At 43.3% G+C, this 101,784-nt stretch overlaps 2 protein-coding genes across 3 annotated transcripts in view; one reads left to right on the forward strand and one right to left on the reverse strand.

Moving 5' to 3' along the window:
- Positions 1–2,495: 2,495 nt before the first annotated feature.
- DNAAF9 (dynein axonemal assembly factor 9) lies at positions 2,496–69,856 on the reverse strand. Of its 2 annotated transcripts, XM_082281949.1 has the most exons (37): positions 69,761–69,856; positions 60,410–60,489; positions 54,947–55,066; positions 54,007–54,131; positions 50,614–50,710; positions 49,248–49,354; positions 46,765–46,842; positions 45,575–45,673; positions 44,736–44,791; positions 43,608–43,743; positions 42,000–42,081; positions 41,323–41,359; positions 38,597–38,684; positions 38,111–38,187; positions 37,785–37,829; positions 37,290–37,335; positions 36,867–36,978; positions 36,322–36,392; positions 35,537–35,587; positions 34,645–34,732; positions 31,826–31,929; positions 28,877–29,023; positions 26,185–26,273; positions 25,877–25,975; positions 25,505–25,622; positions 24,628–24,716; positions 23,453–23,611; positions 21,438–21,563; positions 19,461–19,498; positions 14,737–14,872; positions 14,305–14,391; positions 12,745–12,851; positions 11,983–12,057; positions 11,628–11,830; positions 9,947–10,012; positions 9,510–9,603; positions 2,496–8,070 (listed from the first exon to the last, which is right to left on the reverse strand). In XM_082281949.1, the coding sequence occupies exons 1-37, from the start codon at positions 69,841–69,843 to the stop codon at positions 7,958–7,960; spliced, it is 3,528 nt and encodes a 1,175-aa protein (XP_082138075.1). In that variant the 5' UTR covers positions 69,844–69,856; the 3' UTR covers positions 2,496–7,957. The 2 variants fall into 2 exon arrangements, with proteins under 2 accessions (XP_082138075.1, XP_082138076.1); XM_082281950.1 differs by lacking the exon at positions 23,453–23,611.
- A 22,746-nt stretch (positions 69,857–92,602) lies between these two features.
- The window catches only part of M1AP (meiosis 1 associated protein), a gene marked incomplete at both ends in the record, with an annotated part of 12,162 nt that continues 2,980 nt past the window's right edge, over positions 92,603–101,784 (forward strand). The window contains 5 exons of the mRNA XM_082282007.1: positions 92,603–92,637; positions 94,030–94,312; positions 96,540–96,722; positions 98,331–98,505; positions 101,490–101,663. Coding sequence (XP_082138133.1) covers positions 92,603–92,637; positions 94,030–94,312; positions 96,540–96,722; positions 98,331–98,505; positions 101,490–101,663 — 850 coding nt within the window. The remainder of the gene's footprint in view (positions 92,638–94,029; positions 94,313–96,539; positions 96,723–98,330; positions 98,506–101,489; positions 101,664–101,784) is intronic.

The following is a 101,784-nucleotide window of genomic DNA, read 5'->3' on the forward strand; positions in this document are numbered from 1 at the left end:
AGATGGGATATTGGGAAGGAATTATTCCCTGTGAGGGTGCTGAGGCCCTGGCACAGGGTGCCCAGAGCAGCTGTGGCTGCCCCTGGGATCCCTGGAAATGTCCAAAGCCAGGTTGAAGCACCCTGGGATAGTGGAAGATGTCCCTGCCCAGGGCAGGGGTGGAACTGGAAGGGCTTTAAGGTCCCAACTTCTGGCTTGACGCATTCGAGCACTTTGGATATTCCACATCTCTCTCCCGAAAATCCCGTGACCCATCCTTACAGCTCCTCTTTTCCAGCTCCTCTGTTACCCTTTCTCCAGGGCTTCCCAAGCAGAGGCCCATGGAAAGGCCATGGCCAGACCCAGCTCTGAGGCTGACAAGATAAAGAGTTAAAGCAGGCCAAGCCAAACCTTTGGAAGAAAAAGGCTTCTGCAATAAATCAGATATTAGAAGGCAGGAAGGTGCTGTATAGAGGAATCAAAGTCCGGAACAGGATGTATATAAAGCAAATATTGAACTAACTTTGATAAGACAGAAAAATGGAAGATTTTTGGTGGGGTTGAGCGAAGGCTCAATTTGAACCATTAGAAGTTTCCTGTTTCGCTCGTGCGGGGCGGCTTTGCAGTGATCTATACAATGCATTGTGTGCCTGCTGATTTCCTAGCTGTGAATGGGTCACCCAACATTTTACTTTCCATGCTTTTTTTGTTGTTGTTTTTTTGGTATTTTTGTCTGTCCTGGAGCACTAAAGCTATTGAAATCCTCCAGGCCTTGCCCATTGGGTGTTTTCTTTCCTACCAAGACATCAAACTGCCCTGAAGGTTTATTTTAAGCCAATTCAATAGGAGGGATCACAGGAGCACCTTGTGGAACGTGTACAATGGGAGCCGAACCCAGGGCTATTCAATTAACAAGTGTTCCATTTCCATGCAATTCCTGTCGGGAATTCTTTAATTAGGCTGGTAATTTATGAAGCTAAAGAGGCACCATTTGTCGGCAGACACGTAAGCAAAGAAATTCCAGATGAGTTCACATGGAAGGAAGAGGAGCTCGTGAAAAGCCAAGGAGAGCTGGAAACCTGTCCAGATACAACCAGACTCACCAAAATGAGGTAATCGAAAGCAAGAAACAGGACTAAAACCCCTGACCTGGGATATGTTCAGGAAAATCTACCTCGTCACTCTTAGGAAATGAAACTCAGGTAGTTCCCCATCACCTAAACCCTTTCAAAGCATTTTAAACTTCCCATTTTTTTCATGGAAAGGGCTGTCCAGCCCTGGCACAGCTGCCCAGGGCAGTGGTGGAGTCCCCATCCCTGGAGGGATTTAAAAGCCATGTGGATGTGGCACTTGGGGATGTGGGTCAGTGGTGGCCTTGGCAGTGCTGGGGGAATGGTTGGACTGGATGGTCTTGGAGAGCTTTTGAGCAATGTGCAAGAACCCTTCCCCTGAAAAATTTTCCCTCATATCCACTCTAAACCTCCCCTGGCCCAGCCTGAGGCCGTTCCCTCTCTCCTGTCCCTGTTCCCTGCGAGCAGAGCCCGACCCCCCCAGCTGCCCCCTCCTGTCAGGGACTTGTGCAGAGCCACAAGGTCCCCCCTGAGCTCCTTTGCTCCAGGCTGAGCCCCTTTCCCAGCTCCCTCAACTGCTCCAGACCCTTCCCCAGCTTCGTTCCCTTCTCTGGACATGCTCAATGTCTTGTCCTGTACCTGGAGAAGCCAAAACCACCCCCAGGACTGGAGGTGCCCCAGCAGTGCCAGCACCACCCCAGTGCTGACACAGAAATTCCTGATTTACAGGTGGGAGCTGCTTTCCAAACCCAGCTGCACAGCAAGGGAAAATTCCTGGATTTCAGTCCAGAGTCCATGCCCCAGAAGCTGCTGGTTTATGTGCACACCTGGAATAAGCAAAGCAGGCTGGATTTAACAGGCTGGTTTTACATAACGCCTTCATAAAAACCGAATAGAGCATAAAACCTCCCCCCAACGAATGCAAAAGTGATGGAAAACAGAGCCAGAAAATCAGCTGCAGGCTCAGTTGAACCAGCAAGAATCTGATTCACGCTCAGCTCCTCAGGGAAAGAAGGGTAAGGTGGGATTGCCCTCCCCACGGCAGCCGGATTTTAGATCCATGGATCTTGAAGCTGCATCCTCATTTGTGTGAGCACAAGGAGGAAGGTTTAGCCCCCTGTATTTGTAAATCTGCAAATAGCAACTTACGCTCACACACAGCTGCTGAAAAACAGAGACAGCAGCACAAGACAGATGAATCTTCTTCTAGTTTGAATTTTATCCAATTAAAAGCCAGAGCAAGAAGGTCTAAACCTAAAATAGCGGCCAAAAAAACCCACAAAACCTTAAATTTTTGTATTTTAATTTGAATACAAACTACTCATCTTTCTACCAGTTTAAAGATTTTAAATACAAACCACTCAACGTTTAAAAACTCCAGTTTAGGAACCTGTGAGTTCATTAAAGGAGTCAAAGCCAGGCAGTGGATGGATACTGTTTATTGGTTCTTTCCATCACATCTGGAGTTACAGGTGTAAAAGTCACATAAACTGCAGGTATAAACATGTAAAACAATACAAAAATAAATGGAAAGGTAATTTTATATTTACTGAGTCAAGTTGTGTAATAAATACGAGAGGCAAAAAGCTTCAATCACACCATTCAGCTGAACTGAAGTTACAGTAGTGTTTGTAAAGAACACGTTTTTAACTTAAAGTTGCAAATATTAAAGCGTTGAGAACTAGTATAAAAGTGAATTTTGGCACATTGTAAAGTGAGAAGTGTTACGTCAGGATCTGGCTGTTGTGTAAAAATGAAGCGATTTCTCACGAGCTCTCTGAGGTACATTTTTAACAACCTAAGATTAGCTGAACCTTGTGATTCTAACAACTCACAGTTTACAATTCACTATACTAGTCACAATTTTTTTTCCCTTTTCAAGAATACCAAAGTATTCCAGAGCTTAAATCTGTGCAAATTCAGACAAGTTTCAATTAAAAAATAACAATAATTTAAAAAAACCCCAACTTATTAGGGAACCCTTACATGCAACTTAACTCCTCCCTGCAAGCCGGTGTGTTAATTGCAAAGTGTAAAACTGGATTAATCCCAAATTGCACAGCTTAATAGGAAATACTCCCAGATTGCAGAGCAGCTCAAGTTGCAAAGGTTCCCCTGCTAAGTTTGTCACATTTGAACCCCTATAACTTCAGTAACTTCTGATCACACTCATTCTCGGTGAGGAGAAAGAAAAAAAACACCACCACAAGCTGCTAACAAAGGTCAGCAAAGCGTGGAAACCCCTTGAGGACTCTTTAGCACTTCCCAAGCTCAGGAATGCCTGGACACAAATTTTCCAAGTACAGTAAAAAAGAAAAGGAACAGTGTAATGGCACTTTTGCTGTATCCAAACATCAGTGGGTTAGAAATGGTGCTTTTTTTTGTTGTTGTTGTTTTTTAATTATACAGTAGCAGTAAAACGTTCAAACCTCGATCCTTCGGAGTAGCTCCGTCCTCACCTCGACTTCCAAGGAGTGAGGACAGCAAATCCCCTGGGATGGGGGTTCCATACAGTACAAACAGCTCTGACCAGAGTACAAAAGTTACACTCTTCTTAAAAAAAAAAAAAAAAAAAACACATCAAAAAGCACTGCTGATCGTTAGAATTGACTCCCAAAAAATCAGCAACTGCTCTTCAACAGCAGCAGCATCAGGCATTTACATATTTCAGTCCTCAAAGAGTTTTCTTTTCAACAGTTTAACCATTTGTGCTAATATTTGTCACTAGGTTAAAGTTTTAAGTCCTTTCACCAAAACTGTTTTTCTTTTTTCCTTTAAAAAAAAGGGGGGATGCAACCCCCGACATCCATTTATTTTGGGGAATAAATGGTGTCATCTGCAAGGCACTACTACATTTCAAGGATACCATTGTCACAGTTTCACTATTTCAGTATTTTTTCTTTTTCTGCTTGAAAGTCACAGTTCAAAAAATAAACAATAAAAATTGAGGTAATCAATTTCTTTCAATACCAAAATACATGAATTGAGCCAGTACCAGTCTGGTGAAAGGTCTTTGTAATACACAGCTAAGACCATAGAGCACATGCAGCACAGGAGAGGAGGGTTCTAGGCCTTTGTTCCGAGCTCTTCTGCTCCAGTTTTTAAGGAACAGCTCAATTTGCACAGTCACACACCAATTATTTCCTTTTTTTTTGTTCACAGGGCTTGGGAATTCCAGCTGCATCAGCCCCATCCATATTGATCTGAGAGCTGCACAAATTGGAGTTCTTAAAAAGAGTTCAGCAGAGCAAAAATCAGCTACAGCATCTTCATCTATTTTCAATCAATTGCACTTAAATCTACTCTTTTATTGACTCACAAGTTGAGACAAAGCCTCCACCACGTGCCTGCTGTCCCAACCACTGATTTTCTTCCCACATCACATCCCACTAACTCTAGAAATATGGCTTTGCAGATGAGACAACTGGGACTGGAAAAGCTGGGGTTACACTGAGTTAATTGGCAAAGCAGTAAGAATTGGGATTTCAATTTCCTAATGCTCCTTTTTATTGCAGTGCTACCACCAGAATTTCGGGGACTCCTAAAAATTCTGGGCTGTGAAATAATTTCATGCAACCAACTGGACTTAGTTGTAAACCCCTGCCAGCCCCCCCAAACCCACTGCTAGCTACCTTTGCTCTACAGGCACTACAGGATATTAAGACTAAGATTTAGCCATGCATAGATAAAACTCACGAGCTTTATCAGGATGCTCCACACTTGTGATCCAGGGAATACCCCAGGAAAGCCTAAAAACACAAACTAATTGCTGGCTTTTACTGGCCTCTAACAGGATACAAGTAGGGGGGTTTTTTATATAAAGTCTCGTGGTGTGCAAAAAAAAAAACCCAACATAAAATAAGATATTGAAGTCTTCAACTCAGCTTTTGAAATCTAGGAGGAAAGCAAGGAATGAAACCTTATCAATATTTCTATCCCAGCCTGCAGCACCTGGAATTCCACCTCTGCACTGTGGAACACCCACAGCACAAGCACCCAGCAATGAAGACCAAAACCACCTAAAATGTACTTCAGGTCGTTGAAATTTCACTCATTTCATATTCCAAAGGTAAAAAATACATCTCTTAAGTAAAGCATAAACTCTAATTTAGCCTCAGGTTTGATGGCAGGGGTTAAATCTCATTTTCCTGCCACGGGATGAGGCTGTGCAGACACATTTGAAGTATTTTAAGTGTCCTGCAAGAGATTTTTCATTCCATTTCTTTGCTGTATCACAAACATCTGGTCAGAAAGAAAAGCTGCAGTTGTATTAAAAGACTGAGCTGTCCCTAAGGCAAAGGAATATGAAAACAAAGAATTCCTGCTGGGCTGTTCTCACCTCAATTCTGAACACATGCATGCTACAATAATCTGCTTATTCAAATAAACTCCAATAATTACCTGTAGGTAGCTGCTAAGGTACTTTATAACCCTTCAGTCAGTGATTTATAAAGTCTCCTCTTAAATTACACTGAATTAAGTCAGGACAGGCTGCCAGCATTCCTGTTCTATCACTCAGGAACTATAAAAATTCTGTTGCAAGTACTTAAAAGCTGATTTCTCATCAGCACAGTGAAATGTTCCGGTGTGCAAACTCTTCTGGAAGCTCCACAAACAAGTTCCTGCCTCTTTCAAGTAACATCATTTGCTGTTTTTTACCTTTGGAAATCACTCATCTTCATGGAAAGGGAATTCTTCAGCTGAAGAATCTCCCCCTTCCCTTGCCTTGCTTAGTTTTTTAGGATTTCAATAGGAATCCTCCAGGGATAATCTAAGCAACAGCAAGGTGCACATTGCAGCCAGTCAGGAAATATTTTCCAGAATCCCAATGAGAGCACCGGGAAGAAAATAAGATTTCTCCACTGATTTCACCCTGAAATGTATAAATATCTTTTCTTTTAAAAAAAGTCAGAATTTCAAGTGCAGACTCAAACTGTGCTGAGGTTTTCAGATGGGCTGTGCCCCTGGCAAATGTGGGGGTGGGAGTGTTCCCTCATCCCTCACTTTGGGAACATCCTGACAGCTCTGGGATTAGGGACTCTTCTGAGTTTTTCCCGCTGTTTCCAAAATTTTCACTTTGGGAACATCCTAGAAACTGTGGGATTAGGGACTCTGAGAAAGCGTTCCCCCATTTCTCGCTTCGGGAACACACCCAACAGCTCTGGGATTAGGGACTCAGAATGAGTTCTTCCCATTGTTCCCCCATTTCTCGTTTTGGGAACATCCGGACAGCTGTGGGATTAGGGACTCGTCTGAATTTTTCCCACTGTTGCCACATTTTTCACTTTGGGAATGTCCTAGCAGCTGTGGGATTAGGTGCTCATCCGAGTTTCTCTCATTGTTCCCCCATTTCTCACTTTGGGAACATCCCAACAGCTCTGGGATGAGGTGCCCATCTGACCTTTTCCTACTGTTATCCCATTTCTTGCTTTGAGAACATCCTGACAGCTCTGGGATTAGGGACTCTGAGAAAGTGTTCCCCCATTTCTCGCTTTGGGAACACGCCAACAGCTCTGGGATTATGGATTCTTCAGAGTTTTCCCCACTGTTTCCCCATTTCTCACTTTGGGAACATCCTAACAGCTGTAGACTCAGGGATTCTAAGTTTGTGAATCACTCCCCCATGTCTTGCTTTGGGAACACCCCAACAGCTCTGGATGAGGTACTCAGTTCTAAACTTTTCCCACTGTTCCCCCATTTCTCGCTTTGGGAACACCCCAAGAGCTGTGGGATTAGGTGCTCATCTGATCTTTTCCCACTGTTCCCCCATTTCTCGCTTTGGAAACACCCTACCAGCTGTAGATTCAGGGATTCTAAGTTTTTTAATAATTTCCCCATTTCTTGCTCTGGGAACACCACGACATATGAGAGATATGGGACTTTTCAGAGTTTTTCCCATTGTTCCCCCATTTCTCACTTGGGGACCACTCCAAGAGCTGTGGGATTAGGTGCTCATCCGAGCTTTTCCCACTGTTCCCCCATTTCTCGCTTTGGGAACACCATGACAGCTCTGGGATTAAGGTCTCTGAGGAAGTGTTCCCCCTTTTCTCACTTTGAGGACAACCTAAAATCTGTGGGATTAGAGATTCTTTTGGATTTTCCCCATTGTTCCCCCATTTCTCGCTTTGGGAACACCCCAACCAACAGCTGTGGGATTAGGGATTCATCTACATTTTTTCATTATTCCCTTATTTCTTGCTTCAGGAATATCCCAACAGCTCTGGGATTAGGGACTCTTCAGAGTTTTTCCCACTGTTCCCCCATTTCTCGCTTTGGGAACACACCAGCAGCTCTGGGATTAGGGACTCTTCAGAGTTTTTCCCACTGTTCCCCCATTTCTCGCTTTGGGAACACACCAGCAGCTCTGGGATTAGGGACTCTTCTAGTTTTTTAATTATCCCCCCCCCATTTCTCACTTTGGGAACACCCAAACAGCTGTGGGATTGGGGACTCTTCCAAGTCAAATGTTCCCCCATTTCTCGCTTTGGGAACACCCCCAATCCCACATCCTGAAATCCCCCACTGTTCAGCAACCATTTCCAAGGGACGCCCAGGGATTGTTTGATATCTGCACCACGGCCCAATTCCACAATTACATTCCAACCTTTTAGGAAATAAATCCAGTTTTGCTGCTTCTTCTCCTTCTTCTTCTTCCCACGTTTCCACCACAAGCCAGAGATTCCAGGTGATGCTTTGTACAGTCTGGAATTAAGGTGAAGTGGAAGCAAACCTGACAGTACAAACAGCTAAGCAGTTACCGTGTTAAATGCCAACCTTAGGGGAATGATCCCTTCGTTTGGGAAGGAGTGCTGAAAACAGATATTTCACTCAATTTCTCGTGACCCAGAAGGACAAAACAACATTTTTGGTTCCTGCCACAAGGACAGAACCACCCAGGACCCACGTGCTTAAGTCTTCTGCTCAAAGAGATCGTGGTACTCCTGCTCCTCCAGCTCTCTGTTGTACTTCTCGATTTCCCTGTTGGCTTCTTCCAAGTAATCGTTCATGAACTGGTCCATTACTGGTTGGGAAAGGTGAAGGAAGAATATTTGTGCAAATGGAATTTAGGAGAAAAGAACACCCAGGTTTGAAGGAAGTGCCAATCCTGGGACGCCCAGTGAAAGCAGAAATTCAATGTATCACCCTCTGGGAGCCTGCAAGCAGAGCTACCACAGCTCAGTGTTCCCAAGGAATAAAGGAGCTGCACAAGGGATATTTCCCAGCCAGGAGGATGGATGTAAGAACAGCAGAACCATAGCAGGGTTAGATCAGATCTTAGGAAGAAATTCTTCCCTTTGAAGGTGGTGATTGCCCAAAGAAGTTTTTGGACTCCCCATCCCTGGAAGGTGTTGGAACAAGATCAGCTTTAAGGTCCCTTCCAGCCCAGCCTATTCTGTGGCTCTGTGAACACATTTACAGCGGTTCTGCTCAAGCAGAAGTCTAAAACTCCACCCAAAATTCAAATCCCCCAGAAAGGGTTAAGCAGGGCCTGCAGCTTTCACTGTAAACCACCAAGGGAGAGGTGAAGAATCCTGGAATGGCTTGGGTTGGAAGGACCTTAAAATCTATCTCATTCCACCCCCTGCCATGGACCAGGGACACCTCCCACTATTCCAAGTTGCTCCAAGCCCCATCCAGCCTGGCCTTGGACACTTCCAGGGATCCAGGGGCATCAATAACTTCTCCAGTGAATATTGAAGGCCAAGTTTGCTGTAGGGTTTTGTACCCTGCAGAGAGGAATTTTCTGGTTTAAAATTTTAAAGCTATCCCACAGGGCATAGAAAATAACTGTCCTTATTCCAAAGCAGCATCACAGAACCCACCTGGATTTTTGTCAAGTTTGGTTATGGTGAAAAATAAACCGGGAATATAAAACCAATTTGGAAGTTGGTGACCAAACCAAGAGAAAAAGCAACAGAAAGTTATGAAAATGAGAGAATCACCGAATGATTAAGGCTGGAAAAGCCCTGTGAGACCATCAAGTCCAGCTGTTAATCCAGCACTGCCACAACCACCACTAACCTGTGTCCCCAGGTGGTGAGCAAGGACAACAGGAATACGCTGGAACCTTGGCAAGAAGTGCCAGGGCAATACTAAGAACAAAAATATGATTGTTTCCACTTGAGTGTGTGCACACATAAAATTACATTCATTTGGAAGTTTTATCAGTCGTGCCCAGGCATTCAGTGCTATTACAGCACTATTTGGTTTGAAAAATATTTCTTTGACAAGCTGTGGTCCAAAAATTATTCCCTGTGTGAGCTCATGGGCAGTTTGGGGTTTGTTTTGTTGGTTCCATTCTGCTGCTGAGATCTTATCTCTCAGAAAGGGTTTTAACACTAAGCTTTAGCTGGCAAGGAACTGGTTCTTTATCATATCTCCTTTGGCACTTTACATTTCAGAGCTGCAATTTGTTGCCTACTTAAAACCTCCCCCAAAACCCCCAATTTTAAAGGATACATGGATGATAATCCATTTTGTCACCAAAAAAATTCACAAATTGAGTCCCATTGTAGAAATAACCAGCTGGAAGTGGATCCAAGTGGCGTTTCACCTGCAGTACAAAAGAATTGAAATTAAACATCTGTAGGGACAATCCTTACAAACTTAAATAGATAAAAGAAAATGGAAGGGCCATTACAGCAACCAAAGATGTCCAATTTTACACCTCCTGCTTTCCAGAGCAAACCTGGAGCTCTGAGATCAGATTTATATCTCAAATCCCTCCTGGACAGCTTCAGTTGTGCTCCAAGTACCTCTAAAGACAGTAAGTGCTGCAATAATTTAGTGCTCAGCACACTTGTTGTGGCAGGTGTGGCAGGTGCTCTGTCATCCAGATGGATATTTTAAGGGAAATCAGCCAAAAGAAAGGGGTTTAAGTTATTGCTTTTACTCACGTGAATGTTTTTTATTTCCTGAAGGGTTAACATTCCTCTGGTTTTCAGGGCTTTCCTCTGAGGTTTCTGTATGAAGAATGAGACTCCAGTTATGTGACTACAGAGTGACAATGTGATACCATACCTTAGTTAGCTTAAAAATAAATTCAAGTTAAAAAAAAAAAAACCACCCAAACCACCAAATAGAAACATGTATTTCAAAAATTATTTTCTGACGTTATTCAATTCTGTGAAGGCACTCACAACTATGTTCTGAAAACAAAAGTAAAAATTCACTGATCTTACAGAAAACACTTAGAAATTAAAAATTCCTTAAGTATTTTAAACAAGACAATTTAAATACAGCTTTCCTGTAAGAAAACTGGCACAGGAACAGAAAAACAACTTAATTTTGAGTCTGAGAAATTCTGTAATCCCTTTCTTTCCTGCAGCATGTGGTAACTCTCAGAGCCATCTGAAACCCTCAATTAGCCATGACTGTACAAAAAGTGTTTATAGTCTTGAATTGCTCAAAGAGGAAACACTTCACACTTGAGATAAGTATTTGAAGTTCCAAGTTTTCATAAAATTTAAGTAGTGTTCCATAGAGAGCTTTTTTACATGGAAAAGCATTTGTCTCCATATATTACCCCCGTGGTAAGTACAGAGCATGAGATAATCAGCACAGAAAATGGATTTATTCCCTGAATTAATACAGGGAAACAAGAGATGAGAACCTGAGCATCTCAGAAACTCAGAAACCTCAGAAACTTTAGAACCTTAGCAACTGCTCCAGCCACTGCTCCAGCCACAGTCTGCAGGAAACACTTTTCCCTTCCTACACAAATTCTTGGAGATACTGTACAAATCCTAAACTATAAAGAAGTAATCTGGAGCATTTTCAACTAACAGATGTTCCAAAAAGTTCCACTGGCACAGGTTTCCCAGAGCAGCTGTGGCTGCCCCTGGATCCCTGGAAGTGCCCAAGGCCAGGTTGGACAGGGCTTGGAGCAGCCTGGGATAGTGGAAGGTGTCCCTGCCCATGGCAGAGGGTGGGACTGGATGGGATTTAAGGTCCCTTCTAACCCAAACCATTCCAGGATTCTATGATCTATGATTCTATCCATCAGCTGTGGCAGTCCCTGTGTGCAAATTGTGCCTTCTGAGCTTCCTACAACAGCCACATTCCGTGTTCCCTACTCCAGCTCTACTGCATGGATACACCAGCCATGCAGAAGTACACTTGATTAATTAAGGATGACAAAATGAACAGGGCTCTACCCTCCATTTCAGTGGATTACTTCCAAGGAGGTTTAATTCAGTGAATCAAAACAGATTTTCAGCTTTGCCAGTGTTCAGGTACTTCGAGATTTATTTCATAGCACACTTCAGCCCTTGGCAATCACAGCTCAGCTAAATCATCCTGTGTTTATCCTGGACATAATCCATTTGCTCAAGCATTCAAGAGCAGATCAATCCATGAATAAACTGTAGCAAGCACTAAAACAATACAGAGATTACAACACACATCTGTAAACTCTTGGTCCCCTTTCTGAAATACATTTGCACCCTTGAATGTCAATACCTTGGTAGGAAGAAAAAAGAGATGAAGAAACCCAAATGCTTCATGGAGACACTTGGATTTTTCCTTTGGTTGTTAAGAAATGCCAAGCACTGAACAAAAGGAAACCTGCCCACAAACCTGTTTTGCAGTTTCTCTGAGCCAATCTTTGATATCCTCTTCCTTCAGGGAGCAGCCAATGAACACAAGGAAGTATTCCTGTTGACTGCTGCAGTCTCTGGGATCACTTCTGGAATCAGGAGGAGTTGGCCCCTCCGGAACAGGCACCAGGCTTAGGGAATTTGCTGATGTGTTGTGACAGACTTCAATGACTTTATCAGCATCTACCAAGGAGAAGACAGAAAGAAGGGCCTGATAATTGCTAATCTAATCTAACATCAACACTGGTGCAGACAGAATCCAGCACAGAAATACATTTTTGAATACCTATAACATGCAGTGTGATCACAACACCTCAGGAGTAATTTGCCCTTACCTGAAAACTTCACTTTGCCCATGATGTGATAGATGTTTCCAGAAAAAGGACTTGGCTTGAGCAATGACTTAATTGCTGTTTGAAACAGAAGACAAACAGATTATCTCAACTTATTTTTCTCCTCCTTGCTGCAGCTTCTGGTAAAACCTGTGCAACTGAGCTCTAATCCACATCCCAGTGCTTCCAAGCGAAAAGCTGCCATGTCCCTTGGAGTCCCACTATGTAACACTTCTTTATTTTCTCATTCTTTGCTCTGGGGTTTGGGAAATAACATGTGTTTGGCATAAGGAACTCCTACAGTGTGAGTGGAAAGGAAAATCCTCCTCTCTGACACTGCTTGGCTAAGGAAAAGAGGAGAGGCTTGATAATGTATCTACTCTAGAGCTGAGCCTGTTTTCTAGTAGCTACAAAGAATGATTTGGCATAAAAAGCAGAAGCTGATGGTCACTTATAAAACTGTATTTCAACACTATCAAATACAATTAAACATAAAATAAAAAGCAAACATAGGAAGTTGTCTCAGTCCTAGAAACCAAAAATTCAGTTAGATTTTCATCTGAACAAAAAGCACGGGACAATTCTCCAGAGCAGACACTGAGGAACAGAATTTACTGTACTTTTAGGAAGGAAAGCTGAGTTTTCAATTAAAAGTTCACTTCAGCAGTGATTAAATAATTGTGTTACGTCAGTGCCTTCCTTCCCCTCTATCCCTCAGCATCCCAAACTTGGATTTCAATCAAGTCAGGCAAAGTTCATTGGTACCTTTACACTTGGTGACAAATCGTGTTTTCTCCAGAGGGCGACTGAACCACACACAGATCTGAACCATGGGAGGGAACACAGGCCCAGCCCCGTATGTGCCCTCGTACCTGGAGACAAAAACAAACACCTTCAGTGGACAGAAATCACAGGAGCTTGTGCTTCTCATCCAACAAACAACATCTGTTCTTTCATCACAGCTGAGCCTTGCTCTTAAGATGGAAAATACTGAGCTTTCTTCTCCGTGAAAATGCTACCAACAGCATTAGGTTGGTCAAAACACTCAGGATTCCTTTTTATAGAACCATGGAATGGTCTGGGTTTGAAGGGACCTTAAAGATCATCCAGTCCCACCCTCTGCCATGGGCAGGGACACCTTCCACCAGCCCACGCTGCTCCAAGCCCCGTCCAACCTGGCCTTGAACACTTCCAGGGATCCAGGGGCAGCCACAGCTTCTCTGGGCACCCTGTGCCAGGGCCTCCCCACCCTCACAGGGAATTTTCCCTAATATCTAATCTAAACCTCTCTTCTTTTAGCTTAAAACCCTTCTCTCAGCTTAAAACCCTTCTCTCCCTTGTCCTGTCACCATCTACCCGTGTACGAACTCACTCTACTCCTTTCTTATGAGCCCTCTGTAGGTACTGGAAGGCTGCAATAAGATCTCCCTGGGTGCTTTTGATGCTCTTCCTGCTGCTCTTTTTCTTCCACACTACCCAGATACAATTCTTGCATACCATCACCAAATAAATTAACAGCTGTCCAAAAGTTTGAAATATTTTCTTTTCCTGCTCTCTCTCTTTGGCTCCATGCAATCCACAAGCAGCTCTGACATCCCAAGCTGCTGGTTTACTCCAGCAGCTTTACTTGGCTACTTGCATCCAATTTAGAAGCAGATTTATGAATAAAGAGATATATACCCATAGAGGACTGCAAGGTATGATAAATAAATGATGTTTCCAGCACAGAGACCGGTCAGCCAGGAGTTATGATGGCTGACAGCTTCAGATTTCTGCCAAAAAGGTGCAGCACAGATAACTACAACAAGATGTGTGAAGAGCCCTGAGCCAGGAGAAATGTCTCGGTGTTCAGGGGAAAGTCTGGTGCCACGTGGGTTTGTGCCTCAGCCTGTGCCAAGGCTGTCAGTGAGGTTCCTGGGTTTTATGAATAATTGTTCTGCTAATGGCCAGACTGACAGAGCAAGTTCATTCCAGTAATGCTGAATAGCTGTCAGGATGAAATTACTCCAGTCATTATTGACCTCACCCATCCCAATCCTTCCCAGTTTATTCCCAGAGGGTTCTTGCCTATTCTTCTGGAAAGCAACAGTAATCTTGCCATTGATTTAAGTGGTGGCCAGAAAGGAGCCTTTTCCCCCATAAAAGGGCAGCAATCGTGTATCCACTAAGAATAATCATCAGCTCTCTTAAAAATGATTTACAAAGCTGCTGCCTGTTCCAAATGAGTAGTCTTGGAAAAAAAAATATAAACGAAGTCAGTGAAACATTTTAATCTTCAAGTTAATTAGAAAAATAGTTTTAATACTTCTCAGTCTAGATACTTGCCAGCCAGGGTACATTAAATATCGAGCTCTCATCATGTGAGGATTTGAAAAACTGCTTTCTGCGAGAATCAATTCAATATCCTCATTCCTGTAAAGAGATAAAAATGAAGATTTTTAATTTTCTAAGTTAAATAAAATGGCCACTATCTACTGACATAAAACATAATGTGCTAGTGACAGTAAAATTAAGAGCACTTTTCCTTTAGTATGGCAGTAACAGTAACATAAATCACACTCTGCAAACAAAACGCATTTCCTAATCCCCATATTTATATGCCCATAAATGTAAAGGGAAAATCCCTTTTGCACAAGAAGCAATTAAGAAAAATCTGCATTTCCTTCCTATAAATCACCAGAGTAAAAGCAAGAGAACAGAAGTTTCTGAGTGCTCGTGGCCCACGTGCCAAAAGCGATAAATCCTGATTAACGTTACCTCGTTACAATTCCATTTTCTGCCAGGATGAAGGAAACTCCAGGATTTGCTGCTCGGATCAGGCTCTGCAGCTGCACGAGGAGTGGGTGCCTCTGCTCTGTGGCATGACTTGTGAAAACCACGTTACTCACCAGTCCTGTAGAAGGAAATCAGGGGATAATTTACACAGCTCAGGCTGTGAACAGTGACTAATAAACCATCCAGTGATATTCCAACCATTTTTCTCTTATTTTCCTTCCCTCTCACTACATTCTTTCATTAAAGACAAAAAGAAAAAAAATACACTACAACAAAAAAAACCAAGCAGGGAATCTTTCATCTAACAGAAGCCATTTAGACTCAACCCAAAGAATCAATTAATTAAAATAATAAATCCATACAAGAATCAATTTGAGCAGGACTAGCTTCAAAAAAAAAAAAGAACACTAAACTGTAAAGTCTCTTGGCAAATTCAACATGCAATAAGAGACAGCTAAAAATCACTATTTTGGACACTCAGTTGCCACTTCCAAAAATAGGAGAAGGGTCTAGAGTTATTTTTTGTCTTTAAAAGACTTCAAAAGGGTATTCAGACAGCAAAACTGAACCCATGAGGCATCAAAAAGATAACAGAAAATCATCCAATTAATTTCAGTTATAGGATCCCTGCTTTCCAATTTTACATGATTTGAGTTTCAGCCCAGTTCCTCAAAGAAATTGCAGTGCCAGCACTGAGTGACTCCCTAGGATGGCTGTATTGTCCTGAATGTGTGAGGGATGGAGAGCAAATGGAAAGGAAATGGCCTCAAGTTGTGCCAAGGAAGGTTTAGATGCGATATTAGGAAACATTGTTTCATGGAAAGGGTTGTAAAGTCCTGGCACAGCCACCCAGGGCAGTGGTGGAGTCCCCATCCCTGGAAGTATTCAAAAAACACGTGGATGTGGCTCTTGACACGGTGTCATGGGGAACTGGGCAGTGGTGCTGGTTCCTGACTGGACTTGATGATCTTAGAGGTCTTTTCCAACCTAAAGAATTCTCTAATTTTACAATAAATGTTATTTCTTTGCTCAAGGTGTGCAGCCCTGTTCTGACACTCTCCTGTGACTGTAAGCAGAGTGGAAGGAAGAACAGAAAAACTCCAATATCCATGAACAACTGAGCCAGGATGCATTTCCTCTGCCTCCAACTATTTAAAGCAAAGATGTAACAACTGATCCCACCTGATCTGCTGCCTGAAGTAATTCCTGGTCTTTACACAAGTCTTAAATCACACAAATCCATGCAGAGGCTGCTCTACACACAAATTCCTGCACCAAATATTTCTGGGGCACTTCCATCATACCACACACTCCCAGTCACTGCTCTTTGCACTGACCCTTCCAAGCCAGAACTTTATTAACAGCACAAATCTCCATAATTGTATTTCTCTTCTTTTTTAACCTTGCACAGAAGTTTCCACTCCAATTTCAGCAACATCTATGTCTTCTCCAAAACACAGCTGCTCTTGGAGAAGAGGGAAAAGGGAAGGAGAACACCAAGCACCCTTTGAAATTTAAGCCACGTGCAGGCTTGAAATTATATCAAATTTGGGGACATTAATCATGAAATTAAAAGCATGAATAAGATAATCATGCCATGAATAAGCTAATAATTCCATCCCTGGAAATGTTCCAGGCCAGGTTGGACAGAGCTTGCAGCAGCCTGGGATAGTGGAAGGTGTCCCTGCCCATGGCAGGAGGGTGGAATGAGACAAGCTTTGAGGTCCCTTCCAACCCAAACCATTCTGGGATTCCTGAATCACCCACACCACCACCCTGTGGTTGTGCTACAGAGATGCCACCAAGTCCATGTGACAATTGCCAGCATCATGCCTGGGAAAGAATCCGTAATTGTCAAAGATTAAGCCGGAAAAGCTTAAGTTAAAAAAAGATTCAGGAAAAAGCGTACCTATCAAGTCCCACACCTCTGCATCTCATCTCCTCCTCACCACCTCTGCTCCTTCTCCATCAATCTCCCCTCCCTTCGTGCCTGGCCCAGGGCACTACCTGTCATTCCTGACTGGAAACTCCCACACAACCTTGGAAGCAGGAGAAGCCTGCTCAGAGCCCAGGAACCTGCGAGCTCTGGCTCTGCTCACACCCAGGTATAAATCCTGGAGGTGTTGGTACCACACAAACATTGCCCTGTGCGAGCAAGCACCAGTTCATGACCTTGAGCTGAGGGACAGGGAGCGTAATCCAACAGAAAAGGAACTTCCTGAGAACTGAAAGGTGCCTACACAGCTTTAGGAATGAACCAATTTGACCTCTTCCATTTGAACCATCACTGCCATCTCTGTTTCTAAGAGGTGCATTTTGAAGACCACCCAGTTTTGTTCAATTCTTTATTTAGACACTCCTCTGAAGAAAAGAACCCTTGCAGCCTGGGGAATAGTGTGTTCAATGGGAAGCAGGAAAGGAACAGGAGGGATGGATTAAAAATACACATGCTTGATGAAAATAATGGCTCCTCTTTGCTCCTAAACTTACAATGGGCATATTTTTAACAATGGTGATGTCCTAATTTGCATTCTATATGAAATTGTTTCACAAGGGATGCCAGGGTGCCCCTAGACTAGGAAGGTATCATCTTACAGCTTCTGTGCAAGAACAAAAGAAAGGAAAAAGAGACCAAAAAGAAAAGAGAGACAAAAGGAAATTACAGCACAGAGATGGTGGCAGGATTTTTTGGAGTTTAAGCAAGTATGCACGGGATACTCGTGTTGGTCACTCTGCTCAAGGCTTTGTCAGCTCTCCCCCATCCCCAGCTGTCTCTGTGAGTCTTGGGGCTCTCCCAACAGAAATGTTAGAAAATGTTACGTTGATAACATGCCCAGGGACCCCTTTGTTAGAGAGAAAGGCAGTGACAGAAGAGCCCTGGAAAGCAGCAGCAAAAGACAAACCCAAGTTGCTCCCCAAATCTGGAAGACAGTTGTGGGGAGAAGGTCCAGATCCAAAGTCTAATTAATTCCTACTTGCCTATGGCTGCACTTGGCTTTTTTTATATCCACAAGGTTCTGTTTTCAGATCTATACAATGCCCAGTACAACACAGTCTTGGCCCACTGGTGACACAGCAACACAAACAACAATGTTGGGGTGCACAGCATTCCAAAAACGTGAACCAGTATCTCTTAAAGTGAATGTCTCATTAAATCTTGCTGTTGTTGCACCAAAAATGAATTCTCAGGTGTGTGAAACCATCATGAATTCCCTCTCAATTGTCCAGAGAATCTGTAGCTGTCCCATCCCTGGAAGCATCCCAGGCCAGGTTGGACAGGGCTCGGAGCACCCTGGGACAGTGGAAGATGTCCCTGCCTGTGGAGAGGGTGGCACTGAAAGGTCTTTAAGGTCCCTTCCAACCCAAACCAGTCTGTGATTCTACGAATTAGGCAGATGTAAATTTTCTATTACACACATGACACAATTCTGCATTTGTCTGGAAAGTTTAAATGTGCCACATCTCACTTCAAAGCACACTTCTCCTCCTGAACCTTTGAAACAAAAATTGCCCCTATTTATGTGAAACAATTTCTTTACACGAAGGGACCTCTCGGCCATCTGATTTCACATTCTGTATCAGAAAACTGGATGACAACACTTTGCAATGTGCAGAAATTATTCCCTGCCAGAAGAACAATCCTCTAATCTCCAGTATTTGTAATTCTTGCAGTATTTTGACTGTAAGAAAATTAGCTACTCTTGTCCTGGGCATTTTGCAGTTTCTCCTTCAACAACGACCAATTCTCACCCAATAAGGTCTGTACAAATTCACTTTAAGAAAACCAAAGCTTTGAGTATTTATTTATTCTTTCATAAAACAAAGAGGCATTTTTGCATTTCGAACTTCTCTGTAGTTATTGATAACTCATTATATTCTTAACATTCTCCTGCTCTCTTCAAATTAACCCGTGGCTGTACACATGATAAGTTTCCCAATTTGGAGCACCAACATTTTTCTCCAGATAAAATACTGATCTATATAACAGCACCTACTTTCTGTCCAGCTTGCTCACAACTTCATTCTTTTGGGCTCCCTTCACACACGAAAAAGAGGTGGCACAACTCTGGCAGCCAAGCAGAGCACTCAGAGTTTAAGCAGCCACAAGAAGAGCACAACATCCTACTCTGATTTTCCTCCGAACACAAAATACATCCAACCTGGCCTTGAACACTTGCAAGGATGGGGCAGGGATTTGAGGGCAGGTGAGGAAGGATCATATCTCACTTATGCCAACACCTGCTCTAATTTCCAAGCCTGACAAGGAGGACAATGCAGCCAATGACCCTCCAGGCCACACTATGAGGAGGACTTGGGGAACAAGGTCACCCCCTCATTTTTCCCTTTCTAATACACCAGAAATGTAAAGAATTCCATTTCCTCACACCTCACCAAAGGAGGGTGGAACTCAAATCCAATCCATTTCACTCCCAGTTACAACAGTTCAAGGTGAGCAGTTAAACTCAAGGTCTTAGGAAACCAATCCTGCAGATGAGGACTTCAAAATGGATCATGCTCCAGAATTTTCCATCCTCTGCCTGTGATGTTTGATAGTGTAGGCAGAGATTGTTCTTACCTCCAAGAGTTTATCATGACCCTTTGGCTATGTGTATTAAGAGCACAAAATAATAAACACAGGTATTTATTTGGCCACATGGCTCAGTTATTGTTCTGTAGAGCTCCGAGTCAAGAAAAGTGACACATACCTTGTGAACACTGGTCCAAGAACTTGGGAAAAAGAAGCCTAAAAAACCAAAAAGTTCACATATCAAGAACGGATATTATTATTTAAGTAAAACATTTACATTCACTTGGATGCTGACAGAGTCTCACGAACCAAACCATTTTCTTGCTTCTTTTCCTCAATCCACATAACTGCAACATCCTCACAAGTTATGTCCTTCAGCACTTTTCCCCCAAAAATCAGTTTTGCAGATGGTTTTAATTCTCCAACAGATTTAAGAGCTAATTCCCACCATGCAATTTATTCTGTGTTCTAAGGAGTCAGAAATGCTTCAATGTCATTTTAATTCTTATATAAACAATAGGAATTTCAAGTTTGCCTTAAAGAATTGTGCCTTTCACAGAGTGGGAACTTTCCATAGAAAGACTGGATGTACAGAATGTCAATTGCTGCTGCTGTGTCAGACAAGTGACCATTATTTCCATGAGCTTTATCATGGACACAAAAGCTCCAGAGAGTATTTTACCTGTTCCCTTCAACTCCCTCTCCCCTACCCTAACTCAGAATGGGGAAAAGCTTCATCCCATGCTCATGGAAGAGCTGGATCTCTACAGTGATGGACTCTGAGGCAGGAAAGGGGTTTGATTTTCTTGAGTGCAAGTTTCAAGCCAGACATTAAATCCACTCTTCTTCATTCTCACAGTGAAATCACCAAAGCTTCCCAACTGCAAGGTTTGCCACTGGCACTATGTGGCTACTTGGTAAATTCTTATCAGAACAAACTCCAAAGCAAAACATAAATAATCTACAGCACAGGCTGAGCCTCTTCCTTCAATTGCTTCTGCACTTCAGGAGACAAACAGTGTTAAAGGACTGCAGGCTGCTGCTGCTGCTAGAAACACTACTCAGTACCATGACTAGTAACACGTTAGTAAGTTAAAAATAAAACAGAAATGGAACTTGTCTTTCCTATAATTATGGAAAGAACAAGTTTGAACAGCACTCCAGCACCAATTCACCAATATTTTATGTCGTTTTTATTATGTATTTGGAATCTTTGTCACGGAGATAAGAAGAAGCAGCAAGGTAAGGTCTATTTATTGACTACTGCAAAGCACAAGCAGCACACTGGTTAGTGTTTAAGAACAGCCAGGAAATTTCAGGAATGCACTTTTAGAAACTGCTTGGGCAGTTCACCTCTAAGCTGTGATGCACGGTTTGATCACAAACAGAAGCAGTGCTACCAACTCCAAAAACTCTAACTGCTGGAACTTACTTTGATCAAATCAGCTGCAAGGCATAATTAAAAAATTGGAGTGTTACAATATTACAGATAGGTCTAAGAAGTTATTTCCATGTTTGTTGAAGTCTGGAGCACACACATTTACTATGAAACAGCAACCAAACCACACTATTTCGAAAGGTCAGTGACTTGGCTCTGCGACCATTTCCTCCCCACCCTGGCTCTGCAGTAACCCAGGATATCAGATTTTAACACTTGCAATGCTTTGGCTTCCGTTCTTTGTCATTCTCTTCCCCATTTAAGGGATTGTTTCCCTTAAATTTCATATTTTAAACCTGCAAAGTCTTTTTTAACATCCAAAAGTAGTGGCAGAATCAATAACCCAAACTGAGATGCACGTCTCAATTTTTAATCTGGCTTACAAAAAGATTGTAAGAAAGAGAATTATTCAGAGGACAACTGACTGTACAATTGTTACAAACTCCTTAGCAGGAGGATTTGTATTTAAGCAATCTTTGTTTAATCTTCGAGGAGCTGAACTTTAATTGATATTCTATACAATTATATATCCAGTGGAAACCAAGTGCCACGCTGATAAACCAAACAGCACTTCCAAGTTCCTCCAAGATGGATTATTAAGCAGTTTTATGGGACTTAAGTCATTCAGCAGCCTTTAACCATTATATATCACTAACTATTATAAAAGTGAATCAAAAATCTGTGTTTTCAAACTTGAAGAAATATTCCAAAGCACACCTGTGTTCCATGTAGCAGCTCAGAGGTTCCACACAGGTATTGACTGCTCCAATGATGAAAGAAGACTTCACATCTGGGTCAGGGTGAGTCTGCAGAGCTTGCACAACATCAATGACATCAGTGTATCTGCAGGAAACCGAAATGAAAAATGGGTTCAGAGAACCAGAACGACACAGTTCCCCATCCAGGAGGAAATCGATCACTTGGAGGAAGGTTGGATCTCTTAAAGAGCTACCAAAACAGATGGAGAGCAGCTCAGAACTTGGCAAATCCAGACAAATTAAGCAAACCCAGATAAATCAAGATGATTGGAAGCTGAATTAAAAATAAATTGTTAACAACTCAGAGAAAAACCGTGCAAACTTTGCACTGAACAACTGACAAGTCCTGCTTGCAGGAAGCAAAAAAAGCACAATATAACAAAAACATTTTATGCCTAATGCCAAGCATATTAAGCACAATTTGAGTTTTAAAAAAAAGGAATAAAATAACAGCATCCCTCACTTCTCAGCATCCCAATTTAATCATGTTTCTATCACTAATGTACCCATTTTTTATCAGGACCTCAACCACTGTTTTATTTTATTTCTGTATGACATCAAGGCTTAGGTGAACCTGAGTTTTAATTTCAGGGGTTTATTTCTCAGCCAGTTACAAACTTTTCTCTACTGCCAGTTATCAGCTGGATGGGATATTTAGAGAACTCCAGCTACTCTAAAGCTGTCTATACCAATATCCAACTATCCAGAAAGAATGGAAAACCTCCAATTATCTGTTCCTGAACGCAGTGCTGCTACCAGAGTATCAGTTATTCTGCCCATCGTTGGACTTTACACCATTCATACTAATTACACAGAAAATAAATCAATCTGGCTCTAACATGGAAAAAATGATGGTTTTTAGCACTATTAGAATGGACCATAATGAAGAAAATGCTGAGCTCCATGTGTATGTCCTCAGCGAAAGGATGAACTGGAAATCATGGCAGCCAGGTCAGGGTGGTGCCTCCCTCACACCAGTTTGTGTCACCTTCTAATGACTCAGAACCAGAGGGGGGAAACATCCTGCAGATGATTCTGGTTCTCAATTGCTACACTGGAGATGGAAATGTCAAATGGAGGTGGCTCAGAGCCTTCACCTTTATTCCACAAGGAAACTGGCATTTATCAGAAACATGTTACTAAGCCTTACTCTGGTACCACCTGCTCTATCAGGCAATAGATCTTCGACAGCCTGATTTCTGCCCACAGTTCTGGAGTCAGAATCACAGAATAGTTGGGGTTGGAAGGCACCTTTAAAGGTCATCTTAGTCCCTTGCAACGAGGAGGGACACCTTCCACTATCCCAGGTTACTCCAAGCCCCATTCAGCCTGGCCTTGGACACTTCCAGGGACCCAGGGGCAGCCACAGCTTCTCTGGGCACCCTGTGCCAGGGCCTCATCACCCTCACAGGTAAAAAACTTCTCCCTTACATCTAGTCTAAATCAAGCCTCTCGCAGTTTAAAACCATCATGCCCAGACTTGTCCCTCCATCCCTTGTCCCAAGCCTCTCTCCAGCTCTCCTGGAGCCCCTTTAGGCCCTGAGAGGGGCTCTGAGCTCTCCCTGGATCCTTCCCTTCTCCAGGTGAACATTCCCAGCTCTCCCAGCCTGGCTCCAGAGCAGAGGGGCTCCAGCCCTCAGAGCACCTCCATGGCCTCCTCCAGACTCATTCCAGCAGCTCCACATGCTTCTGATGTTGGGATCCAAGAGCTGGAGGAGGCAGCTCTGCAGGTGGGGTCTCACCAAAATCAGAATCCCCCCTCCCCTGCTGCCCACGCGGGGGGATCAGCCCAGCACAGGAGGGTTCTGGGCTGTGAGGCCACATTGCTTCCACAACATGCAAGGAAGGCTACAGACACCTTTTTTTGCAAAGGAGCAACAAAAATCAACAGGTACAGAAAAGCTGAGTTTGGTCCATATGTAAACCAGAATTCCCTTATTCTACACAACAGTTCTCAGAGTTTCAAGCCTTTACCCTTGCAGGACCACCAGGAGCCTCTTGCTCTTCCCAGCATACGCAGCCTGACGGACCCCGAGGTTCTGCTGGGCCTCCAGGAGCCCGGCCAGGTAACGCTGGAAATGGGAGGCACTGAAACACTCGGGGCTGTCCATGGTCTGCCGATAAACCATCCACCTAAACCACAGACAACGAGGAAAGGAGTTCATGTGCTGTGACAGAACACTTCTGTCTTCTTCCTATTTTGAACCAACAGACCAAAATGAAGTTTGACAGCCCAAAGATTTCACATCTCTCATCATGATCTCGTTGCACTTAACCACGTGGGAAGGGGGAATTTACTCGGCTTTCTATCATTTCCAGCGTAAGCACGTTCTTTACACGACTGCCAAAGGGGTTTGTGAATGTTTTTTGTTGTTCTTCAGTAAAACAATGAACAGCAGCTTTTTCAGAGCTGTACATCGTATGAGTAATTCTGATCACTGGCAGTGATGCAGTAAACAGAAATTAGACAAATCCAATTCAAGACTCTGGGCATGAAAATATTTCACTGCAAAAATGGAAAGTAACAATGACATTTGCAGGAAAACAAGAGGAGATGTGTTATTACACAACCTTCAAAAGTCACCTTACGTGTTTGCCCTAAAACAGAACCACAAAACTGTTCTGAATCAACTTGATAAAATCAAGACATTGAGTTAAAAGTAAAAAAACAGTGCAGAACATGGCTAAGATTAAATGCTAAGGTGTTTGGCTTTGAGAATTAAAAGGCTAAGTTTATTTTATTATTTTTCAGAAGCTCTATTAACACACAGAGTGGCAAATTCCTCCAACAGATTTATCTTTTTGCCACACAACAGATGTCCTAAATGTACCTCCTGCTCCTGCTGAATAGAAATCGGGCTAAATTAAAAACAATGCTGTGGCAAGGACTGTTAGTACAGTGTTTTCTCATAAGAAAAATGCATTTTAGAATCACTACAAGTCAATAAATGGAAGCTCTTCACCACATGGAATGACAACAAAGAAATCTCCCGGTGCTGTTTTTCTGTCTAAATGTATAAATTCAAGGGCAAATCTACCTGGCAGTCTGAAATTAGGTTTAAAAAACCACCAAATGAAAGAGTGATAATTTTTTTTTCCTTCATGCCAAGCTGTTTTTTGGTGATCAGTGTAAGCAGAGCTGCACCAACCTCCCGTGCTCCTTGGTGAAAGCGACAAGGAAAGCACACAGGTCGCTGGAACGGCATCCTGGAAGCCCAGTGATGATGGTGATGATCACCTGCAACACAAGGAACAGGGAAAAAGGGAAATCTAAACACAAAATAACCACAGAAACACTGGTGCAGACATCAAAAAGGCTGTTTTCTATGATTCATATAGATTTTCCTTTCCTTTAAACCAACCTTAAAATCAGATTTAAAAACGTTCGTAAGAGCTTATTAATTGTCACTATGGTCTCTGAACCAGACCCCAGCAATATTCCAAGAGAAAGATTATATTCCTGCTGCTTTGGCTTTGTTTTCAGCAGATTTCAAATGCTGGGAAGCTCCAAGGAAATATTTTCTCTGAAAATGCTATTTAAAGCACGCCTTAAGTTGGACAATTGTTATTGCCCCTATAGAGAAAGGAGTGTTGTACAGATAATATCAGCAAATGTTAAATATCATGTGCTACCTCTATGCTATTTAAAGGACTTTTATGTTCCAGAGAACAATTCAGTTAAATTATTCAGCAATTCAGAAAAACAAGCTGCTGCTTTAGGGCTAAGTCTCTCTGGACATTAGAGAAAACAGTTCACTTAAAGATCTACACCTCATTTTCTGCCTCTATTCCATCAGGCTGAAAGGCCATTTGCACTTCCAAAATATTGTTTAAATGGAAAAGAATTAAGTATATAACCAGGAAAACAAGGCAAGAAACTGGTGGTAGTGGAGGAGGAGGCAGAGCATGGCTGAACATGATCCGTTTTATTTAGTGTAATTTCATTACACTACAACAGAACTACTGACAGAGTCTTCTAAATATTATATATGAGGGCTAGGAATTATTGTGGAGTTGTTTCCTTACCTTATCACCTTCTGCTTTGCTATCAGGAATGGTTTCTGACTGTTGCAGAAGGACAGGAAGATGTGCTCTCATCACTGGCTTGGTACTGACGCTGCTGACCGTGAAGTGCTGCACAAACCTTCCAAAAATAAAAAGTTTATTTCCTTACAATTGACAGCAAAAGATTTCATTCATATAAATAGCTGGGAAATTACTAAAACGAGTATTAAAAGGTCAAGCTAGAGAGGAAATAATTCATCTCAGAATAAAAACATCCTAGTGTAAAGGCAGAACAATTTAATAAACAATTTTTAGATGGGTATCACATCTACCAAAATATTTTTCTATCTTTTTTACAGAATGGATCCCTTGAGCACAGAAGTAATTCCTCACCTCTCCAATTCTGGAATGGCAGCAGACAGTTTCAGCTCCCTGCATCTTTCCCCAGAAGAAAAAGACAAGGCATTGAAGAGCTTCTGAACACTGGAATGCCTAAAAGAAGGAAAATCATTAATTAGTTAAAGGAGAAACCTAAACATTTATCTTCTTTAAACCACATGGCTACATAATAAATGGTACCAAAAAAAATTAAAATAAAGTGACTGTTGCACTAAGAATGCAACAATTCCTTATTAATTATTATCAAAAACAATAAATAACAGCATTTTTGTGATTACGGCACTGCACTGGCAGGAACTTACAGCCTCTTCTGTTCCTCAGACAGGAATTCCTCCTGGACAACCCTTAAAGATAATCCTGAGTTTGTCTGGTTTTGCCATGAAGAGAAAACCTGGAATAAACCAGATCTGTGCATGAGTGTCACTGTTTTCCCAAATTTGCTTCGGATTTGTTTAGGAATTGGTTTTGCTCACCTAAAAAAGAGACACATTTTCACAAGCCATTAAATATTGCACAATACTGGGTTTGCTGCAAGAGAAGCTGTGGCTGCCCTATCCCTCGGAAGTGTCCAGCTGCTGGATGGGGCTTGGAGCAACCTGGGGTAGTGGAAGGTTCCCTGCCCATGGCAGGGGGTTGGAATGAGATGTGCCTTTAGGTCTCTTCCAACCCAAACTATTTAAGAATTCAATCCACAGATCAGATTTTGTAACCTTTTCTTTGGCTAGACTGGAACTGCTTTAGGAATTTACTGAAATGGCCTCGTTTTCCCTGATAAAAATGTAGGTGTTTATAGCCCAAGTGCCCTACAGCAGGAACTGAATTAATCCAAGTCTCTTTGAAGCACTACTGTAATTTTCATGAGGTGAGATTGCAGCAATCATTACTCAAAATTTAAGAAAAACTCTACTCCTTCCCAAAAGAAAAGGAAACCTTTCGTTTCTCCAGGGAATATTTTGGCTCACATCCTATTGCTCCAGCCAAGACACATTAATCTGAATGGCACTGTGAACCTAGAAATCAGATTCAGATGAATCACAAAGTCCTGTCAGTGTTTGGTATTTCCCTCCTTTTCAGAAGTAAAGGCAACAGCCATTGTTGTTTCTCACAATAACTGTCTGCAAGACAAAACAACTGGGGGGGGACACGACTGCTTTCCATTAAAAACTCAGCATCCAAAACACAAGGGTAGGAGATAAAAACCATCAAAATAAAATATACTTTTGATATTAACAAAGGCAATATTGCTCATGCAGAAGGATCCACACAACTGAAGAAATAACCACTTCAAAACACACAGAAAGGACTCAAAGAAATGCCTGGAAGGGATGGAAAAAAGGAATGGTCAAGGGGAAATTGTGTTCTGTAGGAGTCAAAGGGTTGGGAATAAAGTGAAAACACAGGTCAGGCTAAGAAGTGGAAATACATCCTTTTTGTACAACTTAATGAAAGTTTGAAAAAGAGCTGCTATGGCATTGAAGAAAAAAAAAAAATGAGACAAATCAACACATCCCAAAGCCTAAACAAATCCTCCTCCTGTACCCATCAGAGTGAAGATGTGGAAGGCATCACCCCATCCTCACAGGGTCTGCACACCAGATTTCAGCTCTGTGGGATCAACATCTCAGTTTTTACTAAACCCAGATCTGGGTAAGAAGGCAGCTGCCATTCCCTATTTCCAGGAGGCTTGGAATAATCAAAGCATAGGTGCAGTGAGTGAGGTATCAAGTCAGATAATTTAGAAGAGTAGAAGGAGCACCTAAATTTTAGTGACTCTTTGCAACCTGTGAGGCACACAGACTTTTAGAAAGAACTCTGGAGGGAATCAATATACCTGAAGGTAAACACTGACAAAACACAGTAATATATTTCCATGGCTTACACAACCACATACACTCAATTTGCTGAAGAGTTTTGTTCATGAGAGAACATCCTGAAGTCAAAAGATTTGTTTTATCAACTTGAGCAAAGCAACTGGTGTGGTGCCAGATGAGAAACTTAAACTGCCCTAACTGAACCTCAGTGTGGAACTGTTCAGCAAAAAAAAAAAAAAAATTAAATCAAAGGAGGACAGGAATAAATAGCCCTGAGAAAAAGCAGCAGAGGAAACAAATACCCTCATCTCAGATACTTGGATATCTACAGCCAAAAACCAGATCAAAAGAAAAGCATTGCAACTATCAGAAGAAAAAAGAACTTTTTATAGGCATAGATGAAAAAGGATCTGGTTTTCTTTTATTAGGCCAAATAAAGCAGAAAGAACAGGTCTGACATTTGTGAGTATCTCAAGGATGTGTTCTGGTAGAGAAAAGAAAAATAAAACAGATATAAAAGTAGAATTAATAAAATAGGCTGAAAATTCAAATACAAACAAACAACAGATTCCCAACCATTCACAGAGTGGAACAGTGGGAGGAATTTAAACACTTAAGATAAAAGGAGGAGGCATTTTATGGTACCATTAATACAGCCATTGGGGACTACTCACTGAGCTAGGTGGTCTTTTCCAACCCAGTGTGATGAGCACATCCTAAACCCTTGTGAAGTCCTAAAATCTCCAGGCTCATTTCCTCAAAAGCACTATTGTTATAAAGTTTGCTTTATTAAAAGCCTCTGGAGCACAATGCACGAAGCCAATCTACTTAGGGAATAATACAATGCCATATGGGATACTTAAAAACTTTAACTCCACTTCCCTAAGGATCACGATCCAAATGTGTCTGACCACAAAAACACACAATGGAACCTCTGCCACTCTGTACAATCCCTGTAGCCAATTACACACCAGGGCTACAATGAAATGCAGCTCAGAAAAGGAGCTTTTAGAGCCCTCGCTGCCTTCAGAAGGCAAAGTGAAAGCACATGGGGAGCATTAAACTCAACAAGCACCACCATCACTGGAAATTCATACAGAAATTCAAGTTTCTCACACATCTTTCAACACACAGAGCAATTATGTGGTTTTTCCCGACCAAACTTTTTTTTTTTTTACTTTACCTGTGAATAAAAAGCTTTATAAATCTTTCTTTTGGGGAAAAGTGCAATCATCAGGAAATTGTTCTGGGTATGGAATTCAACAGGTAGATGAGGAAGCAGGGAACTTTTGAAGTCTATGAAGAGTGCGGCAACAACACTGTTGGAATCCTGGAAAAGGAAGAAACAGGACAAGTTGTAATTAACATTTTCTACTTTGCAAGGCACAGGGGTGGAGCAGGAGGAGTGGAGCACCCCTCAGTTTCTACTCTGCAGCTACTGGAGATACCACAAGCTTAAAATAAAGGATCTGAGATTGATCTAAGCATCTACGTTTTGTCCTGAAAACAAAAGCTTGCATTTTAATATCTTCCCTTGTTCCCGCCAAAATCTAGACCCTTCCTCTGCTACTGCTTCAAACAACAAACTCTTCAACTACACCCACATCTCCAACACAGACACAACATGAAAAATGAATTAAATGCCAGCTAAGAAGGTGACAAGGATGGCAAGGTGCTCTTGCAAAACTCTTTGTACCGTGCTCTGGGGTTTCTGACCTGAAAGGATCTGTTCTGCAACAAGACACGAGTCTAAGGCCTGTAATTTAAAGTGCAGGTCCCATGCATGTTGGAAGTGTCCTGTTTCTCTCAGATTCTTTCCTGAGCACAAATTCTAACAAATTTCTTTCTTTTTCACCTGAATTGTCTTTACCAACAGGAGGCTGAAGCCCTCAGGTTGTGTTTCCCTCAGGAGCACTGAACTCAGGCTGTCCAATTTTCATTCTAAGCAAACACAGATTTGTTTTCATTGGGTTGTTTTTTAGTTTGTTTTGGGTTTTTTCCCAGAATGGTGGGAAATGCCCCATCCCTGGAAGGGTCCAAGGCCAGGCTGGATGGGGCTTGGTGCAACCCGGGAGAGTGAAAGTTGCCCCTGCACATGTCTGGGGGTGGAACAAGATGAGTTTTAAGGTCCTTTCCAACCCAAACCATTCCATGATTCTGGATTATCAGGCGTTTATGTGCATCTCTGAAGGACTCTGAAGTGCTTTATGTTCCAGCTTTGACTTGTAACTCTTTTCATACCCAAGTCTGACAAAATCAGAACAATTCAGAAGCATGAAACATTTCTGGGAAATCAGAATTCAATTATTTAGGGCTCAAATCAGAATTTTAGTGGCATCCACTTCACTTTCAATAGAAATAGGCAAAGAACTCACTGTACTCATTCTTGAGAAGAAAAAGCTCAAGTTTGGGAACTGTTACATAAGAATTGGGATCAACTCTGAGACATTTGCAAACAGAATCCCTCTGCTTTGCTGACTGAGGGATTAATTATAAAAATAATCCTCTCAAAGTCACTGAGGTTACTGAAGAACATACAAAATAGTCTCCTAAGACAGAACAATTTCTTTTAAGAGAAAATGGCTTTTGGAACAGAACCCACAGATCCTGGATTCTGCAGGATGGCTCAGAGATTTCCTGAGAAGTGACTCCAAAGCCAACTCATCCATGCTGCAGTCAGCATGAGAAGCATCCAACAAATCTGCTCCTGGAAAACATTTTGGGCTCCACAAATCTAAAAAAGCTGAAAAGCAGCAGCAATAATCCCCACAGACACGAAGTTGAAAGGCGCCAGCTCCCAAGTTTTACAAGATGTTAATGTCATTGTGAAATCTAAATATTGCTTGGTAGTATTTGTTCACTTGATGAATGGCCAGAATCTCCCCTGCCCTCCACGTCCATGAGCCCCAGGGATTTCAGGAGCTCAGGAGCAGCTCAGTTCCTCACAGCACAGGAGTCTGCAGCACGTGCTGGAGCAAAAGTGTAGATATTTTCAAGTGAAAAAGAAGAATACCTCACAGGCATCGTGAAAAAGCTGCTGAACACTGCACATCACTTCGAGGCTTGGTATCTTTTATTTTAATCTGAGCATTAAATTACCCTTTTTCTTTTCCATCCATATTGCTGCAATAACTTTTGCAAAGAGCAACCAACAATTACCCTGCTTCTCCTGTCACTTCTTAACAGTTCAAACCCTCCACCCTTGTATTCTGCCAAGTCAGTAGAACAATAATACACTCCCTGTCAAGGCTTAGCTTCACACAGAAATCTGGCATCAGTTCAAGAATGATGGCCAGGTCCCAAAAATAGCAACTGCTATGAAAGTGAGTGTCTTGACTCAAACAATAAAAGGAAGGTCAGTGTTAAAATAGCTTCTTAAACTACCAAGGGGCAATCAATATGATGTCCAAGAAAAGGCAGCTAAGGTAAGAGTCTCTGAGCTGCTGTGTTTTCATCTCAATTGAATCACACATTTTTATTGTATTTTCCTGGTTTCCTGTATTGTGTGATGAAATCACCCCGCACAATGTTGCAGGAGGCCACTGAACAAATGGGGAATACTGTACCTGAACAAAAGGGAAACTAAAGGAAACTGATTTTTTTTTTCCAGTGTTTAGGAAACAGTAACCAACACAAATAATCTCTTTTCCACCCTGAAGAAGTGATGGTTAACTCAATGTCTCTGCCTTGAGGAGGAGAGAGCTGAGCTGCCATCATTAACCTTTCAATTCCCACTGAGCCTGAACACTGCTCCGGTGGCAAAGTCATAGATTCCAATATATTTTTAATAAAAGGCAGCATTTTCACCCTCCAAACACCCTAGGACTTCACCATACCTTGACTGTTCTCTATCCATCACTTCACACTGTGAGATGTTTGAGGAATGTTTTTAATAAAAAGCAGTTTTCACACTATTAACACCACATTGCTAACTTCCAATACAAAATTCTCTCCTCCTTACTCACTAATTTTAGTTAATCAACACCAAAAGTGCCGAGATTTGCATCAGTTATTACAGTTGTACAGACACTTAAAACTGAAGCTAAAATCTAAATTTTGTACCAGAACTCAACAGAATTATTGTTAAAAATTGATAAAAACTTATGACAGTAGGAACAGAAAAAATACTCACCCCATCATAGAGAGAAATGGAACTCATGTGGTTCTTGGAAATGGAAATGCTGCCGTGGTGGGGATCAAAGAAGAGAATGCCATCGGAAAAGAAATACAGTTTGCCTAGAATTTGAAGGAAAAAGGATTCTATGAGGTATAAATCAACATTTCAGCTTCTCATGATGACTGTCTCTTCTTCCTGAGGAAGAAATCTATGTTCTTGCAGGTTTTTGTTGTATTTAACAAGGAGTAAATTTGATTTGGGACAGTATTTAGTGAGCACAACCAAGGGCAGGAAGCATGACTACGACTGCATTTGACTTCCTCTGACCCCACAAAACCACTTACCATAAATATTCTGAGGCACTTTTTTAAATTTAAAAGCAAAAAAAATTCCATCCTGTCAAATTTCAAACTTCCAGAAATGCAAAATTGACAATACAAGACCTTGAGTAAAGATTGCATCCAAAATACTTGAAAATGTAAACATTGGAACAAACTGAACAGTATAAAAATGTTTGAGTGGAAAATTGAAGCATTGTCTAAATTTAGTTTAAATTTTTAAAAATTAACATAAAATTTACCTTTTAAAATTATTATTTAACTAGACACTTAAATTTCAAATGTAATAGTGTTTAACTGATCCATTTAACCATTATAACAATGTTTAACTTGTCCACTTAACCATTATAACAATGTTTAACTTGTCCACTTAACCATTATAACATTTACATTTTGGTTCTTAACAAACCTGCATGAAAGAAAGCAGCTGAAAAAAAGAGAAGCAGCAAGGCTGGGTGATACCATGAAAAAAGAAAATTCCACTGAAGTGGAATAGAAACTGGTATCAGCAAAGAGCTGATTTCTGACAGGAACAAGAAAGAAAATGCCCAGAGAGCTGGACCTCTGCTACCAGTGCTGGACCAGGCACTAAAAGCAAGATCACATTCCATACTGGGAAGTTTATGAGTCAAGGGAAAGGTTCAATATTTTCTGTAAGGAAAAAAAAAAGCAAAGGAATGAAAATATCCAGCTAAAACTGCTTGCACAGGTAGCATAAACAGTGCTGGGAGGAAATAATACAGAAACAAAGATGCTTTACTCTTGAAATGGCAACTTGGAATAAAATCTTCAAAAATTGTTCAGTACTAAGGCTTTGTTTTAATAAAAATGGCTTTAAGCTGAAGGAGAGCAGGGTTAGATGGGATACTGGGAAGGATTTTCTGGCTGTGAGAGTGCTGAGGCCCTCGCAGAGACTGCCCAGAGAAGCTGTGGCTGCCCCTGGATCCCTGGAATTGTCCAAGGCCAGGCTGGATGGGGCTTGGAGCAACCTGGCATCATCCCATGGCAGGGAGTGGGATGGGATGGGATGATCCTTAAACTATTCCATGATTCCATTCACCTTTTGCACCTCACACTGCCAGACTACAGGGCTGCAGCCTCAGCAGAGCCCAGATTTGAGCACAACAAACTGGGGAACAAGATCAACTTCACAGTCACCTGACACCTAAGAAAATCTCATCCTCCTTGCAGTGTTTCATAATGGCCCTTCCACCAGCTACTTGTAACTCTCCAGCCCAAGAGTTAGCAAAACACTGAACTCCACAAATCTCCCAAAAAAAAAAAAAAAAAAAAAAGGAAAAAGTAAATTGCTCTTTTGGGTCACTTTTAACAAAGCCCAAAAAAAATCCAGCATTCTCCAGTTATTTACTGAGTGAACAAGTGCCCACAGCACTGCATTGCAAAAGAGCTGAATATCACAGTCTGCATTAACCTCTTCTCTTTGAAATCTGATCAGTTAGAGCAAAAGCAGCTTCCCTTATGTGAGGGTTGCTGTTTAATTGCCTTGCACATCATTATTTATCCTCGACACCACAGGGCAAAGACAATAAAGCCGAAGGTTCTCCTCTAAACTCTGTCAGCACCAAGCACTTAATGTCAGATAATTCATTACCTTCTGCTGCACATCAGCACTGTGACAGCAACACCTTCTCTGTACATCAGAATATAAAAGTATTGTGCCTTAAAAAGTATCTATTGATTCAAGGCCCAAGGAAGAGAGGGAAATCCAACAGTGCCATTAAACTGCCTTCAGTCTTATTCCTGGGATATTCATGTTATTTAAGTTCCTGAAGCAAAAGGCACCAAAAGAGGAGGAATAATCCAAGACTGCTGCCAGTGATCTTGTGCCAAAAAGCTGTAACTGGGTTGGATCTGAGAAGAACCAAGACCAGGCATTTTTCTGTAACACAGTGAGCACCTGTGCTGACAAGCTCTGAATTCCTGAGAGAAAATGACAATGGAAGAAAACTGGAACGCATCAGCTCCAGGAGCAGGCTTTGATAGGAATATTTGCTTTCTCCCCCTGAGCTGGGAGCCCATGGCACTTCTGCAACACCCAATCTTTCCAACCCCACGTTCGTATAGATACAGAAAAGGCAGAAAACATCTGGCACCTCATCTGTCAAGGACAGGAAGAGCCAGTCTGTGCATGTTCTGAAGGTGAGCTATGGAGAAAAGCCACCTCCCAGGTCTGCAAAGCCTCAGTGACCATCATGGAAGAAAGAGTGCCATGTGCCTCCAAAGCCTGCAGCTCAGCAGGAATCCTCCTTCCAGGACCAGGAGTTTCAGGCAGAGGTTGGGGACAAAACAACCAGACATGGAATTTAACACAAGAGACTTGTAAAGGCAAATTGAAACCTTAAGATGATGGCATAGTTTGGCTCACCAGAGTGTGATCCCAAATCCTGTCTCTCTCTCTCTGTTTAAAAACCAAACCAGAAAAGAACAAAACAAGAAAAAAACAAGCAAAAAAAAACCAAACCAACTACATCTCACCTTCTGCAGGCACAGCCTGTGGATTGCTGGAATAGACATACACTCCATCACCCCCAGTGAGTAAAGTGCCCAGGAAAGATTTGTCTTCCTAAACAGGAAAAAAACAACAGCAGCATCACAGACTGGATCAAGGACTAATCCAGGCAGGAACATTTTCTCCTGCTTTTGCTCCAAGAGAAAATACTTTCTTTTCAAACAGCATCTGTCAGAACTTTAAAAGAGTTTTATCCCGCTTGGATACAGAAGGACCAGGGAAAGAGAGCAAGGCAAGAGGAGAATTTTTAAAAGCCTTCCCCCCATTTTGGTTTTGCCAGCAGCTATGAAGTTACAAGTTATTGTCACAACCACAAGGCTGAGCTTTTTGTTTTTAGTTTGTCAATCCACTGAGCTAAAAGTATATTACATGAAAATAAATCTACTTATAATGAACATTCCTGAGAACCACAAATTACACCACAAATGTGAAACTCATGTAATCTAATGTGTTCCCAGATTCCAAACTCTTTTTTTTCCCTAGTGCTTAAAGTGTTTTCCTTTAGACATTAGCATGCTAATTAAGTTAAAAGAAAGTTGCATCGAGTTTTGGGGGCTTTTGGAATCATACGAGCTCCATGAGTAATGTTTAGTGAGACTTCCATGAAATCATGGTTTTATTAGAACTCTTTTTGCTCTTGGGTTTTGTGATTCTTTGAAATAAAGGAACCCTCAAACTTTTACACACAATATAATATTTTGTATGTCAAAGTTTGAAAAAGGCAGGGCAGAACAGGCAAGTCTTGGAGAAGAGAAGTAACACACGAAAATAAAGGAGGGTTTGGTAGGAGTTCAAGTTTTTCAAATACTGCTTCATCAAAGTGTAACTTCTTAAGTTTAAAAAAATATTTCATTTTACCTTCAATACTTCTTGTGCCTTTTCAGACAGTTTCACATCACTGTCTTCAACCTGCAGCCAGAAACAGCTTCCATTTGAATGGTGATTTATATAAATAAAGGAAGGCTAACGTTAAATAAAAACCACTAAAGGAGTTTTGAGGCAAACAAGAACCTCAGGTACCACAGACAGAAAAAGCCCTGAGCCCAGAGTGCTTTAAAGACAGTTTTGTCCTCTTAACACTCTGTTACCATGGGACCAGAATAATTTCTTGCACTACATCCTCCTCATTAAATTGTTTTATAGACTTAAATAATATTATATAGACAGAAAGTGTATCCCATCCAGTCCTATCTTTTATTACTGTTCAAGCATGCACTGCCAAAGAGCAATGCCCAGCTTTGTTACAAGCTTTGGAATTCTCCCTCTAAACTGTGTAGTGCATTAGAGCCCTGCAATCAGACCTTGCTTTCTTTTGGGGTAATCTAAAGTGCCCCACAATAAACAGATTTTTCAAAGGTCGAACTGTGCACTTCAAAAACACCCAGACTTTCAAACAGCTAAAAACCTGACATGGTGAAAATGAAATAATTTAAAACTTGTGCTATGGATGGAACCAGCTTGTTTCCACTTAGTTTTTCACTTATTCCCCCTATTTAAAAAATCAGAATATGTGAATATTACAGCATTCTGTTCCAGTGCCCAAGGTCCATATTTTCCCCCAGACATCCCCACTCCCACAGCAAGTTTTGCTTTGTGGATGTGTGCGTGGATGAGCTGAGCTGAGGCTGTGTGCCCTCACTCACCAGCCAGGAAGCAAATCTCGGGATAGCTGCGGTCAGGATAACGTGCCTGGAGTCTGGACTGATGCTGCCATCTGCAGGGAAGCCACGGGAAGCAAAGCAGTGGAATCAGGGAATTATTAAGGTTGGAAAAGACCTCCAAGGTCACTAAATCCAACCTTTGACCTCGTATCACCATGGCCACTAAACTAATAGCACCCATATAGTTCAGAACGCCCAGTGAGTTACTTTTAAGACTTGAAGTTTCTTTAGTAAATCTGAAAATCTTGTTATTTTAAGGATTTCTGAGTGTCTAAATGAAGCTTTCACAGCAGATTAACTCCCAGTCCTCTTGTGCTCTGACACACCCAGAGCTGGCTACAAAGTTCCAAAGAAATCCTGATTTATTCTGGTCTTTCTATGGCTTCTTCCTTTGCTCTTCTCCCCACCAAAAGGGTTCCAAACCCATCCAGGTAACAGCAAAAACATCCATTGGAATTCCTCTGGCTTTCCCATCACAGCAAAGCCAGCAGAAGGACAAGAGTGGTGGCAGAATTTAAAACACTCACCTTTTTCTTTGACCTGTATCTGTGATGTCAGAAAGGACTCCGAAAACACAACGGATCCCAAGCATCCTCTTCCCGTGAGCAGGTCTGGAATGTCAAACACCATCATAGATGCCTGCAGCAATCCAGCAGTTGGAGGGAAAGGGAAGAGAAAGCAGAATTTGAAATATTTCAATTGAAACAGTAAAATCTGTATTTTTCAAACATCCTAAACCACCATTCCTATATCGTGGTGAAAACCCAAGAGCATCAATCCGCGGTAATGTTTTATTCTGAATTCTGACTTCTCGTTAAATTTGTTCCAGCATCTGAAATCTCTCTCATCTCTCCTCTTACACTTGTATTCCCATAAAAATCTCAGCATGCCCCACAAAAACAGGCACTTGAGCTCTATTTTCTAATTAAATAAATATTATTATAACTTACCGTTTTGATCAAACTCAGACTATCCTCGTTATCTAACGGAGTAATTCTAGAACAACAATGACAATTAAATATTTAAATGTTAGATCATTTTTCTGTGACTCCCCAGCAGCCAAAAATACTGTTTTATTTTAAAATACACTCTTATTTGTGCAGGTCATTTCAGTCAATTAGTGTGGGGATTAAATAAGTACAAATTTGTGATATCTACTAAGTTAAAAGCATTTTTAAAATGAAACTCTTAATGAGCTCATGCTGCTTCTACTCATTAACAGTTAATAAAATTAGTCTGCCCAACTGCTTTTTATTCCTTTTAATGTTTTTAAGATTCCACAGAATTACAGATATGTAATCACTGAACTATCTCATACTCAAAAGCATTTAGCACATCTCATATGAAATAATCAAACATGAGGTTTCCAAGAAGAGAAAAATTCATTTATTACTGTATGAGAAGCACTAATTAATAACAAGAAGTTGTAAGACAGTGATACAAACCTGCCATGGTTGTTCACAGCCTGAATTTGAAAAGCAATTTTGGAGCTGTAGAACAGAAATTGTACAGGTGAGATGTGTGGTTTGTACTTTTAAATGTAAAAAATAAGCAGGAATAGACTTAAAGGAAAATAAGTGATTAAGAAAGCAGGAAAATTGAATAATTATAATGATTTTTAAAGTCTGAATGCATTATGAAGTCTTGGAATTTGGCAGCCAGGCAAGTTCAGTTTAAAATTAATATTTCTCAGTTTATAATGAATATTTTTTCCCCCAAAGAAACCAATCCAGTGGGACAATGAGCAATCAGTAACTATGGAAATACACACCGTAAAGCAGATTTCAGCTGTGCTAAGCCAACGGTGTCTAACACAGACAGGAGCACCTGCTCTGCCACCTCCTTTGCCTGAAAAAAGGAAATAAAGAATAAAATATCATTTTCCCATCCTTCCAAATCCCAGCAGCTCCAGGAGCACTCATGACATCAACAAGAGACACTAAACAGTAACACACTGATGCACCAGGCTAAAATTTGTTCTTTCACAGATCTCATTTTCCTTACTATGAGGTCAGGAAAATTCACCAGAAGCTGGAAAAACCAACTGGAGATGGGTAAAATTAAGGCACACTCTGAAATCTCTCTTTTTTCTTAAACAGAATTCAGAGACTGGTTGGAGGCCACGGTACGAACTCGACTCACGTCATAACATTGGAATTATTTTGGTTTTCATTTTGGTTTGCACGTAAATCTCAAACTGCAAGCAATCCAAATCAACAATTACAGAGAGAGAACAATTACAGGGGGCTTCATTTACCTTGGATTCAGTGGAAGTTTTAGCATAGCACTCAATGCCAGCAAGCACAGCCTCTACAACAGCAGAATATATTTGCGACAACAGCGTACTGAAGAGAAATACAAACACAACATTTACTGGACAGGTAGAGTTTTCTTCCTCCTCTCTTTAAAGGAGCAGTTTTTTCCTCTCATTGCACAACTCCCTTAATAATAAGGAAGGGGTCCTTGGTGAAATAAGTGGAGAAGTAGCTTTACAGTTAAGCTTCTTGTGTAAGAAAATTCAATTAGAGCAAGGAAATTGCTCAAATTACAGGATATTTTAGGAAAATACCTCTTGACACAAATGTATCCGGTGCTTTTGTTAGTCAAGAATAAAAAATATGTTTTACTGTTGACTTTTGCTGCAGTTGGGTTTAGAACCACATCCTAAATCCAGGGCCTGGAGTGCCAGGACATGGGGAATGGCTTCACATTGACAGAGAGCAGGGATAGATGGGATATTAGGAAGGAATTGTTCCCTGTGAAGGTTGTGAAGCCCTGGAATGGATTTCCCAGAGAAGCTGTGGCTGCCCCTGGATCCCTGGAGGTGTCCAAGGCCAGGCTGGATGGGGCTTGGAGCAGCCTGGGATAGTGGGAGGTATCCCTGCCCATGGATGAGGGTGGAATGAGATGATCTTTAAAGATCTCTTCCAACCCAAACCATTCCACAATTCCATGAAATCTCAAACTCAGCTTAGTCCAATTCCCTTCTTAAAAGGGGACTGAAAAAATTGTACAGAAACAAACCAAAGTCAGGCGAAGCCAGGAATGACTTTCAGTTATTTTGTAGCTCCAGAACCACTGGGAAAAACCCACATGTGCCCAACCAAGCAACATCAGCCCCTGTTTTCTTGCTAAATTATAACAAAAAGATGAGCAGATCAACAAAATTACTGCTTCCCTAAATTTTAAGTCCTCTCATTTACTCCTCTGCCACTGCCAATATTGAGGGAGGGAAGAGGGGGCAGGAAAGAGAAGGATACAGCATTTAAGCCATATGCAAAGCATTCCTGAAGGATGGAAAAAAAGCATCTGAAGATCCCAGATGTGGAGGAACCTCAAAATGCACCAAAGCTTGTCTTTGATCATCCCCAACAGCAGCAAGTGATTTTAAAATTCAGCCTTCTCCCTGCTTTTTCAGGTTTCTTGATTGCAATTTCCTGTGCTTTCATATGCACTTAGCATGTTTTCACTGCACCCAGTAAAGGAATGTAATTCCTTCATATTCTAATTCTTCCAGACTTTGTAACCATTCCTATTTTCCCTCAAATTCACCTATCTATTTGTAGGAAAACACCTCAGTGAGGTGTCCTTTACCTTACTCTTCTTCCCACTTTAACATTTTAAAGCTAGGAGTGCAAAATGTAAAACAACATAGTTGCTTTTGAAGCATTTTCTTAAAAAAAACAGAATCACAAAATTCACCCCAGTTTATCCTTCAATTTGCAGAGTTGGTTTATGCACTCCAGCCAATCAATACAGCCAAACTTGGACTGAATGGTGTTCATGAAATACTTTCATTTCATTTTTTATAAAATATTGACAACTGTAAGAAAATATTGACAACTGTAAGTTACAGGACTCAATGCAAACTAAGCCAAAAATCATGAGTTCAGGTTTGTCAGAAAAGCCAATTATGCTGCTGTTGTTGAAATTAGATTATTTGAACCAATACAGGGATGCTTCCAAGAAAATTATATTCTTTTAAAATTACTGCCTTTATCAACCCCTGCTTTGTTCAGAGCTTCTCTATTCACCTTGATTAAAAATGTACTTAGTACAAATGATTTTTGAAGAAGGACAAGAAGTGTTTGAGGAGAACATACAGGCAAGAAAAATACCTGCTGGAGTTTAGTTGTCTATGAAAAAAGGGGAAATCTGCTGCTCAGTGCAGTTACTCTGTTTTTATGTCTCACAATTACCAAGAGCCAACAGTATTTCGTGTGAGAGTACTGACACATCTTTAATATCTTGCTACCAGGTCACACAGCTTTGCAGAAGCAAAGACAGGCTCCTAAAATGATCCCAACTGACAAGGAGGACAAAATCTCTAAGGAAAGGTCTGGTTTATCAAGAGAGAGAGCAGGACCAAAGCAGATTATCTACTGTGTTCTCAGCTGGACAGGGAACTACAACAAGCAGAGGAAGTGGAAATCAACATGGATAAACAAAGTCTGATTTTGAGAAGGTTAAAATGAGCAGAAGCTTTGCAGCTTCCCAACTAAAAAAATTAACTTTGATCTAACTTTAACACAGTGAAATTCTTCACAAGTTTTGAGTGTTCCCTGTTGGCATTCTCACTAAGCATCATAAATCTTACACATTGTTCATTAAACTGGTCTAAAAATTACTTTTCCTTCTATCTGTGCAAGATGCTACAGTGCAAGATACTTTTCCCCTTGGTATATATGAAGTATCTTGTAAAATATTTAAGTGACTGTTAAGATTATTACTTTTTTTACTACAATTTGAGCAAAATTTACTATTATTTCCTTTCCTACTCTGCTGCTGCCACACTAACAACTCCTAACTGCACCCACTGAAACTCTCCATGAGCATTTTGCCTTTGAAACCCTGTCCCAGGCACATTATTCTGAATAAAAATGTGTCTGCAAATGCCAACAGCCACTAAAAGCATGTTTCACCTACTGCCACGAGGTAGAAAGAGAGAAGAGTAAGGAATAACATAAAAAGTTGGCAGCTTACACTTGGTCAGTTTGCTTGTGCATCTCATTGTCATTTCCTGTATTAATAAAAAAAAGGTTTGGTTTAACCACTTTAAGAACATTTCTGCTGCACATCCTACATGAAATTTATCCAGTATTTTATGTTACTAGGACAAACACAGGCTGTAATTCCAATCCTCCAACCGTCTTCCCTTCAGCTTTTCTGAGCTCAGTATGATTTCAAGATAACCCTAAGGACTGACTTTATCTATGGACTCTTCCAGCCATTTGAAATACCTAAGAAAATGGTTTTTAAAAATTTTACATGGCTTGTTTTTATTTGGGAATACAGCTATTGTAACTCATTATACTGGGCCCAAACCAGAGGATAAAAGATAAGAGTGAAAGAATTTTCTTTATCCTTTTAAAAGTCCTCAGTTACTTGACAACTACCCATTTGAATTACTGTGTTTTTGGAGACTGTTTTTTATAAACCCATATGGAACATGGACTTAAATATTTGCTTAGTACTTAAAAAAGGGTCTGCACTCTCAGATCTGACAGATTTTACCCAAAAAATCTGCTATGATTTCATGCACTGGCTACAGAATCTACCACTCTGTGGCCTGATGCTCATACAGGAAGCAAAGCTTTAATTGCTGCAATTTTTCATGGAATCAGAGGTAATAACTTCCTTGGTATGTTTAATGTACTTACCCAGGAAAGGAATGTGAGTGGCTCCAAAAAAATAGGTCCTTGAACAAGCCAGAGGTCCCTTTGGAGATACACACTGCACTACCTAGCAGTCAGTATTAATGAGATACAAAAAGCCATCAGTAAAACAAATTGGTGCAATAATTAACAATTAACTACATTCCCCTTAAGTCTTCTAAGCACTGACAGACTACAGAAGTTTACGACACAGACGGAACTGGATTGTGAAAAAGCAACTTACGTTTTCAAAGGTCTATTTCACTTTTGACTTGACCTGAATGGTTGAAAGACTTTGGAAAGGAGATGAGCTCTGACTTGTGTTTTCAATTTCCTATGTCAACTGCTCTTTTCATGAAGAGGAAAGTGTGTCAGGTTCCCATAACTATGCTGGCACTTGGTCTTATTTACTATTTTCATGACACCCTATTAAAACAGTATCACCTGTACCTGTAAATAAACCACCTTTTTAAAAACAGCATCAGAATCTGAGGACAACAGATGGAGCAAGTACATCAGAATAACACTGTACTTGCACTTTCAAAGGTATCAAATGGTATCTTACTGTTAACAAGGGAAGAAAAGACAGAACTGAAAGTGTTTTTACAGAAATAGGGTTAGAGCAGCAAATGGAGGATGAGATTTCACCAGGATGCAAAAACATTCCTTTCTCAGGCTCTGGACACACGATTTGTGCCCAGAACTCCCACATCCATCCATCCCTGAGGCAGCTCCACATGAAATGTTGACAAGCTCATGAACTCATGGCCTCACTCATGCGCTCACTCCACCAAGACCTGCTCTCAGCCACATCCACCTGCTCAGGGCTCACACCACTGCCACTCCCAGAGCCCCTGGAGGCAGCAGGGAGTTCTCTCCACACTCTACCTCTCTCCTCCTTCGCTGCCAGTTGCCTTCTGGAGCCACCCAGGCCCTCCAGCCAGAGGATCCCAATTCCCTGGGGTCGCTTGCCCAGGCACGGCCCCTGCGCCGCAGTGCAACGAGCCACGGACCTCAGCAAATGTTTAACAACCAAGCTTTCACTTGGAAATGGAAACAAGTTCATCTTTACAACTTCATCAGAACAGTCCTGGAACTATGAAAGACTTTTCAGAGTTTCATCAACAGTTGCTGAGCACACACTGGAATTTGGACATACGTCAGGATCCCAGGTTTATTCATAAAGGTATTATCAAAAAAAAAAAAAGGGTCTTTTCATTTTCTTTTTTAAGAAATGGCTAAACAAATGTGATTAAAATAAAATCTGTGTGTCACATTAAGTGTATCATAGAAGATTTTCACTTTGTGGCCAGGACACAGATCTTCACAAACAGCATTTCCCTCTCCCCCACCCACTTACAGCACCAGTTGTCTTTTTACAGAGAACAAATTATTTAAACTCATTCAGCAGTCCCCTGATTAAGAATCCAGTATGGTTTAACATGGAAGGAGAAAGAAAAAGCAAATTTGTTCCTTAAACTGATGGATTGCTAAGCTGCTTTATGTTAAGAAGAATGAAGTATTTAACTTATGGAAGATAACCACAAAAAATATACGAAGAAAAAGAGCATCTACAATGCTTTAAAATCTCAGATAAGTTCTCCAGAGGCTTACCATATGCTTGGCAGTGCTTCCACCAAGGCCAGTGTTTCGAACCAGATGTCCTTCAGATGGAAAATTAAAGTTCCCAGAGTTCAAGTTTTCCTTCGTGGAGTGGCTGCCAAACAGGACAAAGGGCTGCCGGCTCGGGCTTAGGAGGAGAGAGGGAATCACCACTAAAACATCACAGGAAGTTTACAAACAACAAGTGAAATCAAAGCTTTCAAGTGTAATGGATCAACTGCTGAATTTCTCACTACAAGAGTGGGATCAAAAAAAATTACTAAAGCTGCACGAAACTTCCCACTGAAAAGACCAAACTCCAAAGAAAAAACCCACTTGCATTAAAAAGATGATCAATTCTTTAAAATACAATAACATATCTCAAGGCTGTTCCCCAATGCTCTTGGAAGATTCTTTTATCTTAAACTGCCTTGAAAAGCTGCTTAGTTTAAAATTCACCATCTTGAAAAACCCTGAAAAGACCGTGTTGGAAACAAACAAAACTATTTTGGGTTCAGTTCTGGCTTTGGGCCCAAGACTCAGCTGGAGAGGTCAAGGATTTTCTTTTCAGTATTGCAATGCAAACAACAGAGGATGCTGCCAACAACGAAGGGCATTGAATTCCACTGGTTTGTTCCACATACTGAAGAATGTGCAGAGAGATTCAAGAAGATAAACAAACCTCAATTTAGCTCAAAACAGCACAACGTGGATTTTGCAACACAACCTTCAGCTAAACAACAGCTTTCAGTTAAAACTCTGCCATAGAGGATGGTTTGGGTTGGAAGGGACCTTAAAGATCATCTCAGTCCACCCCCTGCCATGGGCAGGGACACCTTCCACTAGCCCAGGCTGCTCCAAGCCCTGTCCAACCCAGCTGGGGTTTCCAGGGATGGAACAGGAAAGGAACTGATCATGATGCACAAAATTTCATGGTACATGTAAGAACTACAGCATTAAATCCTGTGAAAATTCAGCTTATCCTTCCAGGAACTGCCTTTGCATGGATTTTTTTTCCAGTATGAAATGGGTTATATTGAGATGATCCCACAAGGAATTTTAAGCATTATGGCATCAGGGATATGGAAATAAAATATTGAGGAACTATTGACACCCCAGGGAATAATGGGTAATAATTACCTGTTATCTGTTATATGGCTTGAAATCATGCCATGGCTGAAATAACTTCTGAAGGGCTGTGAAGAATTGAAAAAAAAAAAAAAATTATCAAGAAGTACATGAACAGAAGTGTGAAATATCCTATCATTAAGAAAAAACCTGAATTGTCCTTCTCAAAGAAAACTCCTGAACCCCCAAAAATAGTTCCAACCTCCACAAACAAACAAACATCACTAAGTCTCTCATATTTTAAATCATTGAATGGTTTAGGTTGGGAGGGACCTTAAAGCCCATTTAGTTCCAACCCCCTTCCACGGGCAGGGACACCTTCCACTATCCCAGAGGAAGTAAAAAAAGGCTTTAAAAAAGCACTAAAATGCTTCAAAATGCATCCAGAAAAGCATCAAAATGCTTCAAAATGCATCAAAAAAGCAACAAAATGCTTCAAAAGCAACAGCCACCCCCAGAAATCCTGTGCTATTTTCTCCCATGCTCTGTGCTCCCCTCAGTTATGTTCGAGGCTTGATATGTGCAAATTCAACTGGTTAAGCCCTGCACATACCAGATTTCATCCAAATGAAAGTTAATCTACCTACAAATATCTCTTGTGCATATATAAATCACCTAAATTGAATTATCAGCAAGCAAACACTTGACTGAATTACCCCAGCAGTCCTAAGCCATCATACCATGGATTTTTAAGGTGGGTGGTGACTTAAAAAAAACCCAAACCATGCATTTTTACTCCTCAAACATGAAAGGTGAGATAGGGAAAAAAAAAAAAACAAAATAATGCTGAATAATTATTCCTTCTGCATGGATAACAGCAGGATTTTCAAGGATTGCTGAAGCAGGCCTACCTCCCCCGCCTGAGATTCTGAAAGTTCCAGAATGAAGGGAATTTCAGTGTCAAAATTAGCAAAAAAGTTGGTCCACTGGTGTTCAAAAATCATTAAATCCTAGAAGGAAAATATCTGACATTACTTCCGAAGGCAAGTGTTAAGAGAAGAGAAAGGAAGGCAAAGGTGATATTTCACTGGAATACAGACTGCCCAATGAAACAACAAACTCAAGAAAATAAATATGTTTTAAAAGATAAGGACATTCTGCTGGCTTTCAGGGTGTCTTTTTGTGGGTGTGTGGTTTATGCTTATTTTTTTCAGAAAATTTAAATCAATTTAACAACAACTTTCAGGCTGAAAACTTCGAATTATGATAAATAGGTCTGCTCAGAGTAGACTTAACAGGTGTAGGGTAAATCCCAAACATTAATCTCACTTCCACACAGAGAGGGAGAGGTGAAATATCAGAGAGCAATTACTTAAACTGAGAGCCTCATAAAAACTTTATGATATTTTAATTTTCATTACAGCAGTTGATTAAACAACCAAATTGGTGTGAACTACTAATATTTTATTAATAAAGAATAATTCCTGCTGAATTTGCTACATATTAAATTGCTGTCAAGCTAAAATATTAATATATAGCACTAATTATAACAGATATATACTATTAAATTATAAATACTATTATTTATACAATGCTTTCTCCTCTAGCACTGAGACCAGAGCATGGCATTAATGTGAGAATCCCTTCCCACTGTTTGTATTTCCCAAAGCATCAGGGCAGCCACTGAGTGTCACTGTTCCCCACTTAAAGGGGTTACAAAGCATCCCAAAAAGTGCTTTTTTTCTCCTGGAAGAATGGCTGTGTGTTAAAGGGGATTTTTTTAACCCCCCTAGCTGCAAAAGGAGGATAAACACACAAAAACACAGCAGCTTCATGTACTTTGTACATGGTTTAATGACATGAAGAAAAACTTCCAGGAGAATTTCACACAAACTAAAATTCAAGGAAACCAAGACAAGTTATTTTGGTGTTTTGCTGAGTTTTTGGTAGACTTAAGGAATGGAAGGAGATTCTGCACGCAACAGCAGGCAGAGCCTGTAGATTGAGTCCATAAACGTAATTAAACCAAACAAAATCACAACACTTTTACTCTGTGGTTACACCAAGCAAGAGCTGATGCAGAACATTTCACCTGCGTTACCTCAAAGAGCAAATCCTCCAAGGACACAGGATCCATTTTGCTGTAGGTCTTCCACAAATCAACACTGACATCCATTAACTGAAAGAGATTTTAAACACATTTCTGTGAAAAACACCACAAAGAAGGCCACAGATTCAGGTTTAAGCTGCACTGAGGCAGCCTTTAACACACTGTCCTGTCTAACAGTGCTTCTTAACTCTGATTCCACAAATATTTTTACCCTGTTACAAAAGAACTGACCAGATCCAAGTGCAGAGACTCATCTCCTCCAGTGAGGGTTTGAACTCTGTGCAAATCTTTCTTTGCATCCTCCAAACAAATCATTTCACAAAGTTTTTCAGTTTAATAGCAAAGAGCAGCATGAGCTGGTGCAGGCAGAAGGGCAAGATGAGTTTTCTGAGTTAAGACAGCCAAGAAGCAGATTCCAGGGTTACTCATCCTGAGCACCAGCGAGTTCTTGCTCCAAGCTGATTTCAATTTAGGCTAAGACAGTTTAACTTTGCAATACTTTCTTCCAAGTAGTAGGACGATGCATATGAGAGTGATATTTAAAAATATATTCTTAAGGGATGCTTCCATCTGAATGATTTCTGCATTTACAGGGTTCCCCACCACTCACTCAGTTAAAAATGCAACACTGGCTGGAATTTTCTTAACCCACTGCTTTAGAGTTTTTCCAGGTACTCATGTAATCAGGTAGGTTAATAATGACTTCCAGAGCTCACTTCCATCCAGCTATCAGTAAATTCTCTGTATTACAGCATCTTGAGCAACTCTGACTTCTGCAGTAAGAGAGCAATTGCCTTTAAAAAACTGGGAAAAATCCTAAATTATCATCCTTCAATTATATTCAAATCTTAGAGAACACACACCCGAGGAAAAATCTCAGAGGGAAAGTCTGAGCTAAAAATGCAGCTAAAAACTCCCCTTTTAATAATGGCAGAAGTATTAATTCATAGATTATTTACAGTGATCCCAAATGCACTTCCCTCCCAGACTGGCTTCCTCCCCCATGAGTGACACAGAGCAGCTGCCTGACAGAGAACCACACAAACACTCACGTAAGAAGTCAAGAATGTCACTTCCCACTTGAAATCCCCTCATGATTTTCAAGGAGGAAGCAAGCAAGAACTCCAGCTGGAGCTGGCTGGACTGCCAGAGCCAACGTGATTGCTCTTAAAAAAGGAGTCCAAGAATTTTCCCTGCTCCTTTTTAAGTATTCAGGAGTGCCTGGAGACAGGATCAACTCCCTGGATCACACAGGAGAGGTTCTGTCTGTGCCACAGTGTCTCAACATTTTTGCAGAGCCTCCACAGATTTATGAAATGAACTGGGGTAATTAAAGGGCAATTAAAGACCCAAACAGCTCCTGAACTGCCGGTCAAATTTTCATTGACTCATTTCAGACATCAAGAAGGACTATTGATTGTTCTCCCCAAAGGTGCTCATCTGTTTGCACTCTGTATTTAATGATTTGGCCAGGTTCACACCACAAGGTGTTACAGGACCAGTGATGGAATGAAAAAAAAAGCCTGAAGAAAGGAACCAGTGGAAAGAGAACAGTGCTCAGAAAATGAACATGAACTCACAGAACAGATTTCTGAGCAAGCATGTACAATTCTAGATATGATGAGACTTTAACAATGGCACTATTAGTTCTCTGGGGGTTTTCCAGCTATCAGGAGTCAGACAAAAGCCCACTGTGGCTGTAAAAATGGAAGAGTGATAAGAAAAATGGGACATCTGCATTGCTGTGGCAGAGGTTCAAAAAATGAAATCAAAGAAGCTTTAAACAAGTACAGAAATGCAAAACTGTCATCTGAAAATGCTGTTCAGAGCATAATTAATAAATGGGCAAATCAATGACAGAAGCTGCTCAGAGTGGAACAGCAAATCATTATCAAATATAGGAGCAAACAAATCCTGACTGATGCCCTATTCAGCAGGGTATGATGAGCCATGAATATAAAATGTCAGTGAGAGAAGGAGATGCATCTCTTCAGTCAAAACCAGTGACCCAAGAAATACAGTCACTTCTTATTTCCTGAGCTCATCTCAGGGTGTTTGTGACTAACCAGCTCCTCCTGCTCAGCTCTTGAAGATCTATAACCCCTCTAAAAAATTAGGGGTAAAAAAAAAAAATCCATGTAGGGGTAAAAACATTGCTTATTGGTAGAGGAGGCTCTAGAAGGAAAGGAAAGAAGTTCTAAATCACGGCAGAGGCCTGGGGAGAATGTCCAAATAATGGTTTATCCAGGACAAAGTGCTGTGTAGCTCAAAACAGAATCTCAGCAACACCATGGGGTCTCCATCCTGGCACAGTTAAAACTCAGTTTTACAAGATCCCAAAAAACTTTATCCAATTTAGCAGCTCACTCGAGCAATGAGTCAGGACTAGATCACTTCAAAAAGTACTTTCCAAACAAAATAACTTCATGAGTAACTCCTGCTTCGGAAAGCAAACGAGCAAGGAAAACACTCACTTCGTATTTCATGGTGAAGAAGCCGTCGCCGCCGATGCCCTCCAGCGCGAAGGCCTGGACGATCGGCCACTTCTCCACGATGAACATGTCAAATATCTGCAGGTGGCCTGCAAAGCAAGCACAGCAACATTCCCTCACACATCCTGGCACTTCAGTCAAATATCTGCAGGTGGCCTGCAAAGCGAGCACAGCAACATTCCCTCCCAAATCCTGGCACTTCAGCTCTCTCTGAGGCCTTGAGATTCACAGAGGGTCTCATTTATCCCATCTTTGTACAACTGAAAATCTTTAAGTGAAAAATATTTTTTGTGTAGATGGCAGCTTTTAGAAGCTCCTCTACACCCCAAATTTTGTCCCTTTTTCTCAGGATATTCCACATCTCCTTGCAAGCTTCATTACAAGCTGATTAACGAAGCTGCCTATTAAAATTCAAGATAATAAACAGGGAGCTTTGCTTACTCCAGTTCCTCAAATACTTGGCCTTAAGCAAATACTGTCAACATCCCAGAATCCCAGACCGGTTTGGGTGGGAAGGGACCTTAAAGCCCATCCCATTCCACCCCCCTGCCACAGGCAGGGACACCTTGCACTTTTCCAGGTTGCTCCAAGCCCCGTCCAACCTGACCTGGGACACTTCCAGGGACCCACAGCTTCTCTGGGCACCCTGTGCCATGGCCTCACCATCCTCACAGGGAGGAATTTCTTCCAACATCCCCATTTAATCAGAATTTTAAGTTGGGGGAGAGGAAAACTTTTCCTCTTGCCACTCCCTGGTGTAGCTGCAAATCATCTGAAGTGTTGTTATCAGCCTCAAGCTACACAACTTCTTCTCATCCTTCCTAACACAGAACCCGTGTCCTTCCCCCATGAGCCATTAATGACTTTCCAGGCAGTCAGAGCGTATCACCCTTCCCTAAGGGAAGCAATAAAGAAATAGGAATAAAAAAAAGAATGCAAGATTACATTGCTGAGGCTCAAGGCTGGCTCCAGATCCCAACAGGAAGCCGTGCAGGGCAGTTTTTTTCAGTACTAAAAAAAGGAAACTTGCATAAAGAAATGTTTATTCTTCCCTTGCATAAAGAAGGATTTATCTGGAGCTCCCATGGGAACAGAGAACTTCTGTAGCAGCTCAAGACACGTCTCTGAATGCAAATCATTTCTCTGCCTCATGCTGGGGGCATTCATTCCTCAGATGAACTCTGAGGGCTTCCAGTGCTCAGAAAGAAATTCAACTCTTAAGGAAAAAGAGGCTAAAAGGAAACTAATGACTTACTAATCCTTATTTCTCTCCTAAGGCAAGGAAATCTTCATTCCCTGAAGTTGCAGGGTGCAAAAACACTTTCACCCTGAGCATAAACCACCCTACCTTGGCAGCTGTAGGGGATTCCGATGCGGCTGCAATCCCGGACCATGTCCACAAAGCTGGAAATCTTGAATTCCTCTGCAGCTTCTTCATCTTCATACTGAAAGAAGTCATTTCAAATCAAATTGGATTAGGCATGCCCTAATTTGATTGGTAATAAAGAGAAGATGCAGCATGTACACCACTAAAATATCGCCTACAGCCTCCAGAAGCTCAAGAGCCTCTTTATTCTCTGTATTTTGGAAATCCCATCATGGCAAGGATGCACTCAAGCCAATGGAAATTGGAAAAAAAATCCAACTTCAGAGCAAGGCTTTTAATCATGACAGATGAAGGCATAATTATAAACTTTATTTTTGGCTTTCAGTGAAGTCTTTTAACATCTAGATTTGAAAGATAAAAGTTACTTTGAGACCAACTGATGTGCCAACATGCCATTGAGGGAAGAAAAACTGAAATAAGATACTGTTTTACCAGCTAAACAACACTAAGCAAGGAAAATCAATGACAGAACAAGCCTCAGGTCACAGATTAGGCAATGAGAACCAGTTTTGGTCTGAGGGAGAGGTGAACTGCAGGAAAAGGAGGAGGCAAGAAGAAGAGAAACCCTCATGCAACACTGCCTGAACTGGGGACTTCAGCAGACTGAAGAGCAAATATCCTAACTCAGAAAAGCATCAAAACCAGACTGAAGAGACAAACCACACTCAAATCACCTTTATAACAGCACACAAACCTGAAAACACACTGACTTTGACGTGAAAAGGCTCAGTTTAGCAGCAAGTCTGGAACCAACAGGTCGAGCCCTGCTGGCTTCTCCAAGAGCCACTTGTTTTATGGAGCAAGATCAGAAGGCAGAGGTGTTTTGCCTATTTTATTTTTATGTGCAGTGGTCTGAGCTTCTCATCAAGGCAAATCATATGATTATGAACTTTTTGTGAGCTTCAGGGTACACCCAACACATTTATTTTGAGAACAAGTTCTTTTAAGCCAAGCCTGAATTTAAGATGCAGCCCCAGCTCCTCTGTGGCGTGTTCCTTCTTCAATCCCAGGAAGCCAAATCAAAGCTGCAGTTCAAAGCCAAGCCCCAAACAACTGCCAGTTTCTCAGGACTTAAAAATGTCATTGGAATAAGAACTTGGGTTTTGGCAGGGTGCTAAAGGCTTGCTCACAATCTGCTGTTGCAGGAATAAATACAGCCACTTCAACTTTACTACATCAAATTTCAGTATTTTATCCTATTTGGCCACTTAAAACAAGGGCATTTCCTAAAAAAAAATTGGTTTTTTTTTTCCAGTAACTAGGATATTCACTTAAATTCCTGTGGTTTAGTTAAAGCAAGTAGGAAGGGAAAAAAGGAAGGAGGAGCTCTAGGTTTTGCCAGAGCCAGGTACAGCACTGTTTTATTTATTTCTAAAATTCTTGCACTTTTTTGGTTTCATTTTTAGGAAGTTATTTCTATCACTAAAAAAAGTACTTAAAAGCCACTGCAGGCAATTCTCCTGTAAACAGGATGCACTTAAAGCCTGACACAGCAACGTTTGGTTTGTCTTTCAGCAGTAATCTAGGAAATGGGCAATTCTTATACATTGGGAATGGGACTGGAAGTGCTCAGCTCATTCACACCAAGCAGCAGTGAAGTAAAACTGCATCTTCACCTTAAAAAAACGAAACCTTTCCCCTCTTTTTCATAAAGAACGAGGCACATGGCTTACCTTGCCAGTTACATCATTATTTCAAGCCAACACTGTGTGATTAAGGTTCCTACTTACCACGATAAATCATATCAAAGCCCCTAAGCAGATGAAGCTTAAAATACAAGAGCTGAGATTGCAGTTGCACTGGCAACTGTGTGGTAAGAACTACTCTGTTCCTGATTCCAAAGTGCATGTGTTTTCTCAGCATCAGATTTGCCCTTTCAGCAGGGATTTTGGCAACAGAAAAGCCTTATGAAGCCAGGCTTTAGGTTTTGATAGGGCATGTTGTAACCTGGAGCTCAGCTGTTTTATCCTAACAAAAATTATCCCTCTCTCTGCTGCACTCCTGGAACTGTATCCACAACAAGTTTTGGGACCCGTGGACAAGGTATTTATAAAGTGGAGCAAGTTCAGTGGAGAGCCACCACAATCAGAGGGATGGATCACTTGCCCCAGAAGGAGAGATCCAGGCTTGCTCAATATGTGCACCTCAAACCCACCAAAATATTACTGAGACGGTGAAGCCAGGTTCTCCATAGTGGTCATGACAAAAGGCATGATTTAAAACAAGAAAGGCTTGGGTTTGACAAAAGGAAATACTTTTTCAAGAGGAGGACAGTGGGGAAATGGAGTAGACAGCCAACAGAAGTTCTGCAGTCATCGTCTTTGGATGCTTTCTGCATCCAGCTGCAAAAAGACCTTGAGCAACCTGATCTGATCTCACCACTGAAGCAGGAGGTTGGACAAGACGATCTCCAGAAGTCCCTTGTAACCTGAATTATTTCCTAATTCTGTGATCTAAGCTATTAACCAGCCACATAAAAACACAATCAGTCTATTATAAACCCCATCACTTTCAGGCTGGAAACTCAACAGAACAAAAGGTTTCTCTCCCTGACTTTCCCATTCATTTCTCCACTGGCTTCACCCACCAACATCACAGGCTACAAACCCACTCCCTGCAGAATTCTGTGTAATTCTAACTTAGAAAAGGAACTACACAGAACTCAATGTAGGAAGAAGCATTTCCAGTCTCAACTGGAATGAAAAGGTCCTTATTCTACACCCAAAGAGTATTTTCAATTTTTACTCCTCTAAAAATACTTCACAACAATAAATTGAGTTTTTCTAGAATACTTTGACCTTTAAATTCAAGATGAAACTCACATCAGTCACGGGATGTAGTGGAAATGAGGTTAATAGTTCTTGAAAGGAAGATTTCATAGTTAAAATGAAAATACATAATGAAGATTCTTGATTTTAAATTACTTACTAAGCCCATCTTTTCTAATATTCTAAAACTACTGGCAACCAAAGCAAACACTGCTTTGGCAGCAAACAAGGCTGTTGTTGGAAATCTCACTGTTGACTGGGATATTTGATTCAGATTCTGCATTTCTCACAACCCACGTTTTTTCCCTCATTAGAAGATCACTGACTCATTTCAAAACAAAAGCAATTGCTGGGAGAGAGGAGCAATTTGTCTTCACGCTCCAACAAATAGAAGTATTGACAATATATTCTTCTTGCACACTTTAGCAAATGATTAATACCCACATACACACACAGATCACTCCCCTGCTGAGGATGAAAGTGAAAAAAGGCTTCTGGAAAGAATGTTAAAAAAAAGTTTCATTTCAAGGATCAGTTCATTAACAAGTTCATTAACAAATCTTGTCTGCATTCATTTTTCACTTACCTCATTTTCAGTCAGACAGTGGAAATGCAAGTTCCTCCAGTGTGCCACATAGGGCAAAAGATGATTGTAATTCACAGGGTTGCAGTACAGATGAACACTGTCAGGTTTTATTAATATGATTATATCTGCAACAAGCAGAACAAATATTCCAGCATCAGGACTCCACACACAAAAGAAACTGAACAGAAAGCATTTTTTCTATCATGTACCTCATTAAAAAGGAAAATTGTTCAACTATCTGAATGCAGTGGAATTCCTTATTTCTTTTAAACAAGAAGAAGAAACAGTTGGCAGCCACATGCAGCTCCAAGTACAAGAGCACTTGTTACTGTTCCAGACAACTGTGGGGTCATTCCCAAGTCTTGCACAGAACTTGCATCAGCCTGTCCTTTGTGCAGCCAAGAGGGTCAGGATGAGTCCTCCCAGAGCACTTCCAGAAGTCTAAACTCCAGCTGCTCTTGCCTGAAATTACATCAGAGCTGCTCCAACTAAAAACTAACACCACCACAGCCTGCGGGGGAGATATCCAAAAGTTTCATGCAAATAAGGGAATAATAAGCTGTGATCACAGTGATTGGCCACCTTCCAAATATGACAAAGGTGAGTGAATGTGCTGAAGTGAAAAAGAGCTCAAGTACTTTAGAACCACAGAGGTGTGATCACACAATGATTAATAACATGTACATACACACATCGACTGAACTAATGGGCTGGAATTGTGTAAGTTTACAACATTTGAGGTTAACTTGTGGAGCATAAAACATATGAAATATATTCTTTAATCATTTAAAGAATGAGTTCTTCAGCAGTGTTTCTAAGAAGATATTTTCAGGCACAGATAGACAACTTGAGATTTAATGACTTTTTTTTTGTGTGTGTGTCCCTTTTTCTGCTCATCTTCCATCCAGAACAGGTAAAACATGCTGAGAACATTACTCACCATCCAGAACTTCCTCAGGAAAGCCTGTCCTTTCGAAGTCATTGTTGTTCTGGTTGTACAAACCAAAGAGCAGATAATTTGCCAGCTCCCTGCACCCTTCATTGTATCGACTGTCTATCCCTGCAAAAGCAAAACCACAGGGGAATTGTTGTGTGTCCTAACACTGTACACCTGAAAAGTTTGTTTTCTTCCCCAATTTATTAAACTTTAAAGCAGGAGTATGAACTCAACTCCCCAGTTGAACACACTGGGAGAACAGGAGAGGGAAAAAGGAGTTTTTGCAAGATCGCTGCCACATGCTGACATCCCAATTTCAACCTAAATCCACAAGTATTCCTTCAAAAATTTAAATGTCTTGGTTTTTGCAGTGCTCTGCATCAAAAATTCCATTTTGTCTAGTAATTCACACATCTGTCTGGATGCAGGATGCATTCTAATTAATATGTTCTTGATTGAAGCTTCCTAACAAACTAATCCCGTGACCCAAATCTCCTGCTTTAGAATACATGATTAAACATTATCTTATCAGTGTTACAGTGCAATCCCTGAGTCACCAGAGAGCCAGTGCAGGCTTCTGACAAACTGTGAAAAGATGTTCTGACAAAACATATGGGGCACAAAGAGTTTCCAAGGAAACCTTTCTTGGTCCTTGGGAAAATTAAATGAAAACAACTGAAGATCTGGAGCATATCTGGAGACAGAAGATAAATACAAGAAGAAAGGAATGAGGTCACAGATTTAGAAAGTATTTTCATCTCTCTGGATGACAGTCACAGTCACAATTCATAATTCTACTGTAATAAATCCAGTTTTCTCAAACAAGTAAAACTGCACATTAAGCAGCATCCTTGCCATCCACATTTCACAGAGGTCACCAGTCTTCACTGCCAAAAAAATCCTCTAATGGCAAGTTTTCCTACCAAGTTTTATTAGGATTCAGTGGAATGGCTGCCAACCAGTTAAAATTTGTTACATTAGGATACAGTGGAATGGCTGCCAAGAAATTAGGATTTGTTACCACTGCTAAAGGAGAGATCAGGACTTTGATAATGTAATAACATGGCCTGGACATCTGAATCTCAGGACTTAAATTGGAACCAAACTAGTCAAGAGTCACCTGAACTTGGCAAAAATTGGAACAAACCTCAGGTTCTTCTACTTACGCTCCTTTTTCATGTTATGTTTCAGCTAACCAGATGCTGTGTCTGCATCCAGCTACTGAATCCCACGTCTTATAAACTCCTTGTTCATTCAGTAGCTTTGGGTAGCTCACAGGTATTCCAGGGTATCTGGTATTTGGTGTAAAACCATGGAACAGACAAATTCAATTCCTTCAAATCCACACACTGCACCACTGCACTCCTTGGACGTACTCTGAGAGGTTTGGGACTCACCATCCCTGGAAGTGCCCAAGGCCAGGTTGGACAGGGCTTGGAGCAACCCAGGATAGTGGAAGGTGCCCCTGCCCATGGCAGGGGGTGGACTGAAATGATCTTTAACGTCCCTTCCAACCCAAAACATTCTGTGATTCCTTGACTGTGTTGGGAAATGGAGAAGCTGCCTCACATCTGTCCCAGCTTTCTCAGCCCTCAAAAAGTCTTTCCTTCCATAATCTTTGAATCCTCATTCTCCTGCTGTTTCTGACCTCTCATTCATATGTGTCCCTCTATTTTATTTACATTTTCAGCCCCATGAAAGCAGGCACACCAATGTCATCCGGAATTTAATGGGACTCAACATCCAATTATTGCTGCCAAAGCCCTTGTGTCTAGGTGGGATTTTAGTTACAAACAAGTGGAGACTCCCTTCTTTCAGGAAGAAACTGTCCCATTGTTTTAGCGAACTCTATTTAAATGTAATCCGTCTCCTTAGAATCAGCTGCAACCTTGGAAAGTGAGCACACACAATGTCCTGAAGATAATCTGTTTTACTGATTACTTCCCTAACTGAGGCACCTTCTGAAGGCTGTCAGAGGAGCAATAATCTGGCACACACAGGCTGGAAGAGCTGGGGGTGTTCAGCCTGGGGAAGAGGCTCCAGAAAGATCTCAGAGACCCTCCCAGTGACTAAAGGGGCTCCAGCAGAGCTGGAGGGGGACTTGGGACAAGAGCATGAAGTGACAGGACAAGGGGGAATGACTTCCCAGTACCAGAGGGCAGGGTTAGATGGAATACTGGGAAGGAATTGCTCCCTGTGAGGGTGGGGAATGCCCACAGAAGCTGTGGCTGCCCTATCCCTGGAAGTGTCGAAACCATTCTGTGATCCTGTGATTGCAATTTCTGGAAGATCAGAAGAAAAATGAGAACCTGCCCTCATTAAAAAAAAAAAAAAAAAAAAAAAAAACCAAAAACCAGTTATGATGTCACCCTCACTTGAAGAGTTTGAGATTTTATCTGGATGCACCAGCTTCAAGCAGGGAAGATCTTCCAAGCCAAACACCAAACCCCTGCTTTTTCAGTTAATGACAAAAGGAGGGGAAGAGAAAACAAAAAGATGTTAAGGGGGGACAGCTGACACATTTAACTCTTGTAACAGAGGATGTGGGTGAATTTACTGCTTTCAGAGCACTGACAGGCATGCAGGGAAGGCATCAGTCTAACAGAAAACCATGAACTCTGCAGCATATTTGGGATTTGTGGTCTGCTTGGGTCTTTCAAGTATCTCATCCAGACAGAAGCTTTCACACAGAGGCTTTAGTGCTATTCTAAAGAAACTTATGGAGTTAAAGGAACAGATATAGTTAGCAGAAAACAAACAGGAAATGAAACAATGACCAAGATAAGATACCTCCGAGAGCATATCAGGAGTCCTCCCCAGAACAATGGGCAAGGCCATTAATTAGGAAACCCCGACGCCTGTCTCCAGCTGAGCTTGGAGTTTGGTAACTCCCCCGCCTGTTCCCAGCTCATCGCCAGGGTGTGGGCAGACAATGACTCAGTCTGAGCCCCGAGGAGCCGTTCCTGCTCCTGCTCCTGCAGCCAGGGCTCAGCTGCCCCTCAGCGAGCCCATTCAGTTTGCTAAATCGGCAGAAAACATCCTGGCCAAATCCAGCGGGAAAAATCTGTCTGCTCGGTAAGATGAAGTGGGTGCAAGATACCGAACAGCACCAGCACCGATGCAAAATGCACGTGGGGACATCACGGAGGGAGCAGGGAGGTGAGGCTGGAGGCGATGGACACATCACCTTCAGACATTGGCCCAAAACCAACACACAATTGTGGAACTGCTGGCAGAATAATCCTTAAAATAGTCTCTGTTTGGAAAGGGAATGTGATGCACTGTCAGTGCAATGTACTAAATGTTCTTAGAATGTGGGAGAAACCCCAGCAGGAAGAGCTCTGTGTAAGATGGATATAACAGAGAAAAAATAATCTACAGAAGTAGCAACGTGTGAACTAAACCAAGGTAAAATAAAGATTTACTGGAACAGCCCTGAAAGTATCCCCACACTCTTAGAAGAGAATAAAAAGTAAGTATCAATGTTTGCAAAAATTCAGCTCAAGCTGTGCTGAATAGTGAAACAGTTTGATCCACAATCAGAGCAGCTACAACTACAGTCAGGTACAGACACACCCTGCTAACAGTAAATGCACATTCCTAGAAATCAGAGCAACTGAACCACGAGCTGAAAATCTCTGCTGAAAGCTGCAAGAAACACCACTATCATAAACAATAGTTTACAGTATAATTTAAGTAGACCAGCCTTAACAGCAACACACTCCAGCTGAGACATCACAGCTTTTTAAAGACATCTGACATGCCAACGTCCAAATTCCTTTTTCCCGTCAGTTGTGAGGCTTTTTCTCCCCAGCAGAAAATGCAGGAATGTTACCATGCAACCACTTCAAACTCAGATCAGAGGATTCTTTTTTAAAAATCAGCTGGAACTACATTTAAATACTTGTATCAACAGTGGGTCAGTTCTCATCTCTCTTTGGGATATCACAATGCTGGGTTTAATTTCAGTACAAATATTAATGAACTTGAAGCAAAGCTCTGGAAGTTTATGTTGTTTTTATCTCACAGGCCAGTATGAAACTGAAGTTGAGGTGAGGCAACTGCATTTACTCCAGGCCATTAAAAGCAGCCAAGTGAAACAGAACATGCACAGACTGTAAAAAAGCAGAGTTATGAGCATCCACTTTCCACACAAGTCAACAGGACTCAGGATGTAAAACTACATGTTTTTTGTCATCTGAAGCTTGTATTTGATGACAGATTTAATGCATTTATAACAGTGACATGCCTGTTTAATGGAAGTTATGCCAGAAATTCTGCAGGCTACAGGAGCCAGGTCAGAGCAAACAAGAGCCCCATTGTGGGTGCTGAGAGATCAGTGCAAAGCACAAGACTCCCAACAAAATGCACCTCCTATATTTCCATACCACAAGTGCTTATCTACTAAGAGGTATGGTCTTATGAATAGAATTAAATCCTCCACATGACACTGAGAATTACACAAAGCAATTCCTTTGCTTTCCTTAAAGCTGGGGCCATGCTCTCAGTGACTGTTCTTTACCTGGGACTTTCTGCAGTCTCAGAGTTAACAATAATTAAATACTGCAGTGTCATCGGTGAGATGGCACAACTTGTAATGTTTTATGAAATTAAATTAGCAGCAAAGACAAAACCCAAGGAGTTTATCCTGTATGATTAAGTTTCACTGGAAGGCTGACACAGTGACCTCACAGACCTTTTGGCTGTACAGTTACTACTTAGCCAGAGATTTAACCTCTTACCCCAGAGAATGTAGTGTATCAAGGGGCATGTTGTACAGCTTGCATTGACTCCAAGAGAATGAGGTTATATATATATTTATAAATTTTACTTTGTGGGCCAGTAAATGAATTTTAAGTTCTTTTGCTACATCATTAAAAATGGAATTTAAAAATCCTAAACAAATCAGACTGTTGTATCACTCCCTACACAGAGCTTCTTTAGGGCTACATCAGACTTCTTCTCTTTAACTGCAATATATTATTTAAACAATCACTCCTCAGTCCTTTTCTCTAAGGACTCAAGTTTTCAATCATAATGTCTGATTTTTCCTTTAATATCTTGACACCGATTATATAATATGAACCAAGAGTCAGTGAAATCGTAGTAAAGCAGTACAAAACCCCTGTTGTTTTTCTATAGCACACTTGCACATGCACCTTTATTTCCTCCTGCCCTTTTCTCCCAATTCCAGAAGAAATAAAACACTGAAACCACATGCTGTTTATGTGCCAACATTTAACTCCTACCTGCCTCCCAGGTTTCTCATGCCACTCTTTAAACTTTTTTGCCCAAAATCAGTAAATAGGCTGAGGAATTGTTTAGGGACAAGAAAGTGTAGCAATCAACTGTTCATTCCCTGAGAAACGAGGCTGGGGCTTGAAGCAGCAAGGAGATGACTGACTTCTTTCTGAAACTCGTGGTATCTTTGTCAAGATAATGAGAACAGAAAAATGTAACACTAACCTAAAATGCAGAGGATTCCATCAGGTTGAGATTTGCTGCTCTGTGTCAGGATGCTCTGAATATTTCGGAGGCGGCTGCAGCTGCAAAAGAAAGAGAATTTGTTCTCAAGGTCGCTGTTGTGAAATGTCAGTTTGGGAGACTGAAGAGCTGACCCAGCTTTGTTTTCTTTATTATATAAACTGAATGGACACACTTCAATTTGGGTATTTTTTCTTGAGACATGGACCTTAAATCAAACCATTCCCGATGATTTTTGCCCACTAAAAGATGAAGTCCACAGCATTGTGAGAAGACTGGAACCTGTAACTATCCCTTCTATCCACATGCTTTGTTAATCTCCAACCTGGCAAAAATTGCTGCTCAGGTTTGCCCTCACCAGGCCAGCAGCAATTCCCTTCTCTGTCAAAGAATCAAAAAGCAAAACAACATCAGAAGGGACCACAGGAGTACCTATATCCCAACAGGAGTTTGGGAAAGAGGAGTTTCAGCACCTCCAGCATCATCAGGAGAATCATTAAGGTTGCAAAAGACCTCCAAGATCATCAATTCAAACATTAAAGAGAAATGAAACAATGCCAAGTCTTGCTGAGATTTTTTACACACAAAATGAATGGCTTATTATATAAATTTTAATTCAGCTGTCCAATATTTGTCTTTAAACGAGGCAAAAATTCCATCTGCAACAACCAGATTTTTTATAATCAAAGTGAATAGTTTATTATATAAATTTTAATTTAGTTGCCCAATATGCATCTTTCAGCTACAACAGCCATACAGAGAGCAACACAATTTATGCTTCCAGGCAACGTTCTGTGAGTTTGTTTAAATACAGATTAAAGACAAGAAATTTCACTGTTGATATTACTGAATGGGATTTCTTGTTTATAGACTTGTTTATAGAACCATGAGCTGTTCAGCTCCAGGAAACAAATGTCTCTCACAGAAACACTCAAACAGAGCTAAATTTATGATCAGTTCAAACAAACAATAAAGTAAGGTCAAATATTTCTATTTTCAGCACTACTTTAACCAAGTAAAAAAGCAAATAGGTCTTTTCAGCAATACTACAATTATTGTGCTCTACTTTCTCTGAAAGAATGAAGATGAAAGGTTTCCATTATGGCTAATCTAAGTGAAATTCAAACATCAGTGATAAAGGACAGACAACACTTCATTTAGAGATGTTTTCATGGGAAGCACAAAGTCAGTGCAAACCACTCCAGAATTAATTTTTCCCATTTTTAAGACATATGTTTCAGTTCTGAATCCCTCAATTACTCTTTTGACCTGAAACTTTCCAGTTTATATTATATACTCTGCTGGATCATGGATGGATGGATGGATGGATGGATATTTTGATCCAGTCTTAGATATGGAAATGGAAATTAAAGCCACTGGTGACAGCAAAGACACTTCATCAGGTACTATCAGATGTTTGCCTACATGGGTGATGCCAGGAAATTCATGAAAACCACATTGACCTTTATGCTGCACACTTCAGCAACTACTAATTATTCATTCCTTCAAACCTCACCTAAAACTGAATCTCAGAGCTAGACAAAATTAAGATTTTGTATCTTATTCTGGAAGATTTTCATCCCATCATTAAACAGGAGCCCAGACCAGCCGGGTGAGAGATGATTCATTACAAGCTATGCAGTGCTCATCTTTTCATACTTCCCATATCACGAGATAGAGAGCAGGAAAAAAATCCCCAGACTTTTCACTGTGGGCACAAACAAATTGGACTTGTTTCATTTGTTGGTATGGAAACAGCAGCACAAGTTGCACAAGCCCACAGTTATTTGAGGAGCAGCTGCAGGATCGCTGGAGCCTCTGTGAAAAAAACAAGAACGTGGAAACAACTTTTTGTACAAAGCTGCCCATAAATGAAATCCTCCTCAAAATGCTCTTGACCTGCCTGCAAAGGAATCGTTTCCATGATTTCTTAGAGGATCTGAAGGACAAAATGGAGAAAAAGCATGTCCAAGGACTTCAGCAAGCAGCTCCCAGAGTGACTTTTTAATCATTTTCCTTATCAGAGGATGCATCTTCCTGTTTCTGCTCAGAGTGAGGAAAGAAACAGTCAACAGAAAAAATGCTGAGGGCACAAGAGGGAGATTTCCCTTCAGCTCCTCAGAAACAAGATGCAATAATCCCTCTGATACTCATGGTCAACTCTGAAGGCAAATTTAAGTAATTCTCCAGCCAAAACCAGGTTTTTCAGGACTGTGTAACATTTTTAAAACTTCTTGTCCATTATAAACACAGCAGGAATACATAGCTTGATTTTGCTGTCATTTTCCCCCTATACTGATCACTTATAGAAGAATGGAATAGTTAGAACTCAATTTGACAAAGAACAAGTACGGAAACTCAAGGGGAAAGATTTTTCCATTTATTAAAAAACATTACCATATGAAACAAGGTAAGCTGTTCCTAAGATCGTTAAATTTTAATTTCAAAGGCTTCCACACAAGAGTGATCCACTAACACACATTTATCATTTAAAAGAAGTAGTGTTATGAGTCTGTGCAAGAAGACCAGAGCAGAGAAAAGCAAAATAAATGGGATTTAAGCTTCTTGAGTTCTGGGAAAGTACTTTCTCATCAGTTCAAGTGGTGGGTAGAAAAGAGGAAGAAGAATTGGGGGAGGAGAGTTCTTGCAGGTTGGGTATTTTTTTCCTTCCGTAAGTTTTCAGGTTACGAGTTTTACTCTCCTAGAATTACTTCCATTATTTTTCAAATAAATTATAACTTTGGTACAGCCCTTAAAAATATTTAAAGTTCTCAGATGAAGCTGCTAAGACATTTCTGGCAAGTAAATCTGCATGTCAGTGCTATGTGTCCTGACACAAAACGTGAAAGCAAAGAGCAAATTATATGTTCATTATTTCACAGCAACATGCATGACCAATAAAGATATTTATTTCATTCTTAATATTAAACAGACCATTAGCAGAATATTTTTCCTTGCCTCATTTAAGAAGTGGTTTCTAAGAGAGAATTCTTTGAAAAAGCTCCTTCACAGAAAAATTTTCAATGTCATTTCAAGTGTGGATAAATCATTACATTCAAAGGCTGACACTAAACACAGAAGACTTGTGTGCCCGAAGAAAGATGCCATTCAGAAACAGGGAAGAGAATAATTAGAATTCTTACAACATGGTTCTAAACAATACAGGCTAAACTGTGTATAAAGTCAGAGGGGGGGAAATAAAGGCATTTTCTTGGATTTCACATTAAACAGTCATCTGACAAAAACAAAGAGACTGTCCTGGGAACAAAAATCCGTGACTTTTCCCGTCTCCAAAACAAGCACTGACTTTTTTACTCCTTTTCATTTTACCCCAGCAGCACAAATTCAAACGGAAACAACAACCTCCACTGAAACCTGTGGGCCTTGGGATGCTTCCCTGGAAGATCTGGATCCACCATCTACATAACCACAGCTAAACCTACAGTAACCTGCTGCTGAAAAATCACCATTAGGTATATTTGGAAACACAGTCCCAAGGAAGCTCCAAAATGCTGGATTTCCATGAGATTTGGGCAAGACAAGAGCTGGAAGCTACTTATCCACCCATATCCCATGAGACAACCTTCTGAAGTGGGTAAGAAGTGGAAACAGGTCAAGAGGGAATTTTTGCACCACTTTTGAGCAGAAGATGGGGTTTCTGTGTCACTTTAAGCCAGGATAAAATCTCCCGGTGCTGCAAGGGACAGTCTTGCCCTCCTCGCTGCCTTTGTGTCTGCACTAACGATCTTGAAGCCATGTGTCAGGTCGGATCAGCTTATGGATCCAAACAACCTCCAGCCCAGGAATTAAAAAGAAAACAACGCTTTCAAACCACAGCAAGCTGACCTGACTGCTGATGAAGGCAGGTCAAAAGGCAAAGCCACGTTTTGGGGTGACATCTGGCAATAAAGTCTACTTGGGCCAATTAAGGAACTGTACCTTGAGGTACTTGATATTCCGATAATCTTGGACTAGATCCAGAAAAAAAGGGGAAGATAATTGACAATCATTAACTTCTAAGAATTAGTGCTCATCTGTTCACGTCTTCACACTAATTATGCAAAGTACCTCGCTTTACAACAGCCAGCCTGTCACAGCTTGGTAACAGACACGGCGCTGCAAGGCACGTCTGTTGGCAAATAAAGAGAATATTAACAACTGTGCTTTTCTCAATCACAAAGAACAAATACATTTCCTCAAGAAAGCCACGCGGTGCTTGAATTTCCATTTGATTGCGTTTGTTTTCCCACAATGCGGTGCTTTTTCTCCCGCATCCCTGGTTGCTGGCTGGATTTCGCCTGCGTGCAAATTGCCTTTTCTTGACGTGGTAATCTAGCGGCACCGAGGCAGCACCAATATTAGCATTGATCCCTGCCCGATTCCCGGTGGATTCCCACAGCCGGGCTCGCCATACGCCTATAGCAGGGCTGCAGCTGTGCTTAACACCCAATTCAGCTGACAAAGGCTGGGATTTTGCCGTGTTCAGTGTGTTTCGCCTTATATTGGCAGATGTTTCGCTCCTCCCCCACAAAGGCTTGGCAGCTCTGAAAAACCGCACGTGGCCGAGGTTTGATGGATGGCAGGGAACGAGGGGGAAAATCGGAGATATCCCTGGCAAGCTGGGGCGAATCCTCAAATGAGCAGGGAATAACTTGAATAGATTCGCGCTGTCTACCTAAGACAATGGTTTCAACATTAACTGCCCGATTTACCATAAATAAATAAACAAAATAGAATGATAAATCACGGGGTTTTTCTTCCCCCAGATCTCACGTCTTATTAACTTGCTGTTATTACCATCTGTTTCCACTTTACTCCCCGAAAAATCAAGTTTAGTTTTCTGGGGTCTTTTGTTGACCTCACGATTTCTATCAGAAACATTGTCAGCTTGTATTTAGAGTCGAGGATTTCCCTGGATTTCCCACAGTCTGACATTATCCCCACCTCACTGTAGCTGTGAAAACAGACACCAGAAGTCAGGCCAAGCTAAAGACTCTCAGAATTTCATGGATTTCAAAATAACTCTTTCACTGCTTGGCACTCACAAAAGACAACATTCACCCACCTTAACATATATGACAATTTTCCAGCTATTTTCCAAATTAATCTGCAATAAGCATAGGGATCTATAAATAGGAGATAGAGTCATTTTTTAGAAACAGTGAGAAGTAAATATTAAAACTGGACATAGATAAATACACTAAGACTCTGGGTGCGTTTTCAGGACCAAACTCCTTACTTCTTGACCTTAAGTGGACAGGAGTATTCAATTCTGTAATCCAGAGACCTCAAAGCACACAGGAACAAGCCTGAATCACTCCTTACTAGACATCTGGAACTGCCTGATGCCATTTGCACATCACAAACTTGTTGAAAATCTTTATCAAATGATGGGTTGCCCATCACTTACACACCAGTCAGACCCTCAGCCTTGATCTCTCTCCTTACCAGGCTGATCTACAAAAACCCTGAGTGTATTTACACTTTCTTAAGCTGCAGCAGGTTATGAAGAGCACCAGCTATTCCCCCTCAGAAAACATTATCAGCTGAGAAAATGACAATAATTGAAGAAACAGCAAAGACCAGCAGCTTGAGGGTGATTATTCTGCTCGAGGGTGATTATTCTGCCATGGCTCACTCTGATTAAAAGGACAGGGCACTGCCTGGCACCGGAGCAGGAATCAGAAGTTAAGCTACGGTGCCTCAAGACTAAATTCACCTTCAGGGCCCATTCCTGGGCCACAACCTCTGCAGCCACGTGGCCACAAAGCTCCAAATCAGATGCTCTGCCCTCAGTTCAAGCTGGATGATCACAAAGGGAGAACTCCACCTGAAGGTCCACGAGCAGCTGAGTCAATGCCGTAGCTCTGCTCCTTACCTTGGCAAATTTCCCTTTTACCTCTCCACCAATCATATGGTTCTACATCCCTCAATTTTCACTGTAGCGGACCCTAAGCATTCTTATTTCCCTAACGTAGCAGAAAACCATCCATATTCAAGGAATGGGGGTTATTACTCTTTTTTTCCTCCTGTACTTCAGCAAGTTAAATCAGCTCTCTCTTTGCATTGCTAAAATACAGTGCATTCCTTAAAAAAAAAAAAAAAAAAAGTCCAGTGAAACTGTGCTCTTACAAAATGCTGAACCTCGGCATAATTACATAAGGAACACATGGGCACAGACAATCTTTCATCACAGACAAGTCCCCTACAAAAACTGGTTGGGAAACCACAACAACTCTTTGGTCCCGTGCTCCCAAATACCCCATCCATGGAAAAAAAGCCACATATTTAACCACGATGTGATTAACAACAGAACAGTTTAGAGCAGGAGAATGTTAAGCACAGAGGAAGAGACAACAGAAAAATTAACCCAAGGACTCATTTTGCATTTCCCCACACGGACACATGGTGAGAACTCATCTGTATTATGTTACCAACACGGACAATGAATCATGAGGATTTGCTTACTCTGTTTTACATAAAGGTAATTCAGATTGGGCGGGTGCAGAGCGCTCTGAAATAGAACAAATCTGCACTGATCTTCTGATGGAGATATTTAAAACAAGCACTTAACAGAAATTTTGTTCAGAAGTGCCTGTATTCACAAGGAAAACACTCATTCACCACTAAACACAGGCACATGAAAGATGACATCACCTCCCAAAGAGACTTCCCCTTTTTTGGGCAGCACTCCTCTCTTACTTAAGGGATTTTTTTCTTTCTGTTTCCAAACCTATTCTTTACTTGTTACAATGTCGAGGGTCGCCAGGCTCAAGGTGCCACATGGCAGACAAAAACTCTGAAGTATGTGGAAGAACTCCAAGAATTATCTCTGGCCCTTTCTCTGGTCTTTATATAGTCTGAAGAATTTTTCCATTCCTGTTTGGGAACTTGGGGGCGGGGGGGGAGGGTAACGGATTGTTTTGTTTTAAGTTATTTTTATTAACTGCCTGCTATCTGCTGACTGCCTGGGAAATTTATGGCAAACACTGGCCTCCATCTGGCCTGACAATAAAAAATAAAAAAGAACTGCACAAGACTGAATGTTGAGGAGGAAAAAAAAAATTAACAGATGACATGGCTCCTACAAATGCACCAAATTACAGTTGCTGGCTGCATCTCCCAGTGGAGCTCAAAAGCTTGCAGATGTTCAGAGACTCTTAATGTTCTCATGACAACTCTAAAATAGGGTCTCAGATTACAAAAATCACTCAGGAAGAGGAAGGCTGGAGTGGAAACCATTTTCTCTTTCAGCATTTTTTTTTTTTACCATCTTCGCATTTCATTACCCATCATGAATTTTTAGATACTTTACAGCTCTAAAGAAGTAACAAGCTCTTTCTAAGCAATTAAGATAAATTTATTCAGTGAAAAAATTATTTGAAAAGGTCACTTTTCATTCTGTCTTATTATCAATTCAATTTCTAACTGCAGCCAGAGAGGGAACATAACCAGCACAGAACAGCCATATTCACGTGTTTCAGGCAAGCAGAACAACCTCCATTTCTCTCTTTCTCACTGCAAAATTCCTCATTTCACTGGCAAATTATCCAAAAAGTGAAAATGCCTTTGTTCTCTCCTTGTACGAAACATAAAAAGCTATTTGGTTTTGGTGTTTGTTTGTGTTTTATTTGAAAATCTACAGCAAACACAGACTCAGGTAGCTTGGCCAAGTGTTTGTCTGCGATTCACGTGCAACATTCCCATTCCCTTATTATCTGGCTTCCCACTGGTGAATACTTCCATGTATTGTGCTGTAACTATTGAAAGCATCAAGCACTTCAGTTCCTGGGTTGTCCTTTGTGGTACCATAAAACAGAATCATGGAATCATTTCAGTTGGAAAAGCTCTCTAAGACCATCGAGTCGAACCGTTACCCCACCACTGCCAAGGCCACCACTAAACCTCTCGTCCCTAAGCACCACAAAAATGTCTTTTAAATGCCTTTTAAATACCTGGCGACTCCACCACTGCCCTGGGCAGCCTGTTCCAGTGCTGGGCAATCCTTCCTGCAGAGAAACGTTACCTAATATTCAACCTAAACCTCTCCTGGCACAACTTGAGGCTGTTTCCTCTATTCAAACCCTTCAGATAATGGGCTGCAGCTTCATACATATGGGTGCACCGTAAGTCTCCAAAAGGAAACAGCTCTGGCAACCTACAGCTACCTGAGCTGACACCTGAGCCAATGCCACCATCTCAGATGTCCCCATGACCCAGCTCCTGTCAAGCCCTATCCCACATACTTCTGAAGCTCAGGACATGTCATTACCTTTGTATCCACATGCCCCCCAGCAAGTGCCCACATAAATACAACGTCTTCTTTCTCTTCATAATCCCTCAGCCCCTCCCAAACCTCGGCCATCCCTACCCTAATTCACCTTTCCTACCTTTCACAAGCCTTTTTATTCCCTATTGCCAAGGCAGCCTGTGCCTATCCCCTCCCAAATCAGTCCCAGGTTTATCCCCACAGAAACACGACCCCAAGCCCATTCTCTGCACACCAGCCCTGCTCCAAGCCCCCCTTGATGTCCTCCTGCTCCTCATCCATCGCAGCCTCCCACACATCCTCCTTCAGCAGGATTCCGGCTTTGCCAATCCCTACATCCACAAGGTCACATCAGGCCCCTGTCTGCCGTCCTGTCAAGGCCACCAACACCTCCCTCCTGGCAGCCACCTGCCAAATCTACCTGTCCCCATCAATCCTTTCCCTTCCGTTCCCAGCCCCCCACATGCTGCTCCCGCTGCTCCAGCCCCCCAAAACCCCTTTAATGACCTCAAATCCGACCGCAACACCCCCCACAACTCTGTGCCCCGGCACGCCAGAAATCCTCTCCATAATGCCCCATCGTTTCTGTCCCACCCCCAAAGCCGTGCACCCCCATCCTTCCCACCCCAACGCCTTCAATCAGGTGTTAATCCCTATTTTATCCCCAATCAGCACCGTCAGCTCCGTGAACACCCCACTTTCTCCCCCAGCAAACCCCTTAACACCGCATCCTACCGCTTACAACTCCTCCCCAACCCCTCTATCCCAGCGCACCTCAGCGCCTCCAAAGCCCTGCGCCCCCATCCCTTCCACTCCAACGCCCCCAAACAGGCGTTTAACCTTATTTCCTTCACAATCAGCGCCACAGCTGTGAAAACCTCAGCTTCTCGGACACAAACCCCTCCTCACTTCATCGAAACCCTCCATATCCCTCCCCCCTTCAGCGCGCCCCCCAATATACCCCCACGCCCCATACCCCCTCTCCACCCCACAGCTCCCCTCAGCGCAGCCCTGCCGCTCGCTGTCATCCCCCTCCTCGCCTTCCCCGCTGTCCCCTCCGGTACCTGACGAAGGGCCCCGGGGCTCGGGGCCGGGGCCGGTGCCGCGGGGGCGGCGGGAGGAGCGCGGAGCGGCCGCACAGCGCCATGGCGACCGCGATGCGCCGGAGGGACGGGGCGGCTCCGCCACTGCGGCCCTGCGCCCCGCCCCGCCCCGCGCCGCGCGCGCCACTCGGCCCGGGGGGGAGCGACGTGGCACACCCGCACCGCTCCCCCCGCTCCCTGCCTTTCTGCCCTCGCAGGATTCATCCCGAATTTTTCTGTCGTCTCGCAGGAAGTGCGGCCGGGAATTCTTGGACAGCTGCCGGTAGCTGGGAGTAAACATAGCGGGGATGCGGATGGTCACCCCTCCGGCAGGAATGGGCTCGTCCAACTCCTGCCCCCTGCTCACACACCCCTCACGCCCCCCCGCTCACTCATGGGCGCGTCCAGCCCCTACCGTTGCTGTCGTCCCCCCCCCCCCCCCCCGCGACGGGGCGTGGGCTCGTCCGATCCCGGGGAGGGGGAACAAGGGACTCTCGGGGACCCCCGGCAGGGGTGACACGGAGTCCCCTGGAACCCCCTGAAACCCTCGGGCAGGGGTGACACGGAGTCCCCTGGAACCCCCTGAAACCCTCGGGCAGGGGTGGCACGGATTCCCCCGAGAAGGGGTGACACAGAGCCCTCGGGGGAAGGGTGACACAGAGCCGCGAGGAGCGGGGGGACACGGAGACCTCCGACATCCCTCAGGGCGCCGAGGGACGGTGTGTCCGGGATCCCTCCCAGAACGCCAAGGGATGATGTGTCCTGGAGCTCCGCGGAGTGATGTACCCTGGCCTGCCCAAAGTATTGTCCCCCCAAACACCGTACAGCACACGGACGTGCCCTGGTTTCCCATGTCCCCCCAGCACTGCACCCCCACATGACCCCTACCTGGTTGTCATTCCCTACCCCAAAACCACCACAGCCCCATCTGGGCACCCTCTGGGGTGTCACCAGCACCCCACATGGTCCTTTTCTTGTTATCCCCCAAAAATAACTCTCCTTTCCAGCCAGCACCCCTCTGTGCTGGCTGTGTCCTGGTACCAGCACAACCATCCTTACGGACACCTGTTATTCTGTTTACACCAGAAATTCAGGGTGTTTTGCCTGCTCCATCCTGCCCTATCCTGCCCAGCCCGGAGATTCCAGGCTTGCCACGGGGCTTGGCCTCTGACACCCTTTCCCCAGTCTTCCCCGTCTTTTCCCATTTCACTGATGTTGCACCATTGCCAAAAAACTGAGCCAGCACCCCCAGCTTCCAAGGAAGCAGGAGCAGAGATTTTGGGTCCCACACAGAAAACCTCCAAGGATCTATAATTAAAAGACTAAGGTCATCACAACGCAGGGCAGGATCTGGAGCCAGGATTTAATGAACTGTGAGTGGCACATGGCTGGAAACCCGTTAATCACACATCCCTCAGCTGAGGGGAATGCATCCTGCTCTTCCTGCATCCTCCTGCCTCACCACCAAACCCCGGGCGGAGGAAAAGCTGCCCCATGGCATGACAAGAGGTTGAGTAAGCAGTAAGGAAAACTGAATTTGCTGTGGAGGCTCTCATTCCCCCCCAGAATGTTAATCCCCCCGCCCAGTGCTAATCTGTGACGAGCTCCCTGCATTGTGTCCATCCCCGTTAATCACCCCGGCTCCTCATCCCTGGTGGAGAGTGGGATAAGACCCCTTGTCTGCATCTTATTTTAATTACACCAGTATTTGCCAAGAGCAGCGTAAAGCTGTAAATCTGCAGCTTTTGGGTGTGATGGAGACACGGGGCTGCTTGCAGCAAACTCCTTTTCCCTTCCCACAGGACCCCAATGCACACAAGAGCACTCAGGGGCTCTCACTCCCACCTCGCTTTTAACCCGGTGCAGGTGAGACTACATTCCAAAGTGTTCTTTCCTTTTTTTCCCAAAAACCACATTGGACTTTGCTCACTGCCACAGAGCAAAGACAAGATAAATAAATATGCTGGGCTGTAACCCAGCTACTCTGCAGCCGCTGGGAAGCATTTTAGCTGGCCTTGATAAAGTTCTGATGGTTCCATGTACAGACACGTCCTCGCAGCATGGGTTGTGCTGACAAGGAGTTGGCACCATCCCAATTCCAAGCTCTCCCTATTTTTTGAGCCCCTGGACACACTTTGAGCTTGCCAACGCAGCATCAGCAATGGGAGCTGAAGGTCTGGAAGGAAAAGTGGATACCATTGCTAAAAACCTTATGGCTTCCCTCTAGAAGGCTCCTAAAATGCATCCCTCCAGCTTCTCTTGTCATTTGCTCAGTGGGACACGTTCCTGCAGAGCTCCTGCTGGTTGTCCCCATCCCAGTCCATGGACCACCAGCTTCCAAAAGGCTTTCCCAAGGGCCCTCTGCATCCGACACTCATGTAAGAAAGGAGACAGCGCATCCTTTCCCTGCAACAAGAACCATCCTTAACATCTGGGTGCTGTGTTGGCTCCTTCCATTTCCTCTCTTCCATCTCCTCTTCATCTCCGTGTGCCTGCTCAGGGACTCCAAAGCCCCAGGAACACAGCAAGGCTATGGTGAGAGAGGGGAGGGGAAAGGGATCTTCCCAGGATGGGATTTAGGGGCATTTTGCCCCCAAGACTCTTTTGGCCAACAAGAGGAGACATTTCACACTGGTGCATCGCACCGGGCTGTGATCTGCAGCATTTTATTTCCCTTGGGATGCAAAAGCAGGTCAACAACCTGGAAAACACCCAACAGAGAGGTCAGGCTTCCTGGAGAAGGAGTGATGTGGAAGGGGAAAGAACACGACGTCAACTATTGTTCCTGCTCTCCAACATCCTGAGCTTCACCTTCCCACTATTGTTGCATGTTTTGAGGGCTGCAAAAGCTGAATGAAATCCACAACAATTCCCAAAGAGAGGAAGAGGAGAGCAGAGTGGTTTGGAAAGAGGGGGAAAGCTGCTGATGTTGCTCCTTGTTGGGTCCTCCTGACCTAGATCTTGTCCAAAAGCAAACACCAGATCTGGGTTAAGTCTGCTCATGTGACCTGTTCCTCATTGTGTTTTCAGCTTGGATACCTCCACGTTGGTATCTGCCCATGGAAACAACTGCCTTTGCACCCTCTTCCCTGGATACCTGATTATTTTTAGCAAATCCCTGCTGGAGAAAACAATGTTGTACCCAGAGAGGCCAAAATTAGCTGTTCACCCTGAGATGTGCACTTGGTGAGGTCCTTCGTTCCCCTATCCATGAGGAATGCCTAAACTTCTCCACCCTGGGCTGATGGTTGCTCAATGAAGCTGGAGGCTGGATTTGATTTAAAATTTGATGGATACATGCCATGCCAGTGGCACCTGCACCACTCTTCCCCATGGAAAACATTGGCTGCTGGGCCTCTTGGCTGTGGGATGGCTTTGATGTCCTGGTGCATGCCAAGGAACCATCCATGCGCCATCCTGCAGGACTTTCCAGGATGGTGGAACCCCAGGAAGACCTGTCTCCATCCCTGGCATTCGACTGGACAGAGGCAACCCCAGAAATAAACCTGGAGGTGGCAGCTCCAGCCCTGGCTCCAGTGGGAACTGGAACCAATGACAGCGCAAGGACTCCAAATAAAACCAAACAGAAAAGCTTTATGGCTCACAAATCCCACTTTCAGCATCCTAAGAGCCAAGGATCCATCCTCTAGGGGTTTCAATTTGCTTTTTCCTTATCCCTCAGTAGCATCAAGGAGCTATTTTCCTACTGGAACAGCACTTTTAAGGAAACAATTCCAATTTCTTGGAGAGAAAACATGAAGTGTGCTGTGCTTGCATGTAAACAAACAAGGTAGTCCCTTGCTGTGCTTCATAAGAATTGTTTTTCCTCCTTTTTGTTCAGATTTATGGGATCCTGTTGTGTTTATGGGATCCCATAAATGTTTCAGAGGACTCCACCCTCCAGGCAATGGATGTTCATTCAGAGAACAAACTTGCTGCCTTACAGAGCTCTTACTGAAAAATTTATGAATAGCATAAGAAAGGGATAAAACGAGACTGATAGAAAAGTTTCCAACTTTTACCTGGGGAGGGAAAATTAAGTAATAAATGATGATGGCGATAAAAACCCTCCTATTCCATTTATCCCAGTTCTTCAGGCTAAAAGATCTTCATTCTTCTCTATTGCTATTTTGGGAGGAGAGATATTAAAATTTCCTCTGCCCTGAAATTATTGTTTTATTCTTACTGCAAAAAAGCAGCCCCAGGTCAAAGAAAATAAAAGGGTGAGTTACTTCAACAAGCTGAGATCTGCTTGTTTATACCACCCTGAATCTGGCACTGCACGCCCATCAAACACAGGGTGGAGATGCAGGAGGTGATGGAGACACAACACACCAAGATCCTGAAAGCACAGGAAGCGTGTCAAAAAATAGCATTGCTGACCCCAAGTCACCCAGACTTGTTTTGTTATAGCCACTGCTCTTCGTAAATGAAGACTTTGGCTAAGGGAGAGACAGGGCTGAGGGTGACCAGGAGCTGGAAAGGGTTTTTTAGATGTTCTGTTAGCAAACTGGCTCCATGCAAAGAGGGAATTTGGTGCAGGTGGTCATTGCTGAAGTTGGCTTTGGCTTTTCCAACGGTGGATGGAGCAAAGAGATGTTTGCTGCCAGATGGGGAAACTAACCACTGTCCCCGAGAATAATTTATTGCCATGGTTTCTTCATCCCAACGTGTTCTGGGACATCTCCAGGTGCTATAGGATCATGAAATAGCCTGGATTGGAAGGGACTTGAAGACTGTCTTGTTTGGCCATATCAGATTTACCAGCGTGGGATTTGGTCTGCAAAAAATCAGGAAATTGCTGTCTGGAGTGGTGTGCTGACTTCTCTTCCCTAACACTCTGGATGCTCTGGAAAGGTTCTGCAAAAGAGGGGACAGTCTGGCTATGTCTTAGGATCATTGGGAAATTAAGGTTGGAAGGGACCTCAGGATGTCTCTACTCCAACCTCCTGCTCAAAGCAGGGTCACCCATGAGGTCAGACCAGGTTGCTCTGGGCTGTCTTCAGTTGGCTCCTGAAAACCTCCCAGGATGGAGACACTGCAGCCTCCCCTGGGAACCTTCCTGGTACCCCAAACATCAAAGATATCCCTGGGATCTGCTCCTCTCCCACTGCTTGCCCACAGCCACCACCTATCCACCCTCAGCACTCCAGGTGAGTGGCCACCACCTCTTGGAGGCAACCAGCCCTACACTCATCTTTTTTCCCAGTTTTTGAGCCTCAGATGAGCAGAGGAAGCCAGGCCTCCTGGCGTTTGCTGTGTGGCCTCCCCTGCATCTCGTTATCTCCAAGAACAACTTCCCACCTCTCCCATCCCGCTTCCTCCGGAGCTCAAATCCCTCCCTTCATTGTGCTTCGCCCTTCCAGGAGCCTCCTCTCAACACTGCCTGAGGATACACTGCTTAAAACCTAATTTAAGCCAGCACCATCTGATTTTGCAGCTCCCCAGCTCGCTCTCAAGTCTCTGCCTGTTGGCCTTGAGCATTGGGCTGGGGAGAGGCTGTGACTTCAGGCAGTGCAGTGTCTTCAAAGGCTGGATGTGCGAGAGAAGAGCATCTCCAAGCCTCTCCATCTTGGCAGAGCTCCTCAGCTGGTGGTCCTGGAGAGCTCTGGGTTCCTCCTACGGCATCCACAGGAGATGATTAAGAAAGTAAATTGGCCAGGGTGCTTCTATTCACTGTAAATTCACTGCATCATCAAGATATGGATCATAAAATTCCAGAATGGTTTGGGTTGGAAGAAACATTAAAGATGATCTCGTTCCACCTCCCTGCTATGAGCAGAGCTACAGCTTCTCTGGGCAACCTGAGCCAGGGCCTCACCACCCTCACAGCAAGGAATTTCTTCCCAGTATCCCATCTAACTGTCCCCTCTGTCAGTGTGAAGCCATTCCTGCTGCTCCAGGCCCTTGTAATGAACGAGCCTTGAAAACCTCTCCTGGTTTTTCTCTTCCAAACAGACCCCCAGAAGCTCTTTCTCTCTCTCTAAGACCACTTCCCTTCATCCTTCACCCACCACTTCTCCCAGAAATCAGCCAGAATTTCTCCTTAGCAGGAATTTTGCATTCCTGGACTCCCCGTTTTCAGCTTGCAATGGTTTCTGTCTCAGAAATGTGAGCTGAGGAGGATGGGGATGTCAAGAAGGGAAAATCCATCTAAACTTTTCATCTCCTTTTGCCAACGTTTCATTTAAGTAGGATTTTCACGTTGCTGATTCATCTCCAACAGCTTCCCACCCACCTCCATGTTCATTCCAGTGCTGCCCACGTCCTTTGCTAGAGGAGGAAACCACCAGCGGTGCAGTGGGAACAGGGACCTAAATCCTCTGAATCCCTCCTTTTTCTGCAAAGAACATTTATGTCCTCAGGCTCCATCACTAATTTCTACCCTGCAGAGTCACCACTGCCTCTCAATCTCTTTTTGAGCCTCGTTCATGGCAAAGTGCAGCTCCTGAGCAGGTTCCCTGCAGCGTTTCCCGGATATCCGATGGAGCGGTACCTTGCTGACCACTTCACTGTGCACTCTGTTTGTTGGCTCCAGGGGAAGGAAACAACAATGAGATCACTTGGAAAGATGTTTTTTTTCCTTCAGATTTGGCTTGCCCAGTGGAAATCCAGGAGTGTGGTCAACAAGCATCGAGCAGAGATTCCCTTCACCATCTGCGGAAACTGAAATTAAACTCATTTTCACTCATCCATGAAAACAAAGGTGATGATAATTGCAACCAGCAGCACTCCATCCTCCTCTTCCATCCTGCCTCGCTCCGGAGGGAGGAAGGCTGAGCTCACAGTTTGGTGGAAGGGCTGTGGGAACCAGCAGGGACAAAACTGGGACAAAGCCAGCAGCCGGAGCACCATGCCAGGCTCAGCTCCCAGGTTTTGTTCAGTGATGGATGGGGATGAACGCATTGTGTCCCCTGGAGCTATTTAATCACGGATTTGATGCTCGGCATGGATCCTGGAGCTCTACCCGAGGCAGACTGCGATGTGCTCAGCACGGCCTCTCTGTGCGGCAGCATTCCGGGCTCGCGAGCCGCCGCATCCCTCTGCTACCAAGACAAATTAGAGGAACGCGGCTCATTTTATGGCTTCCTCCGGGCAGGTCAGCCTGGAGGCCCCCACAAAAGGATCCTCTGCAAATCAAATATGCAGCTACAGAGATCTGGAAGGGAATGCCCATGGAAAAACGTTGCATTTGGCCGATTTGCCGCCTCTTGGCGCGCGGCGTTTTCGCAGCTGCAGGCAAGAAAAACAGAGCCGCTCATTTAATGAAGCCTTGGGAAGGAAAGCTGCGGAGAGCTTCCCCCTCCCCAATTATTCTTGTGAAATACATAGCCTGGAAAAGCACACAGGCGCAACCAGCCGTAAATTTGGGGTTAGTAATAAAATCTTCTCTCCCTGTCTAGGACAGCTGGAAAGGGAAATGCTCCAACTTGTTGCTTAACATGCTGGGGAAGTCGCCACTAAAAAGGAGAGCTGGCAACAGGATCCAAGAGAACTCCATTCCAGCATTGGCCAGCAGCCTTTGCTGTGTTTCATGAGCTAAAAAATCTTCAGAGAACTTAAAGGAAGCATTTAGAAGTAAGACCCCACTGTGAGGAGCTTCCTGCAAAGCCATAGCAGGGGCACAGACAACTGCAGAGGCTCCTGTGAGCTCTGTTTTGGCCCCACATCTTAGGAAATGAGAGCCCAAGATCTGCTTTTTGGCTGCTCTCTGCTGTGGAACTGAGTGCTGAGTGTTGGAGGGGTCAGGCTTTGCTGGAGCTACTTCTCCATGACTCAAGAAACTTCAGATCTTGCATCACCTCAGCCCCTTTCAGTGACTCCCAACTGTTTTTTCCCCAAATTACTGCAGGGAGAGCCACTGGTGTGTGCTGTGGGACAAGCAGGAAGCTCTTGTGCAGGGGATGATTTCATAGAACTACAGAATCACTGAGATTGGAAAAGACCTCTAAAATCACCAAGTCCAACCATTAACCCACCACTGTGTTCACCACTAAATCATGTCCTCAAATGCCCCATCCATATGGCTTTTAAATCCCTCCAGGAATGGTGATTCCACCACTGCCCTGGGCAGCTGTGCCAGGGCTGGACAACCCTTTCCATGAAGAAATTTTCCCTAATATCCAATCTAATCCACCCTGGAGCAACCTGAGGCTGTTTCCTCTTGTCCTGTCACTTGTTACCTGGAACATTTCAGATCATTTCCCCTTTGCCAACCTCACTGTGTTGTTGCACACACTATGAGCCAAATTCAAACATCTTGGGCTCTTCATAAGAAAAAATCCTGATTTGATAAGGACAGGATCGCTGACTTCTCATCCCTTGGGCATGGGCAGGAACTGTGTCACTCCAACCCACAGCACAAAAGCCTTTGTGGGCTCTTTATCCTTCACACTAAACCAGCACCAGCCTCTACAAGACCGTGATTTACAACTCTCTATCTCCCCCAGGGCTATCCCAGCCAGCTCCACAGCGATTCCAGCAGGAATGGCTTTCCCAGCGGGTGTTTGCAAAGTGCTAGACTCAGCAGAGCCATATCTCAGTGGGTAATCCCATAGCCCTTAATTTATCGATTACCATGAGCAGTGATAATACTAATAACAGCAGCAGAGATTAAAATATTCTCTGCACAGGCACAGAGAGCTTCCCAGAGCTCTGCCAGTTGGGAAAAGGCTGCCACGGTGATGGTCTTTTTGGATTTCACCCCAAATCCACCTCATCACGCACAGTCCCAGAGGGGCAGCAAAATCCCACAGAGCCACAGGCTTGTGGCTGTCACCTGAGGTCACTTGCTGTGACTGTGACAGGCAGCGTGGGATGGAGGCGGCCAGTTTTCCTGTTCCCTGAGAAACTCAGCCCTGAGCCAGCCGGGCAGCCTCTTCCCAAGGGGTTTTCCCACCGCTGAGGTCCACACTTGCCAGCTTTCCTCGGGGAGAGAGCATTGTCAGCCCTTTCCTGGAAGTCCTGTGTGACACCCGGTGGCAGCAGCTGGGTTATTTATGCGGCTCCGCTCGCCGCCGGCGAGTACAATGCACAAAGTGGTGCCTGGTAGCTGCTCACAGAGGGATGCAGGGCACACAAGCCAAACTGCAATCACGGCTTTCATTGAAGTAAAAGCTCTGCGTGCCTGTGAGTGCCAGGAGAGGAGGGGGAAAAAAGCCCTCTTTAAATAAATCACAGGCTTTTCTTCCCAGCGTTTTATGAACTTCCCTCAATGGGAGAGCGCAATGTGTCAACTGAGGCTGTTAAAATTTTTCTCATGTAAAAAAAAATGTCCTTCCTGCAGATATTTTAAATGAAAACACAAAATTAATGTGCCAGTCTCTCTTTACCCATCATCCAATGCAGCTGTATCTGATGTGCAACTTGCCAGTGTGTCTGTACCAGCTGAAGTCCCCTAAAACAGGGAATGTGGCTTTTATTACCTATTTTAGGCTTGGAGCTGCCAATGCACATACTGAACATGGCAGGGAGATTTGTGGGGTCAGATGGTCAAGCTGTACAGAGAGGTTGTGGATTCCCCAACCCTGGAAGTGTCCAAGGCCGGGCTGGATGTGGCTTGGAGCACCCTGGGATAGTGGAAGGTGTCCTTGCCCATGGCAGGGGGTGGGATGGGATGGGGTAGTCCAGTGTGCCAGGGCCTCACCACCCTCACAGGGAAGAATTTCTCCCTACTATCAATCTAACCCTGCCCTCTGGCAGTGGGAAGCCATTCCCTGGGTCCTGTCCCTCCAGCCCTTGTCCCCAGTCCCTTTCCAGCTCTCCTGGAGCCCCTTTAGGCCCTGAGAGGGGCTCTGAGCTCTCGCTGGATCCTTCCCTTCTCCAGGGGAACATTCCCAGCTCTCCCAGCCTGGCTGCAGAGCAGAGGGGCTCCAGCCCTTGGAGCATCTCCATGGCCTCCTCTGGATTTGCTCCAGCAGCTCCACGTCCTCTGATGCTGGACCTGGGGCTGGAGGCAGCTCTGCAGGTGGGGTCTCACCTGAGCAGGGCACAGGGGCAGAATCCCCCTCCCCTGCTGCCCACACTGGGGGATCAGCCCAACACACAGGGGGGTTCTGGGGGCATGTCCAGCCAAAAAGTCTCATGTTTGGCTTTCCCAAGAACCAAATCACCCACCTAGAAGCCCCGAGAGAGACGTGGGTTCCCAACAGATGGACAAATACCTGTGTAAATCACCGTAGGTGTGAGGATGCTGCTCCCTGCATCCCCAGCTATGACCACGATGAGGCTCAGCCACACTGGGAACTTTTAAAGGCAGGAACTGGGGAGCAGGGAGGTGATTTGGGACAAAACTTTGGCAAATCCTTGAAAAAAGGAATGAAATTGTACAAGCTGATGTCCAGGTCCCTGATTCTCGTGAACCCCCGGCGAGCCACGAGCGTGTGGCACCAGCATGGATGGAAAGGCATCCTCCAGTGTCATTAACTGGGAAATAAATCCCCAGTGCGTGTCACAGATGGAAAGGCAACCTCCAGCGTCCTTAACTGGGAAATAAATCCCCAGTGGGTGTCTCGCCTCTGCTGCCCGGTTTTATATCTGGAACTAATTTCGTCGTCATTCGATGAGTGACGAGATAATTGCTGCAGCTGGGCTATTCAGCCTGCTCCAAAGAACCCCCTTTTTTCCATTAATTCAGGCAGTGATTGCAGACTCCCGGCCAAATTTATTTCTGCTGCGCGTAAAACCCCATTAAAGGCAGCGCCTTCACCCTGGGGATGGGCTCAGCCCATCACAGCCCTCGCTGTTTAAATGGTGTGTTCACGTTTCTTTGTTCTGTGGGAGACAAAGGAAAAGCTATTTTCCTAGATCAAAATAAATAAATAAGGAAATCTGCCGTCTCCCTGCGCAAAAATGGACACTTACGTCCCAATCCCAGATAATTAGAAATGATCCATTCTTGCGCCAGAGTCAAGAAAATGCCCAAATTGCTGCCTGCAAAATATCTGTGAAATGCTCTCTGTTCTCTGAGGAGCGCTGGGCGAGGAGCGTGGCGCTCGCCTGGCACGGCCGCGATGCTGACAGAGCTGGGGACAATGATCACAAACTCTTCCCCGACCAGCTGGGAGAGATTTGGAGTCGAGGAGGGCTTTGTGCAGAGGAGGGCACTGCATAAAAGCGAGAGAAGAGTTAAAAAAGGAGGAGGGGAGAAGCTGCCCGGGATAATCGCTGGGAGAGCATCTGCAGGAACGTCCACAAAGCCTCCTCGTGTTGAAGCTCTCTTCATTTTTTTTCCTGCTCCTCTGTGTTGTGCTGGCAACACAATAAAACAAGGGAAGGTCTGAGGATACGAAATAAGATTTGATTGCTGCTGGTTTTCCCAAGTGTAAAAATAATAACGTGAGGCACAGGGACTGTACATCGGATTGAAAGTATCTGCAGGGGGGGTTGTGTGAATGCAATTCCTATTCTTGCCAGCGCCGTAATATTCCCTGTTCACCAGCTAAAAGGAAGCTAAAATTAGGATATAAAAGTGTCTTCCACGGAGGGAACAGAAATAAATTGCCCTATTGTCAAGAGAAGGGCGTGGGGAATCTCCCGTCTCTGACCTTGACTTTGACCCCGTCTGCCTTTCTCCCTTGTGTCACCCCGAGCTTCTCATCTCGTCCTTTACCTTGCTCGATCTTTACACGGGGAACAATGGGAGAGGAGCTGTCAAGTTAAATGGCAATTTACAGCCGAAACAAAGGGGCCGGGGTTTTACACCACGGCCTCTGGCAGCCCATTAAATGAAAACAAACCACTGATCTCATTAGCGAGCGCTCCCAAGGCGGCTCCTGCCGCCGCCTCCCGGCCCTGAGCCGCTCTGAAGGCAGAGGATACAAAATCTTGGAAAGGAAATAGAGGAAATATCCTATTTTTCTTTTGTCACAAGGGGTGTTTTTACAATCAGAATCGCAGAATCGTGGAATGGTTTGAAGAGACCGTAAAAAAAACCCCATCTATTCCCACCCCCTGCCATGGGCAGGGACACCTTCCACTATCCCAGCTTGCTCCAAGCCCCATCCAACCTGGCCTTGGACACTTCCAGGGATGTGGCAGCCACAGCTTCTCTGGGAATGCCGGTCCCAGGGCCTCACCACTCTCATCACAAAATATTTCTTCCTTATATCTGTTCTTTCTAGTTTTCTGTTGGAAGATCTCGCTGGTAGGGAGCTCAGGCAGAGGAGTGAGGTGGAGAGGTTTGTGTTTCACTCCTGATAACCCACTTCACTTATCCCATCATAAAATGCAAAGAAGACCCATCAGCCCTTTTTAAGATGTTGATGCCGATGAGTTAAAACTGTCCAAGAGCAGGTTGGTAGAGCTGCAATTGCAACGTAAACCTTCCTGCAATCAAACAGCCCCAAAGAGCATCACCCTGTTCCTCCTGCAATTCAAAAGCAGTCAGAAAACTCTCACTGGATTAAAAAAATTTGAAAAAAGAAACCCAAACAGGAAAAATTATGTCCAAGAATGAACATAAATATCAAGTACAAGCCTCACACCACGGGGGGATGCACCTTTGAGATATCAGGAGGTTTAGAGCTGGTGATCAGTCATCTCTTGACCACATTTATGATCCGAAGAGGATTCAGCCAAAGCACAGGAAAGGGCAGATGAGAAGCCAGCAGGGTGAGAGTCGAGTGCCCATTGCATGTGCAAAACCTTCACTTGACCTGGGTCTATTTTCTCCCTAAATGATCTACAGAAGGCTTCTGGAATTAACATTCCTGCGGGAAAAGCTGGAGCTGTGTCAGGTTTAGGTCGGATATCAGGGAGAAATTCTTCCCCCAGAGGGTGCTGGGGCACATTCCCGAGGCTGCCAGAGCTCCAGGAGCGTTTGGACAATGCTCCCAGGGATACACAGGGTGGGATTGTTGGGGTGTCTGTGCAGGGCCAGGGGTTGGACTGGATGATCCTGGGAGGTCCCTTCCAACTCAGGATATTCCATGATTAAATAAATCACATCATTATTAGCTTAAATGACACTCAGAAATACTTGCACACGTGAGAAAAGTCTGCTCTACAGGAAACTCTCTGCCCAGGAAGGTTTTTATCTCTCACTCTGAATTTTTTAAAAAATCCTTTCTCTGCAGAGGTGTGCAGAGGTGGGCAAGCTCCTGGTTTCTAAAAGCATCAATGTCCAAAATTTGCTATCAAATAACATAAAATATTCCAGGCTGGATGTGTGATGGGTCATGAGCTGATGCTTCCATCTCTCATGCCTTTGTTGTCAGAGCTGTGCTGCTCCAGCTCCTTGCTCCACTGGCACCAGGAGGCAGCAAATCCATAAAAAAGGTGGAAAGCCAAAGCAAAAAAAACATCCTGGATGTTGCTTTGCCTCCTGTGGCTGTTGCTGAGCTGGGGAAGCACTAATATTTACTACCCTGGTCCTGGTTTTAATTGCAGCAGGTTCTTCCTCTGGGTCTGCAGGGCTTTGCTGGCTCCTGCTGTCCCTTTCCTCTACATCCAGGTAAAACCTGGAATTTGCTTTCACCTGCAGCAGGAGATGCAGCCAGAGGCAGAAGGGAGCCCTGTGACCAGAGCTGAGGGGGCTCTCTGTCCTGGAAGGGCCATATATGGATGCCTCATGCCTGCAACAGGAATTCCCATATTCCAGGTCCAGGTATTATCCCAGGATCTCTGGGAGTAACCACAACATTTGTAACAGGAGTCTCCAGCTGAGTGAAAACTGCAGGAGAAATGGCATTTCTGACCAAAATGGGGGCCACAAACCTGGAGGAGAAGCTTTAATTAAGTGCAGAGTTAAGTGACAAGGAGCCATTGATCCATCCCAGCCTGTGGGGTTGTTCCTTCCCCCAGCTCTCAGCACCAGCAGGAAGGGATAAAAACAACACTGCTGATCCAAAAGAATCAACCTTGGGGTTTATTTGACCTGCAGGAGGCCCTTGCTCAGGTCCTTTCTCTGAAACACACACAGAAAACTCCAGGGATGCCTCATCCCTGGAAGTGCTCAAGGCCAGGTTGGATGGGGCTTGGAGCAGCCTGGGAAGGGAGGTTTGGTGCCTGCTGGACACACAGAGAAGAGATTCACAGAGCTGCTTCCTCCTGCAGGCTCAGACAGTTTTGCTGCTTGGTTTTTGTCATGTGTCCATGCATTTCCCCCCTCCTCAGCTGCCAGGATCTGCACACCAATTACACCCAGACTGCTGCAGGCTGTGATCACCTCTGCCAACAGCAGTGCAGGCCTCCTGCAGGAAAACAGAAGTCATTAAAATTAATAACAACCTGCCAGGCACTCAAGACGCAGTGAATCAGCATTTAAACTCAGACCTAAAGGCTGGGCCTCGTGGGGCTTGGAAGCTGAAGAAACAAGTTTCAAGTAATTGTGTGTTCATGCTTGGATTTTAATTACATCCACGTGGAGACACCATTTGTTATTTTATGAGCATTGCTCTTAAAGGCATGAATTTGGGATAATCACAAAAGCCCAGGGAGGCAGTGAGTGAATCCATCCATCCATCCCTCCATCCATCCATCCATTATGTTTGACTGTGATTTCAAGAACCTGTGCCCCTCTATTAGAGCCAGCTCACCCCAGCTTGGTAAATTCTGTGTGAAGGCAACAGGAGGGAAACCAGGCCTGAACTGCAGGGTCTGTAAGGAGCTCCCAGACAGACGCTCAGTAAATCAGGGGACGTGCATGATCCCATAAATCAGGATCCTGATTAGGGTCAGAGGCTGCACGTGCTGCACAGAGCACTGCCCAGGAACTGCTGGGCTCCTCCCGTGGGAGGAGAGCCAGAGTTTCTCTCCATGGCAAATTACAAATTACTGGAGTGTGCAAAGTCCTTGTCTCAGGGGAGTCCAGCAGCGAACAAAACTAATCCTGCTCTTTTAGGGATTCTGCTCTCACCTGGAAGTTTGTCTCTAGGGGAGGGAGGGAAGAAATCACTGCTTCTCCAATCACATCCATGAATGTCACCCATTGGAGGGCACAGGGTGGGCACCAGGCACAGCCCAGGCCACCCATGGATGTTGATATTCCAGTGGAAAAGGGAATTTGGGATTTATTTGCACGAACACTGATCTGGCACGGGGGTGTTTCTGACTATATTCATCCACAGGGTTACCCTTAAGCCAGGCTCTGTCAGGAATGTGCTGCCTGCTTAATATCTTTATTTTCCTGTTTGTTTTCTTGTTCGTTTCCTGGTTCCTCTAACAGGAAGAGCTGCAATTCCCAGTGTTTAATCCTGAGCAGGTTAAATCCCCGTGGTGTAGTTTCATTATCTTCTCCAGGTATGTGGAGCATGAAGTTAATGGGATCAGAGCTGTTCTGGGTTAGCCAGGCACAAAAACAAGGGGAAAATCAATCCATAAAGGTGAATTCTCTGTGGCTGAACACAAACTGACACTAACAGCCTCTTAATTAGCGACAGGGATAATGAAATCACTCGGGCAGGGAAGCATGAACGCATGCACACATCAGAGAATCAGGGAATGGTTTGGGTTGGAAGGGACCCTAAATCCCAACAATCCCACCCCTGCCATGGCAGGGACACCTTCTGCTATCCCAGGCTGCTCCAAGCCCCATCCAGCCTGGCCTTGGGCACTGCCAGGGATCCAGGGGCAGCCACAGCTGCTCTGGGCACCCTGTGCCAGGGCCCCACCACCTTCACAGGGAACAATTCCTTCCCAATATCCCATCTAACTCTGCCCTCTGGCAGTTTAAACCCAGCTTTAAACTGAAAGTTTAAACTCCGCCCTCGCCTTCAGGCAGAAGCCCCATTTCGAAATTTTATTCCATTCCATAAAATTTCAGTTCACTTCATTTTGTTCCAAAAAATTTCATTTCATTCCATGAAATTCTGTTTTGCTCCCCCTCATTCCATGCAATTTCATTCCATTTCATGAACTAAAATGACACTTAAAATTTTATTTTATTTCATTTTACTTCATTCCATAAAATTCCATTTAATTTCATAAAATTGTTTTTATTTAATTTAATTCCATGAAATGAAATTTCCTTTCATAGAAGAATGTTTTGAAATTTCATTTCATGTCATTTCACAAAATTTCCTTGTATTTCATTTAATTCCATGAAGTGAAATGAAATTTCCTTTCATGAAACGAAATTTTGAAATTTCATTGCATTGCACTGCACAAAGTTTCATTTCATATAATTCCTTCAAATTTCAGTTTAATTCATTTCATTCCATTCCATGAAATTTCCCGTGCCCTCCAACACTGTTCCTTCAACAACACCCACACAATTTTGAAGGAAAAGGAAAGGAATTCTCCAAAAAAGTCACAGCTAAGAGGAGCTTCCAAGGAAACAAAAAGAGATGGTTCCAAACCGAGCTGAGTCACTTTGACCAAAGCATTAAAAAAAGTTCTTTTCACCTGTGCAGGGGACAAGCTCCCATCACCTAAAGCTAAACCAGAGGTGCCCAAATCCAGGAGCGACCAATCCCTCCAGCACGGCCACTTTCCAGCAGAAATGCAGATTTCTCTTAAAAATAAGGGTGTTTTGTGGGTTTTTTTTTTTTCAATACTCAGCGTTTAAACCAATTTGTTCATGAAAGGGCAGCAATTTGTGCTTCCTCGTCAAACCTTGTCCCATACTCTTCGTGGAGTCAGGTTTCAAGGATGCCCCATCTAAAATCTTTATTTTAAAATCATCTTCAAAACATCTGCAAGTGCTGAGGAACCATAATTACTTCAGAGTAAGTAACAAGAATAAGATGCTTTGTTTATATATATATATATAATTAATATCAGCATATTTCTAGATTTCAACACCTGGAAAATGACAAATTTTGGACAAAACAAGCCATTGCTAACAGCATTTCAAACCTTGATCAGAGTCAGCACTGTTGAAATCCAGGTGTATCTTTAGTGTCTTTTTTTTTACACTCCATTTAAAAGAATCAGCTCTCAATGCCACTCGTTTCCTTTCCTGTCATTCATAAAGAGGCTAATTTAAAAAGCAAAACTATGACGGGTTTGAGTAATTTGAGCTCGTGTGCTCACAGGGCTCTTGCAATGCAGAGCCCCTCGTTAATTATTTTTCTGCTGGGCACTTGTAAAGCAAAGACTTTTCCTCAGCGCCAACCCTGCGTGGGTCTTGGAGGAGCTGAAAATCAGATTTGGCTCTGCACAATTTCAGCTGTTCTGAGAGGATGGCTGGGATTAGGAGCAGAAGTTTGTCTTTCCCGAGGTAGCTGAGTTCAGAGTTCAGCTGGAGATCCAAGGTAGGGAACATCTTCCAAACAATTTTTTCACGGAATGCCTTTGGACGATGACAAATAAACGCTATTTACAATTTCCTTTAGCGAGTTTGCCGTGAGAAATCACTAAGGATGGAGCCCAAAGTTTCTTCCTCTGAATTATAAAAAGAAGTTTTGCCCTTTTTCGAGTGCTTCAAGAACTCAAATGTGGGATCTGACATGACAAGGACACAGCACAAGAGCAGAGCAGGGAGCCCAACATGTCACAGACACGCCTCAGAGCAGCAAGGAAAGGAAACAAAGGGGGAAAATTACCCCAAAAAATCTTTGGGATTTTAAAAGTTATAAAAGCGAACTCCTCCTGCCCTCCCATAGAGCCAGAAACACCTCCTGGATCCCCTCGTGGTTGGAGGGGCTCTGCCTGACCCAGGAGTGACGCCGGCTGGAAAACCTGGAAATTGCAGAAATTTCCTTGCTCGGAAAACCGCGGCCAGAGAGGGAACTGCGGGAGTCAGGGGCTGGAATTCCCAGGGGTTATTTGTGCTTTTTTCAGAGCTAAACCATCACAGGACTGTTCCATCCTGTCTCGTTTCTGTCATCCATTTAACCTTTCGCGTTGTATTTCCCCCCAAATATTCCAGCGCAGTTCCCAGGATTTTTGTCAGGCAGCAGAAACCACGAGCTGCTTGAAGCTCACAAAAAACCTCGCTCGAATCTGTTCTGGGACCACACTCCAGGCAGCATTTCCCTCTGCAAATTCCAGAGGCTAATTAGTCAGCCATAAAAGAATAAATACTGACCCTGGAATTATGGAAGGATGCTTTTACTTCAATCAGGAGAGACGGAGGATATAAAAAATTCATCAGTTTACACCTGAGCCATTTCCTAACTGCAGAACCGGGAAATAAAGTCACAATCACTCCTGACTTCCAGAGCACCCAGGTTTCGTAGACTTCTGTGGAGTGTTTTCAGATGCTTTGCTTATATATATATATATATAAAATTAATATCAGCATATTTCTAGATTTCAATCTCTGTCCGAAATGCCAGCCCTGCCTCCCCGACCAGTTCGCTGATGCCTTTCGCTCCAACGTGTTCTCTGTCCCCTATACATGAGCTCAGATTTTAAACCCAAAATATTCACTCTGTCCCCTATAGTTTACCTCACATTCGCCCCCACAAAAAAGTTCATTCCATCCCTGACAGGTTTTATCCCTCCAATTTTCCCTACCTGTCCCTTAGTGATAAGCTCAATTTTACCCCCAAAATATCACCCATTCATCGCCTCAATTTTACATCAAAATTTCCATTTTCTTCAGCACAGATTAACTCAGTTTTTACCCTCAAAATAGTCATTTTATCCCCTAAAAAAAGGGCGAGAAACGGGAGAAGACGCCGACTTGCAGTACCGGGCGTTCCCCACACGGCGGCAGCACTGAGCGGAGAAAGCCACTGCGCATGCGCCGCTCGCTTTGTTCCATCCCGCCCTTAATTACGGCCGAAGCGGGGATTCACTCGAGTCACTGCGCGTGCGGCTTTTTTGGGGTGATTGTCGTGGATTTTCGGTTTGGTTTGGGTCGTTTTTCGTTTGGTTTGGAGGATTTTTGTGGGGGGTTGGGGTTTTTTTCCCCTTGCAGTACCGCCGAGTCATGGGAGGGCTGCAGTTCCTGGTGTTGGCCACCCGGTGGCAGCAGCGATTCAAGCCAAGCCGCGATCCCGGGCTCGCTCTTTTCTGACCGTTTCAAGCCTTTTATTCTTTTAATTTATAAATTCAGAAGTTAAATTTGCCCTTTCAAACACTGCGGTTCTATAGCCAAAGCTTTCTTATATCTTAAAATCCTGTATATAAGACAACAGACACGTAGGGTTGTTTTGAAATCAATTTTTATCTATATTCATTTTGTCAATATGTATAAAAATGAGGAGCTTGAAAGGGTTTAGTATTTACACACACGCACGCTCCCTGTGAGTTTTCAGGCATTTTTGGGGCTGTGACCTCCTTTTTCGTGAGGGCCCAGCTGCTCTCCTTGATTCCCTACTCATCCCTTCCCTCGTGCCACTACAGAGCTGGAAGTCAAGAGTAAAAATGCAAAGAGTAAAGCGGAAAACCAACCCCAAATCTTAATAACTCGCTTTATAGTAAAAAGATGTATCTTTGTTTACATACCTCCAGTAAAAATATTCCCTCTAGGGAAGTCCTGGATTTCCTTTTGCATTCAGTAAACTGGCACAGCTGCGAGCTGATTCCATTAAATTCTTTTCTCCAAAATACACAGTTATCCTTCAAGGAGGGATTTTTGGGCTGTCACACAGTTAGGAGGGACCTCTGGCCAGCTGCACTGGCCCCACTGATGCCCACTGGTTCTAAGCCACGTAATTCTCTTCATTAATTAGCATTCTATCCCTATTAGTTAATGATTTCTCGCCCTCATCTGGCCCACATTCTTTAGCCCTTTAATCACCTTTCCAGCCCTTAATCCCCTCTGCATCTTCTGATTCCTCCAACATCCTTGAAGGGCCATAAATTTACAATCCCAGATGTCCAATCTTCCAACTCCCTTTGGCTTTGTTAATTGAGGCTTGCCAGGGTTAATTTGGGAAAAATTAATGTTTAGGTGATTGAACGATCAAAGTAACAATAATTTAAGCGGTGCTGCATGCGATGGGAAGGCCACAAAGCGCAGGTTTTGGGAAGCAGAGCGATTCCCGTTTTCCCGAGCATCCCAACCTCGGGATTGCGGGAAGCTCTCGCTGCGCATGCGCGGCGGCCCCGCCCGGCCGGGATCCACCCGGGATCCGCCCGGGATTCGGGACAGGACGGGAAAACCGGCCCCGCCCAGGTGGGTCCGGGCCTGGATCGCGGCATTCCCACGGGAGCAGCTCCGGGGTGAGCCGGGATCGGGAAGCGCCGCCGGCTGCGGGGGGAGCGGCACCGGGCAGGGCCCGGCCCCAACCGCGGACACGGCAGCGGGAAAAGGAGCTTTCTTCCCAAATTCCTTAGGGAGGGCCTTCTCCAGGGTATTTGGGAGTTGGGAGGTGAAAAACATGAACCTGTGCTTCCGTGGGAAGTTAATAATTAGTCCTGACTTCCCGCGTTAAATGCAGTTGAGGTATCCAAGGATTGCAGCCTCGGGCAGTGCTGCCGTGGGGCAAACGTGAAGGAAAACGTGGGGGAAAAACCCCATTCAGGGATGGAAGGTGCCCCTGAAAAAAACAGAGATGGGCCAGAGGGGTTTAGTCGTGGTTTTGCTCTAATTGCAGCACCAAAATGCTCCATCAAGGCCCCAGGTTGGGGGAACAAAGCTGGAGCCCTGTGTCCCTCCCCATCCTTCCGTGCTACAGCAGGGAAAAATGCCATGGCAGCAAGGAATAATGTCTGGAAAACACAAATGGGATGTGAGGGAGTGCAGCAAAGCTGCTGGTTTACCTGACACCCCTTGGTGGCATGGCCACCCTTCAGGCACACATGGCTGTCACAGTCCCAGTACAGCCCAGTACAGGTGTCCCAGTCCCTGTCCAGCTGTCACAGTCCCAGTACAGCCCAGTACAGGTGTCCCAGTCCCTGTCCAGCTGTCACAGTCCCAGTACAGCCCAGTACAGATGTCCCAATCCCTGTCCAGCTGTCCCAGTCCCAGTACAGCCCAGTACAGGTGTCCCAGTCCCTGTCCAGCTGTCCCAGTACAGCCCAGTAGAGCTCTCCAGTCCCTGCAGAGACCTCAACAGCCAGAGCCACCTCGGCACATCCTGGTGTTCCAGGTGGGACGTGCCACAGGATTTCCTGTGGGACCAGTGCTGCCATCCCTTGCTCCCAGGATCCAGCCACCAGTGAGGGGGTGTTGCTGCCTTAAGCTTTTAAAAAAAAACCTCAAAACAGTACAGGAAATATGAATATGAAAATGTCACAGTAAGACTGAAACTCTAGACTCGGAGGTCACATCCAGGGTAGAAGGGGTTCAGGTTGTAGGAGCCATCGGAATGCAGGGACCTGGAGGACAATTCCAGTCTGCTCCAGCACGTGGCTGTATCCCAGGATTTTCCATGCAGCCTCAGGGGCGATTCCCTGCCTGCAGCACGTTCTGGGCCCATGAATTATTTGTGTTTCTGTCAGGTTAGTGTGTGTGTGTTGACATGGTGTCATCCCGGGTTCTTAATCAAGATGCCAGGGAAGATGGAGCACCTGCCCCCTGAGGCTTCATTAGCCGTGCCCATAATCTCATCACAGAGTTATTACAATTCCTATAAAGTTTAATTCTGAGAATTCCAGCCTGTCACTCAAGCACAAGGTCCCCCTGATAGCACAGCTCTCGTGGTGGGCTTTGAGTTGGCTGTTGTTCCACAGGAGCACCTGGGAATTCTGCAGGAGCTTGTCCTTGCTCTGCTGCTCTGTCCACACACTGGTGGTTAAGGTTTTATTATTTTTACTCATTTTTAGTGATTCAGAATTTAAAAATGCCTTTTTCTAAACTCCTACAATGTTATAGTTCCTCTTCTTTTGAGAAAAAACAAAAACCCTATAAAGGTTATAATGAGTGATTTTAACACTAATATAAAGTGACGATTCTTACTAAGATTTGATGATTTTTCTGTCAGTAAAAGCACAAGTCTAAAGCCATTTATTTATGATTGATTAGAGCACTGATGAATAGAGTAACACATAATATCTTCTATTATATAGGGTCTGGAATAATCTTGTTTTCAGTAGCTTGATTTTATGCGAGCTCTTTCGCTTTTTTGTCTTTATTCTTCTGTTGATCCCAACCTTTTAGATAAATCCTTTCCTTTCTAGGCTAGGTGGACAAAAGGATTCACACCAGAGTTAATCCACACTGCACAGCCAGTTTATTTTCTAGTAAACCCACTTATTTCTACAGCTTGATCTGTTTTGCACATGACAATATTCCTTTTTCCCAGGGTTTTGAAGCTTACTCTGAAAATGGCACCTTTTTAAACCAATTATCTTTAATCCTCTTTAACCAGTGGCTTTGTTGCTACACCTTTTTAGACTTGGATATTATTTAATAATGGGTTTTTATAAAAAAACTAAGCATGTAGGATGATGTGCAATTGCAGAATGTCCTCAGCAGCCACAAATCACTCATTATAAAGAAGTTTTCTTTCTGTCCCTTTCTAGTTCTGCAGAATTTGTGTCTCCTTGCGTTGGGCAAAATGCACATCACCAGCCCTGACACCTGGAGAGTTCTGTTTTATTGAGCAATCACTTAATGTCAAATCAGCTGCCAGGACTTGCAGTTTACACAATTCTCGTGGAACTGTGGTGGAATCCCATGGGATGGGCTCTGTCAGTCCACCCAATGCCTAAATGAGGATGTCATTTTACCACAGCAACCACTGACACAGAATTCCTCCGTTCTCCAGCCTCACCAGAGCCCAGGGAGGGCTATAAAAGAGGTCAAATATTGTACAGAGTGCTGCGTATAAATCATGTTAATATTGCTAAGCAGAGATTAATTAAGACACCACAATTATGAAGAAATGAAATTCAGTTGGTAAAGAGTTGATGAGGGGCTTATTTTACAAAACCAATTTAAAAGAAGCATAGTCCTGTAGAGCGCCAAAAATGAGAGAATTCATTCAAAATTGGGAAAACTGTGTCTTGCTTCAGCATCAAAGCTCATTTTCCTCTCTGAAACCCATGCTAAGGCCCAACTCTGGTGGATTTCTGACAGGGTGGGTTTTGTTTCCTTCTTTGAGAAAGCTCTGGGGGGTTGCAGAGTTCAGTAGCATTGAAGCCTCATCAGAAAAAATTCAGACAGACAAGTCCTTTCCCAGATTCAGTCATGTAATTGAGTAAACTCTGCTGTAAATTGAAAAGCTCCAGGAGAGACACTGATTAAAGTGGTATCTGGCAGTTTTTCATTTGACAATCTAATTCTATCAGAGGACTAATCAAAGCAAGATACCTACATGATCTGTATCTGTATTTATAATATTTTCACCAGCTCTGAAGTGTTCACCCCAGTTTTGAAATTCAGGCTGTGATCACTCTGTTTTGCCTGCACTGACAGGCATCCTGAGGAATCCTAGAAATTCAGATTTTTCTCTGATGATTCTTCAGCCAGATAGAAACTAATTTCTTGCTCTTCCCAAGCCTTGCAGAAATTCTTACTCCAAAGTGCTGGAGGCTGTAGGAAATGTAGTATCTTGTCTCCTTGGTGACCATAAAAGAGCTGTTTGTGTGAGCTGAGCATACCACACAAGTGACAGGCCTGGATTCTGACCAGAGCCTGACTATGTGAATCCAGGGCTGCTTCAAACTTTGACTGATTCTGCTGGGAAGGAAGCTGTAGGAAGAAAAAATGATCCTCGTTCATACAGAGAAGGTGCATGCAGTCATACCAACACTTTTCTTTTTTGAAGCATTTCCTGTATCTTTAGAAACAGCACTGAATGTTTTGCATGGATTTAGTGAAGGTAGGATTTTAGAAAGGCTCTTTGCTCACGAAGTAAAAAAGAGAATTTTTTTAACAGGGAAATGCTCTTGTGCTTAAGATTGAAGGGAGATTGGGGGGGGTGGGGAACAAATGTCATATTCAAGGAGCTCATCCCAGGTGTTTGATGCTCTGAAGAACAAGGGTTGGCTCTCCACACCCACAAAGTAAAATTCATGGATATGCAGGATTTTCTTGCTGTGTCCTGCTGGCCTTTTTTAGCTACAACAGCTGGGGATGAAGGAGCAGGGACTGTTCTCCCCAGGGTTTGGGTGCAACCTCCTGGCCAGTGCAGAATTAGGAGGTGGAGTTCCCAGTCTTGTTTTCCAGCAGCTGATGGATGCACCAGAGCCAGGCTGGGGGATCACCTCACAGCTCCATGCTGCCAACATTTGAAACTGCTCCAGCTGCACCTGTAAGAGCCTCTCTGCCACATTTTTCTTTAGTGAAAACATTCTGTTTCCTGACCACATGCATCTTCCCTTTTCTTCCTGTGGGTTTATGAGAGTATGGACAGCAGTTGCTTTGGAGAAGGATTAGGAATCTAAATTATTGGTGAGCTGTGATTTCAAGCAAATGGGAAAGGGAGAGCCTCCCTCATTGCAGTTCTTTCTTTATTTCTCCCGTTCAGATGCATCACCAGGCACGTAACACCCACAGAAGCCATGAATTCCAGAAGATTACCCTCAGAAACACGGAGAATTTTTCCTGCTGCTAAAGCCCCCAGCCAGCAGCCCTCCCGCATCCTGGTGGTGGATGTCACCTCTCCTTCCTGGGCCAACACTTGCTCCGTGCTCTCCGAGGCTCTGGAAAACGTCCTGTGCCTGGCATGTGGCCTGGCAGGGCCCTGCCGTGTGCCCCTGCTCAGCCTCTACACGGTACAGCCTCAGCAGGAGTGTCTGCTGCCCTTCACGGTATGCCCCAGGCTGTGCTGCTGCTCAGGAAAAAAAAAAAGTTATTATTTATATCTAAATTTATCTCTAAAAATCTGTATTTATCTAAATATCAACCCTTGTCAGAGCGATCGTTTCACGGACCTCACGGAAGAGGTGAATTTTCTGAAAGGATGAAGTTTAAAAGGAGGAGTGTCATTTTTTATCTGGTGTGCATAAATTAGGTTTTGTGCTCTTCCTTGCTAAAACATCTGGTTTGGAGCATCTGTTGCACCTTTCATGTGCTGCTCTGTGCTGTACTGCTTCTCTGTCAGAATTTGCACACATAACTCGAGCTGTAATAATTTGGACACTGAATAAATACTACCAATGTGTGAGAGGTTCTAGATGTTGAAGGGGAAAGGTGCAGAGTTAAAATAACTGTGCTGAATTTGAGAAATATCCTGAAATCATAGAATCACAGAATTACCTGGAAGAGTCCTCTAAGACTAAATCCAACCCAAAGCTCAGCACTGCCAAGCCCACCACTAAACCATGTTCCTAAAGTGCCACATCCACACAGATTTTAAATATAGAGATCTAAATCACTAAGAACAAGTATTGCTCTCATTTAGGGCTCTGCAGAGGAATAAATGTAGCTGCAGAATGAGTAGCAGCTCTGCAGTAATAGTTTGGGAATACAAATATGCATCTCAAAGTTCACAAAAATTTTTGAAGATTGTTAGAAGCCATCACACTGAGCACTCTCATTTACACATCAGTGTGAACACACAGGATTAACCCTTCCACTTTATCCAGCACTGGTGGAAACGTTCTGAAAGGTTTTGTCGAGTCTTCACCTGGGGAAAAGAAAAAATCAGAGGTCAAGAGTAAATTAGCAAATGGGATCAGCAAGAAGACTCTGGCTAATGGTGGTGTTTATTTTGTAGAAAAGGTTATAGGTGATGTGACAAGGATAATCTTATGACTGCTGCTCCTGATCAGGTGACTTTTTTATTTAAACAACAATTCCTCATTTTGATGGCCACGGTTTTTAAAGACAGAGGAGCCCTTAGATCACAGTTTGGCTTTCTTCATATCACAGGCTATTCTGTTTCACTGAAGTACGCCTATCTCATTAAAGCTTCCTTCCAGAAAGCCATCTAGTTTTGATCTGAAGATAAAACAAGAGGGGTAATCAAGTACTTCTCTTGATAGTTTCATCCAGTGGTCAATAATTGTCATTTTGAAACTTGCACCTGGTCTCTAATTTTCATTTATTTGCTTTGTCTTCCAGGGATTTCTTAATATATTTACCCTTCTGTCTAGATTGAAAAACCCACTTGTATTTTATCCTTTGTTCCTCTAAATAGAAGCAGGTTCCTTCTCTGTTCTGGCTGGTAAATCAAGAACAATTTATAAGTTTAACTGCAAAACATTTTTTACAATAATTTTAATAATTTCCAAGCCATTCTTTGTATTCCCTCTGCTGGTTTTTTGGGGGCAGCATTCCAGTAGTAGACATCAGCTGCTGTACTGAAGCTGTTTTTCAGAGCTGTGTTAAAGGGTGCTTGTTAGACAAATCACATGAAGTCAGGAAAGCCCCAGAGCTGAAAATAGAGGTGGGGAGAGTACATGGGGAAGTGTCACACACAGTTACCCTGGTTTTAATCTCTCCTTGGTGCTTGTTTATGGTCTCTGTTCCCACTGGTCTCGCCAATAGGAGAGCCCATGAAGCTTCCCTGGAAAGGGCAGGGAGGGGAAAGACAGAGATATCAGAAAGAAAGTAGATAACTGTGGGGGAGAGCAAATGGTGACAGGATAAGGAATCAGCATTTAAGCATCAAAAAATTTAATGTGGGAGTGAATAACAACTGAGCAGAGCCCTTCCACTGTTCCCACTCAGTCCCACTGAAAGCTCACCCTGCAAACCACGGCTCAGGTGTGCTTCAGTGACTCGGGGGGCTCCACACACCTGAAGCAAACGAGTCAAATGTTCACCTGCTGCCTCTTCAGTGAGGAAGGTGACTTCTGGCAGTAATGCCTTGTATTGTTTTAAATAAATTTTGTAGAGTTCACTCAATATCTTTCCTGAGCCCACCATGGACCAGTTTAGCTGGTGGGTCTGTCTCAACTCTGAGTTCTTGCTGAGGAAGGTGCACCTGAAGGTGAGCTGACATCTCTGTGACCAGCAGCCTTTTTCCACATTATGGAGAGGTATTTCACATTGTTTACCAGCCTTTCCTGCTCCTTGAACTCTGTTTTACAGCAAGTGAAAGAAAACTTTGCCCGAATTCAAGCCTGCATTTCCGAGCTCCGCTCGCTCCCGGCTGAAGGCTGCTTCCCCCAGGGGGGGAATGGAGTGGTGCAAGCTGTGCAGGATGGATTGCAACAATTCAAGCAGTACAGCAGGCACACGGCAGCAGGAGGCTCAACAAATAGTTCTGTTGAGGTAAGAAAATGCTGGGAAGGGAGTGGGAGCCAGCCCACATCATTGTGCTTTAAAAATGTGTATCTCATGTGCAGTGAACATGCTGAAAAATTTCAGTATTCAGCATTCTGGTTGTTTCAGAGATCCACTGTCCAGAAATTCTGAAGGAAGATAGCAAGTGTTTAAATCCCTCTGGACAGATTCCTGTGGAAAAGGGGACATATCTAGGGAAAGCTGCATGTACAGCAGTCCTGGCCCAGGATGTGATAGATTTTGGTGGCTGTGTTCTCAGCTCTGAATGTGTGTTTTTGCATAAAGGGGAGGGAAGCTGCTAATGACACATGAGAACAGACGTGTGAGTGCAGAAAGCAGAGCACGGTTCACAGGAGGAAGTATTTCTTTTTAAGCAGTATCAACTGACATGAAAGAACAGGGGAAAGGACTCACACAGAAATGGTGTTTTCCCCTGGACATAAGAAAATATCAGCTCCAAGCAGTTTTGCATTTCAGACTTCCCAGGCCCAGGGTCCACCTGCCAGTCTTAAAAAAAACAGTCTTAAAAAACAAAATGAGATTTCCCACAAGTGAAACTTCCCAAGTCTTTCTGCTTTGTTTAGGTCCTTAAACCCTTCCAGAGTCTCACAGAGTCACGCTGTGATCAGGCTGTAGTTGAGGCTCACCCCCAGTGTCTGTCCAGGAAACCTTTCTCCTGATTTTCTGCTTTTCTTAGGGCTTTGAGGTATTTTTCCTGACCATTTGAAAGGTGATTTGTGCTTTACCTCTAAAGCTGGGGGTTGGAATGAACAGAGCACACTTTGGACACAAGACCTTTCTTGTCACACAACAAAATCCAGGATATTTTCTGGTGTACTTGAATGAACAAGCTACCTTCAAAATTAAGTTAATCCACGGATGTAGGGAGTTTTTACTCTGCTAAGCAATCCTTGTTCCTCTAGATTATGCAATTTTATTGTACTTCTCTTTGCAAGGGGATGTAAGACATGCTGCAGGGACAGGCTCTGATCACTGACAGGCAGGAGGGAGTTTAACCCTTACAAAAGGCCAAAAAAAGTTTCAGTTAAAGGCCTCTTTCTGCTTCAGATACTTAAGTGATTGCAGTTCCCCCCCCCCCCATCACAAGCATCTTTTTATGCAGAGTAAGCTGAATTTTTGTTTCCTTTTCTCTGTATCAGACCAAAACTGGGCAGTGGGAATCACACCTACTGCTGCTCTCTTGGGAAATATCTTTAGGATAGACTGAATATGTAAAAAAAAAAAATAAAATTCCCATTCAGCTTTTGAGGGAGAAGACCAAGTTTAGTCTGTTTGAACTATAATTAATGTGGAAGTCCCTTCTTACACACAGAGACTTGCTGATCACAAGTGCAAAGCAGAGAGCACAAAACCTGTAGATGTTCCTCCAGTGAACCCTCTCAATCCATTTCAAATTGGCTTAAATGTGAGCCAAAACTCAAAGAAATTCCTTATAAATCTTCTTTAGAATAGATCAGCTATTTCAGCAAGATTTCTCCTCTCTCCATGGTTAAGACCAGTGCTACTCAACATCATCACCTCTCAAGAGAAAATTCGGGTACAGGCATCTCCTACATGCTCTGATTTATGTTCCAGATCATGATTTTGACCAGCCAGCCCAGCAGAGAAATGGTAAAGCAGCTGGAAAAGAAGCTACAAGACATAGACCTGGTGAGTCTGCGAAGAATACAGGTCATTGAGGTTCTGAAGAGAGATTTCCTGGAGCCCGAGGACGTGGAGCAGTGTGTGCTAGCAGAGGAGCCCAGCAGTGGTGAGTGGAAGGCAGTTTTAGGGAAGTTATGGCTTTGGGCAGCACGACAGCCACTGGTTCTTGCTCTGGTCCAGCCTCTGCCACTTCCCTTTGGGCCATTTAATGTCCCTTAGGTCAGTGGGAACTGCTGTGCCTGGAGGAAGTCTGTAGCACAGCACTTCTCTGGGCCTTAGAGAACTTACAGACCTCATGTATTACTTCAGCTCTGGGTATTATTTAAAATTCAGGTGTGATACAGCTTTACTGGGGAGGGGAGGTTAAAGAGTAAAAGGCATCGAGTTATGGGGATTACACACTAAGCATGGAGAAAAGCAGCAGCAGGTAAGCAAGAACAGTATCAAAGACAAAAAACCAGCTGATTAAGAGGCTTGGTCAGTGAAAGTAACTCTTCCCAGCACTGTGCAATGTGCAGCCTGGGAGAGAGGATTAGAAGGGGTTATTTCTGTTTGTCCTGAGGGACAGGCAGTGTTGTCCCTTGCTGTTCATCTTCTATTGTGGTTGCAGTAGCAAATTTCTGGTCAATTGTCACAGTAGGGACTGGGAATCCTGCAGGGAAGCCCTGGAAGACTCAACTCCACAGAGGAAGAGATGTTCTGTGCCTCTCTGTCACAGGGATGCTTTAGGGAATGCGAAACCCCACCATATTATTTTTAAAAGTGGAGTTTTGTGTAGCCCTTTCACCCAGTAAATGGAATGAAAACATAAATGTGGACATCAAGGCCACTGAAATGTCATGTGCTGAAATTCTAATTTTCTGAGTAGAAGAGTCAGATGAACTACTTGCTAAGAAAAGCAACAGGGGATGAATAGGTCAAATAATTTGAAAAATGAGCCCACCTGGTTTATGATATCCATTGGAGCTCCCTTCTTCTGTTTCAGAAAAAAAAAATCCATTTTACTATAAAAAAATTGCAGTAAAGAGCATTGAATTTGCAAGATCCAGTGTGCAGGAAGTGCAAGGTTAGTGCTGTGTGGAAGTACAAAATAAATATTGTGGTGCAGCACTTCATCAAGAGCTTCATTTCACTGAGGAGATTTCTTCCATTAGTTTATTTAGGGGCTCTTTGAACCTACTTCTATTTTTAGTATCCAGAGCAGCATCAGGATATCCCCTCCACAAGCTCATTCCCAGGGTAGTGCAGCTGGGGAAGGCTTCAATATTTTGAAACTCCCACACTGGCAAAACTTAGAACGGCTTTGAACATGCTGAGATTTCGGAATCAGAACAAACTGATTTAACTAAACCCCATGCAGAGCAGGACATTGGAGGTGGGAATAATCTGGGGGAGTAACCAACAGGCTGCCTGGCCTTTGGATGGGCTGGTCTCTAAATTGTAACCTATTATTATTATTTCTCTTCCCCTACCCCATTACACTCCCTGAAAGCAGCTCTGCCAGACCTTTTGCTAACAAAGGTTAATATTTGCATGTGCTGGAGATAACGGGTCCCAGCTATTTCTGTTTGGGAAAAACAAAAAACAAGCCCTGCAGATAAAGCACTAATGCATTTTTTGTGACCACAGCCCAACTTCTGCAAGTCCCAGGGCTCCTTTCTCTACATGGGCTCTGCTCTCCAGGAAATTTGATTCCCATTGCACAGGAGATGTTGGCATCCCAACCTGTTTTTCCTAAGCAATGGATGCAGTGAATTTCTTTGGAATTGTCATGTCTTGTGCCAGCTGCAGATGTGTAAGTGATTAAATATCTATTACAGAGGAGAAAGTAAAAAAAAAAAAAAAAAAAAGGAAAATATTTACTGAGGGAAGATCTGAAGCATTTACCAGCCCCAAAACACAAATAATCCCCCTTGTCAGCTGTGTTTTGCTGTTTGTGAAAGTCAATTACATGGATTTCCTGGTGCTTTGTCTTCTGAGCTGTTAATGCCCTCTTCAGTGCACATCCCTGAGAGAAGCCCAAGTCCAAAATCCATAGGGAATGCCTCCAAAACAGGAGGGTGCATTCTGCAGGGAAATGGGAGCAAGGCTCAGTGTCAGGGCAAGGGGCTGGCAGTGGAACAACTCCATTCATGAAGAGTGGCCTCCAACTTAAAAAAAAAAAAAAAAAGAAGTAAAGAACAGAAAAAAATGGAATGAAAGGTCCTGGCAGCCAGGGACAGTCAAAGAGGATGATAAGGAAAGGTTTTTAGTAGCAAGGGCAGTGGGAAAGATCTGCTGTTGTGAGTGGGAGTCAAGTCTGCTTTGCTGCAGAGGCACAACCGATGTGCTCCGAGTGCCTTCCTCAGGGCTGGGAGGTGGGGACAGTCCAAAAGTGTGTCCTGCAGAGCATTTGAAGAATGACAGTCATTACAGTAGTCCTGGATTATTTGCCAGGTAGAAATGAATGAATTTCCATGATTTTTTTTCTTTGGTTTGGGTTTTTTTTTTAAATGCACAGTGACGTTTTTGCCAACTAGAAGTACTGCATAAAGAAAAGATTTCTCAGTGTAGATGGATGTAGCACTGTTTTTTAATCCCCCTACTGGCCTGGTAAACACAAGGGGGGGAAAAAAAGGCTATTTCAGCTATTTATTCATCTTCTCAGAAAGCCTTTTCCACATCCTGGTATATGGTAAAGCTATTTGTGCTACCAGACTGTACCTTCTGTCTTTACAAGTGGCTATTTTGCATGTCTTATGCAATTTGCAAATTGATTTTTTTCTTCCTTCATTTTATTTTATTTTTCCTGTTTTATTTCTCTGCTGGACTTCAAGCTAGCTTCTTATTTAGATGCACCTCTGAGGTATTATTTTTGGGTGGGTTTGGGTTTGGTTTTTTTTGCGAGGGTTTCTATTGTTCATACCCTGCCTAACTCTGCTGTCCAGCCTACATTTCTCCGTGCCTAAAAGCTGGTGCTACATCACACCACATTTGTCTGCACCTCCAGCACAGGAGTTTAAGAATTGCTGGGTATGAGAAACCAGCAAAATCTTTTCGATGGCTGAAAATATTGGTGCCTTTTCACCTATTTTTTTCTTTTTCCTGCAGATATGGCAATCCTGGGAATGGACATCGAGGTGCAAACTGTAGAGGACAATGTCATCAGCCTGGAGATGCTGTTTAAAACGTGGCTCCATGACCAAGGCACAGAGAGGGAACAGCTCCATCTCCTCCTTCCCTCAGGAGGCTTCAGCCACGCTGCTGCACCCAGGAACACCTTAAGTATTTCATTTTCTTTCCCCTCTGCTCCCCTTCAGGGAGCTCCTGAATCCCTCAACCTTAAAGGTTACCCAGGATTTTCCTATGGGCATTTTCCCTCCCATTTAGAGACCTGAGTGGGATC

This window comes from Coloeus monedula, assembly GCF_965178545.1.
Source record: "Coloeus monedula genome assembly, chromosome: 5".
Lineage (NCBI taxonomy): Eukaryota > Metazoa > Chordata > Aves > Passeriformes > Corvidae > Coloeus > Coloeus monedula.

What these genes read in the sequence shown, in the direction of transcription:
- DNAAF9 (XM_082281949.1), bottom strand. Translation starts at nt 69,843, where the DNA reads ATGGCGCTGTGCGGCCGCTCCGCGCTCCTCCCGCCGCCCCCGCGGCAC. An exon ending in AATCCCCTACAGCTGCCAAG is followed by an intron (nt 49,355 to 50,613) that starts GTAGGGTGGTTT and finishes CTTGCTTTGCAG; the next exon opens with GCCACCTGCAGATATTTGAC. An exon ending in AGCCATATAACAGATAACAG is followed by an intron (nt 43,744 to 44,735) that starts GTAATTATTACC and finishes TCTCCTCCTAAG; the next exon opens with CCCGAGCCGGCAGCCCTTTG.